Below are 133,961 nucleotides of genomic sequence, written 5' to 3' on the forward strand. Positions count from 1 at the left end.
CCCGGGGGGGCGGGGGAGGAGGCGCGGGGTGGGGGGGGGGGGGGGGGGGGGGCCCGGGGGGGGGGACCGCGGGGGGGGGGCCCCCCCCCCCCCCCCCCCCGCACAGAGTCGGTTGTTGGGCTTGTGGGAGGAGCAGAGGGCTGTGAGCACAGTGGCTGCAGCCAGGAAAGGGGCCGGGGGGGACAAATGGGGCCAGGGGCTCAGGGAGGGTCTGGGTGCTGTGCCAAGGGGCACACAGGGTGTTGTGTGGAATAGGACGACGACAGGAAGGTGAGGACAAAAGCAGAGGCCAGCCCTGGGGGTGCGCAAGAGCATGGGGGTGGGCTGGAGGGGGAGTCCCAGAAGTAAGGGAGGGAGGAAGAAGGTGGAACCAGACAGCGTGAGCTTTGCCAGCTGGGCAGCCCATGGTACACCCTCTGACATTAGGGGGTCCCAGCGGTGGGTGGCAGAGGCTCAGGAGGGTTGGACCATGTCCGGCATGGGACACACTAGCAATTCCAAGTGGAAAAGCAGCGGCCAGATCTCTAGTCCCAGAGCTCGGAGAGGGGAAGTTGGCATCATCAGCACCAGAAATGCCCAACGAGCACAAGCCCATCCCCTGCTCCCTTGTCAGGGGCAGGGAGGTAAGTCTGTGTCCCCGTCTGTGTGCCTGTGCGGGGCGCCCACTGCACGTGCCCCCTCAACGTTATCCGGTGCTAGCCACAGAAAGGCCAGGCGGATACCTGGTAGGAGGGAGCCATGGTGGGCGCCGGGGCGGGCTCCTGGGACGGGCTCGAGTGGAGCTGGCATGTGCCATACCCCGCTGGGGGGACAGGCCTGGGGCGCAGGGCAGCCGCGGGAAACGGTGGGGTCACAGAGGGACCCATTCCAGCAGCGGGTCCCGTTGAGAGGCTGGCTCCAGAGGTGGGGAGGGGAAAAGCCATCGGAGGCCCGGTGCTAGAACCACAAATACACACAAAAGCCGGCCACATCAGACGAGCTCAGGTGTCCCCAGCCCACGGGCGTCGCCGCTCTGGATGCCTATGGTGCATCCATTCTTCCTGTGACTGACGTTTCTTAAGACCTTGCTACAGGAGCAGGCTGGGGTTTCAGCACTTTTCACAAAATAACACAACGTCCTAACAACTCTGCGTCAGAGACCCTCCTTGTCCCCGTTTGCAGGAGAGGAAACTGAGGCACAGGAAGTGGCAAAGTCAGGGCCTGAGCCCCTTGGTCTTCTCAGCCCACCTGTGTGGGCAGCAAGCTCTTCCTGGACATCAAGGTTCTTCAATGGAAGCTGGACTTGAACGGCATTTTGTGACCGAGGGAGGAGTGGGTCCCCCAATTACTAAAATGCAGATCGGTGAACATGAAACTACAAACTCGTAGTCACGAGAACCCGCTTTATTGCCAGCTTGCTCTGCGCAGCACTGAGGCCTCTGTCTACACCAACACATTCTCCCTGTACTGCCACAGTGAAGTTGTCGCCATGTCTCTCTGTCTGTCCGTCGGTCCCGTTTCTGAATGTGGAAATTCTGCAGATCAGTGACACAGGTCAAGTGCTCGATTCAGACCCATATCTTTGCGACCCAAGTGCCCCTCACTCTCCTAAGTGTCAGCCACCGAGTAGACGGTCCTTGGGAAAGTCCCTTTGTCTGGGAAGGTACCGTCAAAGCTTTTAGCCCCATCATGGGTCCCATGAAGCTCCGGCAAACCAGGGGACGACCCCAGGTGTATGCATGGGGTTTGGGGCAGGCAGGCCTGGGGACAAAGGGACCGCAGCCAGCGGTCCTCACACCTGGTACCTTCACACACGTTCTGGCCCAAAGCTAGCCACACAATGACAGCCAAGCTGCCCCGTCCCTCTGAGTGGCTTGCTGCCCATCTGGGACAACATGGGGAACACCCTCCAGGCTGAGCAGAACGCCGAGGGTCAACCACACAGTCAAGTGCAAACGTACCTCGCAGGAGCTGGGGGCCAGCAGAGCCCAGGGCCTGACCCCTGCCTGGGGCCCGCCCACCCCCTCCCTGGCATGTCCGTGCCCCTGGCAACCAGAGCACAGCATACACCTACCCGTGTCTCCCTCCTGCTTAGAACCCTCCAAGGCTCTGAGATGCAGCCCTGACACTGGTGCTCCCCATCCCCTCCTGGAAGTCACTGCTCGAATGTCACCTCCTCCAACAAGCCCTCCTGAGCCCATCTAGGACAGCAGCAGCACTCTGTCCCCCTCACCCCGCTGGAGTTTTCTTCCCAGCACCACCTGATCCTCTCCGACCTGTCTGTGCCCTGGTCATCTCCTCCCCCACAGCACAAGGCCACAGGGGCACAGGATGGCAGTGTCCCAAGGTCTTTCTGGGCACTGCAGTAGCACCCAGCACACGGCAGGTGAGTAACAGCGGTGGGAGTAACAGCGGTGGGAGCAGGTGCGTAGAGGCGTCCCTAGGGGCACGTGTTTGGGAAAGGGCGGGTGGGGGCATCCCCGCAGTTCCCATCGATTTCCAGATGCAATCGAAGGCAGTGTCCTGGACCCCAGGGGCCACTCCCGGGTGCAAGGCTACCGTCCGAACAACTCGAAATCTGCAGCTCTACAGCGAAATGACGACACAAAGGGAAGCCAGCTGTCCGCCCTGCAACAACCCAGGATGCCTTCCCCTTCCAGGTGAGACAGAAGCGCCCCGAGCACTGTGCGAGCCTCGGATTTCCCCAGGGAGCCGCGTGTGCGATCGGGGCTCTCTTCTCCCCATCTCAGAGACTTTCTTGGCCAAAAGCAGGTGGAGCAGGCGGCTGGCCAGCGATCTGAATCCCTCGGTATTAAGGCCTCTTTACTACAAAAATATTCCGAGCCTAGCACATAACAAGGGCACACCCTGGGGTGCCCCAAGCCTTCCTATTTTGCCGTATTTGCTTCAGAACTTCTTTAAATAATGAAAACTGAATCATCCCCCATCAGATTCCCTTCCTTCCTTCCCCGCCGCCCCCGTCTGGGGTTGGCCGTGATTGTTAGACTTTTACTATCTGGGAGCAAGTCTTCATGCCACACAGTGCCATTTGTCAGCGTCGGGTTGCGTATAAAACTATGCCCTTACTCTGCACCCTACCCCGCCTCCTGCTTCTCCAGCCCCGACACCCCTCAGGCTGCTGGAAGGCTCTAGCTCCATAAAACACTTGTGTTCCCTTCGTTTTTAACTCTGTTGTGTCCCACACTGCCACTTCAGGCTAGAGGGCCCGAACCTGGCCTCACATTCTAGAGCCACGTGGTCCAATATGGTGGCACTGGCCATGTGTGGCCCTATGCACTTACAGTGTGTGGCTCCGGTGACTGAGGAGTGGAATTCAACATTTAGTTTCATTGTAATTAATTCAGGCTTCATGAGCCACAGATGGCTAGTGGTGACTGTGGTGGAAAGCACAGAGGGAGCATTTCTACCATCACAGAAAGACCTATGGGCCGCACGAGAAGTCCCCACCACCCCCCTCTCATACACACACACACACACACACACACACACACACACACACACACATTTACTGAGATGCACACAAGCATGGAGGCCCCTCCCCGGCTTGTGACTAAAGGGACTCCTGTTCAGGCCCTGGAGAGACCCTTCTCCTGACCTCTTGCTCTAGAACATGAAAGCAAAGTATGGTCTACACTCATACATAATGGATTATCTGCCCTTAGAAAGAATCCCGACCCTGCCATGGCGTGGAGGGACCCCGATGACACTGGGTTGTGAGAGGAGCCAGACCCAGAAGGACACATCGTGCATGGACCCCACTCCCAGGAGCTCCCCAGAGGAGTCCCGTCCACACAGAGAGATGGTGGGAGCCAGGGCTGGGGCAGAGGGTGGGGAGTCCGTGCTTTGTGGAGATGGAGACTCCTTTTGGGGAGATGGAAAGTTCTGGAAACAGAGGGTGGTGGTGTTCGCAGGACAGGGTGAGTGTGCCTCATGCCACTGAGCTGTGCGCTTAGAGACGGTTCAATGGTACATTTTATGTCTATTTTGCTACAATAAAAAGAAACCTCATAACCACTACCAGTCACTCCCCACCCCCCATATTTTGTCTTAACGTTTAACAGGCATGTTTTAATATTTTAAGAAAGAAACTTTTAAAGATTTTATTTATTTGAGAGAGAGAATAAGAGAGAGAGAGAGAGCATGAGAAGGGGGAGGGTCAGAGGGAGAAGCAGACTCCCCGCCGAGCAGGGAGCCTGATGTGGGACTCCATCCCGGGACTCCAGGATCATGACCTGAGCCGAAGGCAGTCGCTTAACCAACTGAGCCACCCAGGCACCCAAGAAAAGAAACTTTTTAGAAACACATGAAATATTATGTTGATTTTTCCATGTTTTATATTTTCTCAGTGTTTTTGATACAAATAACACTTTGGACACTCCAGCTGTAACTACATTTTAAGGTTAGATCTTTTAGCTCAGCCTTTCTCAGCCTTTCTTAACGGAGAGTCCAGCAGAAATAAAGGCCTCGGCGCACCCCCAGGCGTCCACATAGGTAAGAATTCACATCCCTCTGAGGGTCCCGGGATGGCGCCGGCTGTGGCCCATCCCTCTAGGGACTCAGGCTCTCTGACCATCTCCTGTGTTCTGCAGCTCTGAGGTGGAACCCTGATCGGGAAAGGGGCTGTGCTGGTTGGCGCCGGCTGCTGTTACAAAGTCCCACAACGGAGCAGCTCCAACAGTGCTGTGCAGGCCGGAGGTCCAAGATCAGGCAGCTGGTAGGGCCGGTTCCTTCCCAGACGTCTCTCCTGGGCGTGTAGACACCGTCTTCTCCCATGTCCTCACAGGGTCGTCCCTGGACGCGTCTGTGTCCCCATCCCCTCGTTACAGGGGTGCCAGTCATATGGGATCAGGGCCCACCTTTGTGACCACATTTTAACTTCATCACCTCTTTAAAGACCCCATCTCCAACAGTCCTATTCTGAGTGAGGTCTTGGGGGTGAGCACTTCTACATATAAATTTTAGGGAGGACGCAAGTCAGCCCACCGATGACACCTGCTTCAGGTCATTATAGTAGCAAAACTCAAATGACATATGAAAATCTTGGTCACACAAACATTCATGCTGAAATAAAATAATATAAATAAATTAAAAATAAATTTTACAGCATATACAATCATTTACGAATTTATTTTACTTAAGACCTCAAACAGCACTAGTCCCTCAACAGAATGCCCAGACATGCACGGTAATAGAGAAATTCAGTCATCGCTGATGTTTTGCCAACCAGGAAAACTTTGGCCTCTGTTTTCTGGCCGCTGGGAAGGTTTACTTCTCGAGGAGGGTAAGATGAAACACACTGTATTTAACTTTCTGCCAGCTTGGTTTATGAAATGTTCCGGCGTATGGTATGCGGTCCACTGGCACTTCCAAGCTGGGCCTCCCGAACTTAAAGGCGGGTTTGAATGGGTCACAATTCGCTTGCCCAGCTTCCTACTGGTGGACACGGCCACCGCGCACTGGTTACGTACTGCCGTCAGACATCATCCCACTGCTGCGGCTTCGCACGGTGACGCTGACCTTCGCGGTTTCTGCAGGTTAGGAACGCAGGGGTGGCTTGGCTGGGCTCTGGGCTCCCACTCTTCCTGAGGTCACCAGCAAGGCAGGGGCTGGGCCGGCAGTGTCTGAAGGCTGGACTGGGGCGGTGGGCTGTGCTTCCCACGCACTCCTCAGCCAGAGGGCAGTTTGGTGCGGGTTGTTTGCAAGGGGCCTTGGAGCCTCCTGCGCGGGCTCTTCCCAGCATGGCTTGCGTATTCTCAGACACAGCAACTGGCTTCTCCCAGGGCGAGAAGCGAGGAGTCGGGTGCGGAAGCCGGACTTGACCCAGCCTCTGACACCAATCGCGAGGCAGAACCTCAGCCACGCGCCATTAGTTAGAAGTGAATTACCGAATCTAACCCACACCCCAGGGCAGAGGATTAGGCCCCGACTTTTGACGGGAGGAAAGGGTTCGTGGCATCTCTTTAAACCACCAAACGTTATTGGTGATGCTGCAAGGTACCAGCCATGTACGTTCCACATACGCCTCCTGGTGCCGGCCTCCTCTCGCGGCTTCCTGCCCAGCCTGGCTCCCACCCCACTGACCACAGACCAAGCACAGCCCACAGAATGGGGCCAGGATGGCTGTCTCAGACCCACCGCTGTGTCCTCACATAACTGGAATGACTTTGTATGAGGCCCTACCTCCAGTCCCAATGGGGGCTGGGGGGGGGGGCACAATTCGGCCCAAAGCACCCCCTTAGCATCCTAAAACAGGACAAATCTTATGAGCAGATATCTTGGTGACTCCCCATTGCTTACTGCATAAGCCCCAGCTTCTGCCTTACATCTGAGAGCCGCGAGCCCACTGCCTAGCCTCCTGCCAGCCCCCGAATCCTCTGGCCCTCAGGACACAGCACCGTTTCCTGGTCAGCCCCGATGCTTTTCTCCTACCAGCCCTTCTCTCAAGGCTGGGGGCGCCACATCCCAGCCCCAGCCACCACAATCCCAGGTACCCTTCACTGCAAGGCCTCTTCTGGCCTTGGCAGGTGGGGAAGGGCTCCTCCTCACCGTCACATCTCTTCTCTCCTCCTCAGGGCTCTCCAAACACTTAAGATGGGGCTTTGCAGGGCAGTCGAGAGGAGTCAACGTGTGATGAACAACGATCAAAGTGGTGGCGGCCCGGAAAGGGACCGTGAGACCCACCGCATCCTGACCGGTGGCGCGGGACACTACGAAAGCACCTGCTGGTGTTTATGGTGTGGGAGGGTAGGGCACTGCCTCCCTTTAAGTTAGCTAAGGGAGCTCCAGGAGGACATGGAGCGTGGGACGCCCCTCGGGCTCGGGGAGGGCATGTGCTGTGCATCTCACACCCACTCTCAAGAAAGACTTGGCACAGCAGTGCCCAGGTGGGGAGGAGAGGGGAGAAATGGGAGGGTTTTAAGCAGGGTTTGGCAAGGGACTGCCACATCTGCCCACTGCCTGCTTTTGTAAGGCCCACGGCAAAAAAATGGTTTTCCCATTTTCAAATGGCTGGAGAAAATTAAAGAACTATTTTGTGACACGTGAAAATTATGTGACATTCACAGATCAGAGTCAAAAACGAAGGCTTCGATGGCACACAGCCACGCCCACTTGTTTGGGTACTGTTCCCAGCTGACTTTGCCCTAGCGGCAGCCCTGGCGTGGGGGAGCTCAGATGCGATATGGCCTGGTGTTAGGGAGCGAACGTCTGCGTCTCCCAGAATCCAATGCTGAAACCTTACTGCTCAGTGCGACAGTGTTAGGAGGCGGGACCTCTGGGAGGGATTAGGATTAGATGGCGTCAGGAGGTCTGAGCCTTCAGGAGTGCCCTTGAGTCAAGAGGGGACTGCTCCCCTCCCCCTCCTCCATGCAGGGACACAGAGGGGAGGCAGGCGGTCTACAACCCGCCAGGGGGCTCTCACCAGAACCCAGCCCCCTCCACCAGCACCCTCTGCTCAGCCCCGGAACTGTGGGGGGTATGTTCCTACTGTTGACAAGCCGCCCCCAACTACACGATACACACCAAGCTGCAAGTATCTACTCTGGCCCGTTGCTGAAGAGGTTAGCAGATTCCTGGTTAAAGCAGCACTCGTCATTCGGTTCCCTCAAGATTCTGCAGGCGGGGCTGCGCTGCGTCTGAAGTCTGCGGCTGGAGGGCGGCTGGAGAGCAGACGGACACTCCGGCCACCACCCTGTGGCATTTCCTCCTCCATGGCCAGCCTGGGGGCCTTCATGCAGCGGCGTTCCCGAAAGCTCTAGAGGCTGCAAGTCCAAGATCAACGTGCCAGCAAGTGCCGGGTCTGGTGAGGGACTGGGTGGAGGACAGGGTGACAGAGCTCTGTTGCAGGGGCAGGGGGGCTCTCTCATGAGGGTACTCATCCATTTCATGAGGGCTGCACCCTCATAACCTAAGCCCCCCAAGAGGCCCCACCTTCCACTACCATCATCTGGAGGACTAGGTTTCAGTTAGAAATCCTGGGGGACCCCAACTGCAGTCTACACGGCATCACTTCCACGGCAGTCCATTGGCAAGACACGGCACACAGAAGCCCAGACTCAAAGGCCAAGGAAACAGATGTCAGTTCCAGATGGGAAACGCAGCACAGTCACAGCAGAAAAGGTGAGGACACAAGGAATGAAGGGCAGGGACATTTTGGCAATCGACCTGCCACACTGAGGTTTTAGGAGTTGACTGAGCCAAAACACAGCTTGTGGCAAAGACCTCCCACAGGCACGGCCCATACGGTTGCCAAAACCTAGGAAATCTGGCGTAGGGGTTCTCACCTGGGGTGACTTTGCCCCTCGCGAACAGTGGGTGATGCTGGGACATCTGCGGTTGTCACGACTGGGGGGCTGCTGGCGCCGGGTCAGCAGCCACAGATGCTGCTCCACCCCCCACGGGGCCCACCCCAGAGTGACCTGCCCCCATGTCAAACGTGCCGCTGAGAAACTCAGACCTGCGAAAACAGGCGAGGACACCAAGGTCTGGAGTGGGGGATCGAGCCTCGTGTTTTGGGGAAAAGCAGCCCAGGCCAGGAGAGGCAGCTTCTCCTTCCCAGGCTCGCCGCCACACGTCCAGAGGGAGACCACCCCGCCCCAGCTCAGGCTCCCCTTGATGGGAGGTCACTGGTCACCTCGCCTTCTCTCAGTTTCCGGTCAGGCGGAAGCGGAGACTTCCTTCCCTCCACTCCCTGGAAACGGCAGTTTCGCCTGCAGTCACCCTGGCTTCGCAGGCCCCAGGTTCAGAATCCCTGCTGGGACAGCGGGAGCCAAAAAGCAGTCGACGAGGTTACACGGCAGGTTTACGCTGGCCCCGGGCGATGCGGCATTTCTCTCGGGAAAGTGATCAATTCTTCCTGCACGGACCTTCCCACGTCCGCACTCAGGCACCTCCAGGGCTTAAAATCCCACAGGCTCAAGGGAGACATTCCTTTCAAGTAAGATGGCAGGGAGGAGGCCTAAGCACGAGCGGGGCGCGAGCACGGAGCGGGAGTCACAGAGGTCTCAAGCCTGGGAACCGGGAGGAGAGCCACAGGCCAGGGGGAGGGCTTCAGTCCTGCTCCGCTCACTGGGGCCCTGAGCAAGCCCCTCAGTCTTCCTTGCCCGCGTGCGCTGGCCTGCAGAGCGCGAAGCCTTCTCTTGAGACGGCAGGACAATTCAGCAGGAGCTCACGCGGCCCAGCAGCCCCCACAGGCCGGGGCTGCCAGATCTCCCGATTTTAAGCAAGGCTGGAAATCAGGGTTTTTCCGCTGAGTGTGGGTATCAGATTCCCCGCACGGCGTCTGAACTCTCCCATTTTTTATCTTATTTATGGGTTCGTCAGAGAGACAGCAGGCGGGTGCAGGAGCAGGGGAGCGGCAGCCCGGGGGAGCAGCAGACTTCCCGCTGAGCAGGGAGCCCGACATGGGGCTCATCATGGCCTCAGCCGAAGGCAGACACTTAACCGACTCAGCCGCCCAGGCACCCCTATTTTTTTAACGTTTTTTTACGTAAGTAATTTCTACACCCAACATGGGGCTCGAACTCATGACCCCCAAGTCAAGCGTCACATGCTCCTCCGACTGAGCCAGCCAGGCCCCCCAAAGTCTCCGGATTTTTAAACGCCGGCAAGCTACATCAAACAAAGCAAGCAACGAGCCCCCGCCCGGCCGACGAAGGCCAGCGCGAGACAAACACGGCGGCCAGGCTGCCAACTTCCGAGCCGTGACGCACGGGAACAGGAACCAACAGCCACAAACCTGCTCTCGGTGGCGCCGGCCCTCTCGCGGCGGCGCGCCCGGCGCTGACAGAGCCGGAAGCTGCTGCTCAGAGGGGGCCGCGCCGCCGCGCCGCAGGGCCGAGGGCCGCCGCCCGACAGTGAGGTTTCTTGGCGTAAGCGTTCGTTCCAGGGAGGCAGGGCGTCGGGCGCACATCACGTGCGTCGGGTTTTAGAACGCAAGGATGGCCAGACCCGCTGGTACCGCTTCGCTCGGTCACCTGACGGGCAGGGCCAGCGAGGGCTGGAGACGGAAGGGGCTGGGCAGAGGAGGGCGGGTTCCCACAGGGCCGTCCTGAGCGCCGCGCTGTCGCCTGCTCCCACAGGCTCTCCGTGAAAGGACACGCGGACCCGGCATGTGGCCCTCACCTCAGAAGGGTATGTCTGAGCAACGTACAGCCCGTCACGACGCGTTCAGGGAGCCCCGCCACACACCGCGGCCAGCGGCCCCTCGCGGCAGAGAAACGCGCGCGCGCACGCACACACACACACACACACAACCAAACACATTGAGTGTCTGAGGGGAAAAAATGACTTTCCCGCAACCACAGCGGGTGCAAAGCCTCACTCGGTATCGTCCTTTTATCCCGGATCCTTCCTAGAACAAAGCTCTTCACCGATTCGTGGACCTGCCCTTGTCCTAGCGCGGCCCGCGGCGCACGCCACGCCCGACTGACGTTCCCGCCGAGCACCCGCAGCCGCACTCGTCAAGGGGCCCCTGCGCTGCGGGATTCACGGGGCTGAGGAACGCTCGGGGTTCAGACGGCCTGCGGGGAACCGGAGACCCGCTGCTGCTGTGGTCGCTGGAGGCATCCATCGGGAAGGACACCCCTGACTCTGTCGGGAAGATCGCGTTACCCCACGGCTACACGCTCACACGAACAGCCAGTGATCGTCTCGTTTGGCACCTCGGTTCACGAGGTTTTTATATTCAAAATATACATTTCACATACACTCATACTCATAACAATTCAGATTTTTTAAAATATTTTATTTTTTTTAAAGTTTAGTTATTTAAGGGGCGCCTGGGTGGCTCAGTGGGTTAAAGCCTCTGCCTTCGGCTCAGGTCATGATCCCAGGGTCCTGGGATCGACCCCCGCATCGGGCTCTCTGCTCAGCAGGGAGCCTGCGTCCCCCTCTCTCTCTCTGCCTCTGCCTACTTCTGATCTCTGTCAAATAAATAAATAAAATCTTAAAAAAAAAAAAAAGACTTAAAAAAAAGTTTATTTATTTAAATAATCTCTATACTCTATACTCAGGGCTTGAACTCATGACCCTGAGATCAAGACTCACATGCTCTTCCAAATGAGCTAGCCACGGGCCCTACAGTTCTGATTTTTTTAGCAGATTTTTTTTTAATTTTTATTTATTTAATTTATTTGATAGAGATTACAAGTAGGCAGAGGCAGAGAGAGAGAGGCGGAAGCAGGCTCCCTGCTGAGCAGAGAGCCCGATGTGGGACTCGATCCCAGGATGCTGGGATCATGACCTGGGCTGAAGGCAGCGGCTTTAACCCACTGAGCCTCCCAGGCGCCCTAGCAGATTTTTTTAAATTACGAAAGTTCTGGGGCATCTGGGTGGCTCAGTCGGTGAAGCCTCTGCCTTCAGCTCAGGTCATGATCCCAGGATCCTGAGATCGAGCCCCACATCGGGCTCCCTGCTCAGTGGGGAGCCTGCTTCTTCCACTTCCTCTGCCTCTCCCCCTACTTGTACTCTCTGGTTCTCCCTCTTTGTTAAATTAATAAATAAAATCTTTTAAAAATAACAATACGTAAATTATGAAAGTCTTACTACCTTCTCCATGAGAAATGCTCATTTCAGATCCAGAAACCCACAGAAAACATCCCAACGTACTGGAAAGGGGTTTGATAAACTAAACCCTTGGGTCTTGAGAAGATGACAGAGACTCACTCCCCAGCCCCATCTGCAACCTACTTTAAACTGTAGTCAAGGGCCTCCAGCTCTGAATTAGGGCCGGCCTGGCTCCTCAAGGCAGAGCCACTGAGCCGCGCCACGTTCCGAGGCAGGGATTACCACAGCTGGTGATGGGCATTTCCTGAGCCTCCAGGGTGAGCCGGATTCTGGGCTTGGCAACTCTTCCATCCTTCTGCAAAGGAACGTGGTCGCCACATGGAGGATGGCCACAAGGTTAGCCTGCCAGGCAGATGCTTCAAAATGCTGTCTTGATGACATTACGCCGGGTAAGCCAAAAAGAAAGCACTCTGTGTGCGCCCCCCAGAAGCAGTGCAAGCCAAAGAATTTCCAACCAGGGCGACGATGGCCATGCCCGTCTACTGCTGTGAATCCAGCGGATGAAAGCCAATGTTTGGCGACAGGCGCGGGGTCACGTGTGGTTCCAGCCCTCTCCTGCTTTCAGAGGTAGAGAAACCCCCACTGTCACCTGGTCTAACACATGTACCTCCTGTGTCGACAGAGGGAGGCAGGACTAGGGAGGCAGGATTCGACAGCCAACGTGAGGCTCTCATGAGCAAGTACAACAGACGTCCAGTTACCAACGCTGGGTTCAACCAAAGACGTTCCAACAAGAAAGGAGCCGCTGGCGGGGCGCCTGGCTGGCACGGTGCCTGGCTGGCACAGTCAGTTAAGAGCCCCACTTGCCGTTTCGGCTCAGATCATGAACTCATGGGTCGTGAGACAGAGCCCAGTGTTGTGTTCCGTGCTCCGTGGGGAGTCCACTAGCGATTCTCTCTTCCCTCTCCCTGTGTCCCTCCCCCCACTCTCTCTCTAGTAAATGAATCTTTAAAGAGAGTGAGAGAGTATCTCAAAAGCTTATTAGAAGAGAGCTTCATCTGATGGGAAATCAAGCTTTACCTCAAAACCAGCCGCTGCCTCACTCAGACTTCACCAGAGTGCGAAGGCAGAGGCAGCCAGATGTCCCGTGCAGGTGGACCCTCCCAGAACTGCTGAACCAAGAGGGAAGGAAATGGAATAGGGGAGGCCAGACTGTCCTGTTCCACTAGTGTGGACCTCCAGCATACAGCTCCGAGTTCTAGATGTTTCCATCACCAAAGTGACTTAAACACATACAAAACCGTGCTGGAGTTCCCAAGCTGCTCACACTGAAAACTGCACTTGGGACTAATGAAAAGAGCTGCCCAATTCAATTTTCCTCATGGGATTAATCCCTCATTCTGGATATCTGCAGGACTAACTCTACCTCTGAAAAAGCCCAAGGAGATTTAGAAGACCCCACAACATACAACAACTGCGACTCATCATACCAACAAGTAATCATCAACTTTGCTTATACCTTCAAGAGTGAATGTGCATCCAATTCCGACCAACAATTCAAAAAGTTCAGATCCCCACACTAATAGAGGACAATGATATAAGGAATATTCCTATCCGAGGCTATGGTTATCAAGTTTAAAAGCCAAGGGGCGCCCGTCGGTTGGGTGTCTGTCTTCGGCTCAGGTGGTGATCCTGGGATCGAGTCCCCCATCCGGCTCCTTGCTCAGAGGGGTGCCCGCTTCTCGCGCTGCCTGCTGCTCCCACTGCTTGTGCTCTCTCCCTCTCTCTCTGACAAATAAATGGAATCTTAAAAAAAAAAAAAAAAGTTTAAAAGCCAAGAGAACCGGAGCGCCTGGGTGGCTCAGTGGGTTAAAGCCTCTGCCTTCGGCTCAGGTCATGATCTCAGGGTCCTGGGATCGAGCCCCACATCGGGCTCTTTGCTCAGCAGGGAGCCTGCTTCCCCCCCACCACCACCGTCTCTCTGCCTGCCTCTCTGCCTACTTCTGATCTCTGTCTGTCAAATAAATAAAATCTTTAAAAAAAAAAAAAAGCCAAGAAAACCTAGTCAAAATTCCTCTAAGAAAAAAACTGTTGTCTTCACTTTGGCAATTTCTGAAACGGGCTTTGTAAATACTATTATTCAAATGCTACCAAAAAGTTGGCATGCAGTCCCAAAATCTGTCATCTAATTAGTCTTCCCATGGCACATTATATAAGAATACACCCTAAAGGCAGCTGAAGGGTCCAAGCAAAGTCACTTACCCCAGAAGAAAATGTCTACTTAAAGTCATTCAGATAACGCAGAGGATCTCTTTTGAGGTTTTGTGAGACTGTAATTTATTTTACTATGATACCTGTGTTTCAGTTTCCCCTAAGTTTACTTTATTTTTTAAAGATTTTATTTTTTTAAATAGTCTTTACAATCAACGTGGGGCTTGAACGTATGACCCTGAGATCAAGAGTCCCACCTTCTGACTGAGCCAGCCGGGCACCCCTACTCGTTTCTTTCTTTTCTTTTTTTTTTTTTTTTTAAGATTTTATTTATTTACTTGACAGATCACAGGTAGGCAGAGAGGCAGGCAGAGAGAGGGGGGAAGCAGGCTTCCTGCTGAGCAGAGAGCCCGACGCGGGGCTCGAGCCCAGGACCCTGGGATCATGACCTGAGCGGAAGGCAGAGGTTTAACCCACTGAGCCCCCCAGGCGCCCTCCCCTAGTCCTTTAAGAACTCATGTTCCTGGGGACCCTCCCGAAGTACAGACTAGTCTAGCACTTCATTTAGGGTAGTTTCACATCCTTCGCTCCACACGAGTACGCGTGTCACCCGTCAGCAGCACACAGACCGCAGCGAGGCTGAAGTGTGTGCGTAATTACTGCAAATAACGGACCGATGCACCTGCTGAAGCCCTGGAATTACCTACTCCAGAGTGCAAGTACGCCATTCCTCCTCTGGAAGGTCATTTTTAAAAAAAATTAATTTATTTATCTGAGAGAGAGAGCAGGAGCAGGGGTAGGAGCCGAAGGGGAGGAAGAGGAACAAGCAGATCCTGCGCTGAGCAGGGCCCCCACTGGAGGGGCGACTCCAGGCCCCTGGGAGCACGACCTGAGAACACACCGAAAAGTCAGACACTTGACTGACTGAGCCCCCCGGGGCACCCCTTCCCGGGAAGGATATCTTAATAGACAGCGACGTCCAAGTGACTTCCCACTGGGGACTGAAGAATGCACCGGGAAAGAAACAGGAAGAAAAGGAAGACGCACTTGCCAGCGGACAGAAGGTAAAGCCCGCCGGAGAGTGCACGCCTCTCAGCCTCCAGGGACCAGTGGATTCCGCTGCAACCAAGCACCGGCAGCAGAGCAACCCCGAGGCGGAGGGAACAAAGAAGGCTAAACAAAAACACTGTGTTGCTGAAAGGGCAGCCCCCTCCGAAAACCCATGACTCGCCAAACGCCCCACCTCGGAAGCCACTCCAAGCGCAGAAAACACGAGGAGACCCTCCTCCCGTCCACAGCCCTCCTTCCCAAGGCCTGCTCTGTCCCCTTGCGACCCGGGAGGAAAGAACTCGCAGGATCACACCCCCCGGGGCTGAGAGCTCGGCCCTAACTGTCCACGCATCTGTCTTCTATGAGCTGAAATCGAAACGTGCAGCAGAGGGGCCCAGGGCGGTCCACACTCGTGTCTCGGCGGTGCAATGGGCAGTCTGCGTCCTCGTGTCCTCGCCGCCTGTGAGAAACCGGCCGGAGAGGTTCGGCCAGGCTACAGCGAGAGAAGGACGGGTTCAGGGAGGCGCTCCCGCCCCACCCCACCCCCGCCCCGCCCCGCCCCGCCCCGGACGCCAGCCCTGCAGCCCTGTCCCCGACTTGCTCTTGAGTGTCGGGCTGAAGGGAGACGGCAGGATGCTCCAAGGACAGGCCCTGGATAACAGCGTGGGGTTATCTGTACATTGGGGTACAGCGCACCCCATGTGCTTCGACCCAGAGATCCGTCCTTCCCTCGGCTGCTTCCTATCTCTGCCCCCATCGCCCTCCCCTGGAAGCCTCTAGTGCCCACGACCCTCCTATTGGGTGCCAGGACTCTCCCTCCCCCAACGTCGAGTCTGGAACCCCCACCCAAGTCTCCGCCTGACCCCCATCAAGCCTCATCCCTCTCGCCAACGTCCCTGAATTCCTTCGCCAACCCCGCCGCCGTCAGGGGTCAGTACCCCCTGACCCCACCTCCCCCTGCCCTGCCAGGTCCCCTCCCGGGCCTGTCTTCCTCCAAATAAGGATCAAGTCCCCTCCCACTCCCCCCTCCGCCGCCTAGGCCTCCGCTCCACGCCCTGCGCAGTCAGGTGCCCTCCGGAACCGCCGCGCACGCCCCGCGGCCCCAGTCTCTCCACCCGCCAGCTCTGCCCCTCCGCGGCCACCCTGCGGCCAAGCGTTCCCCTGCCCCCCGGCTTGGGCTTGTGTGCCCGCCTCGGGGGCCGCTGCCCTCCCCTCGGGCCTGAGCGCCCCCTCTGCTATGGACCCCCCGCCCGGCCAGCGCACCCGACGCACAGTCCGAGCCGCGGCCTCCCGGCTGCGCGGCCATCTTGGCCGGCGCAGGCCTCCCAGCCGGTGTCCGGCCTGGTTCCGGCAAACACGCCGGCCCGCGGCTTCCCCGTGGCCGGAGTGGGCCCGTGTCGGGCCGGCGGCGCGGCGGCGCGGGGGCCGTTACCTGTACTGTGGGCCGGCGCCCCACGCGAAGCCGGAGCAGTCGCTCGTCGCCATCTTGGCGTCTCCACAGAGCGCGCGCCGACCCGAGGCGCGAAGGGGCGGGGCCGCCAGCGGTGACGACCCTGCGCCCCGCCCCCGCGCCGCGTGCCGCTCGCTCCCCGCCACGCGCCCTAGGCCCCGCCCACCCCGCGCGAAGCTCGGGCCCTCTAGCTTCCCACTGCAAATCTGCCGGCCGACTCTGCCTCGAGCCCCACCCCCGCCTCAAGCCCCGCCCCTTCCCGTAGTCCCTCTTTCCCTCCGGCTGCGCAACATCCGGGGTGTCGGCCTCGAGCCCCGCCCCTTCCCGGAGCCCCGCCCAGCCTTCAACCGGGAGCTGGAGACGGAGATCCTTCTGGTTTGTGTCTTACTTGGGTGGGTTGGGAGTTGCGCTGAGCGCTCTTGCCGGGTGCAGGTGGCCCTGCTGATGCGGCTACGCCCTGCTTGTCCCTTGCGCACCCTCTAAGAGCCCACTCAGCTCCTAAAACTTGCTGGCCCTAAATTAGTGGTCGTGCGGGGCGGTGGCTTGCCTCCAGGGACACTGGGCGGGCAGGGTCTAGGCACCTTTGTGGCTCCTGGCGGGAGTGGGTGGGGGCCCGGGACGCCCTACAGAGAACGCCCCGGCTCCCGTGGCAGGCGGAGAAACCACAGCCAAGTGTGAGTCACTTGGAGAGTTCGTTCTTGACCGAGACGGCGTTCGCGGGCCGTGCGGTTCACCCACCTGCAGTGTGCGGTTCAGTGTAACGGTTCGCACTCTGGACTCGGAAGTGTGCGGTTCAGTGGTCTTAGTCCCTGGGCACAGTTGCACGCCCATCGCCACTGCGTGACTCCAGAACATGTGCATCACCCAGAGTAGAAACCGTCTGCATCAGCCGTCGCCCTTCAGTCTCCAGTCCCCCGGCAAGCACTAGTTGCTTTTCGTCGGCACGGGCTTACCTGTTCTGCACATTTCAGATAAAGAGACCGCTACTTAGCAAGAAAAAGGAGTCCACTCCTGACGCACACAGCTTGCATGAAGCCCTAGAGAATTATGCGGAAAGGCCGGTGCAACAAGGTTACGTGCGTTACATACTCTCGTGATTCCATTTACATAAAAGTCTTGAAACGTGAAAATTACAGAAATGGAGAACATATTTGTGATTGGTAAGGGAGGAGAGAATGGGGAGCGGGAGCTCCATACAAGGACAATGTGCGGGACCTCGTGCTGAGGACATCTGGCTTCGACGGTATGGAAAGCAAGGGTGAGGCTGTGCTATAATCGTGTAAGACTTTACCATTGAGTAGATGAGGGGACAGGGTACACAGAATCTCTGTTATTTCTTAGTGCATGTGAATTTATAATTACTTCCAATTTTAAAAAATTAATTTAAAAAAACAGTACATGTACCGAGTGTAGAGGGGTGGTATTCCTTTCCTCCTTGATATGAAGTGGGCACAGGGCTAGTTAATTCTTGGACAGAAACCATGGCAAGCCCAGGGTACCAAGGAAAGCCGTATGGGTGGTTGAGTGGATGGCATTCTTCCACCTGAGTCTTCATGACCATATGTGGTCACCAGGAACAATTGAGCAGGTCTGGCAAGTGCCACTCTCCCACCATGCCCTGGCTAGAGTTCAGAGTGGTAATTACACAGGGCGTCCTTCCAAATCCCTGCAGCTCTGAGGAGCAAAGGACAGCTACATGCTTTATACAAAAGCAAGTCTGTTTCAGTGTTTTCTCTGGATTACATAATATCTTTCCCTCCCTCCCCCCCACCATGTTATTTACTACAAGCATTAAATGCTTTGCATGCGTGATCTTATCTGGTCCTTACAGTAGCCCCTAGAAGTAGATACAGTTCCTTCTCATTATGGGCAGCAGCTCTGTCTTATAAAGTTGCAGCAAACCCAGCGAGAATGAACGCTGGAGCATGGCCCCTGGGGGAAAGCCTGGGGTAGGTTCCTGCGAGCCTCTGGTCACAATATTTTCATCAACTCATCAACACATAATCTGGTGCTCTGTATGCTTCTGTCTAAAGACACCTTATTTAACACACATGGTCTATTCGTCAACAGCCAACAGCAGTATAATGCATGCCTGAATAAAGTGTAACTAACACATATATTTTCTCTGTAAGCTGCATCCCAGCCTTCTTGTGCTCAGAAACACCAGACAGCAGTGCACGCGGGGACCATTGGAAACAGCCAAACCACCAACAAAAGGGCAAAAATGCAAAAATCGTGGTAGTAAATGGATCCCGAAAGGGGCCATTTACAACCTGGGCTGGAATAAGTTGGCAAAGTGGTGCTTTGTTCAAACCCAGCTGGGAACATGTGTGGCAGCACTCAAAGTTTTCACCACTCTGCGTTGTCTGCAATGACCCTGAAACAACTGGGAGTATTGATTTGGAGGTTACAAACATTACAGATTAATTTCAGGCAGTAGGCAGATTTACAAATACAGAAGCAACTAATAATGGGGCGTGAATGTCCTTGTATTAATCCCCTTTGCAAATCAGGAAAAGGACAGGCAAGGAGCTTCAGCAATTTCATTGCCTCAACCCCGTTCAGTGAGAACAGACTATGAGTCACGTGTTTCTCTAGCACAGGGATTCTCAACCCATGTTGTTGGTATTTGGAGCCAGAGAATTCTCCGTTGTGGGGGGCCTGGCGTGTACGTCGTAGGATGTGAGCAGCATCTCTGGTCTGCACCCACCCAACGCCAACATCGTCTCCATCCCCCAAGTCATGATAACCAAAAATGTTCCCAGACACCACCAAGTGTCCCTTAGGGGCAGAATCCCTGCCCTACTGTGAGAACCACTGGTCTAGGGACTTGAGACACAACAACCACAAAGTGCAACATCTCTGATCTCAAGAAACTTGCAGGGGTGCCTGCGGGGCTCAGTCGTTAAGCGTCTGCCTTTGGCTCAGGTCATGATCCCCGGGGGCATGGGATCGAGCCCTGCATTGGGCTCAGCGGGAAGTCTGCTTCTCCCTCTCCCACTCCCCCTGCTTGAGTTCTCTCTGTGTCAAATTAATAAATAAATAAAATCTTTTAAAAAAAAGGAAAGGAGAAGAAAGAAACTTATGGGAGAATGGTGAACCGCGGCTGCGGGGCCGTTAGTGTTTCATGGGGACAGAGTTTCGGTTTGGAAAAGTGAAAAAGTTCTGGAGATGGTTGGTGGGGATGGTTGCGCATTGTGAATGTAATTGATGCCACTGAATTTGACACCTAAAAGTGATCAGAAAGGCAAGTTTTATGTTATGTATGTATATTTCAACCACCGTTAAAAATAAACCTTACAAGAGCCAAGCCTGGTTTCTGCAACGGCTGCTCGGCAGTGGCCGCAGCACCACGGACAGCTCCCTGTGCCTGCTCTTAGGGGCGGACCGCTGCTTTGTAAATCGTCCAGAATGCCTTTCTCCCGCTTCTTCATCCCTCCCACTCCTGCCCACTCCTCAGGGCCCAACTCACGTCGTTACTGCCCATCCTCCACCCCGGGAAGTCTTCCCATGCGCCCTTCCCCAAGCCACTCTGCTCCAAAGATGTCTCTAAATCAGCCCAGACTCTTTTGCCCATCTGTTTCTCCAAATGGGAGTTCTGCAAAAGCAAAGTCTTTCTGATTCACACACTGGACCCTAGTGCCCAACACAAAGACTGGCCTAGATTTCCCATTCAACTGACAGTAAAGTGTCTCTTCCCAGAGCTCCACTTCCTCCAGCCAGGAGGCTCTGGCTCTCCTCCCCTGCTCTGGGGCAACGCCTTTCTGCCTTGGGCTTGGAAGGCACAGACCCTGATGCAGTGAGTGAGGCAGCAACATGAGCAGAGTACTGTCTTACCTCCATGAGGGGAGCCAGCATCCACACATTCCACCTGCATCTCCCAGAAGTCTCCTCTACGCTGGGTGCTGCTGCCCTCTGCAGAGAACATGGCCGTGTGCAAGATCAACCAAGTCGGGGGCACCTGGGGGGCTTAGTCGGTTAAGTGTCTGCCTTCGGATCAGGTCATGTTCCCGGGGGTCCTGGGATCCCGGGGTCCTGCTCAGTGGGGAGTCTTCTTCTCCTTTTGCTTGCAACTCCCCCTGCTTGTTCTCTCTCTCTCGAATAAATAAATAAATAATTTTTTTTTTAAAAGACCAACCAAGTCTCTTTTATCTTGAATTTTATAATCTAGCTGGGGGTCAGAGAATAAACAAAGAAATAAGTAAATAATCTCAAATACTGGTAAGTGCTGTTGGCGGGGTGGGGGGAATCAGGCTCCTCAGTAAGTGAAACACAGACCTACTCTATACCCTGGTAATTCCACTCCCAGGTGTGTACCTGAGGGAACTGAAAACGGGGACCCAGATAAGTCTGTGTACGCCCTGTTCACACCAGCACTACTCACAACGGCCAAACAGTGGAAAGAGCCCCGATGTCCATCAGCTGGTGAACAGATAAACAAAATGTGACTCATGTATACAATGGAATATACTCTTTAGCCACCCAAAGGAACAGAGCACTGACGCTGCAATGCAGGTGATCCTTGAAAAATTATGCTCAACCAAAGAGGCCAGACATAAAGAAAGAACATAGTGTATGGCTTCATTTATATGATATGTCCAAAACAGGCAATCCACAGAGATAGAAAGTGGGTTAGAGGTTGTAGGGGTTTGGAGCCAGGAGATGGGGAGTTAATTTAATGGGGACAGAGTTTCAGTTCTGGAAGATGAAGAAGTTCTCAAAATAGATAGTGGGGATGGTTGCACAGCCATGGGAGTGTGCTTCATGTCCTGAACTATACACTTCCCAACAGTTAAAATGGTAAATTTTATATTATGAGTATTCTACCACAATTTTAAAATGTATATACTTGGGGCGCCTGGGTGGCTCAGTGGGTTAAGCCCCTGCCTTCAGCTCAGGTCATGATCCCAGGGTCCTGGGATCGAGCCCCACATTGGGCTCTCTGCTCAGCGGAGAGCCTGCTTCCCCCTCTCTCTATCTGCCTCTCTGTCTACTTGTGATCTCTCTCTCTCTCTCTCTCTCTGTCAAATAAATAAATGAAAATCTTTTTAAAAATGTATATACTAAAAAAAAATCAGACTGGGCAATGGAATGGGGTAAGAGAGTGAGGGGCAAGATAGCAGTGGTTGGGGAAGGCCTCTCTGAGGAGAGACACCTGAATAACATAAGATGAGTGTTCCCAGCAGTGGGAACAGCAGGTTCAAAGGTCCTGTGGTGGGATGTGTTTACAGAACAGGAAGCAATAGGCATCGGGCTCCTACTGGGGTGGGGGGATTGGTTCATTTCCTGGGGCTGTTGTAACAAAGTATCAGAAACCAGGTGCAGGTCCCCCACCCCCCCAAAAAAAATCACCACAGAAATCTATTCTCTGGCAGTTCTGGAGGCCAGAAGTTGAAGCTCAAGGTACTGACAGGGTTGGTTGCTTTTGGAGACTGTGAGGGAGAATCCATTCTATGCCTGTCCAGGATCTGGGGGTTGCTGGCTATCCTTGGCATTCCTTGGTTTGCAGATGTAAAGACAATTGTGGTTGGATTTGGGATTCACCATAAATCTACCGGACCTCATCTCCAGATGAGAGTCCTGGATTCCTAATTCCGTCTGCAAAGACCTTTTTTCCGAATAAGGTCAGATTCACAGGTTCCAGAGGTTAGGACATGGTCACGTCTCGTGGGGGCCACCATTCAACCCGCTACGGGTCTAAAAACAGACACAGCAACACAAACCACGTAGAGAAGCTCTCTCGGGCGCCCTGCGAAGTGCTCTCCTACATCATCTCATGACACGCCCAAACGCCAGTACCATGATGTTTCCGTTTCAGAGATGGGGAAACTGAGGCCCGGCAGGTAAGATCACTCACTCCGTGGTGTGTCCCCGCTCGTTAGCCTCCCAGCCAGGGTTCGAACCCCCTTCTGATCGGATTTCAGAGGTTGCACTCTTCATGCGTCCGCCAAGGCAGGGCCCCTGCGGCGCACAACTGCAGGGGGCGCCTTTCCCTCGGTGCCCACCCCCTCCCCAGCAAGTGTGTCTCGGAGGATTCGGCCTCCCCAGCACGCAGCGGGGTCCTCAGCCCGCGCGGCTCGGTCCACAGGGAGCGGCCGGCTAGGGACCCAGGGAATGGGGTCCTAAAGCTATTTCCCTTCCCTCTATCCCTCCCTCCTAATCTAGGGAATGAGGCCATCGCAGTCGTTTATTTATTTGTTTGTTTGTTCCTTGTTTTGTTTTTAAATCTGTGATGCGCCATCGGGAAATCATTTCCGCTTCTGCCCCTGGTGAGGCTCTTGGAAATACTCCCCTTTCAGCCAATGGGGAGCAACGGATTCTGGCAGGGGCTGTGCTTTTCGGTCGGCCCTGCCCCCACTCACCCACCCTGCACACAAAAGCAGCATAATTAACTGTCTCAAGGCAGCCGAGCCTCCGCCAGCTGCGAGCTGGCGAGGAGAAAACACCTCGGAGGCACGGTCCGCGGCGGTGGCAGGGGCCTCGAGCGCGGCCGGCCGAGGGGCCGCCGCCCGCTCGCTGCAGCCGTCCCCCACCTCCGGATGAAAGCGCCCATCTGCGCCGCCACGTTGCTCGGGTGACCTTCCCCGGGTTCGGAGTCCGCCCCTGCGCGCGTCCTCCTCGGATGCTCTGAAGGCCGGGGGACCGCGCTCCGAAGGCGAGGGGTGTCCGGCTGCCTCCGCGCGGGGCTCGCCTTTGTTTGCGCGTAACCGGCGGAGGCCTCCGAGGTGAGTCCCCCTTCCTTTCTCGCAGCCCTGCCCTGCGAGGTCTGTCCTGAGGCATCCGCGGCCGCAAAGCCCCTTCTGGCAGGTGGGGCGGGTTGGAGCAGGCGGGGAGCCGCGGTCTTGTGATTCTCCGGATGGCAACACAGCCATGTCTCCCGGTGCCGGGGAAAACCATCCGCAGGCATACACACCCACAGTCCGCCTTCCGTGCCTACCGTGCACCTGCTCGGCGGAGGACTGCACCATTTTCAGGACGTGCTTAGAGATTAGGCTGATAAAACCCTCAGCCTCTCTCTGAGACGCTTCCTAAGAGACCGAGATGTACACGTCCCATCTCTGTGCATTCCCTATTTATAACACCGTGAGCGGATTTGGAGGGAAAAAAAAAAAAAAAAGACTTGCTAGATGTGTACACAGAGGCTTGCCTATGGGGTGGGAAGGAAGGGAGAAGGCTGAGCACTGATTCCTCCTCCCTTGTCTGAATTTGAATGTGACACACCGGTAATTCAACAGCACAGAGCCGAGCCTCGCAGCCGAGCGGCCCCTCGCCTTGCCTCATTCTCCATCCTCAAACGTGTAGTCGGGATCTTAGGACAGGAGTGTGCAGGGCCCACGGGGACCCACCACACCCCACATTGAGAGGATCGTGGGGCCGGCATGTGTGGCTCCAGGGTCCCGGCTGCAGGTGGGATTGGGGGGGGGGTTGTGCTTCCTGGGGGCTGAGGTCACACTCTGCTCGGGATAAAGAAAACAGATGCAGAGACCTCGCTCTCCCCTGAAAGGAAATTCATTTCCATTGACCCGAACTTTCCCCTGCAGCAAGGTTCTGGTGGTTCTCGCCCCAGGCATAGGAAGAGATTTTTTTTTTTTTTTTTTTTTTTTTTTTGGCGTACTGCGTCTTACTGTCCCTCCTCCATGAATGAATGACGACATTCAGAACGGTGACAAGAATCCAGTGGGAAACTCTCACCCAAGTGTGTGTGGCGGGGGAGGGGGGGTGTCTAATTTTAGTTACCTCTCCCCCGCTGCCTGGCCTTCCCTCTTCCCTCTCCAGACCCCGACCCGACCCGCAACCGCGAGTGCAGACCCCGCCCACGGGGGCTGCTATCCGCGCCCAAACCGTTAGCCTTGCACCGGCTCTGCAGAGGGGTAGCCTCGGCATCTGGAAGGGTGGGGACGGGGGGCGGGGGGAGGGGAAGGCTTAGGTGCTGGCGTGTTCGAATAAAAACCCAGGAGCTGCTTGGAGGATGGGCGGCAAGGACACAGCCAGCCCTCTGTAGTGACTGTCAAGCCCAGCCCGAGTTCCCTTCCCAAGCGTGCAATTAAGACAGGGTTTCTCGACCTCATCTACTGGCAGTTCGACTGGATCGTTCTTGGTCCTGAGGGGGGTGCATCTTGAGCCCCCTGCGGTGTTGAGCAGCATCCCTGGGCTCCGTGCACTTGATCCCAGTAGCCCCCTCCCCAAGCTGGGACACCAAAATGCCTGTAAACATTGGCAAGTGTCTCCTGGGGGGAGGGGCGAGGGCAACATTATCTGCAGTTGGAAGCCACTGGTTTCAAAGCGTGGAACCCATGAAGTTGACCAAGTTTAAGATCCTGGAATGTTATGTCGGAAAAGGTATTACATAAAGCTCCTCTCTAGTGCAACTTTTCGGTTTGCAGATGGGGCTACTGAAGCTGCGAGGGGTGACCGGGGGAGTCACCATTCAGGGTGCTGCCTGTCTCCCCATCCGGTTCCCAGCTCCTCAGAAAAATAAAAACAAAACTTGTGTTTTGTGCTTAGTAAGAATTACGACCCCAGCTTCCAGCCCCAGTCTCTTTCCATGCTGCCGGCCCTAGTCCTGAGGTCGTGGGGTCGAGACCTGCTTCTTTGTTGGGGGTAAAGGAGCAGAGCAGGTAGCCTGGAGAAGGTAGAGGTGGGCTGGGGTCAACCAGGTCCTATTTGAAAGCGTCAGCCCCAGGAACTGGGGTGGCTCAGTTGGTTCAGCACCTGCCTTCGGCTCAGGTCATGATGCTGGGGTCCCAGGATGGAGTCCCGCATCAGGCTCTCTGCACAGTGGGGAGTCTGTTTCTCCCTCTGCCTCTCATCCTGCTTGTGCTCTCTCGCTCTTAATCTCGGTCTCTCTCAAATAAATAAATAAAACTTTTAAAAATCTTTTAAAAGAAACCAAAAAAGAGTCCCAGCGAGGAAGCTTAAGTATATCAGTCACTAACACTTTAGTATAAATGATTTTAGTTGGATTTATTGCTTCCCAGTTTAAATCCAAGGTAAGGGAGGGATGATGAGCCCTAAGGAGAACGGATTTCAGAGCTTCATAGCGAGGTGGGCTGATACCTGGTGACTCAGCCCCTCACCTGGGTTCAAATTCCAGACCCATGTAGTGGTAGTCAGCTCTCTACATCTCTGTTTTCTCACCTGGGACCTGGGGAAACCTCCTTGGGCTCGTCCGTGATTCAGTGTAAGGAAGGATGCAACATTCCGCATGTTGATCTGAAGGGCCACACGTGGGTGGGGGATTGTTAGTACGATGACCGTCCAGTAAGGCTTCCGTTTGGCCCACCTTCAGGGTTCATCTCTGCTTCACGTCAGCGCCTCTCCTCGGTTCTCATGGGGACCACTGAAGCCACGCTCCGGATGGAAAACGTGGATGTGAAGGAAGAATGGCAGGACGAAGGTCTTCCCAGGTACCGCTTCTCTGTCTCCACATCCCACCTGTCGCATTTGCTGGGGGAATACCCACTGCTTCTCTGAGCTGGGGTGTGGGGGACGCTGCCGGTGCATGGGGCCAGGCACGTAACAAATATTTGCTGAATTTTTTTATGATTGATTCCTCACCCCCTCACCTCCACCAAAGCCGCCCGAAACCCCCCATTCCCACGCTGTTTTAAGAGCTCTGATCATTCTTCGACAGCCTTCTCACGACTGTTATGTTCTTACACGTGTTCCCATGAATCCAGGTATTACCACATTTTTTTTTACCTGTGGCAGGCAGAGGGATCTCATCCTACTCCTGCTTAAAACCCCTGCAGGCAGGGGCACCTGGGTGGCTCAGTGGATTAAAACCTCTGCCTTTGGCTCAGGTCATGATCCCAGGGTCCTGGGATGGAGTCCCGCATCAGGCTCTCTGCTCAGCGGGGAGCCTGCTTCTCCCTCTCACTCTGCCTGCCTCTCTGTCTACTTGTGTTCTCTCTCTGTCAGATAAATAAATAAAATCTTTAAAAAAAAAAAAAACCTGTGGGCAGAGACCCTCCCCAGGGAAAATCCCCGTTCACCCTCCCCTCCTTCTTCCATCTCTCTCCCACCACATCCCCTTCACGCCCCTCCAGTTCTAGAAGCTCCTTCCCATTCCTTCCCGGTGCTGACTGTCAGACTTTGCACTTGCTGTTCCCTCTGCCTGGAATGCCCTTCCCAGACACCGTGCTTCCCTTGCTTCCTTCGGATCTCAGCGCACAAGCCTCCCTCCCGGAGGGGACCTCTTGGGGCCATTCATCACCCACTGGCTCAGTCCCTGAATGGTTTCCTTCCTAAACAGCGGCCCCCAAAGACTTCCACATCCTAATCCCCGTGCCCTGCGATTGTTCCCCTGCACGGCAAAGTCACTCTGCAAACGTGATGAAGTTAAGGACCTCAAAATGGGGACATGACCCTGAGCTGTCCCCACGTCATCGCAAGGGTGCTTCCGGAAGCTCGAAGGGAGAGCCTGTTTTCAAACCTTTCCCAGATTCTCCCTTCGAGCTTCCAGAAGGAACCGGCCCTGCCCACACTTTGCCTTCAGCCCCGTGAAGCCGATTTCGGACTCCCTCCGGCCTCTGGAATCGTATGAGAACGAATGTGTGCTGCTGTAAGCCACTAAGTGCACGGTGGTTCTTAGCCACAGGACACTCGGCAAGTCTAATACCTTAAATACGTCACATAAGTATCTTGTTTGTAGTGTTTCCCCCACCAGACCCCCCCCCCCCAGCTGGGGCGTTGGGTTGGACTGCCATTGTATGGCAGCAAGAGGACAGACCCCGGCGCACGGTCGGCGCTCAGTAGCTATTGCGCAAGCGGGCGACGGTCACGGGCAGGAGTAAGACGCCGTGCGAGAAGGGAGTGGAGACATGTGAGCCACCAGGCCTCGTGTCCCTCTGTTTGCTCCTCGGGGCGGCGTGGGGTAAGGAACGTGGTTGGCACAGGCTCCCTTAATCCGATGGCGGGACACTCGGCCCACCTCCGTCCTTCCGTAACAGGGTACCGCAGGGGCTGATGCCCAGGAGCTCATGATGTAACCGTCTCTCTGCAAAAGCACATGGGAAGAGGGTCTCCAGCTCCAGAAAATCCCAGCCGCTGAGGGGCCAAAGACTTCCTTGTGCCTCAGTTTCTGTGTCTGTGAAGCGGGGACGTTAATCCCTCGCTCGCAGAGCCGTTGGGGGACCTGGCTGAGGCGTGCGGCACGAGGCGGCAGGGGTGGGCTGTCCGCGTGAGGCAGGCCACGGAGCGCATAGTCCCCCTCGGACGGGTTTTCTCAGCGGGGCCTTGTTCATCCCGCTCCCTGCCCCCCCCACCACGTAAAAGCCAGCCCCCTCCCAAGCCTTGCTGAGACGAATGGGGCAGCTGCAGATGTGAATTTCAAGTGAGTTTCTCCAGCTGCAGAGGGTCCCTCTCCGGGTTCAGTGGGCCAGTGTCTGCAGCACAGTGGCCCCACTGTGCAGCCGGGGGCGGGAGCCAGTCCTCAGCCGCAGCATCTGCCTTCCTCGCTCCGCAAGATGGGAGAGCAGCTCCTTGCTGGGGCAGCCGGGTGCCCGACCACAGAAGCTCTTCTGTCTGGTGCCCGACAGCCCGCAGTTCTGTTCCTTCCAGCTCAGTGATCCCTCCCCGGAGGCATCGTCCAGCTCAGGGTGCCCGAGGGCTGGCCCCGTGCCCACAGCCCCTCCTGCCACCATGACCTTGTACCATCTTTCTTCACCTCTGCCCCAGAGGGCAGCCCGGAGAGGATGTAGCTCGCCGCTTTTTATCTCCATTCTCTGTAAGGCTCTGCACCCACTGTATGCCAGGCCCTGGGCAAGACACTGGGGACACACGGCAAACAAGACAAGACAGCCTGTGGGGCATTCAGTCTGGGGCAGAAACACACTTTTCCCTTGTGAACTTATAAACTTATAAACCCAATATAAAACTGAAGCTGGGTTCATGGTAGCTGGGGGAATGCCTAGACCTGGGGGCGGGCGTGTCTGACCAGGTTGGAGAGAGTAGAGAGGTTGGGGAGGACACTGGTCCTAAGCTGTGAAGGATGAAGAAGGCTAGGGGTAGGGGCTGAGCATTCGAAGCTCAGAGAGCAGTGTGTGCAAAGGCCCTGAGGCCAGTGGAAGCAGGTTTAGAGATGGACGGAAAGCTGAGGGGGCATCTTGGCCAGCATCTCACAGCTAAGGAGAGGCAGGGACAGGGGGGGACAGATGCCTGACTGGGGTCTCAGTCTGCCCTTCCCTCCACAAGCAAGTGGCCGTGGGTTTTGTTTGTAATTTTTTATTCTGATATTGTTCTAAACTTAGAATAAAAAATTACAAGAATAGTGTAAGGCATATCTGTAGATTTTCCCCAGATTTGCCAATTAGAATTACACTCCCTTTGCTTTCTCCTTCCCTCCCCCATTTCTCCTTCCCTCCTATGTCTCTCCCCTTTCTGTGTCTCTCTCTGTCTCTCCCTCCCTCCTTGGTCTCTCTGCCCCTCTTCCTGTTTGTATCTCTCTGTCCCGGCCTGGGGCCATGCCAGAGCATTCTCTCTCCCACAGCCCAACACACACACGGAGCTGATTTCATGTGGCACCCACCCCAACCGTCCCAAACATGTGTGGCCACTGTGGGTTCAGGGCACGAAGTGGTAGAGGGCTCTGAGCACCACTGCGCCCTCCTCAGCTCTGCCCTTCTCTGTCCTGTGCTCCAGACGAGCCGGCTCATGGCTTCTGGTCTCCTCCTCTGTCCCAGTCTGCTTATGCGGACAAAACAGGGTTCCACTGACAATTACTCTCGCACCTTCCTAGAGGCAGGAAGTCATGTCAGGGGGCCGGCAGTGTTGGGCTCAATGAGGGCTCTTTTCCGGGCTTGTAGTCGGCTGCCCTCTGGCCATGGTCTTTCCTCTGTGCTCACTCCCATGCAGAGAGATCACTCCTGTTGCTCCCCCTTCTTCTTTTTTTTTTTTTAAGATTTTATTTATTTATTTGACAGACAGGGATCACAAGTAGGCAGAGAGGCAGGCAGGGGTGGGGAGGGGGGAAGCAGGCTCCCCGCTGAGCAGAGAGCCCAATGTGGGGCTCGATCCCAGGACTCTGGGATCATGACCTGAGCCAAAGGCAGAGGCTTTAACCCACTGAGCCACCCAGGCGCCCCAGTCGCTCCCGCTTCTTATAAAGCACAACCTGATGGGATCAAGGCCCCCTTTGTGATCTCCTTTAACCTGATTGCCTCTTAAAGGCCCATCTCCAAATGCAGTCACTCTGGGGTTTGGTCCAGTATGTGAATTTGGGTTGGGGGTGGGGAACGTGATTTAGTCTGTAACGTCCTCTTTGCAAAGACCCAGCCCGACTGCGGGGTGTGTAGTTGGGTGGGGGCAGGGCTGTGGTGCCCCCCAAGGCCTGGGGAGCCTCCCTGAGGCTGTGGTGCGGGGGGGGGAACTGGAGGGGGACGAAGGGACAGGGGTGTTGGACCTTACCGAGAAGGCACAATGGCACATCTGTCCGGACATCTAGAAACCACCAAGTGGCCAAGGAGTAACCTTTTAGACCTCTCTGGTTCCCTGGGCTGGGCTTTGGGGATGTCATGCTGTGAGGCCCCAACATTGTCAGCCCAGTCTCGAGCCTCGGAAAAGCCTCCCTCCACCCAGAAAGAGACTGTGTGTTTGCCGTGCACCAGAAACGGCCTCGCCAGCCCCAGAGCAGAGACTGAGGCAGCTGTGCCCAAGTGCAATGCCCTCCAAGTCCTGGAGCACAGGCAGGGCAGGGGGCATGGTCAAAGTGCATCTCCAATTCCCTTGTCTCACGCCCTGGAAATCCAAAGCCAGAGGCTGGAATGTGAGGGCGGACTTGAGCCAGGAGCGGCCTCTGAGGTCTGCCCTGTTGAGCCGCAGAGACGCTCCAAATTGCTGGTGCTCCCGCTGGTCCTCTCCAGCACTCACAGTTTTGCCCTCACCCAGTCTGTTCTTCCAAGAGCTGCTTCTCTGAGGGCCGGGCCCGTGACTCCCCAAAGCAAGATAGGAAGAGGCACAGCACATCCTTGCAGGAGGCCAACAGAGAAAGCAGGAAGCAGCACTCTGGACAGAGGGGTGAGAGGTGCAAAAGCACTGGGGCATAGGAGGCCTTGGTGTGGTAGGGAATGCAACCCCGGAGCCCAACTAGGTGGCAGGAATGGGGTAGAGGGCTCCCAGATGTCATGAGCTGGAAGGGTGCCGGTGAGAGATCTGGATTCCAAACTGCGGGCTGCATGGGACAACAGAGCTGGGTTCTAGAGGCTAGAAATCCAAAGTCAAGGTGTCACCAAGGCCCTGCTCCCTCTGAAGGGGACGCTTCTTCCCTCCTCTCTCAGCTTCTGGGCAGCCTACAATCCTGAGGCTTCCCTGCAGTCTGTCTCGTCCTCATGTGGCCCCATCCCTCGTCTGCGTCCAAATTCCCTGGTTCTCATCCACACGCCGCTCACCAGATTTAGGGCCCCGTTAATCCAGGATGACCTCTTCGTACCATAATTACGTCTGGAGCGGGCTGCCCTCCATCCCTTCCCCTCCTCTCTATCCCCTCCCCCATTACCCATCCCCCTCCCCCATCCTCCATCCCCTCCCCCCCACCCCACTGGCGCCTTTCTGATCTGTTCCTTGTTCTCTCCAAGCTCATTCCTGCCTCAGAGCCTCTGCCCAAATGAAGTGTCCTTGCCCCGGGCTTCCCACGCTGCCAGCCTCCTGCTTTCAGGGATACGTTCAAAAGTCGCCTCCTCAAAGATGCCTTCCCTGACTGCCCACCACTGCACCTCCTCTTCTCCCAATTCTTCTGGCTTATTTGTGGCGAATATCACCCTCGGCTTCCTTCATCTATTGGTTTACTCCATTGTTATCTTTCTCTCCTCCAGTATCAGTCAGCGTCCCTGCAAAGAAGCAGAACCAATAGTTTTCCATTTTCTACATATATGATATATATTACTCATCATATTTATGTTAAAAGTTATACAATAATTACATAACATGTCATATTATATAATTATATATTTATATAGAAACTACTTGGGGCACCTCGGTGGCTCAGTGAAGCCTCTGCCTTCGGCTCAGGTCGTGATCCCAGGGTCCTGGGATGGAGGCCCGCATCGGGCTCCCTGCTGGGCGGGGAGCCTACTTCTCCCTCTGCCTCTGCCTGCCTCTCTGCCTACTTGTGCGCACTCTCTCTGTCAAATCCATAAGTTAAACATCTTAAAAAAACAGAAATTATTTATATTTGTGTTACTGCATTTGTTAATTTACCATTCTTTGTTAACATATACTATTATTATATTTTTATGTTACACGTACAATTATGTGCAATTACATATAATCATATATATAATTACATGTATATTTTATATATAATATATAGAATATATTATATGTTTCCTATATTATTTTGTACATGAGTATGTATCTCTATCTTTATTTTGAAAGAGGGAGCAGGGCAAGGGCAGAGGGAGAGAGAGACTCCCCGCTGAGCACTGAGGCCCCTGCGGGGCTCCATCTCAGGGCCCCCAAGATCATGACCTGAGTCAAAATCAAGATCCGGACGCTTCACCAACTGAGCCGCCCCGGCGCCCCGAGGAGGTATATTTTCCATTTCGCGACTTACTCCAAGGCAGCGGCTCACAGCCTGCGGGGACCGGCGTGTCTGAAATGCCCAGGGCAGTCTGGGGTCGCCCGTGGTAGTGAAGACAAAGCTGCTTCTTTATCGGGGAGACCTGGACGTCTGTCGGTGGCAGGAGACCCGCCTTGTTGAGTGTAGTGTCTTTCCCTTGGCATCCCAGGATGGGGGATGTCCATCCACCAGGCGTCTTGACAGCAGCCCCTGGGTGGTCCATCGACTCACTGTTCCTGCAGCCTGGCCGGGGGGTCTGTCCTCGCTCTGCTCGGGTTGGGGATGTAGCCCGGAGCCCCGACACTCAACATGCCTTTGTTAGTTGAGTGGAAAGGAAGGGCTAGTTCCGTTCCCATTTTACAGATGCGGAAAACCGGCTCAGCGGGAAGGGTGCCACCCACACGCGTCACCCTGAAAAGTGGCAGAGCGGGAGTGTGCTTCCAGGCTCTCTCAGACACCCGCTCCGCCTCCCTGGGGCCTCAGTTTCCCCGTCTGCACCAAGCAGCTAGATGCTTTCCCCACCTTGACCTTTCCGCTGTCACCGGGCCACATTCTGCTAGGTTGTGGCCGACATGTGATTTACGGTGGACCTGTCCAGGGTGGGGTGGCTGCATCACATCCTGACAGCCCGGGCTGCAGAACTGTGCAGCTTCCCTCCGGCAGGGGGAGACGGGGGCAGGACAGGCGGTCCAGAGGCCCAGGCTCCCAGGCTGGTGGATTTTTCCCTGATGTCCCCACTGGGGTCGGTGCACGTGCGCCGAACGAGCACCAGGGGGCGGTAGAGAGCAACGACTGGCTCCGGCTCCGCCCCCGGTTGTAACTCCTCCCCTCCCCCGGGGAGGGGTGGGGGAGGGTGGAGGTCAGAGGCCAGCCTCAGTTTCCTCCTCTGCGCAGTGGGCTCCTCCCTGCCTCCTAGAGGTGCTGTAAGGAGCGGGTATGAACATCCCCAGCCCGCCCGCCGCGGGCGCCCTGCCCGTGCGGTAAGTACGATTCCAGCTCGCCCTGCACGGGAATCGCAGCCGGAGACCGCGGCGGGCGCCCGGCCGGCGGTGGACAGGACCGTAGGGAGCCAGAATGACGTGCCAGCACCCAGGGGAGCGGCCCGCAATCCGCTCCTGGCGCGTGGTTACCACTCACAGACGGCAGGGCCGTGGTTGTAAAAAGACAAAAATCCGAAATGTTTGTGGCTCGTCTCTGATCCGACCGCAAATTAAAGTGTCTTCCAGGGCCGCGTGGGCAGGACGAGACCTGCCGCGGGGCCTCCGCCGTCAGTCTGCCGCCTGGGGTAAGCTGGCAGGTGACAAGTATGTTTCTGGGCTCTGGGGCCCTGGGCTCCGTGGGTCACTCCCGTGGAGCTGCAGACCAGCAGCAGGGACTCTCAGCGGGTGTGTCTGCCTTGTCGGCCTCTTCTGACCTCATTCCAAGCTTGTTTTTCTTTTTTTAAAATTTTTATTTAATATTTGACAGAGAGAGAGAGAGAGAGCACGGGCAGAAGCAGGGGGAGGGGCAGAGGGAGAAGCAGGCGTCCCGCTGAGCAGCAGTTGTGGGCACACAACTCAGTTGTGTTTGGTACATTTATGATGTTAAGCGGCTCTCACCTCTATCGAGTTCCTGAACATTCCACCTCCCCAAAATGAAAACTCGTCCCCCTTGGCAGCCACTTGTTGCCCCCAGCCCCCACAAGCCCCCTTCCCATCCCGTCCGTGGAGGAGCCTGGTCTGGGTGTGTCACATGCATGGGCTCACACCCCGTGTGGCCTCCTGTGTCTGCTTCCCTCCCTGCGCGTCGTAGGCTCGGGATTGGGTCCGGGGCTGCGCGTGGGGGCACCTCGCTCCTGCTGGGGCCGGGTGACCTGCCCGCGCGTGGGGGACACACCGTGTGTATCTGTGCATCTGTCAGTGGACATTTGGGGTGCTTCCACGTTTTGACTGCTGTGACTCCTGTCGCTGTGAACACTGGGGTGTGAGCCTTCGTGTGGACGCGTGTCGTCCCTTCCTGTGGGAATTTCCAGTGCGGCCCTTTGACCTGCATGGGGGCAGAGCGAGGTCCCGTCCTTCCCTTACCCCCCAGACCCTCCACTGCACCTGGGCGGGGAGTGTTTGCTCAAGGAACCCTAGATGTCTGAGGAGTGGGAGGAAGGCGAGCAGAAGAGGGAGAAGCAAACCAGCCCCGTGCCCAGAGGAACAGGTCCTCAAAATGGAAGGAACGCACAGTCCATCCCCTCCTCTCCTGCTGAGTGTCCCAGGTGAGGCAGTGCTTCCCTGGGCCAGCACGGCCTGCGGCTGGGGCCTCTGGGAGCCGCTGGGCTTTGCAAAAGTCCTGCCTCCAACCCAGTATCTCCCAAGAGCAAAGGACCTGCGCGTGGGTCAAACTCCGGCAGCATGAGCGGTCGCTCCCCAAAGGAGCCCAGGTATCGCCAAGGAAAAAAAAAAAAAGGTCTTATTTTGGGGGACCTGCGTGGCCCAGTCGGGTGAGCGGCCGACTCCTGCTTTCGGCTCAGATCGTGGTCTCAGGGAAGCGAGACTGAGCCCCCCGTCGGGCTCCCTGCTCAGTGCAGGGTCTGCTTGTTCTTCTCCCTCGTTCAACCCCTGCTCGCTCTCTCTGTCTCTCTCTCAAATAAATAAATAAATAAAATCTTTAAAAAAGGTCTTATTTTGCAAATCCACGCTGAGCCGAGGATTAAAGGGCTACAAACGCATAGTTGGCGGCGTTATTTAAAAAAGAAAAAAACTTGCCCTTTTAGGGGTCTTAGATTTACAGGGACGCCTGGGTGGCTCAGTCTGACTCGATCTTGGTTTAAATCATCGTCTCCGGGTTCAGAAGGTCGAGCCCCGCGTCCGGCTCCGCACGTAGCGGGCGCTCTGCTCCCTCCCTCTTCCCCTCCCCAACCTCCATACGTCTCTCTAAATAAATAAGTAAAGGGAAGAAGTTTTAGAATTACAGAAGAGTTGCAAAAATATTACAGAAAGTTTCCATATATTCTGTATGTGGCTTGCCCTGTGATTCACATCTTGCCTTAGAAGGGTGCTTCTGTCACAAGTAATAACCCACGTTGACACGTTCTCAGTAAGCAAACTCCACAATCTATTCCGATTTCCTCAGTTTCCCCCAGTGTCCCTTTTCCGTCCCAGGACCCTGTCTCAGGCTCCCACGTGACAGAGTCGTCACGTCTCCTTGGGCTCCTCCGGGCTGGGACTGTTTCTCAGACTTCCCTGGTTTTTGGTGCCCCTTGACGGTGGCTTGGGGGACGGGGCAGGGGTTTGGTAGGAAGCCCCTTCCCTGGATTCGTCTGGGGCTTTTCTCACGGTGAGACCTGGGGGAATGGGCTTGGGGAGGAAGATCCCCGAGTCAAGTGTCCTTCTCCTGACGCCATCTTGGGGGACGGCTTGTCACCCAGACGTTGCCTCAGTCCCCTGGCTGTGGTGAGCAGTCAGGTGTCTCCCCTGCTTGGTCACTCACCCATTTGCATGCCATCCCCCCTCCCCAGCCCATGCTTACAGGAAGGACTCCCTTGACATTCGTTGGACATCTGCACTGAAATTTTGTCTCGTCTCCCTATTTATTTATTCAGTCATTTATTTACATCTTCATGGACTCATGGACGCTCTATTTTATACCTCTGGCTTATAGTCCGATGCCCTGTGATGTATTCTGTCGCTCGAACCGTTCAGGCGCTGACCGCGGCGAGCTCTTTTGGCTGATGGCCGTGTTTCCTCGACAGCTTTTTGCCGCATTTAGTAGCCAAAATTCGTCAGAGACCCAACTCTGCAGGGCCCCCCAGAAAGCACTACGTCTGTTCCAAAGAGAAATTGTGACCCTGCATGAGACCTTCTTTCTCTCTAGGTTTTGGCTTTCTGCCTCCAAGAGGAGGACAGAGCAACCTGATGTCCACGAGACGACCTGAAGGGAGCCCTCCGGCTCTCATGTGTTATGATCTCCCAGCCGACGAGCAGGTGCATTCCGTCCCAGTGACTCCCCAGAACTAACCGAGTCTTTTGCTGTTTGCTCCCTGTGCTCCGGTGGCGGATGTCTGCAGGCCACTCCCAGAAGAGACAGGGATGGACCCTCTTGGCAGCCCCACGGAAGACACGTCCTGTAAGTGTCCCCTTAAGCGTGTGGCAGCGGCCGCGCTATTTCCAGATCTCGTTCTGCCTGAGGCTGAGACTATACCCGGGTCAGAGGCCATGCCTCCCGGGCGGAATGTCAGGGAAGGGGGTTGTTCTGCTCAGAGGCCTGGAGGGAAAATAGCCAGTGTGGGTGAGAGACGTGTGGGCCCGGTCACGAAACTGGCACGCGGTGTTGCTGTGTGTCCTTGAGCTGGTTGCTCAGCCTCTCTGTGCCTCCGAGTGCTTATCTGTTAAATTCAGGTAGTGAGCTTCCTGCAGAAAGGGGCATGTAAGGATTTAATGAGATGACATATATAAAGTGCCCAGGGGTTACCCAGCACAGTCAGTCTTGGGAAGGCTCTGCTGCCCTAAGCACTCAGGAAGGCTCAGGGCTCTGAGGTTCCAGACCCCAGAATTCGGAGATAGGGGGTCCAGGGTAGCGAGAGGAGCTTCCCTGAACATGTGTTCTCCTCCGTGGCATCTGTTCAGAGTCTTGCTGGGGGCCTCCCTTCTGCCTGCATCTCCCCTGTGTGGCTCACCATGGCACCCAACTTTTCAGAGGAAAGACTGACCAGAGAGGGACAGCCACATCCCCAACATCACACAGCACTAAGAGCCAGGTCTGCCTATGAGCCAGAGACAGGGACCAGCTTGTCCCAGTTTTCTGGGGCACCCCAGAGGACCAGTCCTCCTTCTGACCTGAGCACCAGGCTCTGCCTGCTGTTGTCACATCCCCAGATCTTGGGTTCATCCCCTTTCGACCCTGTCTCCTACTTCTGTACAGTGAGGGCTGCGTCATAACGTACCCCCCTTCCTAGGTGTGGCTGGCTGAATAAGAGCCCCCAAAGATATCCAGATCCTAATCCTGGAATCTGCGAATGTGTCCTCACATGGCCAAAGGGACTTTGCCGATGAGATTTATTTAGTACAGGAGATGGAGAGGACATGCTGGTTAATTTTATGTGTCCACATGGCCGGGCCACAGTACCCAGAGATGTGGTCAAGCATTATTCTAGATGTTCCCCCTGAGAGTCACTTTTTTTTTTTAAGATTTTATTTATTTATTTGTCAGAGAGAGAGAGAGAGAGCACGAGCACAGGCAGACAGAGGCAGAGGGAGAAGCAGGCTCCCTGCTGAGCAAGGAGCCCGATGTGGGACTCGATCCCAGGACGCTGGGATCATGACCTGACCTGAAGGCAGCTGCTTAACCAACTGAGCCACCCAGGCGTCCCTGAGAATCACTTTTTTCATGAGATTAACATATCGATGAGTGAATGTTGAGTAAAGCAGATTGCACCATAATGTGGGTGGGCTGCATCTAATCAGTTGAGGGACGTTAAGAGGTGGAAGACTCAGGTGTGGTTCATCCCGGGACAAAATCCCTCTTCAGCTGTGAACGTGTGACACCCAACAGGTTCTCTACTTCCAAAATACGATGATGGGACAGGTCGGGGATAAACAGCCTCATTCCAAAAAGGAGAAATGGGAGGGAAGAAAAAGATCATCCGTCCCAGCGAGTCCGAAGCTTGGCAGGACATATTTTGTTAGGCTTTTTTTCTTTTTTAAGTGCAAATTCTATTGGATTTTAAGGCTGGAGAACAACGCTCTTTGGCTCAGTGCTCTTTCCTGCAGGCCCGCCGGAGGCATCGCCACTGCCTAGCTTCCCTGCTGGGGGAGAGTGTTGTGTGGACACCCCCAGGCTCCCTGCCACCGTGCTGTGACCTGCAGCTCTACCCGCTCAGGGAGCAGGAGCCCTGTTTCCAGCTTAGGGCTGGAGAAATTGAAAGGAAAAAGAAAAGTGAGGAGCTCGTCCATTTACTTACGGATCCCTGAATGTGGGCTCTCCCACGGGCTCCTTTACTTTGTGCTCACTGTCCACCAATGAAGCTGGGGGTGACTTCCCAAGGGAGGGTAGACTCTTTCCCTCTAGCTGGCTTGGGGACTGCAGGTGGGGGGCCCTTTCCTCGAACAGAAGGTAACCTCCATCACCCCCGTGAGGCCAGCTCTTCACAGCTCGCTGTGGGATCCGCTCTAACCCCTGCGGGGCAGCCAGGGTGGAGAGGGACGTCGTTTTTACAAGGAGACCAGAGTCCCAGCTAGGACTGTCCAGGAGAAAGCAGCTCAAACCATGAGGCACGCCCATCCTGACCAGCTCCGGAGAGATCTGGAAGGACCCACCCCCTCCGGGCCTCAGTTTGCTCACCTGATAAAGGGCGTAATAACAGAACTTGCCTCACACGGGTCTTGCCCAGTTGCAACCTGAGAGCACTTCGCAGAGGGCCTGGCTCACGTGGCGTGGTCCGTGTCGGTCATTAAAGAGGTGAACATCACGGGGAGGTAACAAGTAGCACAGGGGACGTTCTCTGCTGCCGTATCCAGAGGCAACAGCGCTTGCAGATACTGGCGGGTCCAGAGCGGGGAAGGCTGCCCGGGGGCTGGTCCGCGGCCGCCCATGTGACCCTGACCCAACTCCCCCCGCGTTGAGGCCCATCCGGCAGACAGAGAGGCGATGTGTGTGCAGGGTAGAATGTTGCAGCCTTGAACCCTGCCTGCCCCAAAGGATGGCCTCTGACTTCTGACCATTCCACACGATGGGGCGGAGCTCTCTCCAGGTCAGGAGAGGGGGAGGGGGACAAGGAAAGAAGAAGTGACAATGACTTCATCTCATTTTCCTGTTTTCTGAACAGCCCCTCCCAACACCTTGAACTTCAACGGAGCTCATCGGAAGCGGAAGACGCTGGTCGCCCCGGAGATCAACATCTCCCTGGACCAGAGCGAGGGCTCCCTGCTGTCCGACGACTTCCTGGACACCCCTGACGACCTGGACATCAACGTGGACGACATCGAGACCCCCGACGAGACTGACTCGCTGGAGTTTCTGGGGAACGGCAACGAGCTAGAGTGGGAAGGTGAGGCCCAGGCCGCTCGATCCATGCCCTCGGGCTCAGGTGGGCCGGGGCCACCAACCGGGGCTCCCAGAGCAGTGCCCAGAGCGTGCGTCCCCTGCTGCGATGCCCCACGCATTTCTCCGGTGGACTTGTGGGGTTTTTGTGGCTTTTCCGTGGTTCTCAAATGTGACCGAGTCTGAAGTGAAAGGTTTCCCACTGATGGCACAGGTGTGTGGGGGGACAATTTGTGCAGGAGCAGGTCCTGACCGGGGGGCTGGGAGGGTGGCGGGGATATGGCAGGAGAGGTGGCGTCCGGCTGGCAGGAAGACGGATGCTAGACAACATGTGCACAAGCTCGTTGCTGTTGGTTGCTGGTGCTAAGAGGGAAGTAGGGTGAGGGGTTGGGACAGGACGAGGGGTGCAGGGGTCTCGCCTGAGGGGCAGTCCTGCCCCAGGGGTCATGGGGCCATGTCTGGGAATGTCTGGGGCTGTCACACTGGGAGTGCCCCTGGCATTGAGTGGGGGGCCCAGGAGACCCACTCAGCACCCAGGATGCCCCGAATTTTCTGCAGTGCCAAGAGGGAGAAGAATTAGTGTTACCAGTTTGTTTGTTTATTTTTAAAAGATTTTATTTATTTATTTGATGGGGGGTGGGGCAGTGGGGAGAGAGAAAGCAGGAGCAGGAAGGAAGGGCGGAGGCAGAGGGAGAAGCAGGCTCCCCGCTAAGCAGGGAGCCCGATACAGGGCTCCATCCCAGGACCTTGGGATCATGACCTGAGCTGAAGGCAGACGCTTCACTGACTGAGCCCCCCAGGCGCCCCTGGTGTTACCTCTTTAGATGTTTTCTGGAATTCAGCCGCGCCCAGCCCTGGGCTTCCTGGCGCTGGGGGTTTCCATCACTGCTCCGACCTCCCTGCGTAGTATAGGTGTTCAGAGGCTCTGAGTTCAAAACCAACAGAGTGTTCTGCGAGGCCAGCAAAGGGGGAGCCCCAGAGGGCTTCCTGGAGGAGGCAGCATTTGGGCTGAGCCATGGAGGGAGAGTAGGAGGGGCAAACGGACAGGCAGGGCCTCCGGGCAGGGAAAAGCACATGGACTAGTGTTACGGGAGAAAGATGAGGGTCACGCGTCCACCGGCAGCAGGGGAGAGGGGACCAGGCGAGAGGACAAAAGGTCTGGACTCAGGCATCCCTTATGCTCACCCCGGCCTCCTTCCAGATGACACCCCCGTGGCTGCCGCCAAGAACATGCCTGGGGACAGCGCAGACCTGTTTGGGGACGGTGCAGCGGAGGACGGCAGTGCCGCCAATGGGCGCCTGTGGAGGACAGTGATCATCGGAGAACAGGAGCACCGAATCGACCTGCACATGATCCGGCCCTACATGAGGGTAGTGACCCACGGAGGTGAGAGCGCAGCCCTCGGGCTCCTCCTGGCTCCTGTCAGCCAACTGCAGATCCTCAGAGACCCTCTGTGGACCTCAGTCTCTTCATCTGAGCCGTAGGGATGTTAAGTCTCTGGGGCAGGGACGTGGGGCAGGCAGGGACAGGCTGGGCGCACTCAGGGGTTTGCTAGCTCCCCCAGCCAAGGTGCTGGGACTCGGAGCTGTACCCTCTGGGAGGGGGTCTGGCTGTCGAGGAGGTGGGGGCCTGGGCTAGAGCAGGGGCCAGCTCAGAGCGCCAGCCACTCCCTGGCCGCCTCTCCCCAGGGTACTACGGCGAAGGTCTCAACGCCATCATCGTGTTTGCCGCCTGTTTCCTCCCGGACAGCAGCTCCCCCGACTACCACTACATCATGGAGAACCTCTTCCTGTAAGTGGCCCCCGACCCCACTCCGTCTCACGCCCACGGTTCCGTCAGCGGCTGGAATGGGCCATCATCACCCCCAGCCTCGGGGCCCAGCGCTTCCTACGGAAAGACAGAGTCCACACTCAGCTGGCCCTGGGGGGAGGGGCTGTGGCTGCTCAGGCTACAGGGGCAGCACCTGAGACCCAGGGAGGTTACGTCACCGGGCCAGGGACCCCCGGGTGAAATTGCGGGATGACAGACACCGACGCCAGCCCTGGCGGGTCCCAGAAGGGGCTCCGTGATCACGATCACTTCTATGTGCGTTCTTGGGAAGATTCCCTTCTTACCAGGTGGGACTGGGGTGCCGGCTGGTTCAGAGGATGACCGGTCAGAGCAGGAAGAAGCCCCAGAAACCAGGGAGCCCCCACCCCACCCCACCCAGCTTACAGGTGGGGAAGTAGACGCTGAGCCAGAGGAAAGGATTTTTCTAAAATCACTCAGGGAGGGTGGAGGCAGGAACAGGCCCGAGACCCCTCACGTCTGTCCACTGGACTGTCCAGTGGGGGGGTGTACGTTCCCTGGGCTGTACCCGGGGCTGTGATACCAGCCCCGTGTCCAGATTCCCGGAGATACTAATGAGCTCATGCCTGTAAAACACGTGGTGCCTAATAAGTGCTCCATAGGGCAGAGAGTGGTTCTATGCGCTATGGTTCTGCGCACTGACACTGATATTGAGGGCAGGGGCTAGGATGGCCACGCACACAAAAGCATGTGTCCCAGGGTTGCATCACAGGGGGCCGAGGCTCCCTAACTCTGTCCCCCCCGCCCCCGTCTCCGTGCCCCCCCCGCCCCCGTGAGCAGGTACGTCATCAGCAGCCTGGAGCTGCTGGTGGCGGAGGATTACATGATCGTCTACCTGAACGGCGCCACGCCCCGCCGCAGGATGCCGGGCATCGGCTGGCTGAAGAAGTGTTACCAGATGATCGACAGGAGGTACGTGCGCGCCAGGCTGCGGGGCGCCCCGGGGTCCCCTGGGAGGCGGCGCGGTCCTCACCCCGCCCCCCCCTCCGAGGACCACAGCGGGCGGTCCGAACCCGGGCGCCCCGGGAGATGGTTCGGGAACGGGAGGTGGCTCGGGGACTAGACGTGAGGGCGGCCCTTCACAGGCTGGGCGCAGGGCCCAGCCTCACAGCCAGCGACCCCCCACCCTGAAAACCGAGCCAGCAGTCAGCGGGGAGCACCGGGGAGGCGGCACCTGTTAGCTCCGCCCTCTCCGGGGCCTTTCCTCTGCCCCCCCAGATTGCGGAAAAACCTGAAGTCGCTCATCATCGTGCACCCGTCCTGGTTCATCCGCACGGTGCTGGCCATCTCCCGCCCCTTCATCAGGTAACCACTGCCTCCGCGCCCGCCCCTCCGGGTTGTGCGCGTCCGCTGTTGTCATCTGTATTGGGCACTGCTCTGCGCCGACTGTGTATTACTGCTTTTTTGTTTCAAGATTTTATCAGAAAGAGAGAGCGCTTGCGCGTGCGCACAAGCAGGGGGAGCATCAGGCAGAGGGAAGGAGAAGCGGGCTCCCCGCTGTGCCGGGAGCCCCATCCGGACCCTGAAAATAGGACCTGACGCTTTAACCGCCTGAGCCACCCAGGCGCCCCTGTACTGTTGCTGTAAACCGTTTCCAGTCCCATGTGTTGTTATTAAGGGAGGAACACAGGAAAAACACTAGCAGGCAGCCCTCGCGTGGTAAGTGCTGGAAACCTTTCCACGTTTACACCCACCACCTGAGGGGCTGGCTGATGCTGTCGCTATCCCATGGCACGGGCGAGGGAACTGGGGCTCAGAAGGGTCACGGGACCCAGCCAGGATGGTGCAGCCAGGTCGCTAGCCCACCCCAGCCGCCCAGAAGTGAGTCCCTCTCCGTCCGCTCCTGCGTCTGCGAGGGGACCCTGAGGATACCAGGAGGGTCCGAGCCCCTCCCAACAATAATATCACTAGCAGGGGGTGCTGGGGGGCCCTCGAGAGCACCTCAGCTGTGATGATTCCCTGCAAGGACTTGCAGAACGCAGAGCTGTTACCGTTTGCCACGGAGACGGGACACAGATGGAAGGTGGCCAAGGACAAATGTGTCCGCTCCCGCAGGCGGGTAGCCAAAGTCCTCAATCGTCCTTGTGATGATGTGTGACGATAACAGAGGAAGGATCTTGCTCTCCTAGGGTTTCATCAGGGTTTAGCCCCCCACCCCACCATGGAGTCTCGGTTCCTTCTTTGCAAGGGGCGGGGCTTGAGCGCCCCAACCTGCCGGTTAACCCTTTATTGCACCATGTAAAAGCCCCTGTTGTGCAGATCAAGTAAAACAAAATCAGTCGTGTGAAACGCCCCAGTCAGTCACATAAACCCGATATTTAACTTACCGTGATTCAAAGCATTGAATCGAATCGAGATCCTTCAAGGAGCGCCCGGCTGCCGTGAGCAGTAGAGCCCAGGTCCAGCTCTCCATCTCAGGATTGTGAGTTCGAGCCCCATCTGGGGCCTAGAGATTGCTTACGTAAATAAACCTAAAAAAAAAAAAGAGACCCTTCCCGTCCACATTCCCGGGCAGTGATGTGTGATGAGCTTGAGGGAGGGGCCGCCCTCAGAAACCGTCGCGCTCTCAGCATGAACACTTTGCCAGGAGGTGACCTCAGCCGGTCTGTGTTTAAAGACCCGCCAGCACCTTCAAATATTCGTGTACTAGAAAAATCAGGTGAGTCATACGCTCATCACGGGCCGTGTGTGTAGTGATGAACCCCCCTGGGGAAGCGGGGGGCAGGCTCAGAGTCTAACAGAAGACCACGCTGCTGTCTATCCCCTAACTGGGAACCAACACTTGGTTTGAAGGCAGGTAGCTCTCTCACTCGTGATTGCTTTCCCACCGCGGATATGGGGGGTCGCATTTTGAGGTTTCACAGCAAAAGAAGGAAGCGGGAGAGAAAAGTGAGCTTCCCCATTTACAAGCCGAGGAAAGCAGAGACCATTCTGAGCCCCGGGCGGCCCTGCGGGTGTGTGATCAGAGCGCTGGGGGTGCCCCTCGCCCTGGTGAGGAGTTCTGCCTCCCAGGGTCCTCCCCACCCCCGCCCGTGAGACAGGAGGCTGACCCCACAGGCAGACAGAGCCTTGTCACCACGGGGATTCGGACATCGGTATCCGAGGACAGACATGGTGGTGGGCGTCACCAGGTGGCGGCAGCCGGACTTTCCACCCGTATTCCTAGCCCGGCGCTTGGAGCAGCAGGTGCGGTCTCTGCACACCCTAAAACCCTTACTAACAAATCAGCTTGGTCCACCCTCCGAGCCGGCTGGGCCGGGCAGTATGGACACGATTCTTGCCTGTCTGAGGCTCAGTCCCTGCCCGCGGGCCCTTCTTGTGACAACAGGAGGGAGACCCCGGGCTCCAAAAATAACCGGGTTGGTTTCTCTTTTTATTAAAAAATGTTTTGAACCGCACAAAAGCAGTTGCCGCTGCTCACCCCGCCGCACACGGCCGCGTGGTGACTCTCCGTGGGGAACGTCTGTCGCGCCTCACCGGTCACCAGCGGCCTTCTGCCGAGCGACGGCTTGCTTTTCCCCTGATGGACACCGTGAACCGTGTAATTCATCACGTGTCTCCCTTCACATCGGCCGCGGGAAAGCCGAGCCGCATTTTTATCTCATCCCTACAAATAGATAGGAAGCGCCGTAGCACTCTTCGGTAGATGCTGGGCTCTGTCTTACATTTATTTTTATACTGTTGCTCGATGACTTTTATTTTCTGTAGGGCTGTATTCTGCAGGTCTTCTCAGAAAAATTGTTTGACCTTGAAAAAAAAAGCATATACTGCATTGTAGCAAACTTGGGTGTAATTAAATCTTTAAAAAATAATAGTAACCAGGAGTTCAAAGCAGCAGCTGGTGACAAAGCTCAGCAGGGACTCTGCCCTTGACCCTGGGTGCTGCTCTGTCCACCCCACAAGGGCCAGGGGTAGAGGCTAGCCTGGGCAGGGACAGAGGTTTGATGGAAGGTGCTCAGGGCACCCCTGCTGGCCGGCGCTCCTTCCGGGCCTGGGCTGCAGACCTCTCCCTCCTCCTCCTCCTGCCAGTGTCAAATTCATCAACAAGATCCAGTACGTGCACAGCCTAGAAGATCTAGAACAGCTCATCCCCATGGAACACGTGCAAATCCCGGAGTGCGTGCTACAGTGAGTGTCCCATCTGCCGTGTGAGTGTCCCCACCCCCATACCCCATGCCCCTCTCCCCAGGGTCCCGCACCTCCCCTCTCGCACACCCGGGAACCAGACATGAGTGGGAGCCGCAGAGCAGAGGGAAACGCAGTGAAACACGTGCACGTGAGATGAGAGGCCACGTGGTCCCTCGAGCCACGGCCCACAGCTTGTTTTACCAATAAAGTTTTATCGGCACAGCCATGCCCATCCACGGACGGATCTGCTGTGGCTGCTTCCGAGCTACGTCTGAATGAGTAGCTGTGGCTGAAACTGGCCTACAAACTGGAGAATATCTACTCTCCAGCCTTTTATAAGAGGACGGCCCTGCCGAGGGGACATGTCAGCGAGGCTGCTGCTCTCTAACGGGCCATGTAGTTGCTGGGGCTGAATCAGGCCAAAAAAATAAAAAATAAAAATCTGCTGAATTATTTCTACCAGATGCTGGAATATGCCAGCAAGACAGGTATTCCCTGCTCGGCGGGGGTGGGGGGCTGGGGGCTTGCCCAGCTGCTGCAGGAGACGGGACAAAGACCATCAGACTGTCCTCTGTGGCTGTCTCTCGGCTCCGACGCCCGGCGTGTAATTCAGACCTGAGATTGTTTCTCCGTTCCCGAGAGGAAAGGGAGTCGCCGGGCAGTGCGCCGAGGCGGGGAGGAGGGCTGCGTCTGATGCATTTTTACGTTCTCTCTTCCAGGTACGAGGAGGAGAGGCTCAAGGCCAGGAGAGAGAGGTCTGTGCAGGGGGGTGGGGGGGTCGCGCCAGGGTGGGGTCAGGGCTGGGGCTGGGCCCACAGTGAGGGGGCAGCTGGTGGCCTCGGCTCAATGGGGACCAATCACTCACACACTCTCTCTCTCACACACACACACACACACACACACACGTGCGTGTGCGCATGCGCACGTCCTTGTTGGGGGCTTTGAATCAGACCGGGGTTCCGATCCAGCCTCCCCCACTGGTTTTGTGGGTCAGTTTTCCTCCGTAGCATAACCGTGAACGGTGGTCTCAGGACCTCCGGGTTATTGCACCCCCACCCCCCAGAGAGGGCCGGGCCAGGATTCTGGACAGCGTCTTACAGCCCCAGGATCCAAGGTTCAGAGAGGGCAAGGCACCTGCCCAAGGCCACACAGCAAGTCTGGGAGAGGGTTGGGGCTCTCTGTCCTGGCTAGGCCCTTGCCTGCCTCGGGGAAGCAGGTGGCTTAGACAGAGTCCTGGTCCAGAGGGTCCTTGAAAGGCAAAGGAGAGGGACACCTCAGCGAGTAAGGAGAGCAGGCCCTGTGGTGGGGTGAGTGAGGCGGGCGAACGAGCCTCGTCAGGAGAAGAGGCGTGGTGGCCTCCCACGGTGTCGTTTGGTAATGACAAGCCGTGGGCCACATGGAGGAAGGCCGAGAGCAGGGGGGACACACCAGCCTGAGCCTTCTCCTCTTCCCTAGCCCCCCCAGCCTTCCATCCTCTCTCTCGATCAGTGTTTCACTGTAGTAAAATACACACCACATGAAACTCCCCATCTCCGTCTCTCTCTGTCCGTCTCCCCGAGGGGGGCCCCCTGGCCTCCCATGCCTTAGCCAAGGAGGGAACAGAGGCCAGCCCCGCAAGCCAGAGTCAGGGCACAGGGTGACAGCGTCCGCGGGACAAGGGCCACGGGGTGAGGGCACGAGGTGTCTGGGAGGACGAGCTGGGATCAACGTTCAGGGTCTCTCCTCCCTGTGATGCCCCCACTTACACCCCCTTCCCCATGGCTGCCTCTGCCGTCAGTAACCCTGGGGGATCTCTGCACCCTCGGGGCCTCCCACACCTGCCCTCAGGGGCCTCAGTGGGCCATGCAGGCTTGTCACCTTTGCTGTCTCCCTCTGTCCCCAGCGCCAGGCCGCCACCAGAGTTCGTCCTGCCCAGGTCCGAGGAGAAGCCAGAGGCAGCTTCGGCAGAGGACAGGTGAGTGTGCGGGTGACCACGGGCGAGGCTGCGAGACCCCGAACGGCCGGTAAGAGTGACTACAGCATGACGGGGACTGGGAGCACCGTGGCGATGGCCAGCATGAGTGGGTGCTCGGAGTCGGGGGTCCCTCTCCCGTCCACCTTGGGCCAGCCCCACAGGGACACCCACAGAGGCCAGCAGTTCCACTGAAATGAACTGTCGCGGCACTCGGCCGGCTCCGTCCCACACCGGGACTCTTGATCTCGGGCTGTGAGTTCGAGCCTCATGTTAGGAGTAGAGAAAACTTAAAAAATAAATAAATAAAATCTTTAAATATAAATAAACTGGGGCACCTGGGTGGCTCAGTGGGTTAAGCCTCTGCCTTCGGCTCAGGTCATGGTCTCAGGGTCCTGGGATCGAGCCCCGCATCGGGCTCTCTGCTCAGCGGGGAGCCTGCTTCCCCCTCTCTCTGCCTGCCTCTCTGCCTGCTTGTGATCGCTGTCTCTGTCAAATAAATAAATAAAATCTTTTAAAAATAAATAAATAAGTAAACTAAGTAACTAACTAACTAACAGCTGGTAAGATGTAAAAGCCTTCTCCCAGGGCTTCTTCCATTTTTTAAGTGCACATTCCGGGGACCTTTGGGGCACGGGCAAAGCTGTGCACCCGCACCCGTCTCTAGGTCCAGAATGTCCCGTCACTGCAGAGGGAACCCCACACCCATTAAGCTGTTGCTCCCATGCCCCCCTTTTCTTTTTTCACACCCAGCAAATGCCCCTGCAAGTCCTCTGGCACCTCGCCCTGGCGCGGTGGAAAGCCCAGCCTAGCTCGGTGCCCTCCCTCTCCCCACCACCCAGCTCTGCCCCAGCCGGCATCTGGCCCTCCGTGTCCTGCTCTCGTGGGGCTCACGGCCGGATGCCGAGGCTCCCCAGATGGGCAAATCGTGCTAAGATGTCTCTCTTCCACAGGTCTGCTCCGGGCACAGAAGACCAGGAGACAAGGTGAGTGGGAAGCAGAGCTTTCTTGGTGTCTGCTTGTCCAGATGTCCCGGTGATGTCCCCACTGCGGGAGAATGGCCCCACGATTCACCGGGGCCGAGGGCCGCTGTACCGGGGAGCCAGAGAGGCGTCGGCTCCCAGGACTCCAGGGTCTCCGCTGCAGCAGGCAGCCTGTCCCTGCACACCTCCAGGGGGCGCCATCGCCATGAGGCCCCAGAGCTAAGCCACATGGCAGCCTTGACTGAGACCCCTGCCTGCAGCCAGGTCCTGGAAAACCTGGGCTACTTAATTTTAATTTTAATTTTAATTTTAATTTTAATTTTAAGTAGGCTCCAATGAGCCCACCGTGGAGCTTGAACCCCCGGCCCTGAGACTGGGAGTCCTGTGCTCTACGGACTGAGCCAGCCGGGTGCCCCAAGCCTAGGCTTTCCTACTCAGCCACGGGGACACCGTTGGCCCACGGCCTGTCCCAGGGTCCCCACCAGCTCCAGATGCCAGGAGAAGCCTCTCTGTGGGTGGGGGGTCATGGAGACCACCCCCAGGTTCAGCTTTGCTGGATGGACCCACAGAACTCGGTGAAGCTGTAGTGCTTACAATTGTGGTTGGTTGGGGGTTTTAGAAATTTTATTTTAAAGATTTTACTCATTTATTTGAGAGAGAGAGAGAGAGCATGTGCCCACAAGCAGGGGGAGCGACAGGCAGAGGCAGAGGGGGAAGCAGGCTCCCCGCAGAGCAGGGAGCCCGATGCGGGGGCTCAATCCCAGGACTCTGGGATCTGACCTGAGCCGAGGGCAGACGCTTCACCGACTGAGACCCCCAGGAGCCCCGCAATTGTGGTTTAATGCAGTGGAGGGAGCATCAGCAGTGAGCGAAGGTGCGTGACGCCAGGGCCCGGAGACACCAGGGGTGAACCTCTGGCTGTTGCCTGCCGGGGACTTACCAGACAGACCCCGGCTCTCCCAGCACCCTGTGGCCATACGCAGGACATGTTTCCAATCAGAGACTCCCCCACGTCCTGGTGTCCAGGGCATTTGTGGGGGCAGTCCCTCCGGCGTGGCTAATCACCCCCCCAGGGTCGGGCTGATCCCCACCCCCCAAATCGCACTGTCAGCACAGGCTCTCTCCCACGACCCAAGGTCCCAGGTAAACAGAGACCCTCTTGCCCGGCTGGGCACTCCAAGGACTAGGTTACCTCCCAGGATCTGGGACTCGGCTGGCTACCCCTTCCTTTGGAATGTGCAGTGTTAAGGGCTAATCCTTGACCACACCCTCTCCCCCAAATCTATGCCTTAATAGCCCCCACTGGACCCGGGAAGCCCCAAGCGGAGAGAGAAACATCGAACATGGTCTTCGACCAGCACCGCCTGGGGCACGCTGAGTGGAAATGTGTTCTCAGTGCATCCCTGAGACCGTCTCAAGCCCTGTCCTCTGAGGGAGGGGGGGGTCCGTCCACACACACAGAACAGGCAAGGAAGTCACGCACCATGAGAGAAAGCCAGCGGATACAGCAAACGGCAGAGTCAGGCCCTCCTGGGAAGCCTCAGGAAGGGTTGGTGAACTAAGGATGTGTAAACGTATTAAAGACAGGAGCACCAGGGTGGCCAGGTCGGGGAAGCGTCCGACTCTTGATCTCGGCTCAGGTCATGATCTCGGGGTCAGGAGATCGAGCCCCACATCGGGCTCCTTGCTCGGCACAGGGTCTGCGTGTCCCTCTCCTTCCCCCTCTGCCGCTCCCCTTCCCCTTTCTCTCTCTACAAATGAATAAATAATATCTTCAAACATAAAATAAAGACACAAAAGAAGAAACTGTAGGAAACAACGGATGGATGGACAGACGGACAGATGGTAGGTGCGCAGATGGCGGATGGAGGGATGAAGGACAAAGGGCTGCTTTGAAACTTCCCTCTGGTCTGCCTGGAGGCGCCGGCCCCAGGCCCGTTCTGCTACGGTGCGGAGAGAGTCGGGGGCAGGCAGCAGTAGTGCTCTTTGTGCCGAGGACACCAAAGCCGGATTCCCCACACGGCCGCTGCTTGAAAAGCGATAATAATGACCTGACCTGTGTTTATCCCTCTCTAGCCTGTCCTGAGGTGACAAGAACACAGAAAAGGACAAGAAAGAAGATTCCAGATGCCAAGAAACCTCTGTCAGACGCCCTCCGGCCCTGGACCTCATCCCCGCCTCGTCCTACATCCCCGTCTTGGGAGGATGTCCGTCTCCTCCGCCCATCTCTGAAACCCAGCATCCTTTTTAGCTGCTTGAAATTTTTTTTTTTTTAAACAACGCAGTATTCGTGTGTTCCAGAAAAGGACCTGGCTCTCAGCCCTCCGCCCTTCCACGCCCGTGAGCTCACAGCCAAGGGCAAGCAGCTCAGGGCGTGGCCTGGGTGTCCTGGACGGCTTCAGAGCCCCCTCCCACTGCACACAGTCCCGACTCGAGACCCCTCTCTTGCTTGTCAGAGGGCCCACGTTGGAGCCACCGACGCCCACCAGCTCCCTGGTCGGATCTGGACTCGTTCTTGTGCCTTTTCTCCTAGAACAGCCCCTGCCACTCTGGGCATCAGGCTTGGAAGCTCCGCCCCCAGCAGTGCCATGCCCCGGGGACCTCCCGTCGTTCCACCTCATGGGTTTTCATCTGACCGGCTCCCCCCGTCCGTCTCGTACAGCACTCCCCTTCTTTGGGAACATCGGCACCTGCAGCAGCAATGAGCTGCCAGTAATTACTGTCCCTCCCTTTCTAGAACATTCTCAAGCCCGTCTAACATGGATGCCACACCCCAGGGCAGTCCTGGTCAATACCTCCTACTGAGGGAGTGGTGTCCCCACTTGCCTGATCCCCCCCAGTGCAAGGTTGGGATGCACCCCTCAGGCTCCCGCCAAGGGCAGTGGGCTCTGAACTGCAGGAAGGAAGATACAGGGTATTACAAGTTTGGGTAGTTGGAAGTGCACTTGGGAAAGGAAGTCCCTGTGGCCTGGAAGCTGTGGGGACCCGCGTCAAAGGAGGACAATTCACCTTGGACAAAAGACAGACTTTTCTGACGCAGCCCAAACAGTGGTCAGGCGGCTGCTAGAGGTAGTGAGTTCCCCATCCGTGGAGGCATTTAAAAGGAGGCTGGGAAGTGCTTGCAAATTGTGGTCCTGTGCAGTCCCCTCCGATCTTTGAGTCTCTATTTCTATAAATCTCAGCGATAGTCGACGGGGCACCTTCTCCGGGCCCCTCCTGGCTCTGTAGCCAGCTTCTCAGCGGCCAAGATTGTGCTGAGTGTGAGGTTCTCGGCCTCAGTGGCCAAGTCAAATGCTTCTCCACCTGGGACGCTGGTGTTTGGGGGTTATTCCAAGGGCAGGAGGGAGCCAGTGGTGTTTGGTGCTGAGGGAAAGGAATGCCCAGCGTTTTGCTGCGCGGGAGAAGGTCCTGCCCTGCGTGTCTAGAAACTGACCCACCGCGAACCCCGGGGAACACTGGGGAACTGCCCCCCGTGTTGGAAAATGCCGAGTTTCTGGGTGAGGTTAGGCCCGCATCTTCTGGGTCACAGCCCTGCCCGCGGAAGGCGGGGACGCTGGGGGCCTGAGGGGGGGGGGATTAAATGTGTGTTTATGCCATGTTTCCAGACCAGAGGACAGGACCATGTTCCAGGCCCAGGGGTGTCACCTGCAGCCTGAGGCAGCAGAGGCTGGCGGGGGGCCTCTCTAGGCTGCCCTCCAAGAGGCCCCCCACCGCCCGTCTGCCTGTGGCCCTGCCCAGACCCAGGCCTGGTGGATGTCCCTCCCCAGATCAACACGTGCACCCCAGAGCTGGAGCCTGGCTGCACGCTAAGGGACAGGAACTGAGGCGTCCCACCCTGTGCCGTGGTTACCGAGCACCCAGGGAGGCGACAGAAGGACAGGAAGCGGCAGACCCCAGCCCCCCACCCCCACCCCAGAGAAGCCTGCGGCCGCACACAAAACCACTACGGGCCCAGTGTGGCCGGCCTGCCGCCCCTCCGGACCACCAGCAGCCACAGACGACAGGCAAGTGGGACCCAGGACCCCAGCTCGGCCGCGGCAGCCCCTCAGGATCAAGAGAGACGCCGGGGTGGGGGGACTGGCCCCAGGCTCGAGAAGTCCCAGCACACAGCTCCATGCAGACGGGGCCACTGCATCCGGGCCGCCTGCTGCCCGTGTGTCAGAAGTGGCTTTGCAAGCAGCAGTTGTCTCCGGGGCGGTCGTGGTCAAAACGCCAGCGGACCCCGGACTTCGTCGGAAAGGGACGCCGGTTTTCCTCCCGGGACACATGGGATGTGTCCTAAGTCGTAGGTCACACGCCCATAACGACGGCCAGTTTTGTGGTTTTAGAAACGATCTGTTATGATTACTGTCGTGATGTTCAAACGTCATCTCCATGAGCTTCGGGGATTTTTATGTGGAAATAAAGAGGGGATAACTGAGAAGGGGGGGTTCGTGTCATCTGTCCACTTCCCTGAGCTGTGGCGCTGGCCTTGGGCCGGGAGCAGATGAACCGGCCTGAACTCCCGCCTGGCGACCTCGGGAGGGTGGCCTCAGGTGACCTTGGGCAGCCTCGGGCGACCGTGGGCGACCAGCATGTGCCTCAGGTGACCTCCCAGTCCTCCCTGAAATCAAACGTAGTCAGCAGGTAGTAGTAATAATAATGCAATGATCTGTCTATGTGACTACCACTATGACTGAACGAGAAGACTGTCCACACTCGCACCAACACTTCCCACATCAGGCCGGGAGGAGGGGTCCCCAGGAGCCACTCTCTGGCTCCCAGTGGAGTCACACGGACCTCACAGGGGGAGGGCTCGGCCCCTGCCTCAGGTGCCAGTCCCCAGGAGCGGGCCCCCAGGTCCCCTGCGCTTTTGTCCCAAGTGGCCAAAAATCAGGAGTTCCCTCAACCTTCCCCCAGCAGCTCGCAGAACTCTAGAAGGTTTCTGTGCTTTTTACCTGACCATGACAAAGGATCTGACCCAGGAACAGCCAGCCAAGAGATGGGGGTGGGGGGAGGGGGGCCCGGGCGTGTGCAAGGGGAGCGTCACCCACCCGAGGCGTCCTCTCGCAGGCATGACTGGTTAACCGCTGACCGTTGGTGGTGAACCCCACCCCCGGCCTGTGGCCGTAGCTTTCCAAGCTCCCCCCACTTGCAGAAACGCAGGTGTGGGTAAAGGGCGTGTCACAAACAGCAAAAAAGACGCTGCCTTCCCCCACCCCCCCCCCAGCACTCTGGACCCTATTCAGGAACCAAGGACAACTGTTCTCCCTCTTCTCACCTAGGAAGTCCCAAGGGTTTAGGAGCTGTGTGGTGGGAGCTGGGACCGAGATGAACCTCCGTTAATCTGCCAGCTCTGGGGGTCCCACAGGGTCCCGGTTCCCCCTGCGGCTCCCAGCCTGGCGGGGGTGGAGGAAGCTTGACCCAGGGAACCAGGGTCTCCCTGGGGACCAGGACTAGGGGCCAGGCCCTGCCCCGGAAAGAGGGGTCTTCTCTGATCGGAGACCCGATGGGGAAGCAGCAGCCAGCCCAGCCAGCGGACAGGTGGAGGGCGTCCCCAGCAGAGGGCCCAGCCCGGGGAAAGGCGTGGGGGCCAGGTCAGCGGCACTGGTGTTACTGGGACCCAGAGCTCAGTGAGGACCTGGTCTCTCTCCCTCTCTTCTAAATTTACCATTGGTGGCATTTAGAACTTTCGCGACATTGCACAACCATCACCACTATCTAGTTCCAGAACATTCCATCTCCACCAAAGGGAAACCCAGGAGCAGTCACCCCCTGAGGCCCCGGCACTCACTAACCTATTTTCTGTGGATTTGCCTGTTCTGGACGTTTCACATAAAGGAATCGAACACTTGACCTGTGGGCTTGTCTGGGGACAGGCGGGTCGCACTGTGTCAGGCGAGTGGACACCAGGCCTCAAGGAGGCGCCCTGTCTGGGCATGTAAACTGTCACCTGTGCTCTAGGCTTCCTGCCCCACAAGGAAGCTCCCAGGAAGTTCTTGCTGCTGGAATTTGGTCAGAGGCCGCACCCCGGAACGAGCGTCCCCGCCTGGCCACCAGCCAGGCACCCGAGGGAGCTTGGGGTCACGGGCAGCCACTCTGGCAGTCAAGGAAACAGAGGTCCAGAAGGGGCTGGAGGTGGGAGGACACAGGTGGGGTCCCCTATTCACACTGTCTCTGGAGGCTGCCTTCCAAGTGGCGGTCACGGCGCCTGCAACCTCTCCTAACCTCTGCATCAGGTCAGTCCCGGCTGGAGCCGTGCGGGGAGTCCTTTACGACCAGCTGACCCGGTGGCAGGCTCTCTGTGTCCCTCGGCTGTCTTGGCCACTGTGGTCCTGCCGGCGGAATCAGGGCAGGGAGGTCACGGAAGTCATGGGGGACACACAGGCCACCACAGCGGGGAAGACCTTAGTGTCGCATCAGGGGACATGCGTGGCTTTACAGCTGAAGGGAACCGGCTCGATGGATGGAGAGTCGCTGAGAGGAGACACGGGTGGGGTGGCCGGGAGGTTTTGGCTAAACGGCCTTGGCAGGATTCGTGCTGAAATTGGGCTCTCAGGGCGGAGCTCCAGGGTGAGACCCGTCGGAAGGGAGCTCGGAGGAGATGGCCTCCGTCCAGGGCAGTGGGGAGGACTTGTGACTGACCACGTGTGGGGCCCACCAGAGAGTATAAAGTCCAGGAGACCCACCCCTGTGGGTGGCCTGTGGGGAATGGGGGATGGAGATGGGGGCACGCACCTCTCTGGGAGTCCTGGCTCGGCCTCCAGGGGCCGCCTCATGAGCCAGGAAGGGACGGGATCCTGGAGCTGGGGGAGCGGCAGCTGTGAAGGCCTCTGGAGATCACGGTCAGGGGCCCCGTCTTCGCATTCTAACAGCTTCTGCTCACCCGTGGCCTTGGTTTCCCCATTTGTTCCACAGAGTGGAATGATTCAATGACCTCCCATCGTTCCTCTTTCTCTAATTCCTTCCCTACCATTTAGGGGGCCCCTGTCTTTGGTGAGTCCTGCCTTATTGGGGAGGGGGGACACAGAGGAGAACAAGATACACCTGGCACTCCCTGTGTAGAGGGAGGGGGTAAAGGAAGAAGAAAGACTTCCTGAAGGAGGGGACGTCCAAGCTGACACACAATGGTTTAGGCAAAGTAGGACACAGGGAGGAGACTTAGATAAGACCGAAGGGGTTCTGGAAGCTCCTTCTGCCCATGGGTCCTGTCTCTGTGCTGTAATAAGCACTTTTTAGCACAGGGGGAAAAAAAAAAAAAGATGAAGGGTTCAAGGAAGCAAATATAGCACATGCAAAGGTCCTGGGGCAGCAGCTCTGGCAGCAGAGGGGAAGAGAAATGATGAGTAGGGGCAGGGCATCCTCCCCCTCTCTGTCTCTCCCTAACTCCCTTCACAAAACCTCCTGGAGGAGGGGGCTCAAGCCCAAAGAGAGCCTCCCTCCTGAGGGTTGGGGCCATCTGCCTCCCGCCATGAAGATGAGGACAGCAAGGCCCAGAGAGTCAAGGGTGTGGCCAAACTCCCCAGCTGGTCAGTGGCAGGATCCTTAACCAGCGGTTCACTAAGTGTATGGCGACTCCCTGGGGCAGGAGGCGGGGGTGGTCCCTGAGACCCTATCAGGTCGTCCTCAAGGTCAAAATCATGCATGGGCAAAAGGTCCATTCAGAGTGCAAAAACAGAAGAGTGGATTTGGCTGGAATTGAGGACACAAGAGAACAACTCACCTTCTGAAATCCCCACGACCCTCCTGCTGTCCCCACAGGTCCTGTCTCTCTGAACAAACCGGAAAAAGTCTCAGCTTTTTTCTGCAATGGAGGTGAAATTTACCTAACACACAACTGACCGTGTGAAAGCGTGCGATTCGGTGGCATTTAGGGCATGCCCAATGCTATGCGGCCACCACCTCTGTACAGTTCCCCAACTTCCTCGTCAGCCCACAAAGCAGCCCCATCCCCGTCAGCTGTCATTTCCCCCTTTCCCTCCAGTCCCCGGTCCCCACGATCCCCCTTCCCGTCCATGGAGGGACTTGGTATGGGCATGTCACACGCATGGACTCACACCCCGTGTGGCCGGCCATCTGTGTCTAGGTTCCTCCCTGAGCATCGTGGGCTCGGGTCCGTCCCCGGGGCCGCACGTGGGGGCGTCTCGCCCCTGTTCCTGACTGGGTGACCTGCCCGTGCGGACACAGCGTGTGGGTCCGTTCATCAGCTGACCGACATTCGGGGCGTGTCCATCGGTCACAACAATGCCTCCTGCTTTGCACACTCAGGTCCAAGCTCCTGTAGGGACATCAGACCCCCTTTCTCTTGCGCAGACAGTGGAGACACGGAATCCTGGGCCCCGTGGGAATCCTCAGCTCGGTGTTCCGAGGAGCAGCCAGACTGCCCCCACGGCGGCTGCCGCACTGTCCACACCCACCGGCCGCGCACCAGGGTTTCCGTCTGTCCCCGTCCTCGCCGGCCCTTGCTACCATCTGTCCTGACACCAGCCGTCCTTGTGGGTGTGGATTTTGAGCCGCGATTCCTTCAGGACCAGGGAGGGGAGCATCTTTGCTCGGACGTCTTCTGCAGAGAAGGGTCCGGTCACGCCCCCTCACCCATTTTCAGACTGGGTCCTGTCTTTCTGTCGCCGTGCCGTGAGAGCCCTTTCTGCCCCCCTGTCACTCAGCCCTTCGCTGATCTATGAACCGCAAATATGTCCCCATTGTCTTCCTCGTGTTCGATGCCTACGCGTCCCGCTCTGAGTAGCACCCGCGGGGCACGGGGCCATCGTGAGGCCACAGGCTTGCAGCCAGCAGGCAAGTAGCTGGACACGCGCTCTGTCCCAGCGGCCCGCAGCCCAGGGGCGCCCAATCGGTGGGGTCCCCTTTCTCCGTGGTGGCGCCGTCCCTGACCTTGTTCTTGTCCCCCGAGCTTTGCTCCCAGCACCACCCTTGGGCCATGTGGGTGTCATTCATCCCTGCCCATCTCCCTCCCCGCTGTCCCAGGTCCCTTCAACCCCTGCAAGGGCCACCGTGTACCCAGAGCATAAACAGGAGTTGAGACCAACGGCGAGGAAGCGGGTAAGCCCCTGAGGCACGCGGGCCAGCGCCTCCCCATCTGGGAGAACTGGAAGTCCCTCCTGCAGTCCCACTGCCCGTGCCTCTTGCTGGTACCCCGGCGGCCACTCCGGTCCAGCAGTGTGACTCGCAGGTCAGCTTCCTTGGGACTCAGCAGCCTGCCCCCTTCCCCGGCGGGGCCCACCTGCTTCCTGACAGCCCCCCAGGGCCCCTGGTTTCGGTGTATCCGCATGGCAGGAGGTCCCGTGAGGGGCGTTTCCACTGAGTCCCACTGAGTCCCGGAAGTCACTCAGGACTCACTCCTGAACCCCTTCTAGGGGTATTTGGGGGCAGAACTCAGTCCTGGTTTCTTAACCAGGGGGTCCAGCCTGTGGTGTTGGAGGCCTGGGCAGTCACCATCTCCATTGGTTGGACCCATGCAGATGTGTCCCGAGGGGCTGGGTGGGGGCCCTTGGGGCCTCAGTTGCCCCAGAGAGGAAATTTCTTGTGAGCTTTCAAAGACACTGCAGCATGGCCCAGAGTGGGGACTGGGAAGTCGGCCAAGCCTGAGTGTGCCCCTGGCTCTCGGCCGTGTCCCCAGCGCCTGCTCTGTGATCGGAACACAGCTCTGTCACAAGGCTTTCGTGGAAGCTTTCGTGGCCCAGGAACCACGTCTCCCTGAGCCCCCCCACCAAACCCTGGAGGGACAAGCTCACATCTGCACCCATCTCACAGCTGGGGAGACTGAGGCTCCCAGACCATCAGTGCCTGGCAAAGCTGGAATTTGAACAGGGCCCTCCCCGGAACCATTCTCTTTGCTCGTGGGAGCCTGGAAGACTCCACGGAGACTGGAGCTGGGGGGAGGAGGCACGTGGGGATGGGGGTTCCCCTTGACTGGAGGGCGTTGCCCATGGCCGGCTGTGGACCTCAAACCACCCACCCCTCTCAATCCAGAAGGGCGGGAAAAACCCGCCGTGGGTTAGACAAAGCGAAAGAACTTATGGAAAGGCTCATCCCTGGACGGGAAGGAGGCTCGTGGGTTCTGGGGGCTGGGGAAGGGGGCTCTGATGGCAGATGGAATTGGGGTTTCTTTTTGGGGTGACAGAATGTTCTAGAACTCAGAACTTGTAGTGGCACGGCCGTGGGGATGCACCAAAGGCCAGGGAATTGTTCACTTAAAAACGTCTAATTTTATGTGTCTTTCCCCTGGGAAACCACTCACTTCTTCCGCCCCAGACTGGCAGGCCCACTTGGCCGCCACTGCCCCTTCTAAACACAGCCTTCCTGCCCCCAGTACTCATGCAACTTAGCAAAATCCCCGCTGCCCTCCTTCGTCCTGGGGCCCCCAGACCCATCGCAGAGCCAGACACAGACGAGGAGGAGCTAAGTGGACTGACGGGTGGGCAGGCGGAGGGCAGCGGGCCTGGGAGGACCCCATGCTCTTGGCCTTGTGGCCACCCCCACCCCTGACACGAAGACGCCGTCCACATAGGATGACCGACCTTCCCAACTTGTCAGGACATTCTTGGTCTCAGCTCTGGAAGCCCTGAGTCCCCGGAAACCTTTGAGAACCAGGCACCCAGGGAGGGGCTGTGCTGGGTCAGCGTATGCCCAGCCCCTCCCAGAGGCCACAGACAAGAGGCGGGAAGGTCTGTGCATCAGGGTCAGGAGGAACCGGCCCCCGAGCCCCGGCCACGCACGCGCTGTGCGCCTAACAGCTCGGGACCCTGCAAACTTGGACCCTTGAGTGGGTCTTGAATCTGTAAAGTCCTCAGGTCAAACAGACAAAATCAAAACCTTTCAAAAGACACTCATATGAACTCCACTGTGTCCCCCCAAATTCATATGTTGACACCCAACATCCCAGGAGCTCAGAATGTGACTGTACTTGGAGGGGGTTCAATTAAAGTGAAGCCAGTGGGGCAGCGGGGAGAAGGGGGCGGCCGGCTTCATCGGAGGAGCGAGCAACTCTGGATCCCAGGGTGGTGAGTTCAAGCCCCACAGTAGGGGCTTGAATAAAATCCTTAAAAAATAAATGAGTTCACGAGAGTGGGTGGGCCCTGAGCCCACGTGTCGTGTGTCCTTGCAGGGGAGGCACTCAGGACAGGAGCACCCACGGGGAGGACACGGGGAGGAGACGGCCGAGTGGAGTCCTCGAAGGAAGCAGACCCGCAAACCCAGGGACAGGAAGTGGGTTGCTGGGTGCCTGGGGCTGGGGACGGGCCTGTTTTTTCCAGAAGAATAAAATGGACAACAGCTGACGGTTGTCCCACCCCGCGAATATACAAAAAAAAAGAAAAAATTGTGTGTGGGGGACGCCTGGATGACTCAGTAGTTCAGCATCTGCCTTTGGCTCAGGTCATGATCCCAGGGTCCTGGGTTCGAGTCCCACATCGGGCTCCCTGCTCAGTGAGGAGCCTGCTTCTCCCTCCCCCTGCTTGGGCTCACTCTCTTGCTCTGTCTCTCTCTCTCTCTGTCAAATAAATAAATAAAATCTTTAAGAAAATAAAATAAAGGGACGCCTGGGTGGCTCAGTTGGTTAAGCAGCTGCCTTCGGCTCAGGTCATGATCCCAGCGTCCTGGGATCGAGTCCCACATCGGGCTCCTTGCTCGTCAGGGAACCTGCTTCTCCCTCTGCCTCTGCCTGCCATTCTGTCTGCCTGTGCTCGCTCTCTCTCCCTCTCTCTCTCTGACAAATAAATAAATAAAATCTTTAAAAAAAAAAAAAAAAGAAAAGAAAAAAGAGAGAAAGTTCTGGAAACAGGTGGTGTGGGAGGCTGAACGGCGGTGTGAGCTTGATGTCCCTGGGCTGTGCACGTAGAGACGGTTCAAGGGGTACGTCTCGCGTCGTGTGTCTTACCGTAGTTAAAAACGATGGCAACAGTAGCAGTAAGGTGACTTCCTCATCCCAGTTTGCCCAGAACCTTCCTGGTTTCAGGGCTGAAAGTTCCCTCTCCTGGCAGACTTGGCCAGTCAGTCACCTCAATCGAGGGCCAGGACCTCAGTAGGTCCGATTATCCTGTGACCCATCTCTCCAGGGCTCAGAGAGGGAGATCGCACCGCCCAGATCGCCCAGCAGAACCGAGATTTGAACTCCAGTCTGTCCAACGCTGACCCCATGGCCTTTTCCGGCACAGACGGTGGGGACAGGATGCTCCCCCCGTCTGGCCATCTGGCCTTCTGCGCTTCCCCGGGAAGGGTTGTCTCTTCCCTCTGAAACCAGCATGGCCCTGGCTGGGCAGATCTGGGCAGGGTGCTGATGTCCGTCCGACGAGCCCGGACCTCTCCTGCAGCACCTGCCTTCCCCGGACAGACCCTCAGACAAACCCGCCGCTCCCCTCCCGTGCCCACCGGGCACCCCTCAGGTGCAGCCCTCAGTCGGTGCCCAGGGCTCTCCCTGCCGAGGCCCAGGACGGGACACCCTGAGCTGGGGCAGCCCAGAGCGGGCATGTGTGGCTCCAAATCCAGCTGTCTCAGCCACCTGCTGTTGAGATGTCCCCAGGCAGGTGACCGTGCCGTCTCCATGCCTCACTGCCCTCCCCTGTGAGTTCAGGGAGGTCTCATGTGGCCATGCTGAGGAGCTCCAGCCCTGCCCGCCCTTAGGCCATCCTATGAGTTTGGGGACACTACTGTCCCCAGCTAGACCCCTGCCCAGCATTCAGGAGGGCACCTCACTCTCTATGCCACCCCCTCCAACAGGTACAGTGTATCCCTCTCTTGCAGAAGGGGAAACTGAGGCCGGGGGGGTGGGCTTTCTGCCTGTGGTCAGGCACAAAACATGGAGATGGGGCTCCAGGCCAGGTTGGAGCGTTGGAGCACCAGGGCCCCGGGCAGGGTCCAATGCCCTGTGCCTGGGGCCAGAGGCAGAACCCCGTCACCTCTGGGTGCCCCTTTCCCGGGGAGGAGCCCCCCCAGTCTTCTGGTTTCCCAGGACCCCCACGGAGTCCCTGGAGGGCCCTCCTAAGGCCGTTCTTTCTCGTGCCCCCCACCGCGGCTGCAGCTCCCGGCCCCTGCCCCCCTGTTCTATCCTAGTACATCCTGATACCCCAAGTGTGTCACTCACATCCGGGAGCACTCAGCCGGCACCCCCACTCCACCACCGTCCCCATGGAGCCAGAGCGATCACCCTACAGCTCTCCACCTGTGCACCCCATCCTTCCAGCCACCAGGCCCCAGTGGGGGCGTCCTTAGGGCTGCTGGGGCCAGCAGTAAGAGCAAGCCGATGGGGACAGAAGACCACATGACCTCTGCAACCTCCCAGGTCTGCCAGGGCCTTCTGGGGAGACCCAGGAGGCCCAAGAAATGGCCTCATCACCTCCCTGTCCCCTTTAAGCCTCTCTGGCATTTGAAACTGTCAGGAGCAGCTGAGTCCCAGGAGGGGAGGGACGGCAGGGGTGGAGCAGCTGACTCAGGCCAGGAGGGTAAGTCCCCTCTGGCTCCATATAAATCCTGGGGGTGGGGCAGGCGGGGGACACCAGGGGGCCTGGGGGCAGGGGTGGTGGGCAGGGGGGCCGGGGAGGAAGTCCTGACCTCAACTCCAGCTCCCTCCGGGAGGGAAAGCAGCGCCAAGGGCAGCTCGCCCTGAGACACCAGCGTTCTGGTGACTCCTAGCCCGGGGCAGGAGGTCCCTGGCTCTGTCCTGTCTAGGACAAGGGGAATCAGGGAGAAAGGTCACCCCCCTTTCCTCTTCCTCCTCCTCGCTGCCCTCTTCCCTGTGGGGACAGGCCCCCAAACCGCCAGGGGCTACTGAGTGCCACAGAGTGGGTGTCTCAGATGTCCCTCGCGTGAGGTCCTTGAACCCCGCCCTGCAGCTCACTTTGCAGGCGGCTGGGTGGGGCTGACTCTTCAGGGGCTGCCCGGGTTATCCACGGCTGTACCCAGTGTGGTCCGGAGCGTGGCCTCCGTGGACGTGGCCGCCCCAGCCCTTCTCCCCGCACCTGCTCGCAACCCCTGGTCCGGGGCACAGGGCGAGAAGCTGGTCACTGACCTAGGAGAGGGGACAGCGCTCGGCGGACCCAGCATGGGGTCCCAATTCCTACACCCCCGACGGCTCCCCGCCCCTGGATCTAACAAGACTCGCGAAGCCCCCAACACCCCTGTCGCCCACCCTTGGCTGCCGCCCCAGAGGACAGTTGGGCCCGTGGTCCCTGAGGGAGGGCGGACGGCGCAGCAGAGAGAAGAGGCATGTCGACCGCCAGCCCGGAGCCCTGCAGAGAGCGGGACGGGTCCCAGGCTGGGGGGCAGGCGTGAGGGCTGCACCACGTGGGCCGCCCACGGCACCTGCCACGGATGAGCCCCCAGCCCTCCCCCCAGGGCAGGTCATGGCTCCTGCTTCTGCCCTGCAGCCTTGGGATCATTCCGACAAGCCAACCTCACCCTCCCCGGGAACCAGGGCCAGCGCTGCCATGTCACTGCGGAGCCCGCCTCCCGCTGACCCTGTCCCCGAGTGCATCCCCCGTGTGGCCTGAGGGGCTGTAGGCTCCTGCTCCCCCAGGCTGTGTGTGTGGAGAATATATGGCTTCGGGTCTCATCGGCCCACTATCCAATGCTGTCAGGGGGTGGGCCCACTATCCCCCTACCCCATAGCGGGACGTCCACCCTAACAGGGTGACAAGGAGTGGATTTAAACCCAAGACCCTCCCTGACCCACTGGCCCACAGGTCAACAGCCAGCCACAGCCCGCACTTCTTTTTTTTTTTTTTTAAGATTTTATTTATTTATTTGATAGACGGAGATCACAAGCAGGCAGACAGGCAACCAGACAGGCAGGCAGAGAGAGGGGGAAGCAGGCTCCCTGCTGGGCAGAGACCCCCGACTCGGGGCTCGATCCCAGGACCCCAAGATCACGACCCGAGCTGAAGGCATTGGTTTTAACCCACTGAGCCACCCAGACGCCCCTCACAGCCCGCACTTCTGTCCCCACCCAGCCTGCGCTCCCAGTGCCAGGTTGCTGCATGCCCACCAGAGTTCCACCATCCACGACACGTGGCCTGGCTGAAGCCCCCCGGGGCTGCCCGCGTGGCCGCCCACAGCTGCTTGCTCGTCCTCAGCATTTCGAGCCACGGCAGCTGGGAACCGAGGCTCAGCAGGGGACAGGGGCTCTCTGGACACTCCGGGAAGGGGAGGCACAGCCAACTGAGGTCCGGCCCCAGCCTGCCTCGCTCCTGAGGGATTGTTGTGCCCACTGCCTTCCAAAGAGGGACAGCCCCCTCCCCAGACAAAACTGCCCAAAAGAAGAGACAAGATTGCCCACAAGGCAGGGAGCTGCGGACATCACTGCCCACCCCCACCAATGCAGTGCAAGCCCCTGCCTACAGGGTCCCTGAAGCCATCTGCCCCACATGGGCCCCGGGACCCCCTCCTCTGCCTCACCCTGGGTCCCAGCCCCTCTCCACCCTCTTGTTTGCTGGCCGCCAGCCTGGCCAAGCGGCTTTTTGCCCTTGTGGGGAACTTCCTGGCAGGGCTCCCCACTGCCCACCATGCCTCATGCTGCTGGTGGGAGCCCGCTGGGCCCAATTCTGCAGGGGTGGCAAGGCCAGGGCTCGGTTGGGGGCCAGCAGAGAATGTGTCCTCAGCCTGGAAATCACAGCACCGACAGCTCCCGGCCTGAGGGAGTCGGGGGATGGAAACGGCCAGTACAAGCAGACTGGAGAATCCAGCACCAGGGCCACTTGCGAGATGCTCCATGGGTGCCCCGCCCCGGCCCCCTGCGGTTCTGGGGTCATAAGTCTGAAATACAGGTGGGGCCGGCCACATGGCCCGCTGGGATCCAGGGGAGCCTCCTTCCTGCCCCGCCAGCCCCTGCTGAGGCCGGAGGTCCTTGGCTCCCCACCCCCCACCCCCAGCTACAGACGCGAGCACAGCTCCGATCTCCGTCCCACTCACGATCGCCTCCATGTCCTTAGGACGCCTGTCACTGGGTCTGCTGTCCAACCTCATCTATGCCCATGACCACTGTGAACACCCTGCTTTCAAATGAGGTCCCGTCCCCAGGTCCCAGGGTTTAGGAGCTGCTGTCTTTGTTTGCAACACACTTCAACCCCCAGGAGCCACCCTGCGTCTCCCCCCCACCCCCTATTATCCTTCTGTCAACTGGACCCGGGGTCCCTCCGCGGCTGACCAGGATCTAAGAGAACGTTCTATTCTCTCCTCCCACGACGCTCCTGACACCAAGTGTGGAGCTGCCTGGGGTCAGAGCTGACCCCACAGGCTCGGGGCTCTGCCCCACACACCTGCCCCCATCCCAAGTCCAAGCCTCCTACACTTCCGACTGACTGGTTTTCAAACTGGGGCTCCCAGCAGCCCTCCTTGGAGTCAATAATTTGATAGAACAGCTCATGGGTTATCTAATTCCTAGATTATCCGCTGATTATAAAGGACCTCACTCGGGAACAGCCAGGCAAAAGAGGAGTGCAGGGCAAGGTGTTGGGAGGTGTTAACAAACTTACCCATTTTCAGCGGCGGGAAGCACACTCACCCTGTCCTGAGACCACCCCCACCCTCTATCTCCAGAACTTTCCATCTCCCCACACGGAGACTCTGTCCCCACGGATCATGGACTCCCCACCCCTGCCCCAGCCCTGGCTCCCACCCTCTCCTCTCTGTGTGGACGGAACTCCTCCTGGGAGTGGGGTCCTGCGGGATGTGTCCTTCTGGTCTGGCTGGTCTGAGCCATGTCCTCGGAGTCCCTCTGCATCATGGCAGGGGTCAGTGTCCCCTCCTTCCTAAGGCGGAACACTACCAAGGTGTGGACAGACCACACCTTCTTTATCCGTCCATCTGTCGGTGGCCACTGGTTGCGTCCACCTTTTGGCTACTGTGCCCAGCACTGTTTTAAGCACTTTACGTCTCTCAACGCATTTCATCTTCCAAACCAACCCCTGGGGCAGCTGATGCTGTTCTGCCCATTTCACGGAAGGGGACACAGCCACGGAGACGTGAAATGACTCGTGCGCAGCCGCAGGGCGCTGGGTGAGAGCTGCGATTCCGGAACCCGGCAGCGAGGCTCTCGTCATGGCTGTGATGCCCGTGCCCGGCCCACGCTCCCTCTGCAGCTGGTGTCGGGGGAAGCGCGCTGGGAGAACCCGAGCCGCCCTGTGGACGCGCAGCGGCAGCCTCGTCCAGCTCCGACTCGGCTTCCAGCAGCTTCCGTGCCTACGCTAACGCTACATGTCATGACCACAGGGCCCTCCCCAGCTCCCGCTGGATCCTCACGGTGTCGGCGGTGGGAAGGAGGAATCCCCGCCATGCCACGCCTGGCCGCCTTCTGCAGGAGGCCGTAACCTGCCTGAGGTCGCTCGGCAGAGCTTTGCTCTGAGTCAAACACGAGCTTGAAACGCTCCCCTCCCGCGAGCTTCACACACTGCAGCCAAAACCCGAGCCAACCGTGGGCAGGTCTGGCCCACTCCTGCCTGGTGGAGGAAGGCCATCCGTGGCTCCTGCGGTCCAGCCCCCAACCCACCCCAACAAACAGGCACCGTGACCCCCCCACTCCGTGCAAGGCCCAACCAGATGGCGGGGAGCCGGCTGTGCGCAGTTGCCCAGGGGGCCACTCTCCTCGGGGCAGAAGGAAGAGGGCGGCCCAGCACTACGGCGCATCCCAGTCGCAGCCCTTAAAGAAGAGGAAACGGAGAATCAGCAAGCAGACCGCACGGCCTCAAAGGGCAGGCAGGTGAATTGTTCAGTAAACCCACCTGTAGCCCCCTCTCCTCGGTGTGTCTGTCAGCTACGGCCGTGTGACCCGGGACTGCCCACGCTGGCTGGAAACAGGGCCCCTGCTGTCTGGTCCCCGCGGTCAGGAGTCCAGGCGTGGCTCACCCGGGTCCTCTGCTCGGCGGGTCCGGGAGGTCGCAATCGAGGGGCCCCCAGAGCGGAGTCCTATCCGCCGGGGGAGGGGCTGCCTCCGGGACGCTCATGCAGGTGCTGGGCTTTACTCCTTGCTGGCCACTTCCGGCCACCCGGGCCTCCGACCTGACAGCTCCTTACACCAGCACCGGCCACGGAGAGCCTGCCCGCAGGACGGAAGCCACAGTCGTACAGAGCCTGATGAGGGAAGTGACCTCCGTCACCTCGGCGGTGCTCGGTTGGCTAGAACCCACCACTGGGCCAGCCCGGTCTCGAGGGGCGACAGCAAGGGGCAGAGACCCACGGGGCCATCTCCAAGTCTGCGGGCCCAAGTCAGAGTAAGTAACAGTATCAGCCCCACAGGCTCTGCGAAAGGACACCAGCTCCTGCTGAGGACTGGCGCGGCCAGAGCCCTGACGAGGTGCCCTGTGACCCCCGAGTGGCTCCCCAGGCCCCCGAATCCTGGAATGAGGAACCCAGGGCTGGGCTGAGCGGAGCTGCCCAGATAACCCGGTAGGTAGGAGGGGCAGGGCTGAGCTGTTTCCAAAGCAAGGACACCCGCCGTTCCTCGGAGCAGGTGATGGCAACCTAGGCCTGCAACATGGCAGACCCCGCATACTGAGAGGGTGGGTATAGGTCCCAAATGAATTTCATTTTCCACCCAGTCTTAGACCAGCTAGACGGACAAGCAATCCCTCCTCTCCAGTACCAGGACAGACACTGTCTCAGCCTCCCGCCAACACCACCCAGTGCCCGCCACGGTGCCCAGAACATGTGAGGCCAGTTCAGCACTGGCCGGGTGGAGCTGTCTACCCATCCCTGGGGCCCCCGGGGTCTGGAGGCCAGCGGATCCCACACACTGCGTCCAGCTGGGCGCCGCCCCCCCGCGGCCAGCCCGCTGCTCTCTGCGGCGTGACCCAGCGGACTTGCGGCTCAGTCATCCTAAAGGACCTGAAGGCCAGATGCCGCATGCGGGGCAGACCAGGTCCTGGGCAGACAGACCAGCTGCAAAGGACCATCAGGGACATGGAGAAGACCTGAGAGCTGAAATCTACTGAAATGCTAAAACCTGTTGTTATGAACCAGTAAGAGAGTAAAAGGAATAAATATCATGGGAAGTCAGCTCTCGTTTTTTTTTTAAATAAAGTAAAAAGAAATGACAAGGAGAAATGTGGCCCAGGGTGTATGGAACGAGATAATGAAAGGACGGCTGGCGGGGGCGACAGGGCACCATTCCCGCCCCTTCTGAGCAGACGGGGTGGCCCCTGTGCTGGGGCCCAAAGACGGCCGCGGAGCCCGTGTGCGGCCTGGCAGCACCAGAGGCGGCACAAAGGGGCAAAAAACTCTTCCAACTTCACCCTGGCTGCCTGGAAACTTCTGGTTCCTCACAAGGAAGTGAGACCAGCCGAACCCCAAGATCAGGGCAGCCTGCACAGCCCCCCGTGATGCCCTCTTCTGCCCCACGAGCACAGAGGCAGGAGCAGAGGGACAGACACAGTCAGACACGGCCACGGCCGTGGGCGCACAAAGAGCCGCGTGTCGGGAGCGGGCCTTTATTTCCCTTCGGCTCGCAGCAGACACATGCAGGAGGGTACAGCAGAGCTCACGGAGCAGGGATGGTGGCTCCCAGCCCAGCCCCGGGGCCAGGCCGAGGCACAGTCAGGACAGCTCCGCCAGACCCCACAGCTGGTCTTCCAGTCCTGGCCGGTCCCCCTGCCTGGTCCCTCCCTGCTCTCAGCCCAGGACGGCCCGTCTGGAGAACGCCTCTCAGTCTAGAGGGGTTGCACCAGTCCCTTGCTTAACCTGACGGCCGCCCAGACATGCAATGTGGTGAAGCCTGAACTCAGGCCCTTCCCTGGGGGCTCGACCCTGCTCGAGGGCGGCACCTAGTGGCGGACGGTAGCACCGCCCGCTGCCGCAACTCAGCCCCTCAGGGCTCCAGGGCCGCTGGGCTTTCTCCACGTGCGGGGCAGCGGGGCTGGCTGGGCGCTCAGGGGATACTGAGCCTTCACAGAGTGTCCTGGGGACGACGACTCCACGCGGGCTACTGTGAGCCCTGACAGTCCAAAAGGCAGCACTGGAACAGGGATGGGAGCCAGACGGGCGCGGGGCGCGTCATCCGCGTGCATGTAGCTGTGGGCGCTTCAGAAAGGAGCGTGGGGCTGCGCAGCGCCTCACCCTGTGCCCGGGGCTCCGTGGGCTTCTGCACCAGGGCTTGGTGCCCGGCCACAGACACCCTCAGTGGCCCCTCCGCAGGCCCTGGTGCCAGCTCAGGGCCGAGGGGGCACAGTGAGGACAGGGGATGTGGACAGCAGGGCCGGAACCCGCCACCCCCGCAGCCCCCGGGGGAGCGGCCTCCCGCCTGGTGTCCGGCAGAGCCAAGTGAGGCCAGTCCAAGCCCCAGGCCGTCGGCAAAGCGCCCGGCACAGGCCGGGCCCATGGAGGCCGCCTCCCACCGGCCAGGCGCTCGCAGAGCCCAGAGTTCCCCGGGTGATGCCGCCCCAGAAGCTGCTCAAGAAGCCAGAGCCTTGGGACAGAGGAGCCGAGTGGCCTCGGGTTCCCGGCCCCCCCGGAGCGCGTCCCAGCCCAGCGCAACCAGCTGCCCCCGCCCCGCCCCGCCGCCCTAGCGGAGGCTGCACTCCACGCCCTGCAGCTTCTCCTGCTCCATGGCCCGCACCAGATCCTGCACGAAGCGCATCTCGGAGGCCACCTGCTTCGCCAGGGCCTCGTAGCGGTTCTCGAGGCGGCTGAAGCGGCGCTTGAGCCCGCTGGCCCCCAGCAGGGCGCCCTTGGCCTCCTCCTGGGCCTGCCGCTGCAGCGCCTCGGTCTTGTGCAGCTCCTGCCGCAGCCGCCGCAGGTCCTGGCCGATGCTCTCGTTCTCCTCCCGGTACCAGGCCTCCTTCTCCTCGTAGATGGCCGTCAGCGCCTCGACGTCCTCGTGGCAGAGGCGCCGGCTGTGCTCCAGCCCCCGCAGGCCCTCCTCGGCCGCCGCCACCTCCTCCAGCACCTTGGAGAAGCGCTCGAAGTTGACGTAGGTGTTGTTGGGGGGCATGCTGGAGTGCGACTTGATGGTGTACTCCTTGAGCCGAGCCGTCTTCAGGCGCCGCCGCTCGGGCTTCCGGCCGCTGTCCTCACGCCGCACGTTCCGCCGCCGGATCGCCTGCAGGGACAGAGACAGGCACCTGGAGTGGGGCCTCCGGGCCGGGCGGCCTCCGACGGTCCCCCAGCCTCCCGCTAGGACGGCAGAGCTCAGTGGTCACGCCAGAGCCGGACCCTCTGGCCCTTTTCAGGAGGCGCCACTCCTGCCCATTCTGGAAGTTTCTGTGGGAGGGAGCCCAGCTGTGTGCAGAGGGGGTAAAGAGCCAGCCCGGGCCTCCTGGGGGGGGGGGGCTCCAATACCACCACGGCACACGGTGCACACCTGCTACCACCCAGGCCACGCGCTCTGGGGACCCTCCCGGGACAGAGACCTTGTCACACACACTGTCCTTGAGTGGGAGCTGCCCCAGCCACCTCACCTTGATCCAAGAATGCTCCAGGCTCTGGGCGATGGTCATTCTTCTCCTGGAAGAGCCCCCCGCCCCATGCCCTGGTTAGTGCCACGCAGGCCATGTGCCCTACCCTCCCACGAGGCTGATGGGGAGACAGGAACAGGGAAGGGGTTTTCCAGATTCTCCTCCGAATTGCTGTTTTCCATCCCCACCTCAGATGACTCCCTACACACGGACCCCCTCCCCCGGGACTCCCCTTCAGCCTGGGGGCAAGTCCCCAAAATGCCCTTGAAACGACCTATGCCCTCCAGCGTGTCTGCTCTGCTCAGCCAGCAAGGAGCCCAAGAGGCCAGCGGGGGTGCAGGCCCTGGGGTCTCCCGTGCTTTCTGAGGGGTTTTGCGAACGGCGGTGAGACCGAACGCTGGGTCTCGCCAACTCAGGCGCCCACAGGAGGGACCAGGCAGATGCCAGGAATGAGCGCCCGCGCTGGGGGACAACGCGAGCCCCTCACCATGAACGAGAGCTCCGTGACACCCCATGTTTTAGATTTCCCTGGGAGAAGTACCCAGAAATCTGGAATGTCACACGAAAACTATCTTAAACGTCAGCAAGGAATGAACAGCTCTGAAAGACACATCGGGAGCCTGGCTAACCGTCTGTGCCGTCCCCAACTCCCAGTTACACAGAGGGGACAGCACGGAGAGACATGCTCTCAGGGGACCAGCTGGCCTTTCCTGCCAGCTCCCCCCACCCCCGCCTGGCGTTCCTACTTGGGGTCTTTGACGAGCAGCCGGCGGATGAAGTCCTTGGCCAGCTCGCTGGTGTTGCTGAAGTATTCCTCGTCGAAGTCGTAGTTCACGGCCGAGATGTTGGTCAGGGTCTCCTGCTTCGTCTCACCCAGGAATGGGGAGGCGCCGCTCAGACTGGAAGGTGGACACAGGGCTCAGCATCCCCGGCGCTTGCTCCCTGCCACCTCGGGGGCCAGACGCAGAGGCAAGCGGATGCTGTGCCCTGGGCTCCCCGACACACCTGCATCCCCTCGGAACCTGCCCCAACCAGCCCCCAGCCTCCCACCGGAAAGCACGACGAGGACGTCACACCCAGACACTGATGGGCACAGAAGAGGGGACCAAAGTCTCTAACGAAGCTGGCAGCATCTGGGCCAAACGTTTAGCGATTCCAGGAGAGCCAGCAACTTCCCAGGAGGGTGTCCAGGCCGACACCACGCCAGCCCCCGGGCAGGGTGCACGTCCCCAGCAGGACACAAGGACATCATGTGCCATTCGGAGCTGCTGCGCTGGCAGGGCCATGACACAGAGTGGGGAGTACACTTCTGGTTCTCACCCCCGTCCTCGGACATGGAGCTCCCACAGGCCTCGTGTTTTCTTTCTTTTTTTTTTTTTTAGAGGTTTTTTATATTTATTTATTTGAGAGACAGAGATCACAAGTAGGCAGAGAGGCTGGCAGAAAAAGAGGAGGAAGCAGGCTTCCTGCTGAGCAGAGAGCCCGATGTGGGGCTCAATCCCAGGACCCTGGGATCATGATCTGAGCCGAAGGCAGAGGCTTTAACCCACTGAGCCACCCAGGCGCCCCGGCCTTGTACTTTCTTAAACGCTAAAAACTCAGAAAGCGGTAGCGTCTGTGAGGGTATCTGGTCTCTAGCCTCGGTTTCTAAGCATGGTGCTAAGGTGAGAAGAGCCCTTCGCTGTCCATCACGAGCCCCTTTCAACCTTTTAAAAGGGCGCAGATGCCCCGGGCTGGGGCCGGTGGCGAGAAGCAGCCCTGGGGCTAGCAGGGTGGATCCACCCGCCCCACGCCTGACCTCTGGGGCAGGCAGAGGGGCTGGAGACTGAGCTCATCACCGACAATTCAATCACTTGGGCCTACACCACAGAACCTCCTGTAATCCCTCAATGAAAAGGCTCTGAGTTTCCAGGCGGGGAACGCCTCCGCGTGTGGAGAAGAGAGTGCACCCCCAGGTCCACGGAGACAGAAGCTGCTGCGCTCGGAGCCCCCCAGACCTCGCCCTATGCGCCTCATCAGGCCGTCTGACCCTATCTGCGGCCTTCGTAACCAAGAGGTACCAGTAAGCGGTCCTGAGTTCTGAGGGCCGCTCCAGCAGCTCTCCGGGCCGAGGGGGGTCACGGGGGCCTCTGTGCGGACACCCAGCCTGTGGCTGGCAGCGGAAGTGGGACAAGCCCTGAGCCACCTCTAGGCAGACGGGACCAGAACCGAGCGAAGACGGGCGCCTCGGTCCTGCGCGGGGTCCTGGACCACAAAGAGACAAGAGCGGGACAACTCTGGGACTCTGCCTGCTGGTGGTGTCCTGGACGCATCTCTTGGTGTTGACAAACACTCTCTAAGGCGCGAAAGTCAGGGGAAGCTGGTGAGGGGCACAGAAACGCTGCACAGTCTTTGCAGCTCCTCCCTGAGTCTAAACTTAATTCCGATCTTTAAAGACAAAAACTAACCGGAAACTATTTAAAAACCCAGCTCAAGAAACCTTCAGGGTGCATCGCCGCGCCACCTGACCTTGACAAGGGAAGAAAAAGCAGTGGGGAGGGGCGCCTGGGTGGCTCAGTGGGTTAAAGCCTCTGCTTTCAGCTCAGGTCATGATCCCAGGGTCCTGGGATCGAGCCCCACATCGGGCTCTCTGCTCAGCGGGGAGCCTGCTTCCTCCTCTCTCTCTCTCTGCCTGCCTCTCTGCCTACTTGTGATCTCTGTCAAATAAATAAATAAATTCTTAAAAAAAAAAAAAATAGCAGTGGGGGCCTGTCTGACGCCGGAACAGGGGTGAGGAACAGTCCAATCGTGGCGCCCCAGGGAATGAGGCCAGAGAAACCCCCACCGCACAGGGCAGGGCGCTCCAGGAGCCCGAGACAGGAACCATCTTTCCCTCCTCCACAAATTCATCCATCCTCCCACTCATCCTCCCGCCCAACCTCCCGCCTATCCTCCCGCCCAACCTCCCACCCATCCTCCCACCCACCCAGCCACCAAGTTCACGGAGCACTGCAGAGGGTCAGAGCTCCTGGTCCCTGTCCCTGCCCAGAAGACGTCCTGACCCAGCAGGCCCAGCACACACAGGAGGCACCAAGCAGGCACTCACAGGATGTAGGTGATGACGCCGATGCTCCTGGAGGGGATGCACAAGGAAAGAACGGTCAGCTCCACGGTGTGGGGTGGGGAGCACCCCAATTCCCGAATCTCTAACTGGCCGGGGATCTGGAGCCCGGGGTGGGGGGAACCCAGAGGCCATGGCCTGCTCTCCTTCCAGGGCCTGTACGGCCTCCGCTAAGGGCCTCCCTGCCTTGGCTCCGGGGGTCTCGGGATGGGGCACTTGCCCTGGACAGGCCACACCCACCTATCGAAGCTCCAACCAGACAGGGGTGGGGCTGGGGCCGCTGAGGGGCTCTGATGCCCACTGCACTCGAAGGGAGGCTGGCGAACCCTTCCTACAAAGGGTGGGAAGGCGACTGTTTCTTGCTTTGTGGGTCCCAGTCTCTGTTACTTGTCTGTGTTAACAACACCTTAAAAGGGGCGCCCGGGGGTCTCAGTTAAATGTCTGCCTTCGTCAGGTTGTGATCGCAGGGTCCTGGGATAGAGGCCTGCATCGGGCTCCCTGCTCAGCGGGGAGCCTGCTTCTCCCTCTGCTGCTCCCCCTGCTTGTGCTGTCCCTTTCTCCCTCCCTCCCCCTCTGTCAAATAATAAATAAAATCTTTAAGAAACACAGACCACCTGAAAACCAGAATGCCATTCCGAGCTCACGAAGCGGCTCTAGCTGGTGGGTCCCTGCTCTAAGGCAATGATGGGTCCTGCCCACACCCAACAGCACCCAACCAGGCGGATGGACCACATCCCAGCCCGCAGCTACGTCCTGGCAGCTCCCACGATGGCCAGGGGACTCCCTAAGGAGTAATGGGGCTACATGCCAGGCAGCCTGGCCCCACCACCCCCCGCCACTCACCACATGTCTGCCTCCAGACCCAGGGGCTCATAGTTGACAATCTCCGGAGCTGCAGGGACAGGGAGACGGAGGGGCAGGGTCAGACGCTGGCACATGGGAGGCAGCGAGGGGGACACAGTCACGGGGAGAGGCACAGCCCGCTTGGGGGGAGGGGCAGGGTGGCTCCAGGGCAGGAAGGCCTGGCCGCCACCTGCGGGACACCAGGACTCAAGAGAGGACACCGGGGCGTGTGGGCCAGACACCCAGGGGCCTGGGAACCTCAAACACCCCACAAACCCCGCCCAAGGCGCCGCGCAGAGCCGCACCCACGAACTCGGGGGTGCCGAAGATGTTCTTGAACTCATTCCCCGCCTCAATCTTGTGGGCGATGCCGAAGTCGATGAGCTTGATCCGTGGGTTGGGCACGTTCTTGTCCAGCAGCATGATGTTTTCTGGCTGTGGGCGAAGTGGGACTCGGTGGCTCTGCTGGCCCAGCGTCCCCGGAACAGCCCCGGATCGCCCCCGGGACCCCCCAGAGGCCACCGGCCCGCGCTCGAAAGGGCCGGACCGGCTCCCCAGACCCTCCACCCCGATGGGGCACGCCCACCTTGAGGTCGAAGTGGGCGATGCGCTTGGAGTGCAGGTAGTGGACGCCGTCCAGGATCTGCTTGAGGAACTGCGTGGCCTCGTCCTCCGTCAGCGACTCCTTCTCGGCCAGGAAGTCGAAGAGCTCCCCGCCCGAGACCAGCTCCAGGATGAGCACCACGTCCGTCTTGTTCTCGAAGATGTCGTGCAGCGTGATGATGTTGGGGTGCCGGATCTCCCGCAGGATGTTGACCTCCCGCTCGATCTCCTCCCGGCTGACCCCCCGCCGGCTGGACGACAGGCGACGCTTCTTGATGAACTTGGCCGCGTACTCCTTGCCGGTGCCCTTCTGCCGGCACTTCCGCACGATGGCAAACTGGCCGCTGCGGGGACAGAGCGGCGAGCGGGGCTTGGCAGGGGGCGGGGCTTCAGGGACAGCACCTCCCAGCACCCACCCCACCCCCGGGAGGTCAGGCGGCAGGTGAGCCGCTGGGTGGGTCCAAAGCAGCCCTGGCAGCTCTGCCTGGCCGAGAGCAGGGAAGCGGCCGCGCGTTCACGGACGGGAACCGAGTTCCTCCCGGGGCTGGTGGGACCCCACGCAGCCCGCAGCTGACAGGAGGTGTTGCTCGTGTGCGGCGGGCCGGGGCCCGAGGGCGAGGCACCCCACTCACCATCTGCGTCGGAGGAGGGGGCTGAGGGGTGGGGCGTAATTCTACACGGATTCAGTTTTCCACAGTCTATTTCATCATATTTAAAAACCTAAGAGGGGCGCCTGGGTGGCTCAGTGGGTTAAAGCCTCTGCCTTCGGCTCAGGTCATGATCCCAGGGTCCTGGGATCGAGCCCCGCCATCGGGCGCTCTGCTCAGCGGGGAGCCTGCTTCCTCCTCTCGCTCTGCCTGCCTCTCTGCCTACTTGTGATCTCTGTCAAATAAATAAATAAAAATCTTTAAAAATAAATAAAATAAAAGCCTAAGAAAAAAATTTAAAAGTCGCTAACTTCAAAGGGGCTTCTCATGCAACTGGCCACGTAAGAGCAACACACGTTTTCGAACTGACGGGGCCAGAGCCCGCGCCCCTGGAAACAGAAGCTCAGACACCGTTTCCGCGTACCTCGGCAGGTCCTTCCAGTGTCCACACAAGAGAAATGGCAACAGAAATCCACAGGGAAGCTTCTACGAAAATCCTCAGTCAGCACGATCCCCAGCAGCCTCAAGGGGGAAACAGCCAGACAGCCACCGACAGACAAATACAACGTGTCCCCCGTGTGCAGGAGCGTCCCTCAGCCACAGACAGGAGCGAGGCCTCCACGCGCTGCCCCGGGGACGGACCCCAAGCCCACGACGCTCAGGGAGGGAACCAGACACAGATGGCCATGCAGGGTGTGAGTCCACGTGGGTGACACGCCCAGACCAGGCTCCTCCAGGGATGGGAAGGGGCTCGTAGGAGCCGGGGACTGGGGGAGGGGAGGTGACAGCTAATGGGGATGGGACTGCTTTTGGGTGATGGAATGTTCTGGAATTATTCTGGGTGACAAGAGCAAAACCTCGTACACACACTCAAGATCACTGACTTGCAGGCTGTAAATGGGTGAACCGTGCAGCACGTGGACGAGAGCTCAAGACGCCAGTTATTGAAGAGAAATCCTATTTACTGCGCTCTAGGGAGCTGTCCAATGTCCAAGTTACTCTGCTGTCCAGGAACTTAGTTGTATTAACTGACTCTAACTCAAGAGCTGGCTGAAAAAGGCCAGACAGTAAATATTTTTAGCCTTATGGGCCATGTGGTTTCTGTCATAATTTTTGTGTGTTTTTACAACCTTTTAAAAAAATAAAAAGCCATTCGAGGTTCAGAGGCAGACAGGCCCACACTGGGCTGGGGCCGGATTTGCCCATAGGCAGCAATCTGCTGACTCCTCGGGGACCAAGTGTAAGACAAGGCACATGCTCCTGACGGAGACCTCAAGGTGCCACCGGGGGTCCAGAGAAGAGACATGTGACATCTTGGGGAAACGAGGGGGAGGGCGCAGAGGAAGGGCAGAGACGGGCAGGCGGTTGGCAAAGGGACCTAGCGGGGTTTGCTGCTAAGTGGACGGACCCAGGTGCCCACGGAGATGTGCTCTACCCACGCTCGGTCGGAAGACAGGGCACATTCAAGCTGGGCAGGTGGGAGGCGCCAAATCATCACTAACAGCATGGGCTCAGCGAAGTACCTCCAAGATGCCTGTTGGGGAACCCAGAACCTGTCCACAGACCTCCGCTCCAGGTAAAAGGGCCCTTGTAGCTGGATAAAGTCAAGCCTCGGAGTGGGGGTGACCCTGGGTTCCCAGGGGCCCCAGCATCCTCACAAGGTCGTCACGAGAGGGAGGCAAAGGGTGGGGGTCCCAGAGACGGGCAGACCCTCCGCTGCTGGCGGGAAGGATGGAGGGGCGCTCCCTGGGGCCCTGGGGAAGCAGCCCTACAGGTCTGTTTTAGACTGCGGGCTCCCAGACCTTTCACGTAATTCACATCCCTCTAGGCCGCTGAACTGTGGTGATCAGGGACAGCAGTGACAGGAGACTCAAACGCTAACCCAAAAGCCAAGCGCACAGGTCCGCCCAGAACAGCAGCGTCCCTGGTCAGGTCCAGCCCCCCTGCCTCCTGAACCGGCCACAACAGTCCCCCGGACACGTTACGCTCCTGCCCCCTCCAGTCTCCATGAACTCTCCCCCACCCGAAACGCCTTCCCCTCTCTTCTGCCTGCACCAGCCAAGCTCCTTCTTCCAGGCCCACGTCCGGTCCCACAACAAATCCCCAATGGGAATGACAGAGAATTCCGAACGTTCACCTCGCACCAACGGTGCTGGGCTGAGTGCTGACGTGGGGCCTCGTTTTCAAATGTAAGGACTGGTTTTCCCCGCTTGATTCCAAGCTGAACTAACAGACAAAGAGGAGTGAGGCAGGGCTCACAGGAACAGGCAAAAAGATGCCATTACAGGCCGAACTGGGTCCCCCCCAAATCCGTGCCGAAGTCAAACCCCAGCTCCTCAGAGCGGGTCTATCCGGAGACAGGGCCTTTAGGAGGTGATTCCGTCCAAGTGAGCTCACAGGCATGGGCCGGATCCAATCTGACCCGTGTCCTCAGAAGAGCAGAGAAGGACACACAGACGCAGACAGACAGCCTTGTAAGGCTACGGGGAGAAGACGGTCATCAGCTGCACGCCAAGGACAGGCACCTCAGGAGAAGTCAGCCCCGCCGACACCTTGAGCTTGGACCTCCTGCCTCTAGGCCGGGGAGAGCAAGCACTTGTGCTGTTCAAAGCCGCCTCCCCCCCCCCACCTCTACCCCCCCGCCCCCGCCCACAGTACTCAGCTGTGGCAGCCCAAGTCCACACAGAGGCACATGCCACTCCATGAAGCAGAAGTCAGAGCAAAGCCCACCCTTGCCGACCCACAGACTGACATTCCCCAACACCATACGTGCGAAGCTGAACCAAAAGAAAGAATCCTGCACCTCTGGGTCCCAGCACACCCGGCTTCGCGGCCAGCAGGGCTTGGTGTCAAGGCCGGAATCCCATGCGGTCATGGGGCAAGCTGCTTCCCTCCTCTCGGCCTCTGCTTCTCTGTAAGACTGAGGGCCAGCGCACCTGCCTTGCAGATCCCTTCGCAGGTGAACGCAAGTTACGGAAAGATGAAGTCGGAACAAAGGAACATGTGACCTCTCTAACTCATGCAAACTGCGGCCGGCGAGCAGTGTCCTCAGATCTCCCAGAGCGCTGAGGGTCGTCAGATGGAGCCGTGCCGTCCAAGATGACAGCCACCGGCCACGCCGTGGCCCGCACGCCAGTCCGAACCGAGACGTGCTGGGCATGTGTATCACAACCAGGTTAAAGAAGCTTCCTATCCAGAAAAGGCGGTAAATTTTTCCACCTGTGATTTTTGTTATGATTACAAGCAAGGTGGTAACTGTCCAATCCACTGGGTTAAATTAAACATATTAATTATTAAAATGGACCCAGCTACTTCCAAGGCGGCGAACATTATACGGGCTGCTGCCTGGCTCGTTGGGATGACTGCGTGGTACTGCAGAGAGGCAGCGGGGCTGGGAGGACCACTGACGAGGCTTCCCGTACAGTCCTTACAGTGATTACAGCACCCCCGCTCTCAGGTCACCGAGTCTGACCATGTACACATTCCCGCGGAATCAATTCCTAACGGTGGGATCGGGGGATGAAGGAGAACATACAGGGGACACTTGGCTGACTCTGGCCAAGCCACCCTCAGCGGGAGGACCTAACGCACTTCCAAGAATAAAACACGAGGTTGGGGGAGGGAGGTTGGGGAGAAGGGGGGGTACGTTCTCTACCACTCTATGAAGGAAATTCCTGAAGGAGGGACTTCAGAATCCCAAATGAGCCTGAAACACTTTCTCAGCCCAGGCGTGAGGCACGACTCAGTTACTTACATTCCATTTTGGTGACATCATGGGGCTGGTAGCTCTGAACTCAACCAAATAAGGTCTGAGGCTGGGGGGGGGCGGGAGGGGAAGGATGGCGCCCAGCTAATCTGAGAGCCTGTTCTTGGGGGGACACTCGAGGCCCCGCCAGACAGGAAATCAGCTGCCGGGCTGGAACGGGAAACCTCCGCTCTTTCCCACAAGAATGCTAAACTGTTGGCAGGGACGTGGGCCGGGACAGGAGGCTTCTCCTACAAACGTGCGCGAAAATCCATCGCCTCCCCTGAGAGAGGATTGCACGGAAGGACAGACCAACAGACACTGCCGCCACCACGGCGCTCACGCCACAGGGCAGTAACTCTGGCAGGTGCTCCGAGCACTCAATTCGACTCTTCCCCAAAGGAAACACACAGAGAAGGTCAGAGTCACAATGCAGGGACAGGGCCACCTGACCCCAATGCCTACACTCCTTGGGCCAGCACATGCCACTGACTCCTTCCCTCCCGGAGAGGAGGATGAAGGACGGGCGGGGACCCTCTCGGGAAACCCCACAGTGCCCCTCTCCCACCCCCGGAGCCCCGGTGGCCAGTCCCACTCACCTGCCCAGCTCCTCCCCCATCTCATAGTAGTCCTCCACGTCTTCCTGCCTGAACGTGGACATGGTGGGCAATCTGCCTTCTGAGGCCTTCCCTCGCTCAAGGCTGGAGACAGGACCTCAGGGCGTCCCCTCGCTGTGACCCTGGAGGAGAAAGGGAAGTAGGGAAGAAGTGAGACATCAGCTACTACTCTAAGCTGCATGGCGCGACCTCCCCACCCCCACCCTGCCCCCAGACGAAGTTCCAGCTCCTCATAAAGGGCACATGCATGCGGCGGGCCGGTCTGTTCCTGTTATCTCCCCTGGAAATCACACCACCTGAAAGGTCACTGCCAGCCCCACTGTGCCGGCTTGGCCCCGAAACTGTCCCAGGCCCACACCTCTGACTCCCCACACACTGCCCCAGCCCTTCTCTGACTCTCCCCACCCACATTCCTGCAAGTCACACACCCCCCCCACCCGCTCTGCACACCCCCAAATCCCCGGGCTCCCTCAGGCCGGTCCAACTTGCTAAGTCGTTGCACCCACACCCCCACCTCCCTGCCCACCGGCGACCTGAACGCCTCCTGTCCTCACCCATTACCCCCACAAGCCCCGGACCTCCGCACATCTCTTAACACCTTCCTCAGCGCTGCGCTGAATTCCTCCGGGAGCTGAACAATGGCTTCCAAGCGCCGGCCAGCCCCCTACCCACGGCCGCCTCCCCCTGACCTCCGCCGTCCGGCAACACTAGCCGCTTCCCCGCTCCTCGATGGCACCCCTGCAGAGGCCCGCACCCCGTCTCCCCCACCCGCAAAGGGCCGCATCTCAGAATCTCCTCCATTGCCCTCTCCCCGACTTCGGTCAAGCTCCGGGGTGCACCCCGATGGCCCCCCTACAGGCCCCTCCAGGGACCCCCAAGCCCCAGAGTCCGGGTTCGAGCGTCCCCAAGGCCGCCACGCCCCTCGCAAGCCCCGACCCAGCCCCTTCTCCTGACGACTCGTCCCAGGGGTCTCCGAGCGTCCCCCCGCGCCCCCGGATCGCCGCCTCTGCCTACCCCGCCCGCCGTCGGCCAAGTGTCCAGCCCGCTTCGCACCGTCCGCGGCCCCGTGCCGCCGCCGGCCCTCTGCCGCGCTGGCCACCGCCGCCCTCTCCAACCCCGCCGCCTCTGCCGCCCGGCCGCGCCGACCTGCGTCGGCGTCATCGCGTCAGCAAGGGCACGCCCCCTGAAGGCGGGCCCAGCCCCCATTGGTCTGCGCCCCCGCCGCTCGCGACGCCCCGCCCCCGGCCTTCTCCAGGCCCAGCCCGCTGGCGTCCGGGCCTCCGAATCCGGATGATGTGTCGCCACTGGCCGGCAGGCTCGCCTTCATGCCGCCGATTGGTTGGAACGGACGTCACTTAGGACGACACTTAGGAAGTCGGAAGACCGACTTCCGGCCCCTGGACGGAGCCGAGGCTCTCCGCCCGCCCGGGTCCTGGGGCCGCGGGGCGCGGTGCCAAACTGCAGCGTCCCTCTTCCTGCCTTCCCTGAGCACGAGCTATGGCCGCTCCCTGCGGTGGAGCCGGGACAAGTTTAGTCCCTGAACTGCAGTATCCCCCTCTAAAATGTTACCCCCATTCCCAGTGCATCAGTAAAAATGCAGGTGAGGTCAGGTGTTGCCACGCGGGCTTGATTCTTCCGACTCGTTTCGTCTCGGGACACCGGCTCAAACGGCTGGTCAGTATGGACCAGCCCGCCGTCGCAGGGGAGCTGTTACCATTCCTGCGGTTCTGCAGATGGGGACGCTGAGACCCAGAGAGGTTAAGCAGCCCACCCGAAGCCACACAGCCAGTTGATGGCGCAGCTCAGGTTCATTCCCAGGAAGCCACGAACCCAAAGCCAGTACTGAACCACTGCAGATACCACCGGACGGCAGACCTGGCTTGACTTTCGCCACCTACCCTGACCTCTCGCCATTCCCCCGAGCTCACCTGCCTGCCTTCTGACTTCGGAACATTGCACTCCCACCCAGGTGTTTGCACGAGCTGTCCCTTCAGCCTGGAGATCGCCTTCCTCCGTTCTTGCTTCAGGCCCCTCCTCCAGGAGCCGTTGCACTAGGAATTAAGTACATCTTACATTAGATGGCATCATCCCGTCTGACGTCAGTATGGAAAACTTGTCACAACTAACGAACCCACAGTAATGCACCAGCACAACCAAGTCCATTCTTCATTCAGATTTGTTCTCCCCAACATCCTTTTCCTGCCCCACAATTCCATCCAGAATCCCATCTATTTTGTCCTTGTGGTCCTTTGGGTTGTTTCGCAGACTTTCCTTTTTTGATGACTTTGACAGTGTCAAGGAGGACTGGTCAAGTATTTTGTATAATGTCTCTCAACTGGTTGTCTCTTTTTTTCCTCCATAGACTGGGGTGATGGGTTTTAGGGAGGAAGGCCAAAGCCCTTCTCAAGATACCATATCACAGGTCCAGACTATGAACATGACATTGCCGTTCACACTGACCTTGGTCACCTGGTTCCAGGTAGGATCTGCTGAATACTTTTCCCTCCCCTTCCCATATGGCATTTTTTGGAAAAAGTCACTTGTACATAGCCCACACTTAGTGAGTTGGAAAATCGTTTTTCTTGGAGGGGCAGGGGGGAAACCTGACAAACTAACATTAGACTTGGGTATATGGCATTTTCTCAGAAACAAATCCAATCTGTCACTTCAAGGAAAACAATTGACAGGATTTGTTGCCAATGGTAAATTTTAGCTTTTAAGGGGAAAAAAAATTCAAATACTTCACTTCCTTGTTGAAATTGTTAACCAATGGGAGTATTCGATGTTTTTTTTAATGAGATGTGTCACCATCTGAAAGAGCACCAAACTTGATATACCAGTATTTCCAAGGGACCAATGCAGGTTACAAAAAGGATGCCTTCAAAGTGCAAGAGAGGCCAAGGGAGTTTAATAGTAATAAAAAATTCATTAATATGGTCTCAGATCCCACATTATAATGATTCTTTAAAAAAAATTACTTGTCGGGGTACCTGGGTGGCTCAGTGGGTTAAAGCCTCTGCCTTCAGCTCAGGTCATGATCCCAGGGTCCTGGGATCGAGCCCCGCATCGGGCTCTCTGCCCAGCAGGGAGCCCGCTTCCTCCTCTCTCTCTGCCTGCCTCTCTGCCTACTTGTGATCTCTGTCAAATAAATAAATAAAATCTTTTAAAAAAATTACTTGTCGAGTTTTGATGTTCTATCAAAAAGCCACAATTAAGCATGGAGGACATGGGGAGTTAGGAGAAGGGAGTTGGGGGAAATTGGAAGGGGAGGTGAACAATGAGAGACTGGACTCCGAAAAACAATCTGAAGGGTTTGAAGAGGTGCGGGGGTGGGAGGTTGGGGGAACCAGGTGGTGGGTATTAGAGAGGGCACAGATTGCATGGAGCACTGGGTGTGGTACAAAAACAATGAATACTGTTATGTTGAAAATAAAATTTAAAAAAAAAGATTTAAAAAAAAAAAGCCACAATTACCCGGTAACAATTTTTAAAGCGCTTCGCTTGTCCACACACGGGAATGAATGAAGCTGGCTTGTCTCCATTGACTCCAACCAAAACCACATTATCACCATAAATAACACAGCAGGTTCGTGAATCTGGCTGTCTCAGATTAAGACGGACATTTCGGAGATTTACGAAAAGCCTACTATTCTAATTTTTGTTGTACTTTTCTTCATAAAGATGTTAACGCATAGGGCGCCTGGGTGGCTCCATTGGTTAAGTGCCTGCCTTCAGCTCAGGTCATGACCTCAGGGTCCTGAGTCCCACACTGGGCTCCTCCCGCTCTGTGGGGAGCCTGATTTTCCCTCTCTGCCTGCCACTCCCCTGGCTTGGACTGCCAAGTAAATTCTAAACATCTTTAAAACAATGTTAACATATAATGGGTTCACCATTAAAACATTTTTAAATCTCTCCATTTTACTTTCTAAACATGGCAAGTATCAGCAGATAAAACCCATTTAAACAAAAAAGGTCTTTCTGGGGTCCTTGATGATTAAGAATGTACCGGTGTCCGGAGACTAAAAAAGGGGAGTATTGGCCTAGAGAGACGAGGCTAACACAGTCAAAGTAAACAAAATTACTTGTGGAGCGTGACACACACACGGGGCCTTGTAACACACCACCCCTGGGGGTAGGCAGACTGACGTCTTCAGGACAGCCCTGCCCAATGGTATCCTTTTGAATTTTACAACTGAAAATGCACAGAGATGCTGTGATAAGCGAAATTCCCCAAATGACTATGAATTCAGAATAGAAAACTTAGAATAGTTCCATCTTCATCTTCTCAATTTACACTCTTTTTTAACAAAAATTACTAGACTTTAAAAATGCACTAAACGCAATGTGGCATCCTGGACTGGCCCCTTGAAACTGTGACTTTAATGCGGAAAAGCAAGTGAATGGTCACTGAGCGTTACCTTTGTAACGTCTTCGCGACTTCTGCAAATATAGTCAGAAGTGCTTATAAAAGTGCAAAAAATGTGTGCGCGTGGCAAGCAATGCCAGGTTTTGAAATAAAAGTATTTTCCAACATGAAAGACGCGGGGGATGGGAGACTTTGCAGGGTTAACCTGCAGGTGGGCAGAGCTGTCCAGTGCCTCTGGGACACCCAACACCCAGGCTCCTGCCTTCTCAATGCGAACGGGGCTCCTTAACCCGGTGAACACCCAAAGTCCCCCCGCAAATTTCCCAAACCGCTCCCGCCGCAGGACGTCACTGTTGAAGCCACGCGTTCTGGCGGTCATTTATCCAAGGAAGACGAAGACGGACTGAGTACAGAGGTTTCGGCCTACGTGAGGTCTAGGGTTAAACATTTAAGATTAAAATAAAAATCTACGAGCTCTATGTGCCACTTTTAACTTTTCTGAATAACCCATCTGGCTGGCGAAGACAGCTTGCCCGGCAGGTGGCTTTCTTCTGCGGTTTTCCCTCACTGGGCAGTTAAGTGCACAGGAGACCGGGCAGAACCGTCCAGCCAGCAGCGCTCACGCGGCGGCCCCAGCACCACCGGACCAGAAGCGCACTCACGCGCAAGCTTACACACGCGGTCCCGGCTGCGGAGAGCTCGCTTCGAGCACTGAGCAGCCCCACGGCCCAGTGGTCACCGCGCTGCAGAGTCCGGGTAAGAGGCCCCGTCACACCAGGTAGCGAAGGGCAGACCGCAGATGCGCCTCCGTACCTGGGCCTGGCATCCGAGGATACTTCAAGGTTGAGTTGAACCTTTTGCATTTCATTATCACCAACGGTGGGGACACTGGCCAGGGGGGTCCCGCTGTAGCCTGACCGGACCAAGGACGAAGTCACATGGACACACAAAGTCACCACTGTATCAAATTTATTATTCCAATGGCACGAATACAGCTGGAGGTGCTCACGGTGACACCGCACCAAGTTTCCTGCCTTCTAGCTTCTGTCCAAAGAGAAAGGTCTACCCGCTTGTTCCTTCCCCCTTTCTTTGGGAAAATCCACTACAGGCCATTTACCCAAATACACCTCTTAAAATTTTTTTTTGTGTTGGGTTTTTTTTTTTTTTGGACATTTAGATTTCTGAAATGGAAAAAAGTGTTGAATGTCCCATCCCGCCTCCCCCACCCACACCGGCCAAGTAAGTCCCTGCTGTCAGGGCGTCTCTGCGACCTCTGAAATCTTGGAATAAATATCTAGAGGAACGGCATCAGGCGTCCACACGGAGTGATGGCACTGAGTGGGCCCCAGAACCTGTCAGGTGGAGCGTCCCCGTCTGGACAGTCTCGAGGTGTCATGGAGAATGTGAGGGCTTGTTGCTGTGGTCGGTCGTCAGCCGGTGCAGGGGCTGTGCAGAGTCCCACCCGGGGTGGTGGGCTGCAGGGACGGCTGCCTACAATTTGTCCAGGAAGTTGTCCAAGGCCGGGATGCCTTCCTTCAGGCCTTTGCGCTTGCGTGTTTCGGCCACCACCTGGCTGGGGCGGCTGGTGTTGTCGAAGGGATCCCCGGGCAGGATCTGCCAGTGGTCAAAAACGCACTGGGGGAAGGCCTGGCCGCCAGTGTTGGACCTCAGGTCAGCAGTGAAACCTGTGGAGAGGCACAGGGCTCATGAACCAGCTCAGGAGACGTGTCCCAACCACCACCACGGCCAAGTCTGGAGGAGGTGGGGACAACGCAGGCACACAGATCGCGGAGGTCTTAGTCAACCCAGATCCAGTCAAACATGAAACCTAACTCTGGGGCGCCTGGGTGGCTCAGCGGGTTAAGCCTCTGCCTTCGGCTCAAGTCTTGATCTTAGGGTCCTGGGATGGAGCCCCACATTGGGATCTCTGCTCGGCAGGGAGCCTGCTTCGCCGCCTGCCTCTCTGCCTACGTGTGATCTCTATCAAATAAATAAAATCTTAAAAGACAAACAAAACAAAACAAAACACTAACTCTGTAGCTCACCCAAGCTTTGCTCATCTATAAGGCCATGCTGGCCATTCTTGGGAGTCCCTCTGCTCACCCACAGCATAAACTTGGGCTACAAACCAACTGCTCTGCTGGCCTTGACCTTAATGTTCCACCAAGTTACACGTCCAAAGGTTTTCTTCCCCCGCAGAGTCATCATTTCAGGGATCTGCATGCCGAGCGGACCAACCCATCCACAACCATGCTGCCCCACGCTGCCCCCACCGCCCGGCGGGGTGGGGCCAGGCCAGCACTTTGCAGATTCCACCCATAGCTCTCATCAGACCGGCTCCAGGCCTTGATAGAGCCAAAGCCCAGATGTATCCTGGACCAGGTTTAACTGCCTGTCAGACTACTGCTCTGTCCCGGGGCCCACCACTCACAAGCAGCCGGTGTCTTGAGGGGTGCCCCAAGCCCCCACTTACCGAAGGACTCATTGACGGGCAGGTAGGCCTTCACAACAAACATGGGGGTGCCGGCCACCTGGGACTCCTCAAAGACGTGACCCCGCTTCCTGTTCAGGACACCGTAGATGCCACCAACTACTTGTTCCGGACACTGTGAGACAAAAACGACTATTATATGCAGCTATTAGGCAAAACAGGACCTATAAAAGTTGAGAGAACCCAAACTCCCTACCTGAATCTCCACCAGGTAGATGGGCTCCATAAGCCGGGGCTGGGCGGTCAGCACGCTGGCGTAGAGGCAGCGGCGGGCAGTGGGGATGATCTGGCCACCCCCGCGGTGGATGGCGTCCGCGTGCAGGGTCACGTCGTGGACATCGAAGCGCACACCACGCATGTTCTCCTCGCACAAAGCCCCCTGCAGAAGGAGCCAAGACCACCATCAAGGTCCTGTGACTACTGTAGCCCCTCCTTCCAGGGCGGATGCCAGTGCTACACCAATGCCTCCAGGTCTCCACCCAGATGGACCTGCCGTGTCCTGCCCACCTCCACCGCCCTAGGACCCCCTTCGCAAAAAGTAAGTCTACTGCCTCGCTCGGCCAAGGACAGGTGACCCCAAGATACCCCCAAAAGACTGCGAGCCTCCCTGGCTCTTCTGAGAACCCACAGCCAACTGTCCCATCCTCTGCTGGACACCCACGCAGCTCCTCACCTCTTTGGTGGCCCACTGGAAGCCAGCTACCACGCTGTCCTTGATCTCGTTCAGATACTGCACACCCTTGGTGATGTCGGTGAGGACGTTGGGGCCGGTGCCATCGGGCCCAAAGCACCAGATCTTACGGGCTTCAGCCACGTCCCACTCATACTTCTCGGCCAGATAGCGGGCCCGCTGCTTGAGTTCCTGGCGGGCGGACACTTCGCCCTTGTCAATGTCCTCAGCCAGGCCATCAGGGAAGGGCCGTGCCTTCATGTACAGCCGGTTGTGCTTGTTGGGGGACTTGGACAGGCAAAGCACATTCGACTCCTCGCTGACGGTCTCGCGGTAGGAGACTACGGGGTCAGATTTCTGCAAAAGAGTGTGCAAGTCAGGCCTGGCAGGGACCTCCCAGGAAAACACACGGTCCTGACCAGAATGCACAGGCGTAGCATCACATACAAATGACAAACTCAATTCCTTGCAAAAGCAGGTAAGAGCAGGGCAGCCAACAGACCTAAGGGTGGCTAGAGAAACCTAAACAATACGTTAACTTTAGAAACTTGCGTTCCAAGTTTTTATCACCTGAAAACAACATATCCTTCATGATGCAACCTCAAAGATTCTGAAAACCAATGTGAACTATTCCTAAATACTATGTTTTATCTGAAGAAACACATCAAGAAAAGACAAAAGACCCTGGGACCATGCCATCTCTACTTGCCCGGCTCTGTACTGGGGACAGCAGGCCTCCCCCCACCTGAGCCCAGACCCAGGCCTCACCTTGATGGGAATGCACGCATGGTCCTCCTCCAGGTCCTTCAGACAGATCTCCAGGTGCAGCTCCCCAGCCCCTGCGATGATGTGCTCCCCGGACTCCTCAATGATGCACTGCAACGGGCCCAAGTGTTAGCCCCCGGGCCCTGACCCCAGGACACTGAGGGATCCCGGGAAATTTTAGGGAACGGGTGGAAAGCAGGCTCCAGGCTTCCCTACTGTTGGTAGAATGCAGACTTCCTAAAAACAGGGATTTCTGGTAACTCAGGGGTCACAAAAAACAGCAAGAGCTCTCACAGGTATGTGTTGTGCTGATTCTCAGCATTACATCCCAGAGCAACCCGCTCTACAGACAGCCTCCAACAATCTAACGTATGAAAGAAAACTTGATGATTCCCGGGCAGGAAACCCCCCTTGTCGCACAGCTGCTCTGCCAAGAAACGTGCTCACCACACCCGGCTTTCCGAGTATCTGACTCCCCGTAACTGCCGGAGAAGCTGCCCGTAGGCCCCCTGGTAAGCGCTCCTACAGGCAGCTGTCCCCCGGGCCCGCAGCCACCCACCTGCACCATGGGGTCAGACTTGGCCAGCCGCTTCAGACCCTCCACGAGCTTGGGAAGGTCGGCCGGGTTCTTGGCCTCCACAGCCACGCGGACGACAGGGCTCACGCTGAACTTCATCACCCGCATGTTGTGCGCGTGCTCGAACGTGGTGATGGTGCCAGTCTTCACCAGGAACTGGTCCACGCCCACCAGACCCACAATGTTCCCACAAGGCACATCTTCAATGGGCTCCACGTAACGGCCCATCATCAGGATTGTCCTGAGGGGACAAGGCAAGCACCCATACATACACCAGAGATCCCCAAATGGCCAAACATGGCCTCCCTCGCTTCTGGAGCCTGTGGCCATCCTGACCGCCTGAAACAGCAGTGTGAACCCACCCCCTGAGCCTCAGGCCCTGGCTTCACCTTGCAGTCCGGGTTCCCACGCCAAGGAGTCCCCGTTCTTGCACACTCAAGCAGAAAGCTACCTACAGATTCCCGCCTCCCCTATGGCGCTCCACACCCAATTCAAGGCTGACAGGAGTGTCACGGGAACCTGAGAGCAGATGAAAGTCAAGGCCCCAAGGAGCCAGAGGTCGGTCTTTCCCCCACCCCACCTGGACTCAGGACTGGCACCAGCAGACAGGGCCCCTGGAGTCTCTGCCAGCTCTCTCTAGGGACACGACCAAGCTGCTGCTGCCAGCACCTCGAGCTTAGGGACAAGTGTCTAAACCCAAACCAGGGCTCCAACTCCTGCTTCTGGGCATGCGTCATCCAGACAAGCCCCTCCCTCACCTGAGTTCCTCCCTGCTCTCTGGGCCACACTACATGCTGCCACCCTCCCTGTGGGGGGAGCTTGGGACTGGTGTGGGACACAGACCAGCCTGGCACACCCAGGAGCCCGAGCACCTCACCTCTGGATAGGTTTCAGGTACAGGTCCTCCTTCTTCCCAGGGGTGTAGTTGGGCCCCATGATCCTGACCTTCAAGCCAGTGGACACCAGCCCCGAGAACACACGACCGAAGGCGTAGAAACGACCTTTGTCGGAAGTCGGCACCATTTTGGAAATGTACATCATGAGGGGACCTTTGGGATCACAGCTTTTAATGCCTGAAAAGAAACAAATCCCCAAAGGGAACTGTGGGACTCCCTTGCAGCTCACTCTTTCAGAACCACAACCCCAGGACTTGGCATGAGCATCGCCTTCCGGCCACCGCCGCAGGCTGCTCTCAGGACCCAGAGCTCCGCAGCCAGGGCACAGATGAACCTGACATACCCATGGCTGCCTCGTCGTCCGGGGGCCCCTCGTACAAGAGCTCACAGCGGTATTTCTGGGCCGTCACGGGGGAAGGCAGATGGATGGTGATCATCTGCAGCAAAGCGTCCCCGGCGGGGAGCCAGCGGCGCATCACAGCCTGCAGCAGGGAACGCAGAACTCAGGCAAGGCCCATGGCCTTCAGAATCCCAACCTGCTCCTGCTGGACAGGCCAGCACCGCAGGTCTGCTGACCGCCCGGCTGGCCATGGGGCTGGGTCCAGTGAAGCCTCGACAGCCAGCCACTGACGCACCGAGGGCAGGGCCGGCAGCGCCCTCCGAAGGGCCCGCCCACACTCACCTTCAGAAGCGGTTTGCCTTCTTTGTCTTTGTCTTCACTGTCCAGCTTGATGTCCAGCTTTTCGATCAGCTTTGCCGTCTCCTCTTTCTTGAAATTCATGATCGCGTCAAACACCTGATGAGTTACACAAACAGCACAGTGGGTTTGGGAACAAAATGGGAAACCTGTGGCTGCCTCCGTCCCGGCAATCCTAACAAAGCCACAGGCAAAGCAAGAACAATGCTCCAAAAATCCCTAACAGCACAGCTCTAAGGGCCTCGCCAGACAACCCTGGGAGAAGCAGGACGAGCTCTCACGACACGAGTCTGTTCTAACACCTAAACCACAAAGGCACTCGATTTACGAACGCTGAACACTTGCTAACAAAGCTCCCACTTTCAGTCTCCCCTCCACCGACCAATCTCAGTGGCTAGCTCGTCAGAGTAGAGCCCTGGGGTCTGAACCTACCTCACCCTCCCCCAGCACCCACTTTTCAACCCAGCTCTGCCCAGCCACAGGAGGTAGGGGACAGATCCGGGAGCCAGCAGGACCAAGGACAGAGAGCCCAGGGGAGGCATATCCACAACGAACTCGTTGGCTCACCTTGAAAATAGGGTCTAAGATGAGCTGGCAGAACGTCCTTGGTAGCTTCTTCCCATCGGGGCTGGTGGCTGACTTGCTGAATTTGCCATTGGCTGGATCGAAATACCTGGCAGGAAAGTATCCACCAAGTCAACTACGGCAGGACGTGGGGAGACCCAGGTGGGCAAGAGGCGCCTATGGTGGTGGTCCCCGGCCGCATCGCCACCACTGCCCCCGGATCCCTGCTGAGGCACGGGAGTACCATGGAGCGCCCCACCCCTCCACCCCTACAGTGCTCACCGGTCACCCCACAGCTTCTTCATCATGTCCTCCACTTTCTTGGCCCGCTCAGCAGGCCCCAGCTGGCCCTCGCCCTTGGCAGCAAATTTGGCCACATACATCTCTGCAAACTGCTTCAAGGTGAAGGCCCAGCCGTGGAGCCCAGACCCAAAGCCGACAGTCCCAAGTACAGGGTCGATCTGCAAGGGCGAGAAAATGCTAAGAGCGGAAACAGCTGCACAAAAAGCACAACACCCCTGGGTACTGTGGGCCTCAGACATACGCTCTCTTCAACAGCCATCAGGTCAAAGTGAAGAAATTTTAGTCATCATTTTTAAGGCCCAACTCTGCCCCATGCCCTCTAGCAGCAGGGTGTGTGAGCGCCCACCAGCCCGCAGCCCCTCAAAAGCGCACGTGAGACCCGCTTAAAAAGGGCCCAAGCTCCGCGGTAAACCTGCCTGCACAACCCCCCGGAGTCCCCGGGAGAGCCTCGACTCACGCCCTCCCGCCAGGAGAGGTCCCAGCCCTTCCAGTGCGGCCAACAACTGAGGCCCCTCCCAAGGGAGATGGAACAAAGCACTGGAACCAGGGGCAAACAGCAAGCCAGCCGAGACCCTCCACCACGAAAGACAAATGACCTACCATGATGTTGCCCATGGGTCCGCTCTCGCCCTCCCCGTAGGTGGAGATGATGACGTTGACGTTCTCCACGATGCGCTGGAAGGTCTGGTAGAGCTCCTCGGGCTCCAGCTGCAGCTCCAGAAGCGCCCGGTCCATCTTGTTCATCATCAGCACAGGCTTGATGCGCTCGGCAATGGCCTGCCGCAGCACCGTCTCCGTCTGCACGCACACACCTGGGCACAGGCGTCTCCATCAGTTGGGGGGGGGGGCGCCAGGATCCCAAACCACACGTGCAGGGACCTATGCTTACCGGACACACAGTCCACCACCACCAAGGCACCGTCGGTGACACGGAGGGCGGCAGTCACCTCCGAGGAGAAGTCCACATGCCCGGGGGAATCGATGAGGTTGATGAGAAAGCCGGAGCCGTCCTTGCTCTGCTTGATAAAGTTCAAGTCGTTCTCCGAGAGCTCATAGAAGAGGGAGATAGCCCTGAGGAGATTGGGGCAGGTTGGGTGGATGGAAGCCGCATCTCCACTGTCCTCCCCGAACGCGGGAGCACACCCAGACCTGCCCTAGGAGTCCGCACGCCCTCTTCTTAGCTCTCAGTGAGGTGCTGCTTCCTCTCCTTGCTAATCTCTCTGCCCTACAGACGGATCCCGACCTCCCAAGCAGAGAAGCAGCTCCGCCCTCAGCCAGGAGGCCCACCTCCCTACCATGAGAACCAGCGGCAAACGCCCACCCGTCCTGGTTCCTCTCAGGCCCAACACACCTGACCCCAAATACTGACCAGGTGACAAAACGAGACCTGAAAACCGTGGACCACCTGCCACTCTTCCCCCGCCCCCCGCTGAAGCCAGCCTCGGAACCACCCAGAGAACCTCCCCAACTGCAAACTAAGAGCAACAGCCACGCAGTCCCTGCTCCAGATGCTCCCTCTGCCGACACCTAAGACCAAAGAGGGTCACTGAGGAGGAACACACTCGGCAGGACGACGCGAAGTGGCTCAATGCCAGTGGCACTAGCCCAGACTTCTCCTCACGCTGCCAAACGCCCCGCAGTCCGAAAACGGGGAGGCCACCGGGCTATGCCCCTTCCTCTCCGAAGCGCCCCAGGACCCAACACTGAGCCTCCCTGGGCCTCGATGGCGGCACTTTCCCTCGCTGGACTGATCCGCCTCCTCCCTCCCAGCCACCACGGCGCTCAGGTCATCTCCCGGCTCCCCCCAACCAGGCAGGACTGCCTGCTGCGGACTCCCCACGGCTCGGACCGCCCCGCCCCAGACAGCTGCGGGCTCACGTGGATTTGATGGTGATGCAGCGCTCCTGCTCGTCCTTCCGCGTGTCCGTGAAGCGGGTCTCCCCGGCGCGGGCGGAGGCGATGATGCCGGCCTTGCACACCAGCGAGTCCGTCAGCGTGGACTTGCCGTGGTCCACGTGGGCGATGACGGACATGTTGCGGATGTTGGCTTTCTTGTCCATGATGGCCCGGATCTGGTCTACGGTGAAGTTCACCTGGGCGGGGGAGGGGAGCTCAGGCCAGCTGGGCCAGGTGACTGGGACACCCCCGGTGGGGGCTGCCGAGACCGGAGCAGGAGCGCGGCCCTTGGACACCACGCCCGCGTCTGCTCGCCCCAGCTGCTGGCTGACACCCCCGTCAAGATGTCACTCGCCGACTCCCGGAGGCCGCGGCCGAGCCAACCGCACGGACACCAGGTCCCCAGCAGGGAAAGTGCACGCCGAGGGCTGCGGCAACCCAGTGGCCAGCGCCGGACGGAGGACGCCCGGAAAACCCCATCTCAGCGACCGCTCCCCACCCCCCCCCAGCAAAGGCCCTCCGTGCAATCCAAGTTCGCCCCTCCAGTTGGGGGCCAGACGGCGCCGCGGGCGGGCGGGGAGCTGGAGCGGTCCCCGCGGTCGCCCGCCCCGGCCTGCGGCCCCGCTGTCAGCCGCGCGTAGGGGACGCGCAGGGAGAGCGGCAAGCGGCCGCGACGGCCCAGCGCCGGCGCGGGAAGCCCGTCTCCGCCCCGCGCCCACCCCCGTCCTGCCACCTCCCTGTCCCCGGCGGCCCCGGCAGAAAGCCGAGCCCTGCTCGCGACCCGCGAGTTACATAAGGCGGCTCGCCGTCGCCCCGCTCCCCGCACAGCGCCCGCCGTGACGACGTCTGCCACATCAGCACAACCTCCCCCCGCCCCGCCACGGCCCCAGCTCCGGCCCCAGCTCCGGCCCGGGGTCCCGCGAGGCGCCGGCGCCCTCGGAAGCGGGGAAGGGGCTCGGCGAACGGCACGACGCGCAGACATGGCGGCGGCCGCTTCCTCCCCACCCCCCCGGGCCCGCCGGCGCCGCCATGTCTCCTCCATGTCCGGGCGACCCCAGCGCTCCAGACCCGCGAGCGCCGGTCCCGCGGGGACCCCGCCACCCTCCCAGGCCTCCAGCCGGACGCCGCTGCTCACCATGGTGGCGGATGGCGGTGGATTCTCCCAGGCAGATCCGAGCGAGGCGAGTCGCGCCGAGGATGGCAGCGACGACGGCGGAAGAGAACGTTGACGTCAACACCTGACCTTTTATAGGCAGAAGCCGGTTGGGCGGGTCATCTGACCGCGCTGCGGGGGCAGGGCGACAAGGAACGCCCCGCGCAGGCGCAAGGAAGGGCTCCTCCGGTTAACCCTTCCCGCGACGGTGGGGCCGTGGGATTTCCCGGGGGCGGTGGTCGAACCAGAGCTGGGGGCAGGCCTTCGGAATGCAGTACTGAGGAGCCGTGAGCGAAAAGCGCCGCTTTAGCTGAGAATATTAATCGTAGCGGCTATCGCAGCTTGCGCAATGCCAAGCACTTCTGCTAAAAGCACTTTACAGTGTGAAGGGGTCTGTGGATTGCACGCCAGCCAATTTTCTGGTTTTGCTATTATGTAAGATGAAACCACCGAGGAAGGTGGAGCGAGAATCCTCGAGACCTCTCTGTACTATTTTTGTAACTGTCTGCTATAGAATTATTTCAGAATAAAAACCTTTTTTAAAAGCAGGTATTAATCATTTATCCCAGAAAGACAGATGGGCCATCCACTGCACCAGGAATCCTGTAAGCGTCGTCGCTGTGACAACCCACAGAACACCTGACCATGTCTCCCACTTCACCTGTGCTTACACCAGGTCCTTGGATTTCTCGTGCCTCAGTTTCTTCATCTGTAAAATGGGGTCATCGGTGCTACCTTACTGCGGGCGGGTGAGATGACAGACATTCAAAGAGATGAGCTCTGCGCCTGACACAGTGCTCAGTACACACCAGCTATTTTAATTAGCTATCTCTGCTCTTAGTACAACATTTATTTCAGAGACATGGTTTGCCATGTCTCAGGCACCGGGCTTAGCGCTTTCCAGGTGCAACCTCATTTTCTATTTCATTTCCTCCCTAACCAAAGGTTCACAAGTCTATTTTGCATTTGTGTCCTAATCTGACCCTAACAAACTATTGTATCTCAGATCTTTGGCTCGAGGGAGCAAATTGACATTCCATTCAGCATCTTTATTCTTTATAATGAGCCAAGTTCAATGCTTGGTACATAGTGACTTGTAGAAAGTCTTTCTTGTATCATCCATGAATGATATTCTTATTAGCCCACAAACAAAAAAAATCACCCCTAAGATAAATCTTCCCTTACACTCACGCTGTCAAAAAGAGAGGACCTGCATTGCTTCCCTCCCTCCTTCCCCACCTCCGGGAGAAGGGAAGATGTGCATCCTCAGAAAACAACGCACGTTGGAATCTGAACTCAAAGCCTGTGCACCCCTCCTTGCACATTTGGTGTTGTAAAGCACTGTCCAGCCCTGACAGCCTTTACACTGGGGGTTAATTCGGAGGCTCTAAGCACCAGCATCTGTGTTCATGACACATTTGATGTTAATCTTTACAAGGCAAATGTATGTGCCATTTGAAGCACACGGGGGGGGGGGGTTGTGGGGTTTTTTAAGATTTTATTTATTTATTTGACAGAAAGAGAGAGAGAGCACAAGCAGGGGGAGCAGCAGAGGGAGAGGGAGAGGGAGAAGCAGTCTCCCCCCTGGCCACAGGAATCAATCCCCAGACCCCTGGACCATGACCTGAGCTGAAGGCAGACACTTAACTGACTGAGCCACACAGGTGCCCTCGAAGGACACATTTTCAGTGTACACTTTCCCATTCTTAATAAATTTTAATCTTTACATGGATTGATGACCTACTGCGTGCTGGGCTCCGTATCAGCCACTTCACAGCACTTCCTTGCAAATTGGGACATTTCATTGTCGAAAAGCAAAGGTTTTCATTAAAAGGGGGGTCAATTTGCTCTCAAGTGAATGAAATGCTTATGACGAAAATTCAGTTTAGTGTAACTTAAACGAGCAGGGTGGACTTTAAGAAGAATAATGAGATTAAAGTCCTTCCGTCCACAGCGACCCTTCACGGAGAGGTTTTCTGTCCCACAACTGCAGAGAGGGGACCGGGCATTGGCGGCCTACCTGTCCCCATCGCTATTCCCAGACCCACATTCAGCAGAAGCCTGGGGAAGGAATTGGGCTTCAGCAGACAAGGAAAGCAGCCACCGCCAAGTTCAGGGTCTGCAGTAATAAATACAAGCCGAGGTAAAGGGTGGGGAAGAACTAGGAGAAAAAAAGTCACCTCTGCAGGGAGGCTCAGCTGCGCATGCGCGAGCCCAAAGGTTGGAAAGTCCAGGAGGCGACGGCAGCGGCCCCTGCTGAGCAGGGGCCGCCATTGCACGCTCCTCGGATCTGCCTTTTGATGCGCTTTGAGTGCTTACGGGATGTCGGCCATCGCCTGTTCAATCAATTAATTAACTTAATCCTCCTCCCACCCTGGGCTTTGGCTAAACTCCTTTGTGCTGGAGAAAACTGAGGCTCAGAGAAGTTAAGTGATTTAATGAAAGTCTCCTCCAATTAGAGCAGAACCGAGTGACTTAAGCATGGTTTACCAGTGCCTACACGTAATGAAGGGTTCTGCCCTGGGAAGGACGCGCATTCCTGCGCCTGCCACGATGCAGAGGGACCCCGAGGACACGGAGCTCAACGAGGTCCAGAAGGACACATCCCGCAGGATCCCACTCCCAGGAGGTCCCCAGAGGAGTCCCACCTGCACAGACAGGAGATGGTGGGAGCCAGGGGTGGGGCAGGGCTTCGTGGGGGCAGAGTCTCTGTGCGGGGAGATGGAAAGTTCTGAGACAGAGGGTGGGGGTCGTTGCACAAGAGTGAGTATGTGGGGCGCCTGGGTGGCTCAGTCGCCCCACTGAGTGTCCGATTCATGATTTCAACTCAGGTGGTGATCTCAGGGTTGTGAAATCAAGCCCAGCATCAGGCTCTAAGCTCAGTACAGAGTTAGCTCGAGACTCTTTCTCACCTTTGGGCTGCTGGTTGGCTCAGCTGGTTAAGCCTTTGCCTTTGGCTCAGATCATGATCTCAGAATCCTGGGATCAAGTCCTGCATCAGGCTCCTTGCTCGTCAGAGAGCCTGCTTTCTCTGCCTGCTGCTCCCCCGGCTTATATGCTCTCCCCACCCCCAACAAGTAAATAAAATCTTAAAAAATAATAAATTTTGGTCCTTCCCTCACTGGCTGTGTGACCTTGGACATGTTACTTAACCTCTCTGAGCTCCAGATTTTGCATGTAAAATATCGAAATATTACAGAACCTATTTTATTATGGGACTCTTGTGAGGCTTGAAGAAACTACCCAGTATACAGTATTCCCTTCTTAAGAGTTTACTCCTGTTTGGGGCACCTGGGTGGCTCAGTGGGTTAAAACCTCTGCTTCGGCTTAGGTCATGATCCCGGGGTCCTGGGATCGAGCCCCGCATTGGGCTCTCTGTTCGGCGGGGAGCCTACTTCCCCCTCTTTCTGTGCCTGCCTCTCTACCTACTTGTGATTTCTGCCTGTCAAATAAATTTTAAAAATCTTAAAAAAAAAAAAGAGTTTACTCCTGTTTAAAACAAACAAACAAAAAGGATTTACTCCTGTTATAGGCTGAACTGTGTCCCCCCCACACCACCAAAATAATATACTTAAGTCCTAATCCCCAGTACCTAGGAATTGGATTGTATTTGGAGATAAGGGTTTTAATGGGGTAATGTGATGAGGTCATGGTGGGAGGCCTGCTTCTCCCTCTGCCTCTGCTCCTCCGCCCACTTGTGCCCCCCCTAATAAATAAATAAAATATATTTTTTTAAAGATTTTATTTATTTGTCAGAGAGAGAGAGGGAGAGAGAGCAAGCACAGGCAGACAGAATGGCAGGCAGAGGCAGAGGGAGAAGCAGGCAGGCTCCCTGACGAGCAAGGAGCCCGATGTGGGACTCGATCCCAGGACGCTGGGATCATGACCTGAGCTGAAGGCAGCTGCTTAACCAACTGAGCCACCCAGGCGTCCCAATAAAATATTTTTTAAAAAAGAAACTTCAATCACAGGTTAACGTTTTAACACTACTTTCTGTTAACACCGATTTAAAAAAATGAAAATGAATGCATAAATGTCCATGAGGAACAAGACATGAATTTTTTTTTTTTTTAAGATTTTATTTACTTATTTGAGGGATGCCTGGGTGGCTCAGTGGGTTAAGCCTCTGCCTTTGGCTCAGGTCATGATCCCAGGGTCCTGGGACCGAGCCCTGAATCGGGCTCTCTGCTCCGCGGGGAGCCTGCTTCCTCCTCTGTCTCTTCCTGCCTCTCTGTCTACTTGTGATCTCTGTCAAATAAATAAATAAAATCTTTAAAAAAAAAAGATTTTATTTACTTATTTGAGAGAGAGAGAGAGAGAGAGATCGCGCAAGAGAACACGAGCAGGAGGTCATGACCGGAGCCAAAGGCAGATGGTTAACCAGCTGAGCCACCCAGGTGCCCCAAGACATCAAGTTTATACACCAAGACAGAACCTATAGCCCGGATTTTTCTCTTCGCCCCGGGTCCAGCATGGCTAGCAAGTAGGCCTTCAGCGTGCCCTTGGGCAAGACGGCACGCGTTGCCTTCAAGTCCCCAGAAAGTAGTGTTGCGCTGCATTCTCCCCAAGCAGCCTCAGGGACAGACATACTGCACCCCAGGGACAGACAGACTGCACTCCAGGGAGGGTCCGGCAAGCCAGTTTAGGGAAATCTGGCAAAGCTAAGTGGTGAGAACAGCCGTTCCAGGGCAAAGCCCGTGTGCAGGGTCACTGAACTCTGCAGAGGCTTTAAGGAAAAAAGACGGCCTTGTTTCTAACCCTTCGGAGGGGTTTTGCCCATGGGTGACACCCCGGTTTACAGAGGCTTACAGTGAGAGTCTGGGAGGACGAGTTAAGGTGACTGCCTCCTTCTCTTCCTGGCCCCACTTCTGTGAGGACATCCACCAGGCCCTTGGGGCTTTGATTAGAGCCCTTGGCCAACTGTTTTGCATTTCTTTGTCTTTAACCTGCCCCTAGGACCTCCAGCCCGGGGACTTTCCAGAGCCCCCAATCCACCCATCCGTTGTGCAGCCATATTTTTGCCTCGAATTCTTCACAACCCTCGGACCAGGAGCTCCTAGGTATTTTTCGGTTATCTTCTGGGAGAGTCCCTCCCTGCCCTCGGGGAGCTGACTAGCTGGAGGAAATAGTCGATCAAATATTTCCCTAAATTGAAGTTTTCAGACTGGACTTGGAGGGAGAGATAGACTGGGCAAAGGAGATAGCAGAACAGGGCAGGGGTAGGATCTAGCCTGGAGGATCAGGGAGGGCTGCCTGGAGGACGTGACTCTTTTTTTTTTTAAGATTTTATTTATTTATTTGACAGAGATCACAAGTAGGCGGAGTGGCAGGCAGAGAGAGAGAGGAGGAAGCAGGTTCCCCACTGAGCAGAGCTCCATTCCAGGACCCTGAGATCATGACCTGAGCCAAAGGCAGAGGCTTAACTCACTGAACTACCCAGGCGCCCCAAGGAGGTGGCTCTTAAAACTGTTTCCTGCGGGATGCTTGGGTGGCTCAAGTCGGTGAAGCCTCTGCCTGCAGCATGGGTCGTGATCCCAGGGTCCTGGAATCAAGTCCCACATCAGGCTCCTTCCTTTGTTTGCTGCTTTCCCCCCACCCCACCCCCATCCACTTGTGCTCTCTCTGACAAATAAATAAATGAAATCTTTACAAAGACAAAAAACAAAAAAACTGTTACCCATGAGATGAGAAAGCCTTCAATGAGCAAAAGTGGTTTTATTTATTTATTTGAGAGAGAGAGAGAGGGCAGGAGCAGAGGGGAGGAGCAGATGGAGAGGGAGAAGAAGGGTTCACTGACCAGAAAGAAGGCAGACGCTTCCCTGACTGAGCCACCCAGGTGCCCTTGTTGACTTTTTTTTTTTTTTTAAGATTTTATTTATTTATTTGACAGAGAGAGAGGGAACAAAGCAGGGGGAGTGGGAGAGGGAGAAGCAGGCTACCCTCTGAGCAGAGAGCCTGATGTGGGGCTCGATCCCAGGACTCTGGGATCATAACCTGAGCCCAAGGCAGACACCTAACAACTGAGCCACCCAGGTGCCCCTGTTGACTTTTTCTTAAAGGGCCAAGTAGAAAGCATTTCAGCCTTTTGGGCCACACAATTTCAGCCATAGATTCTCAGCTCTGCCATGGTAGCATGTAAGCAACCACAGATGGACTAGCAAGTGGGTGTGGCTGTGTGCCAATAAAACTTTATTGATGGACGCGAACATTGGCCTCTAATTCAATTTTCACAAGACATGAAATATTCCTGCCCACAACCATTTAAAAATGTAATAAACCAGGGGCTCCTGGGTGGCTCAGTCGGTTGAACCCCCAACTCTTAGTTTCAGGTCATGATCTCAGGGTAGTGAGATCGAATCTGCATGGAGCTCTGCAATCGGCACACAATTTGCTTGAGATTCTCTTTCTCCTTCTCCCCCTGCCCCTCCTCCCCTCCTCTCTCCACCCTTTCGTGTCTTTCTCTCACTGGCTCAAAATAAAGAAATAGATCTTTTTAAAAATGTAAAAACCGCTTTTAGCTCCTGGGGCATACAAAAACAGACAGTAGGGTGGGTCTGAGCTTGGGGTGGCAGTTTGCCATCCCCTGCTCCGGGAGAAGGGTGTCCCTATGATTTATCATCCCAAAGGGAACACTTGATGTTGGCAAAGTTGTGACTCAAGTTTAACCAATATACAAAAAGGGCATAAGTCGAATGTAAAAACATCTGATGGCTTTCAGACACTAAGCACAGCATGGTAACCAATGAAAATTAATTAAAATGAATCAATTAATGAGTTAAAATTAATGAAATTGAAATACAGACTGTGGGGGTCAGTGGGTTAAGCATCTGACTCTTGATTTCTGCTAAGGTCATGATCTCAGGGTCCTGGGATAGAACCCCGCAGGCTCGGTGGGGAGACTGCTTGCGATTCTCCCCCCCCCAACCCCCAAGTGTGCTCGCTCCCTTTCTCAAAATAAATAAATAAGGAAATAAATGAATCCTTAAAATACAGACTGTGACCAGCCTTCAGAAACCCTAGAAACGCCCCCGTGTCTCTTCCAGTTGCTACCACCCCAAATCAACCACCATTTTGTCTTCTAACGACATTAGATTAACGGGGTGCCCCTTGTGAATTTTGTATATGTTCCAACTTGCTGCATGGGCTCTTCTCAATGCTGAATTTTCCTTTCGAGACCCCGGCACAACGTATCTGCCCGTTTCACAGTTGGTGGGCATTCGGGCGTTTTCAGTTTGGGGCGGTTATGACTAACGCTGCTGTGGAACATTCTAGCACATGTCCCAGCAGCATTTCTGTTGGGTGCATACCTCGGAGGGGAATTGCTGAGTCATACACTGTGCCTGATTCCAGCTCCTGTGGATGCCTCCGTCTACCAGAGTGCAAACTAGGATGATTTGGAAAGCAAAATGCATGTTAATTTCATGATAGCAGCATGATTGTAACTCAGGGTTGCCCCAGGCCCCTGGGATGTGTGACGTCCCCCAGCAGACAGGGGAGGATAGGAGTAGAGACCCCAGTGAGAAGAACCTTATGTACAACATGCTGCCTGTTAAGTCTCCTTTTTTGAGGTGGAATGGGGAAGCCACATGCCGCTTCAGCAGGTAGCCTCCAGGAGCAATTTTGTCCCCCATGGGGCACTGGGCCGTGTCTGGGGACATCTGTAGTTGTCACAACTGGGCGTGCCCCTGGCATCAAGTGGGTAGGGACTGGGGATGCCGCTCAACCCCCCGGTGCCCAGGACACCCCAAAGTGCCCAGCATCACCCCATTTTAGAGCATGACCGGGTTCTGAATGTTCACAGTACTAATGGAGTAAAAACCTACGATGTGATCATTAAAAAAAAAAAGTGCTCTAGGAGCTGGCTCAGTCAGCAGAATATGTAAGTCTTGATCTCAGGATCATGAGTTCGAGACCCACGTTTGAGGCAGAGATTATTAAAAGTAAATAAATAACTCTAGATTTTTAGAAGGTGTATGATATTCATCTGTCCCACAGGTATCTCGTGAGCAGTCTGCCAGACATTGACTGAGGGGCTGGGGACACAGAACAATCGTCCCTGTCCTGGTGGGGCTAGCCAGGGAAAGCATGAATACAGTATATCAGATGGCGAGTCGTGTTGTAGAGAAAGATGAAATGGGATTAGGGGCTGGGAGCATTGGGGGGCAGATGGTGGCACAGATTTCATATGTATAAGGACGCAGCAGAGCAGAGACCTGAAGATCGGGGGCAGAGCAATGTGGGTATCTGGAGGAAGGGCATTCCAGCTGGGGAAAACAGTAGGAGCAAAGTTCCCGGGGCAGGACCATGCCTGGAGTGTTGAAGGAACAGCGTGGAGGCTCTGTGCCTGGAACAGAGTGAGGGAGAGGGAGAGAGGAAGGAGGGAAGGGCAGGGAGGGGATGGGGAACATCTTGCAGGGCCTTGGCAGCCACGGGGAGTACTCCCCATTTTTACCCCCAGGGAGGGGGGAGTCCTGGAGGGCTGTGGGTAGAGGGCAGGAATCTGACTCCGGTGCTCGCTCGTGCCCTCTGGCGGCTGCTGCGGGGAGAACAGACTGGTGGCGGTAGAGGGCAGGTGGCAATTTTTCTGGTTCAGGCAGGAGACCGTGGGGCTTAGGAATAAACAAATGTGCCCCCAGCCCAGCACACTGGAATGTTATTATGCCCTAAAAGGGAGGGAAGTACTGACATTCTACAACGTGTATGGGCCTTGAAAATGATGCTCAGGGAGAGAAGCGGCATACAGGTCATATAGCATGTAGATGTCCAGAACAGACAAGTCCACAGAGACAGGGCAGTGGGTTAACGGTTAACAGGGGTTGGTGGAGGAGGAATGGGGAGCCATGGCTAAGGACTATCGGGTTTCTTTTTAGGGTGATAGAAATGTTTTAAAATTAGAATATAGAGATATGAAAATTCATTACACACATTGTCTATGGATGGGGCACCTGGATGGTTCCATTGGTAAAGCATTGGCCATTGGCTCAGGTCATGATCCTGGGGTGCTGGGATCGACCCTCATATCAGGATCCCTGCTCAGTGGGGAGCCTGCTTCTCCCTTTCCCTCTGCTGCTCTGCCTGCTTGTGCGCACGCGCTCTCTCTCTCAATAAATAAAACATCTTTTAAAAAAGTGCTTTGGAATGAAATTAACACTTAAGTCAGTGGACTGTTAAGTAAAGTACGTTGCTCTCTCTGATGAGAGCAATGAGTGGGCCTTGTCCAATCAGTTGAAGACCTGAATAAAACAAAAAGACCGATGTTCCCCCAGCAAGAAGGAATTCCACTTCACATCAGAATCGCGATGGCGGCTCTTCCTTGGGTCCCCAGCCTGCAGATTTGGGGACCTGCACTTCCACAGTGGCCTTAGCAAATTCCTTAAAGGAAACCTTCCTCCCTTCCTCTCTCGCTCCCCCTTCCTCTCTACGGATGCATATGCAAGTATGAATATATACATGCAGAGACACCCCCAACATGTGTGTGAATAAACACACGTGAGCATGCACACACATGTGTGTGTTTATTCTATATTGCACGTGCTGTTTCTGTGTAACACACACTGTACTACGTGTACCCAGTGTATCGGTAAAATGCACGCATTTGTAACAAACATATTGCCGTCAACATCTCAAGATCCTACTATCTTGGGACACCTGGGCAACTCAGTCCTTAAGTGTCTGCCTTGTGCCCAGGTCATGGTCCCAGGGTGCTGGGATCGAGTCCCGCGTCGCATCGGGCTCCCTGCTCAGCAGGGGGCCTGCATCTCCCTCTCCCGCTGCTGCTCCCCCTGCTTGTGCTCCCTCTCCCACTGTGTCTCTGTCAAATAAATAAAAATCTTTGAAGAAGAAACAGAAAAGAAGAAGAAGAAGAAGAAGAAGAGGAGGAGGAGGAGGAGGAGGAGGAGGAGGAGGAGGAGGAGGAGGAGAAGGAGGAGAAGAAGAGGAGGAAGAAGAAGAAGAAGAAGGTGCTTCTATCTTTTCCCTTCACTCTCCCTAGAGTGTTCCCCTGGTAGCCCAGGATAGTACACCACATGGTCACATTGCAGCCAATAGGAAGAAGGAAAGAGGAAAAGGAACAGGAGTGTACAATCACTACCATCATTGGCCAGAATTTAGTCACATGACCATACCTAGCTGCAAGGGAATCTAGGAAATGTAGTCTTTATTCTACAAGGCCATGCCCAGCTTACACTAGGAAGTCTTATTTTTCTTTTTTTAAAGATTTTATTTATTTATTTGACACAGAGAAAGGGATAATGAAAGAGAGGGAGAGAGCACAAGCAGGGGGAGTGGAAGGCAGGCAGAGGGAAAGGGAGAAGCAGGCTCCCTGCCAAGCAAGGAGCCCAACCTGGGGCTCGATCCCAGGACCCTGGGATCATGACCTGAGCTGAAGGCAGACACTTAACTGACTGAGCCACCTAGGCGCCCCAATAGGAAGTCTAATCACTGGCAGAGGGACAGATATGAGGGAACGATTCATCTTTACCACCCTATGATAATGCTAAGGATTTTGTGAGGCTTGCCACTTCTTGGAACACCCAGCACAAGTTTCCCCACAAATCACACACTTCCGAATTTACCTGTGCTGAGCTTCAGACTCACATAAGAATATATTTCTATGGAATAAGTTTCTTAAAGTGAAAATGCCAGGCCAAGTTATATGGCTACTTTTAATTCTATTTAAAGATTTTTTATTCATTTGACACAGAGAGAGAGAGATCACAAGTAGGCAGAGAGGCAGGCAGAGAGAGAAGGGGGTAAGCAGGCTCCCCACTGAGCAGAGAGCCTGATGCGGGGCTCGATCCCAGGACCAGGCAGAGGCTTAACCCACTGAGCCACTCAGGCGCCCCTCTACTTTTAATTTTTAATAATGACGTGAATGTGTCATTCATGTGAAACATGTGCCTGGGTGGCTCAGTCAGTTAGGCATCTGACTCTTCGTTTTGGCTCAGGTCATGATCTCGTACATCATGAGACTGAGCCCTGTGTTGGGCTCTGTGCCCAGCAGGGAGTCTGCTTGCAGATTCTCTCTCTGCTCCTACCCCCACTTGTGCTCTCTCATGCTCTCCCTCTCTCTTTAAAATGAATAAATGGGGGCGCCTGGGTGGCTCAGTGGGTTAAGCCTCTGCCTTCGGCTCGGGTCATGATCTCAGGGTCCTGGGATCGAGTCCTGCATCGGGCTCTCTGCTCAGCGGGGAGTGTGCTTCCTCCTCTGTCTCTCTCTCTGCCTGCCTCTCTGCCTGCTTGTGATCTCTCTCTGTGAAATAAAATAAATAAAATCTTTAAAAAAAATAAAATAAAATGAATAAATGTTGGGGCGCCTGGGTGACTCAGTGGGTTGAAGCCTCTGCCTTCGGCTCGGGTCGTGATCACAGGGTCCTGAGATCAAGTCCCATATCGGGCTCTTTCTCTGCCTGCCTCTGACTACTTGTGATCTCTGTCAAATAAATAAATAAATAAATAATTTTTTAAAAAAATAAATAAATCTTAAAAAAATAATAATAACACGAATGTCAGGGCACCTGGCTGGCTTAGTCGGTGGAGCATTGGACTCTTTATCTCAGGGTTGTGAGTTCAACCCCGTTAGGAGTAGGAATTGCTCAAAAACACAGTAACACGAGTGTCTGATATTATACATGAGATCAGATTGCATATATTACTTTTAAGATGCTTCTAGTACTTTCATAGGAGTATTTATAAATGTACCATGGTGGACAGACTCTTAGGGTGGCCCTCCAAATCCCCACCTCCTGGTACTCACACCCTTGTGCCTTCTCCGCCCCTTGAGTGTGTGTGGGACCTGTGACTTGCTTCTAACTAACAGAACACAGCGGAAGTGGTGGATGTCATTCCCGTGAATCGGTTACATAGGATTTCTGTCTCCAGCCGAGTTGTCTCACTCCCTTGCTGGCGGGGATGGAGTGAACATCCATGTCGGGAAGCTTCCCATGACAAGTCCTGGAGGGTGGCTTCTAGCTGACAGCCAGCGAGGAGCTGAGTCCCTCTGTCCTACAACCACAAGGAACGGAATTCTGCCGGTGACCACAGCACATGTGGAAACATTTCCTTCCTCGGTCGGGCCTTCGGATGAGACCGTGGCCCAGCACACATGTAGATTTCAGCTCAGACTCTGAGAGGCAGAGCCATCTGAGCTGTGCATTGGATGCCTGAACTACAGGAACTGTGAGCTGATAATCAGGTGTTGTATTAAGCTGTTAAATGAGTGGTTATTATGTTACGCAGCAATAGCTACACAGTCAAATTAAAGGGACTGGTATAGGGGCACCTGGGTGGCTCAGTGGATTAAGCCTCTGCCTTTGGCTCAGGTCATGCTCTCAGGGTCCTGGGATTGAGCCCCACATCGGGATCTCTGCTTGGCAGGGAGCCTGCTTCCCCCCACCCTGCCTGCCTCTCTACTTGTGATCTCTTTCTCTCTCTGTGTCAAATAAATAAATAAATAAAATCTTTAAAAAAAAATAAAGGGACAGTTATAAAGAACCATCACATACCAGTTGCAATTATACAACAACAATCAAGATTTTACAAGCTTGTAATAAGTCCTATATGCAATATATTCAAAATGTATGGAATTACCTAAAAATGTCATTTTAGGGGCACCTAAAGGGTGGCTCAGGTGGTTGAGCATCTGCCTTCAGCTCAGGTCATGATCTCTGGGTCCTGGGGTCCTGGGATCGAGCCCCACATCAGGCTCCCTGCTCAGTAGGGTGTCTGCTTCTTTCCCTCTACTTGCCCCCCACTTGTGCTCTTTCTCTCTCTCAAATGAATAAATTAAAAATGTCATTTTAGTATTTTTGTCCTTCCTTTGAACAATGTATCAATTTCCTAGGATTGCTGTAGAAACAGATCACAAACCGGGTGTCTTAACTGACAGGAGCTTGTTGTCTCCCAGCTCTGGAGGCCAGAAGTCCAAGATCAAGGTATCTGTGGCACTGGATCTTCTGAGGCCATAAGAAGGGATCTGTCCCATGCCTCTCCCTCAGTTCTGCTAGCCTCAGGTGTTCCTTGTCTAGGAGAGGGGCTTCTCCTTGTGTCCTCACATTGTCTTCCTTCTGTACATGTCCAAATCTCCCATTTCTTTTTTTTTTTAAGATTTTATTTATTTGACAGTCAGAGATCACAAGTAGGCAGAGAGGCAGGCAGAGAGAGAGGGGGGAAGCAGGTTCCCTGCTGAGCAGAGAGCCCGAGGGCTCAATCCCACGACCCTGAGATCATGACCTGAGCCGAAGGCAGAGGCTCAACCCACTGAGCCACCCAGGAGCCCCTCGACTGTTATCTTGAGCTGCCAAATTTGGGGGCCATTTGTCACACAGCTATACATAACTGATGCATTATTGCCTTCCTCTTTCACGGCTAAAGAAAATGAGGCTCTGGGGCGCCTGCTTCCTCCTCTCTCTCTGCCTGCCTCTCTGCCTACTTGTGATCTCTGCCTGTCAAATAAATAAATAAAATCTTAAAAAAAAAAAAGAAAAAGAAAATGAGGCTCTGATAAGTTAAGTAATCTGCCCCAGGTCACACAGAACACAGGTCCTAAACTTAGTATTCTTTCTTTTTAAGATTTTATTTATTTATTTGTCAGTGACAGAGTGTGTACACAAGCAGGGGGAGTGGCAGGCAGAGAGAGAGGCAGAAGCAGTCTCGATCCCAGGACCCTGGGATCATGACCCGAGCCGAAGGCAGAGGCTTTAACCCACTGACCCACCCAGGCACCCCTCAAATAATATCTTAAAAAAAAATCGTATTGGCTATTTGGGGTCCCTTGAGATTCAATATGAATTTTAGGATGGATATTTCTATCTCTGCAAAAAAAAGTGATCAGGATTTTAATGGGGATTGCATTAAATCTGTTGACCCATCACTTCGGGTAGTTTTTGACATCTGAATAATATTAAGTCAGGCACCCAGGGAATAGGAGAAAATATTTGCAAATCATATAACTGATGAGGGGTTAAGGGCCACAATATATAAAGAACTCCAATAGTTCAACAACACAAAACACAAACGGCCTATTTAAAAGAAAGGGGGGAGCACAAAAGACTTGAATAGACTTTTTTCTTTTTAAAGAATTTATTTATTTATTTATTTATTTATTTATTTGACAGACAGAGATCACAAGTAGGCAAAAAGGCAGGCAGAGAGAGAGGAGGAAGCAGGCTCCCTGCTGAGCAGAGAGCCTGATGTGGGGCATGATTCCCGGATCCTGGGATCATGACCTGAGCCGAAGGCAGAGGCTTAATCCACTGAGCCACCCAGGTGCCCCTTGAATAGACATTTTTTTAAAAGATTTTATTTATTTATCTGACAGAGAGAAAGAGAGCATAAGCAGGGGAGCAGCAGGCAGAGGGAGAGGGAGAAGCAGGCTCCCCTCTGAGCACGGAGCCCAACGCAGGACTCAATCCCAGCACCCTGATATCAAGACCGGAGCTGAAGGCAGACGCCCAACCATCTGAGCCACCCAGGCAACCCTGAGCATGATTCCTTAGGAAATGCAAATAAAACCCCAAAGAGATACTAATGACTTCACACCCAGGAGGACGGCTATTGTTAAAACAAGACAGGGGCACCTGGTGCCTCAGTGGGTTAAAGCCTCTGCCTGGCTCAGGTCATGATCTCAGGGTCCTAAGATCAAGCCCTGCATTGGGCTCTCTGCTCAGCAGGGAGCCTGCTTCTCCCCCACCCTCACCTTCTCTCTCTCTCTGCCTGCCTCTCTGCCTACTTGTGATCTCTGTCAACTAAATAAATAAAATCTTAAAAAAAAAAAAACACGAGACTAACAAACAAAAAAACACGGAAAGTAACAAGTGTTGTTGAGAATGTGGAGAAATCAAAACCCTTGCCCACGGTGGGTGGGAAAGGAAAATGCGCCAGCCGCCGTCCAGAACAATATGGCAGTTCCTTAAGTTAAACACGGAACTACCACGTGATCTGGCAACCCCACTTCTGGGTATTTACCCAAAAGAGCTGAAAGCACGTTCTCAAAGAGCTATCTGTACACCCAGTGTTCATAGCAGAATTATTCAGAACAGCCGAGCGATGGAAACACCGCAAGTATCCATCCGTGGACGAACGGAGAAAACAAAATGTGGCCCCTCTGCATGGCAGAATGTGATGTAGCTTGAAAAAGGACGGACACGGGCACCGGCTGCAACACGGATGGACCGAGGACATCACGCTCGTCCAAATAAGCCAGACTCGGGAGGACAAATTCTGTATGAATCCACTTAGATGAGGTCCCCAGAGGAGACGGTGGGAGCCGGGGCGCCCCTTTACGGAGCCTTCTAAAAACACAGCGGTAATACCGCGATCGCACCTTAAACCATTAGTGGCAAAAATCTACACATGGGATCGGATTTCACCGCCACCAAAAAGTACATACGAAAACCGGAGAAATCGAAACATCTGTACCAGAGTGCACTGTATAGTACCAGCATCACTTTCCTGGTTTTGACACACGGTGTTTACGGTAGACTAGACGTTATCACTGGGGGAAGGATTGATAAGACTCTGTACTATCTTTGGGATTTCTTGCAAGTCTGAAAATGGTTCCAAAAACTTAAAAATTGTAGTAATAATAAAACAAACCCTGTAGGGAGCCTGGGTGGCTCAGTCGGTGAAGCTTCTGCCTTCAGCTCGGGTCCTGATCCCAAGCTCCTAGGACCGAGTCCCAGGTGGGGCTCCTTCCTCAGCAAGGAGCCTGCTTCTTCCTCTGCCTGCTGCTCCCCCTGCTTGCGCTCACACTTTCTCTCCCTCTGACAAATAAATAAAATTGTTTTTTAAATTCTGTAAAATTAGGTCAGTGAGGTCATACGCAATTGGAGTTGGAGTCTGTCTTAAAATTTTTGATATTTTCATCATCATGGATTTTTTTCTCTTGCATTCTCACTTTAAAAAAAAAAATCCCATTAACAGGGGCGCCTGGGTGGCTCAATCAGTTAAGCCTGCCTTCGACTCGGGTCATGATCCCAGGGTCCTGGGATGGAGCCTCCCGGCCAGCTATCCGCTCAGCTGGAGCCTGCTTCCCCCTCCCTCTGCTTGCGTGCGCGCTCTCTCTCCGCTAAATAAATAAAATTAAAAAACAACAACAACAACACACACACACACTAACATACTTTGTAACTGAGTGATTTGGAGTGTTCCCTTCAATTTCTCTTAATTCCTGCCCTGAGAACCATGAACTCAGGGTACGAGCCCTGGAACATACATTTTTTTAAAATTTTAAAGTATTATTATCTCTAAAGTCAACTCGCCCCCGAACGTGGGGCTGGAACTCACGACCCCGATGTCCAGAGGCGCTAGCGCTCCCGACGGAGCCAGCCGGGCGCGCCTGGAACACACATTTTTGTCCTCTTGCTCCGGACGCAGGCAGGTTGGAGCTCCGCTGCCCGCGGGCGCTGGGGAGCCGAGGAGGTCTCTAGAGCGGGGGAGGCTCCAGTTCGTGCAGATTCCAAAGGTTACTGTGGGTGGGGAGGCGGGACCCGGAGAGGGTCGCCCGCAGGGGCGGAGCAGAGCGAGCCGCGGGAAGCTGGGGGGAGGTCCTGGTTCCCCCGCCCAGGGCCAGCCCGGGGGGCGCCACGCCAGGACCCGGATGTGCATCGCGCCGGGCCCGCCGCGGCTCTGCGGTGCTGGACCGCGGGGAGCCCGGCTGCACGCGCTGGCGACAGCGGCGCCGGAGTCCCCGTCCCCTCCCCCGACGCCGCCGGGCATCCGGGCGCGCACCTGGCCTCCCTCCCCGCGCGCGGGCCGCTGCACCTGGCTGCATTGTTGTCCCCGCCGCCTCCTCCCATCTTCCTTCCCTCCCATCGCCCCCACCTGTGCGGAGCTCGTACCCCTTTAAGTGGACAGACGCCGCCAGGGGTGGGCGTGGTCGCCGCGGGAGAAAAGGGGAGGGGGGGACGGTGTCCGGCAGCCCTGATTGGCCCGAGGCCCGGGCGGCGGTCTCAAGCGCCTGCGCACTGAGCAGCAGCGCGCGCCGTGGGGGGGTAGGAGGGCACCTGGGTGCTAATTGGCCGCCGCGACGGCCCCGCCCGCGAGTGGCGGGCGGTCACGTGACGCGACGGCTGGGGGCTCCCGGCGCGGGGGACGCTGGTGGCCAAGATGGCGGCGGAGCTGGTGGAGGCCAAAGTGAGTGAGCGGCGGCGGCGCCGGCCCGGGCGGGCGGGAGAGGGGGCGGGGGCCGGGCGGCGGGCGGAGGTCTGCGCCTTCCGCTTGGGGCCCCACGGCGCGGCTCGGTCGCGGTTCGCCGCCCAGTCCCCTCGCCCGCCCCTGGCCCTGGCGCGCCGGGTGCGGGCGGGGGGCGGGGAGGCCGGGGGCGGGGTCCCCCAAACCTTACCCCAGCCTTCGCGCTGGGGGTTGGTTCGCGGGCTTGGGGCGGGGTCGCCCCCCCGCAGCCCTTGTGCTTAGGGTCCAGTCTCACTAAGCACGGGGGACAGGGCCGCGCCTCCCAGCTAAAGGCACAGTCCCCCGGACAGCATGACGGGCTGAACTGCTCGTCCCCTCCTCGCCCTGAGCCGGGCTCCTGCTCCGTGGGCTGGGGGGAGCGTCTTCGCCTCTCCGCCCCCCGTGGCACTGAGGGCTGGCATCTGGGTCTCAGACTCCCCACCCAGCAGGCCAGCTGGGGTTGGCGACTTCCTCCTCTGAAGGGTCCCCTGACCCTTCTGCCACCGATTCCACCATCCGGGGTGATGAGCCAGGGTCCTGAAGCGCCCCCAAATACAGTGTGCTCTTGGGGTTCGTACCCCGGCCTGGAGTTTGGACCCCTAGTTCTGCTCCCGCGTTGGTCCCAGAGCCCCGCCCCCCTCCTGACACCATCTCTCTCACCCTCGGAGTGGGCACCGTGTCACTCGAGTTTGCTCTCCTGCCTGGGATGGAGTCCTGACCCCTGTTCCCAGTTTAAAGCCTTCCTCCTCCTCTCCCCAGTTTTGGGTCCTGGGCTCTGCCTTCCTCCCCTTTCTACCCTCGGGACCGCATCTGTGAGGTTTTGGACTCTGCTCCTGTGGTCTCTAAACTTTACACTAGCACGATCAGACCCCATAGTGGCTGTTTTCCCTGTACGCCCTCGTGAGTCTACTGAGATCGTCGTGCTCCCTCTGCACAGCTCCTGAACCCTACTTCAGATCCCTTTATGAGCCCCAGCTCTGCCTTGGGAGACTTCCTCTCCTTTTTTGCTGGTTTCTTGTGTTGATCTGTGGAGAGTCCCTGGTCTCTTTCTTCAGTGCTCTCAGTGCTTCTCTCTCATACTCCATTTTGGGGTTCTGGTTCCACATGCCATAGAGGCCATCCCTCTTCTAGGGATGTACCTTCTTCCAGGTGCCTTCCCAGCGGTGAGGCTCCAGAGCCCTTGCCCGAACTACACTAGGATTGTCCCCTTCCTCCCTGAGAAGTTTACTCAAGGGTCTTTGGTGGCAGGGAGGTGGGGGACTGGACCTCCTCTGGACAGAGGCTCTGTCCCCGCCCTCCCGCTGGTCTCCCCTCCCCAGGGTCCTGACCTGTAAATGTTTTCTTTCTCCTGTTCTCTCCTTCCATCTCCCTTCCCTTCCCTCGGAGATCTGAAATGGAGCCCCCTTCCTCCTGGAGCGTCCACCTCAATGGCTGTACTACACACTCTGCCCTTCTCTAGGGTTTTGAGAAATTGGGACTTGCCCTGGAGATGCAGAAGTCTGAACTCTGCAAGTCCACTGTGGCAGCCGGTGGGCTTGAGGTCCCCGGGAGTCCTGAAATTCAGTGGTCCCATGGGGCTGTGACTCTGTGAGTCTGGGCCCAGGCCCCTGCCCCCACCCCCGCCAGAGGGTAGGGACTCAATTCAAGGCCCCATCCACGGCCTTGAAATATGATCTGATGAACTCCACTTGACCCTCCGGTGGCTGGGGCCCCCCATCCCAATTAAATCAAGTTGACCCTTTTTCCAAGTTCTCTAGAACGGGAGCCTCTGTTCAGTGGCACAGCTAGCTCTGAGCCTCGGGAGCCTTCCTTTAGTCTCTGGCTGTTGCTGTGGAGTGCTGTACGTGTCATTGAAGTGTTCTCTTCTTTTAGGTGCTTACCCAGCCTTTCGTATTAGGAGCTGGAGATTGCATCTTTTGGGGTGCAAAACTGGCTGGTCCACGGGGAGAAGGGGGGAGCTTGTTGGTAAACTTGGAAATCAGACTCTTGAGCTGTGGCCCCTCAGAGGGCTTGGGGGGAGAGGCAGTCTGAGAACCCCTTGGGATGGTAGCATTTTTCACCGATCTCCCATTTCCTGGAGATAAGGACCTTAACTTTCCCCCACGTTCCGAGGAACCTATATGCGAGGCCAGTTCCGTTCAGCCCAGCAGACCTATCCAGGCTGATGCTTTTCCACGCAGCTTCAAGCAGGCCCAGAGCTGAGACCATGGAAGCCATCGGGGCCCGGTGCTGTTTATAAACAGACCTGAAGGGAGGCAGGGAAGGATGAAGCCAAGGCAGGAAGTGATTTTGCAAAGCGCTTGGGGCTTCTTCCGGAACGGTTGTGCCCCTCTCACGCTGTTCCCCCTCCCAGTGTCAAGGGCAGCCTCCTTGGTGGCGGCAGCTGCTGAGAAATCCGAGTCGTGAACACATGGCAGCTTGAGGGATGTGCCCCAGGATGCTCTCGCGGCTGCGCTGGATGTCCAGCCTGGTGCGAGGGCTAGGCCTCGAGGGGGCAGGGCGCTCCCAGGGGCAGGGTGATGTTAGAAGACGTGTTGTGGTCAGACTCGGCACCCCGAGCCCACCTGCCTTTAGCGCCGTGGAGGGCAGTCAGCTTTCACGTGACGTCGCCTCTCCCCTCCAAGGCCTTGGGCCTCTTCCAGAAGAAACATCTTGCCTGCAAGCCCATTTTCTCTGCTCCAGGTAGGAAGTCAGGCCAAGGAAGGTGAAGTCTTTGTTTTCACAAGCGTTCCGGGCTCTCCGAGGGCCAGCTCGCTGCTTTGGTCCCGAGGCAGGGGGTGTGCTGGGATGGAAGGGTCCCCAGGCCCCCCAGACAGCTGGGTGGGAGTGGGAGGAAGTGCCCGCAGGAGTCCAGTGCACCCTGCCACTGACATGGAGGCTTTGGGCCAGCCGCTTCTTCATGGGGCCTTGGTTTTCTCACCTGCCTGGTGGGCGTGGACCCTGGTGCGATTCGCCGCCGCCGCCGCCGCGGGGGAGAGCCCTTGAGCTTGGCGTATGATGGATGCCCCACGTCTGTCGCCTAGGAGCAGGAGGAACGCTCTACTGCAGGAAGAGGCTCCCTTTTGAGATTTTGTAGGCGGGACGGGGCAGTCGCACACGTTTTTGTCTGTCGTTTTGTTCCTTGACAGCCCCTCCGCCACCGTGGGAGCCTGGTGTATGGCTGGGAGTGTTCTTAGAGGGTTCCCATCTCTCGTGGCTAGATGAGGTGCCCAACGTGTAGAGAGGCCTGACGGAGGACCAAGGGCCCCTGAGTCTCGGTGCTGCCGTCAGACGCCACGCCTCACCTTTCGGCAACCAGGAAACGGGCAACACCAGAGCCTTCTGGCACTGAGACCGCTACGTAAACACCCTGGCAGGGTTCCCGCCTACCTCCAACTGTCAGGCTCTCAGGTTGAATTTAAGGGCTTTATGGATTTCCTTGGGTGCCGTCTTGCCCAGTGCCGGCCAGCTTTCCGTAGGCACCCTCGTCACTGGTACCCATTTTTCCCATCCCGCTGGAAGCATCTTTTTCCCACCACATTTGGTTCATCACAGGCCCGCTTTGGGGCTCGGTGCGGGCGGCCCTGAAAGCCCGCTGGCCCATCCATTCTTCAAGGACGCTTTGCTTATGTGGCATGTGGGGAAGCGCGCTTCCCCTTGGCGTCCCAGAGTCTCCCCGAGGCCGGGCCACGGTCAGGCCGCCCCAAGGAAAACACTGGCATCAGCTGAACTCCCCGTGTTTGGTCTGATCGAGTCGGAGGGACCCTGCCAGACCGCTTTCGTCACTGCACCTCAGCTCGCTTCACAGCCTCTGGGGCTGCTGGAATCTCAAAGCCTTCCTCTCAGGTCCATGGTTCTCGATGGGCCGATCCTGTTCCAGGGGACGCTGGGCGGTGTCTGGGGAACGTTTGTGATTGTCACCACTGGGTTGGGCAGGGGGCTCCTGGCGTCAAGTGGGCGGAGGCCAGGGATGCTGGCGAGGACCCCACAGCGCCTAGGACACCCCCACCCTGGAGAACAATTTAGCCCCAACATCCACAGTACCGAGGTGAGGAGGGCCTGCTGGAATGGTCAGCAGACGTTTGACGCTCGCCTGTCCTCAGCTCCGTGTGGACACCATAGTGCGACGGAGAGAAATTGCCCCCGGCTTTAGAGTCAGGCTTAGGTGTGAATCTTGGCTGTTACGTGGAGCTCCCCCGGGCCTGGCAGGGATGTTTTAAGAATCAGAGTTAAGTATGTGATCGCATGTGCAGCTCGGGTCCTGGCAGGTGATGACTATTAAGTCGTGGCTCCCATCCTCCAGACCGAAGGGAAAACATGTTTGTGGCCAAAGCTGATTTTCTCTGCTTTCCGTATGTTACCTCCTCTGGTCCTTCCCACATCCCGACGAAGTGGATCCTGTCATCCTGACAAAGATACTGAGGGTCAGAGAGGCCATTAGTGTTCTTGGCTAGGGAGTGGCTGAGGTTGTTTACGGGTAAAGCAAGATTCCCAGTTCCTGCCCTGGGGATGCTTTCAGGCTTGAAGATGGGAGAAGAGAACCTAAAATAGAAGGCAGTGGTGTGTGCTGGGGGGGCGGTCAGAAGCTTTTGCTGCGTTGGCAGTGCTGAGGAAGGTTTGAAGAGGAGGAGGGGAGCAGGGCTGAGCTGGGGAGGGGGCATCACAGGTGAGCAGGCAGCCTGAGCAAAGGCACGGAAGGGACTGAGCCTGGGCCAGTGGGCCTGGTGCCAAAGCCTTTTCCTCCTCCTCCTGGGCTCCTGCTCCTGCGGCTAGAGTGAAGGGGACGTGGGGGCAGGGCCAGGCAGCCCCCAATGGGCTCTCACTTCGCTGTCCCCCCATTTAGGGCCCAGGTGGCTCCAGGAAGCCCCTTGCCCCATTGGCAGTCCCCGAATCTGGCTGTGTCTCCTCTGAGCGTGTGTTCCTGCTGTTACTCTTCCCCAGAACATGGTGATGAGTTTCCGAGTCTCCGATCTTCAGATGCTTCTGGGTTTTGTTGGCCGGAGTAAGAGTGGACTTAAACACGAACTTGTCACCCGGGCCCTCCAGCTGGTCCAGTTTGACTGTAGCCCCGAGCTGTTCAAGAAGATCAAGGAGCTGTACGAGACACGCTACGCCAAGAAGAGCTCAGAGCCTGTCCCCCAGCCCCACCGGCCCCTGGACCCCCTGACCATGCACTCAACTTACGACCGGGCTGGCACGGTGCCCAGGACTCCCCTCTCGGGCCCCAACATTGACTACCCTGTGCTCTACGGGAAGTACTTGAATGGACTTGGACGCTTGCCTGCCAAGACCCTCAAGCCAGAAGTGCGTCTGGTGAAACTGCCCTTCTTCAACATGCTGGACGAGTTGCTGAAGCCCACAGAGCTGGGTGAGTCTGCCCCCGCCCTGGGGTGGGAGCGGGGGTGGGGGTCTCCCCTTCTGCATTCTCCCCAGTGCCTGTGGCCAGCACGTCACCACCTGGGAGTGTCTTCCGGGAAGCAGCGAGAGCCAAGGGGTCACGGGGGGCTTTCCCTCCCAGGAAGCGCAGGAGCCACCTCTGGGTCTTTATATTAGCGACCTGTAGGGTCGTCTCGCGAATAAGCCTGAATCTCAGCAGCTTAGCACCCCAGACACCTGGCTTGTGAGGGTCAGAACTCAGGAGTGGCTTAGCTGAGTGGTCCTGATGCTGGTGCGGTTGGCTGGAGGCTGTCTCATCCGAAGGCCCGGCAAGGGCTGGGGGCTGCCCACTCACATGGTTGCTGGCAGGTCTCGGTTTCTTGCTGGCCGTTGTCTGGAGACCTCGGTTCTTGACGTGCAGGCTCCGTGGCCTGTGGACGTGTCCTCACGGTGTGGAATGGTGGTTTGCTTCCTCTGGAACCAGTGACGCGGGGGTGGGAGGGTTCGTGTGCGGACAGGCAATAAGTGTAGGAGCAGCCGGAAGCCACGTTGTTTCTCTGATCTCCACCTGGAAGCAGCCTGACTTTGTGTTCACGTTTCATCGGTCACATAGGCCAGCTCTGTGCCTTGTGGCCTGGGACCTTACCAGCCTGCACCCTAAGCAGGCGGGTGTCACTGGAGGCCACCGGGGATGCTGGCTTCCATGCTCTCACTCCCTGTGGCAGAAAGCCTGGAAGTTGCGTCTGACCTTCTTCCTTCCTTCCCCCCACAAAAAGCTTGTTTCCTGCTGGGCAGCTTCGGGAGCAGCCTTGGCCAGTGGGCTCCGGCTGATCACCGCGGGCCAGCTGGTTAGGGAACCACTAGTGTGCTCCCCAGAGATGGGACAACTCCGGGACTGGAGGAGACCGTGCCAGGGCCTTGTGGTTCCTCTCTCTGCTCATTTCTCCGGCCCCTAGGTTGAAGGCGCGCCACATGCAGACAGGCCCCGGCCCTCACCAGCAGCTGTGATGTGGGCCGTGGTGGGCATCAGCCTGGTCCCGGCTTCACGGGCTCCCTCCCGCGCGCCCCCTCCCACGGCTGTCCGTGCCTTCAGGGCTCCTGATGGCGAGTCTAGGGCCACGGGCTTCTTGGCGCCCCTGGGATTTGACCAGGTGCCCGCCTGGTCCTGGGAGGCCCCTCTTGTCGTCATTCTCACGTCTTCCATCTTACTTCCCTTGAGGGCCTGCCGGATGGGTGCCTGTGGAAGCCCCACATTGGGGACGCTGCAGGGAGCAAGTAGGGCCCCCCCCTCCTTGGGAGGGTTCGCCCTGGCATTCCTCACTTAGGGCCTAGAGGTGCCCTGAGTGCATGTGGGCACAGTGGGTTGGGCTGTTCCCCTGTGGCCCTCATCCACGTCTCCTGCTCAGCCCCCCGCATCTTTACCGAGCCCCTGCTTGCTGCACACCAGGCTCGGGCCTGGGTTGTGAGTTGGTCTCTGCCGACTGTGGCTGAGGTCATGGCCCTGCCATGCCCCTGCCATGCCCTTGCCGCCACGCCCCCTGCTGTGTGGTTCTCTCCCTCCCCCCCCTGCTGACCCAGCATCCCGTCTTGCTCAGCCAAGGGGCCCCTCTGTGCATGGAGAGTTCATGCCAGCCCTGTGCCAGCCAGCCCACTCGGTCCAGCCGTGGCTGCGGGGAAACGGGATTGCAGCTGTCTCTTTTCTTCCTTCCTGTAGATAGACCTTGAGCTTCGTGAGGTTGGGTGAGGGGGCAGTGGTCCCTGTGAGGCCGCAGGAGGTGGAGGAAGGAGTTCCTGGTGCTCCAGACCCTGGAGTCCCAAAGCTCCATTTCAACCCGAGGCTCTGCCCTCTCCTGCCTTCCCTCTGGCAGTGTTGTCACCAGACCCCAGGTGGGGAATGAGCTGGCCTGGCCGCCCCTGTCATGGGGTTGACGTGGCAGGGCTAGAGAGCCCTTTCGTCAGTTTCTCCAGGACGGCCCCCCCCCCCTGCCCCAGCTCCGCTCTTTCCCACTTTCCTCTCTATGTGTTGGAACTCGTTCTCTCCCTGTGCCCAGGGGCTCTCCGGCAGGCTCTGGGGGCCTTGGGGCTGGCTGGCTCTGAAGGTCACCCAGTTCGGGCTCCTTAGGACTCAAGGGTGCTGTTTACAATAGGGAGGCTTACTTACTGGGAAGCAGTAAGTCAGGCTTGGCACTGGGCGGGGGACAGAGGTGACTTTGAACTCGGGGGCCAGCAGCCTCCCTCCCCTGCCTGGACCATGAGCTTCCTTCCTGCGTGGCCCGCTCCCACTCCTGCCCCACAATGCATCACTTTGCCCTGAGCCCCCGGGGGACCCCAGTCACCTGATCTCCGGGAGAGTCTGCTCCCATGTCTGCACCAGGAACTACTCTGCTGGCGGCTGGAACAAAGAGGCCGACCCCGCCCTGCCCTGGCTCCCACCCACTTCCCCGCCCCAACCTGAATGTACCCCTTCCCTGGGGCTGCGTCCTCAGGGACCCCCGTGCCTGCCCGGTCCCTAGGGAGAGTCGTCGTGGAGCACAGAGCTGGCCTGGAAGCCTCCTGGTCCCCTCTGTTCCCAGGCCAGCGGTTTGGGCCGCCTACTCCCCCACCTGGGGGCCTCCCTGTGGTGACTCGTGCAGCGCTGGCATTGCCCAAGAGTCGCTTCTCGGGGCTTGGGCCCAGCCGGCGTCCCCTTCCCCCTCGCTCCTGACCGTGACCTGCTGACCAGAATGAGGTCCAGACACTCTGGTCTGTTTCCCTGGAAGAGCTGCTGGCCAGCCCCAGCTTCGGGACGGAGAGCGCGCCGGGTGCAGAGGAGACATAAATCACAGGGAGCGGAATGTTTGGGTTGGGGGAGGGGAGGAGAATAATGGAGCTGGGAGGACTGTAGGAGATGGACGATCTGCTCCAGCGGGGCCGGCCCCTAGAAAGGTCGGGAAACTGACGCAAGGTCACACAGCGTCCGGATGATGGGGCCCTGGGACCGCAGGCTCAGCCACCTTCCAGACTCTCCCCCTCCCTGAGTCCTCAGTGCTCTGCCCCTGGGTGGGGAGGGTGTACCCATTTTGAAGCACATGAGGGTTCTGGACGTCAGGTCTCCTCTTAGCTCAGAGAGCCTGGCTGTCCCAGCCATCCCAGGGCACTTGCTTCCTGACCCCCGCAGAACCCACGGGAAGAAGAAGAAGAAGAAGAAGCCAGGGAACGCCGTCCTAGGCATGTCACCGCAGCCCATCTGACGGCCACCTAGGCTGTGAGCGGCCATAGTGTGACCGAGGAAGCCCAGAGCTCCGCCAGGGTGTGTGGGAGAAAGGAGAGGCCGGTGCGAGGCGTGAGATTACGGGCAGAAGGAAGGAGACGTGACCTGGTGCAGTGCTGCTCCGTGGGGCTCACCGTGTCCTGTGGCCGGTGTCTTGGGCTGGGGGGCTGGGTCCCTACTGCCGCAAAGTGAAGGAGCCACCCCATGTCGGGACAACTCCCAAGGGTCTGCTGGTGGCAGCACCAGCACTGGCTGGGGACTGCTGGTCCAGCGGCTGCGCTGTTGGGCAGGGCACATGTGTGTCCCTCGTCCGGCCTCTCCGGCCTTGGGCTGGTGTCACCCAAGCAGCACGGGAGGTGTGCGGTCCCCACCCTGGCGTGTTTTGCCGGGAAGCTTCACTAGAGGTGAATGAATGGGGCCAGGAGAGGAACGCTGTGCTTTCCCTGGGGGGTCAGGGCCAGGAGCTCCTGGTGATACATACGTGGGGAGGTGGCAGGTGGGAGGCTTCCCAGAGGAGGCCCCGTTCCAGACCTGAGGGCTGAGTAGCCAGAAGCCTGACCGAGGAAGGAGCAGGCCCAGGCCTGGCAGTGAGTGAGGGCTCCGGAACCGCAGTGGTCGGGCCTGGAGCGAGGTGTGGTGTGGGAGGAGAGAGGGAGGGCAAGGCCAGAGAACGGAAGACGGGTGGGCCGTGGGGAGAGTGGCGATGGTTGGGACTATCCTGAGGGCTTCGCAGGCGGGATCTCGTGAGCTTTCCTGGGTCTCGTTTCCCGGGGTCCTCTCTGAGGTGGGTGTTAGCCCCTGGGGTACACAGAGGCGGAAGGCCTGTGTGTATCCATGGGCCCGGTGGGGCTCCCATGCAGGGGTATGCTCGCTCTCTGGGTCCTCGGGTCCCTCCCGTGCCCTGGGGCTGGGGTGGTCACGTGGCATCCCAGGTTTGGCCTCACAGCTCCAGGGGCAGGTGGGCCAACCTCCCAGGCTGGAGCCCTACACCCCCCCACCCAGCCCACCTGCGCAGCCGCCTCCTTGCTTTCCTTCCTCCACATTGCCAGTCTCCCCCAGCAGCCAGAGGAAACTTTTAAAATAGCTGGCTCATTATGTTCTTCCTCTGTTCAAAACCCTCCCATGAACAACTGACTTTTCTGCTTGGCTTCTTCCCTGTTCTCCTCTCCTCTCTCTCCCTTCCCCTTGCCTTGATATTTCTCCAAAACACCAGGCCCAGTGTTGCCCCAGGGCCTTTGCATGTGCTATACCTTCTGTCTGTCACACTTTCTCAGACGCTGCCTGTCCCTTTCCGCCCCTGTCACCTAACCTAAAGCTTGTCTTCCTTTCCTCCTTGCCTTCCCTCACCTTCTCGTCACCCCCCACCCTTCCGTGGCCTTGCCTCCAGCCCTGATGTGGTTTATTCATTTGTTGGTGTTCTTCTTTAACTCTTGGGCCGGGTCAGTTCGTTCCCTCCCTACATCCACAGCGGGGAGCAGGGCAGGAGGCGCCCAGTTCCAGGAGCTGAGAAGTGGCCTGGGGCTGCTGTGAAGGCGACAGCAAGCTGGCGTTGTGCGGCGCTCCTTCGGTGTGTGACGTTTGTGAAAGTGTGTGTGCGTCGTAGAACATAGAATCAGGCCCCTGCTGGAGGCTTTGGCTTGTTCTTGGTACCCTCTTTTCTTTGCCTGTGTGACCCTCCGAAACAGTGGCTGTGCCCTAACTACTGTTTTACCTACCCTCCTGCCCATTATGGCGTGAGCATCCGCTCGGGCCAGGAAGTGTTCTCTGCTGGTGGTGGTTTGCACAGTGGGCTGGCAGCCGGGGTGGAGATGGTCATGCTGGGCTCCTCGGTTGGTGTCTTGGATTGAGCCGGAGGCCGGTTCCCAGTCCTCCCAGAGGACCTGGAAGCAGGGGGTTCCCTCCCTTTTGTTCCTGGGGGACTCTGAGGCCTGGGATGGGTACCTCATCCTAGCCTGTGCAGGGCCCCCACAGCCTTGGGGCAGCCTGTGGGACACAGCAAAGGCACTTTGGGATCAGTTTGGTGTTGGCAAAGAGCCAGAGACACTGGGAAGTTGTGTTGATTCTTTTTTTTTTTAAGATTTTATTTATTTACAGGAAGAGAGAGAGATCACAAGTAGGCAGAGAGGCAGGGAGGGGGGAGGGGAAGCAGGCTGCCTGCCGAGCAGAGAGCCCGATGCGGAGCTCGATCCCAGAACCCTGGGATCATGACCTGAGCCAAAGGCAGAGGCTTTAACCCTCTGAGCCACCCAGGCGCCCCAGTTGTGTTGATTCTTAGGAGGTAAAAGTTGTACAGAAGAATCAAGTGGGCGGGGAGGTACGCGCAGTACCAGCATGGCAGGGGCTATGGGGGGCTTCCAGCTTCTAAATAAAGGCAGTCAGGGTAGTCTGTCGTTCTGACCCCATTTGAGCAGACTTCGGAGACATCAGGCCATCTAAGTAGCTAGGGGAGGAATCTTCTGGAAGACGGGATGTTGAGCACAGAGGCCCCAAAGCAGGATGTCTTGGCACGTGGGGAACATGAGGAGGTGGCCTGGGAGATGGCCGTGAAATCAAGGCCACTGGGGTGAGGACAGCACCCTCAAGTGGCAGATGGTGAGCTTGGGGGTGCCAGGGGGCCAGCCAGGGGTCGCATACAGATCAGGGGGCAGGGGTGGTGGGGGAGGGACCTTGCTAGTGTGTTTCAGAATCGGAGCCAGCTGGGAGCCGGTGCTGTGGGTTGGGTGCCAGGAGTCGTGGATGCCGCCTATGGCATCCTGAGCAGCTGGAGGGCCGTTGGCAGTGGGTGATGGAGGCCGGGGTTTGGGGGACCCCCCACCTCCATCCTACCGTGCAGGGTGTGCTGTGTCCCCGTTGAGGCTCACCTCCCACTGGCCGCTTGGCTTCCTGAGGGAGCTGTCAGCCACCTGGGGCCAATGGCACAGCAGAAAATCTGAACGCCATCCCCGCAGGGGTGTCATCTAGAAGTGGCAGCCCTGGAAGGGACCCCAGACTCTTGGCCTCCCGTGACCATGCCCACCTGCCTGCTCTGTCTCTGGGGACAGCACTCCCTGGCCGGCGGGTAGGGTCACTGGTGGTACTCTTGGCTTCCCACTCGGCCCTCGCAGCCCCGCCTAGGTATGGGGAGCTGCACCCTGCCCTATCAGAAATAATTGCCTCACCTCCCTAGGGAGCCTGGGTGGCTCAGTGGGTTAAGCCTCTGCCTTCGGCTCAGGTCATAATCTCAGGGTCCTGGGATCGAGCCCCACATCGGGCTCCCAGCTCAGCAGGGAGCCTGCTTCCTCCTCTCTCTCTCTCTCTTTGCCTGCCTCTCTGCCTACTTGTGATCTCTGTCTAATAAATAAATAAAATCTTTTTTTTTTTTTTTTTTTTAAGGAGTAATTGCCCCTTGGCTGTTGGGGCATGTCTGGGCCTGTGTGCACCCCCACCCCCCAGTTAGCCCTCCTCAAGGGCTCCAACCAGGATTCCGTGGGGACTAGCCAGGCCCTTGGCAGACAAGCAGGAATTGATGGCAGCAGCTTGGCGGTTTCGGCGGCCCTCGCTGAGCTCCAGCCACACGCCCAGCTCTGGGCCCTGGGAACGGTTTCCTGTGGACAGAGGGCACCCAGGTTGGGGCGGGGGCAGGGATGTGTGCCCCAGGGAGAGCTGGGCTATGAACCCCGGGGTCTGGCTTCTGAGTCTGAGCTGGTTTTAAATCCAAATTGTGTTTGTGTTTTAAATAGGTGATCTTCTGTTGTGGTTTTAGAGTTCAGAAGGTTCTGGAGCTGGGGTGGGCCAACTAGGGCCAGGGGCCAATGTCACGGGCTGCCTGTTTTCCTAAACCAAGCTGTATTAACACACAGCAACACCCGTCTGTCTGTTTACTGTCTCTGGTGGCCTCGTGGTACGAGGCAGAGTGGGGACATTGAGGCAGAGACCGTGTCTCACTAAAACCAAGACTGTTTGCGCTCCAGCCCTTCATAGGAACAGCAGTCACGCCACTGTTGGAAGGGTTGGCAGTTCAGAGAAAGCTGGCTCACTGCCTCTCCCAGTCATTCCGAGGAGGTGACCGTGGCCGTCCTTGCGCAGATGAGCCGACCTGCATTTGCCCAGACCCTTCCCTCTGCGGGTGACCCGAGCCCGGGTGTGGTGCATGCCTGCCTGCACCGGCTGCTTTCAGCTGGCAGAAGCATTTCGCAGGTTACCCCTTAGCGGAGCACGAAGAGCTCCCGGGTTCCTCGCTGTCCGCGTCAGGGTCGCGTGCTCATCTTCCGTCAGCTGTCCCGGAGCGCGTCATCGCCAGGCGGGCTCGGTGGGCAAGGATTTGGGGCATCCGCCGTCTGGTGGAAACCATTCTGAGCAGCGCTGTCTGCAGGCAGCAGCGCTGTCTGTGTGTCTCCGCGCGGCTCCTGTGTCCCACGTCGTGCGCGTGGCAGTGACGAGACGGCCTGCTCTCGAGTCTCGTCTTCTGATCAGGCAGCTTTTCAGTGTGGTTGGTGGGGTGTTTTTTTTTTTAAGATTTTAATTTTAGGGGCGCCTGGGGGGCTCCGTTGGTGAAGCATCTGCTTTCAGCTCAGGTCATGATCTCAGGGTCCTGGGATCGAGCCCTGCGTCAGCAGGGAGCCTGCTTCTCCCTCCACCTGTTCTTGTTCTCTCACTCATGCTCTCTCCCCCCAACCCCAAATAAACAAACAAGATCTTTTAAAATATAAAAATTAAAATATTTTAATTTTAAGTCCTCTCTGCACCAACATGGGGCTTTAATTCACAACCACCAGATCAGGAGTTGCAGTCTCCACCGACGGAGCCAGTCAGGCACCCCGAATTCAGCAAAGATGCCAGCGTTTTTAAGTTGAGGCAGAATTTACATCCAGCGAGGTCCGCAGATACTTAGTGTGAACTTGGAGTCTTACCAGGTGAACGTACCCGTTACCCAGATGCCAGCAAACAGAACACGTCCGTCCTGTAAAGCCCCTCACTGTTGCTCCAGTGTCCCTGGCCACACCCCCTGGAGGCAGTTCCCATTCTGATTCTTGTCCCTGTGGGTTAGTGTCCTGTTGGGGGTGCAGCCTAGTGGACATGCAGTGGGCGCTTCGGGCGTCTCTGACGGTGGCTCACCATCCTGATTTTAGATTTGCCCCTGCGCTCGCCTAGGTCACCTGTTTTATTTTACTGCGTGAACACACCGCCGTCTGTTTCTGCTTTTCCACTGGTAGGCACTCAGGTCGTTTCCAGTTCCGGGCTCTCAGGAATAAGTTTGCCATGAGCACTGTTAGGCAAGTCTTTTTGTAGCCCATGTCCATTCATTTGGGTGTATGTTTAACTTCGCTAGCTGACAGTTTTCCAGAGGGGTTGTGCTTGTGGCAGAGAATCCCGCTCTCTCCACGTCCCTGCCAGCGCTTTGAGTCGTCGCTCTTTCCATTTTAGCCACGCTAGTGGATGAGTAGAATGCCGTCTTGTGTTCCTGGGCTAAATCCCAAGATCCCGGATATTTGCTGATATTTTCTAAAGGACTTTCGTGTCTGTGTTCATGGGAGGTGTTTATTTGTAATTTTCCTTTTTTGTTGTGTCTTCATCAGGTTTTGATACCAGGGTCGTGTCAGCCCTGTGAAGTGAGTTTGCCGTTCTCTTTGTTTTCTGAAAGTTCAGAGAAGTTTATTTACATGGTTTCTTAAATATTAGAACTCAGCAATTGGATCTGCACTTTACTTTGTGGAAAAGTTTTTGTTCTTTTTTTTTTAAGATTTTATTTATCTGTTCATTTGACAGCGCATGCATGCGCACAAGAAGGGGAAGCAGCAGCGGAAGAGGGAGAAACAGGCTTCCCGCTGAGCAGGGAGCCTGATGCAGGGCTCCATCCCAGGACCCTGGGATCATGATCTGAGCCGAAGGCAGATGCTTAACCAACTGAGCCACCCAGGTGCCCCTGTGGAAAAGTTTTAATTATGAGTTCAGCTTCTTTAAGTGATAAAGGGCTTCTCAAGCTTCCATATTTTTTGGTGGGAGTTTTGGTAATTTGCAACTTCGGAAGAATTTGTCTATTTCATGTAAGTTATCAGTTTTATTGCCATAAATTTGTTGTTTTCATTCCTGTATTAAACCAAGAGACTGTAGGATCTATTCTGCTGTCTGTCTTTTGTTTCTGGCAGTGGGTGTGCTTGCCATCTTTTTTATTGTTTGTTCTAGTAGCTTATCTAAGAAGTTTGGCTTGATGGATGTTCTCTGTTGCTGACTTTGTTTTTATCTTTAACTTCCTTCTGGTAAGTTCAGCTTTAATTTGCTCTTCTTTTTCTAGTTTCTTGTGGAGGGGTCAATGGTTTGAAACCTTTTTCTGTCTTTTTTAGGAGAAGCATTTAAGGCTGTGATTTTGCCTCCATCGGCTGTGTTAGCTGCTCCCTCCAGGGTTTTGCAACCCTGTGTCTTTTCGTTCAGTTCAGAGACTTTCTAGTCACCCCTGGGGTTCTCGATGCAGTTTTAATGGACAGTGAAAAGCCAGCTTGTCACCAGCATGGTCCCTATCCTCTGGCAGACATTCCCCTACTTCTGCACCCACGGGGCACTTCGGGATGGCCAGTGTGGCTCTGTGTGTGGTGTCCCTGCGCCCTCCTCACGTCCTCTACTGTGCGCGCGGCTGTTCCGTGACTCTTGTTTTCTGCACTTGGAGCTTTGGGGCTGTTTCACTTGCCTGCCTCCTCCGCTGGCCATGAATGCCCAAGGCAGGACCTCTGTCCAGCTTGTCTCTGTCCCCTCTAGCAGTGCCTTGCAGGGCCTGCGCCAAGCACCACACAGACAGGCAAACACTTGCCGGGTGCCCAGAACAGTGGTGCGAGGTGGGAACAGAGTTGTTGCTGGCATCTCACAGGCCCCAGGGGAAGCAGCTGGCCCAAGGGCATTCAGTCTGTCGCACTGCCTCCTGTCAGCTAGGCAGGCTCCTCTCCCTGGGCGGAGCACTTCTGTCTTCCTTAGAAACTCCTGAACCCCGGAGGGCTAAGAAGGTTGCTGCTTCCCAAGGGGCCCTTCTGGGGTTAGGGGTGTTCCCTGAATCATAGGCTGCGGTATGACACCAGCAGGGGCTGCGCTCCCCACACCCTCGTCCCTAGTGGCCCTGCTTCCATCCCACGGGCCTGGCTGCCTGGGGGTGCTCAGCCTCCTGCTCCCTGCTTCCCCTCTGAGGAGGGGCCGGCTCCCTCCGTGGGGACTGGACATCGCCCTGACGCTGAGTGTGTCCTTAGTCCCGCAGAATAGCGAGAAGCTGCAGGAGAGCCCGTGCATCTTTGCGCTAACGCCGAGGCAAGTGGAGCTGATCAGGAACTCCAGGTGCGCTGCACCCTGCACCCCTGCTGGCCTCCCCAGCGGCCGCTGCGCCAGCGTGCTCTTGGGTCACCCAGGGCTGGGCTAGGGGTGCCTTCCGCAGACCCGATGTTGACCCTGTGCCCCATGCTGGAGGGACGGGGAAGCCCCGTGCGCCTGACTGCGCGCTCTCCCTACCTCTAATCTGCAGCCTCCAGACATGGGCCGCTGTCCCCCTTTTAACAGGACTCCCCTCAGCACTGTTGATGTCAGGGCTGGGTCCCTCTTTGTGGGGGGTGCCCCAGGGGGTGTCCCAGGCCCTGTGGGGGGCTGAGCTGCATCCCTGGCCCCCACCCACTTGATGGCAGGACTCCCCTAGTTGTAATGCCCGTAGCCGTCCCGAAGCTGCCTGGGGTCCTGCCAGGCCAGCATCTCCCTGATGAGGACCCTGAGCCTTCACAGCAGAGAGACAGAGGCCGTTCCCAGTGTCTGTTGAGACGTAACTCCCCAGTGAAGCAGCCGCTTGGCGCCCCCATGTCCCATGCAGAGCTTACACCTACCGACCTATTCAGTAAATCCCCACGGCCGCCCCACCTTGTGCAGAGAGGGGAGGCCCTCTGCCCAAGTCACAGTGAGTAAGCAGGAGAGAACGTTCCAGTCAGCACCCAGAGGTCTTCGGCTGCCAAGGGAGGTAGCGGGGGACCCTGTCTGGCTAGCCCAGGTGAAGGGCTCTCCTGCCTCACTGAGCCCTCTTCTCCTCCCCTCTGCTTCCGCGGCCGCGCAGAGAACTGCAGCCCGGGATCAAGGCCGTGCAGGTCGTCCTCAGGTAAGCCTGGGCCTGCCCGGAGACCCTGTGCCCGGAGCCCGGCCCTGCCCGCCCCAAGCGCCTCCCTCCTGACGGCATCTCAGGTTCTCCGCAGTCAGAGGTGGAGGAGCCCTGCTCCTCCTCGCCGCCTGCCGTCTGTCCTTGCCTGTGCACCCGCCACCACGGAGCCTCGCTCAGGCCAGATCCGGGTCCCGAGAGCCGCTCTTGCAGTCCGGCACGGCGGCGCCCCTGCCTCGTGGACGCAGCCCTCATGGCCCCTGCGCCAGCCCTGCGCCAGCCCTGCGCCCATCCCCCCTCAGGGCCACTCCTCTGTGCCGAGCCCCTGCTGGCCTCACGGTGCGCGCTGTCATTGCAGAATTTGCTACTCAGACACCAGCAGCCCTCAGGAGGACCAGTACCCACCCAACATCGCCGTAAAGGTCAACCACAGCTACTGCTCGGTCCCGGTGAGTGGGCACCCCTGGGCCGCTGTGGGGGACGGGGCAGGGGGCCCGCCACAGAACCCCTTTCCGAGGTGTGAGCCCCCGTGTCTGCTTCCAGGGCTACTACCCCTCCAATAAGCCGGGAGTGGAACCCAAAAGGCCCTGCCGCCCCATCAACCTCACCCACCTCATGTACCTGTCCTCGGCCACCAACCGCATCACCGTGACCTGGGGGAACTACGGCAAGGTGAGGGGGGCCGCCGCCCACCTGCCCCCCGCCCCGGCCCCCTGCAGGCCTGCCTCGGCCTGACCGCTCCTCCCCCACTTCTGCCCCAGAGTTACTCCGTGGCCTTGTACTTGGCGCGGCAGCTGACCTCTGCGGAGCTGCTGCAGGGCTTGAAAACCATCGGGGTCAAGCACCCGGAGCTGTGCAAGGCGCTAGGTGAGCTGCTGGGCCCGCGCGCCACCCCGGGGGGTGCACAAGGAGGTGGGCAGAGCAGTCAGTGCAGAGGCCCTGAGGCAGGGATGTGGGAGGCGGGACCAGCTGGGGTGGTGAGGTAGGGTCCAGGTCTGGTGGCATGTGGGCAGGGCGGGCACATGGGGGTCCCCCCCCCAGCAGCTGGGAAAGACCCCAGGGGATGGGCACTCGAGGCCGATGCTTCTGACTGCCAGGTGGGGGCCGGGAGCCCGGGGGGCAGGAGCAGACCTGATTCACAGCTGCAGGTACGGGCTGATGGAGCCCAACCCGAGCCCAGACCAGCGATGTTGGGGGCGGTGGAGGGGGTGACACGGGGAGTGTTGAAAGTGAACCACCGCCAAGATGGGTAGACAAAACCAGTCCTGTTTCTCGTCTTGCGTCCATGTGTGCGATGGCTGTGTGGCCTTAGGCAAGTCACTGGCCCTCTCTGTTCGCTGCATCTTCTGACCAGATCCTCATAGTAGCCCTGGGCCGAGGGACTAGGCGATGTCCCCATATGACCACTGGGGACCCTGAGGCGCAGAGTAGTGGGGCTCCCACCTATACACCCCAGCCCACTTTCTTCAAAGAGCCCTTTCTTCAAAGCCGCACCCCAGCCTGCACATCACCCTCCCACTGGCCGACGTGACCAGAGGGGACAGGCATTGGCGTGGGGGCCAGGCGGGGTTCATCCAGGCCTTGGCCTGCAGGGGGGTGGGCAGGGCACCCGGAGGTCTGGCGGAGGCCTGGGAGGGGTGTGTGAGACCACTGGGGCTCCTGCTTGGCACTGATGGCCTGGTTTCCTCTTGGAAGCCAGCTCCCGACGGGGTCGGCAGCCGCTGGGCTCCTGGTTGCCACGGGAAGTCCCGTGCTTGTCTCACTTGTAGCCTTCTTGCTGCACTGAACCCTCTCCTCTGTCGGGCGGAGAGGAGTGGGCCCGGCTTCAAAACCCGATTCACCTGAGTCTGTCGCTGGCATTCAGTCTGAGAGGCGAGCCCTGAGCTGGGACTTCACGTGGGGGTGTGAAGGGCTGATGTGGCCTTCGGGACACGGGGGAGCTTCTGGAGGAGGGGCTGCAGGGGTTGCGTGGAGGAAGGAGGGGCAGCTCCTGGGTCAGTCCTGAGTCTCCCTGTTCCCACTGAGAGCAGAGCAGACGCAGGGCGAGCCTGAAAGAGAACGGAGAGGGAGTCCGTGCGCCCCTGCGGACCTGCCTCGGGGTTCGCTCTGTACGCCTTTCCTTCCAGTCCCTCTGCCAGCCCCGCGCTCACCGTCGCGAAGGGGCCTTGTGTGGTGTTGTGGGCATTTTGCATGCGGCCTTTGGCTTCGGGCACCAGCCGGCTCTTCCAAAGTCAGGTCGACTTGGTCACCCGAGAGGCTGCGCTCGTGGGCTCACTTCTGCCCCTGCTGGGTTTGGGGGTGTCTGGGAGTGGGGCCTCGCTGTGTCCTGGCTCCGCGTGTGGTGGCCACGAGGACCTTCCCCGAGCGGCCCGTCCCCCTCCTTGCCAAGTCTCGGGGATGGTTGGCATGGCGTGCACGGTCGCAGCGGACAGCCCTGTGGGCGGCTGGCCCTTGCCTCCATCTTTTTCCGAAAGAGGCCCGTGGGCTGTGAGAACGCGCCGCGGAGTGGGCTTGTGGACCGGCCTGCCCCGTCAGCCTGCCAGGTCGCGTGAGATACCGGCTGCTGCCCAGGGTGCTTTCGCAGGTGACCCTCGTGGGCCCGAGCCCCGGAGCCGAGCCGTGCAGCTCATCCTGGGAGGAGGATGTGAGGTGCCCCGTGTGTGGACCGTCTTCCCCGAGATGGAGGGGCTGAGGGTGCTTGCCGCCGCCTGCCCCGGCGTCGATGGGCGCTGGAAAGGCCTGCCTCTCAGCTCCGCCCGCGCGGACGCCTCTGTCCCTTCTGCTAACGACGGCCACCCCCTTCTCCGCAGTCAAAGAGAAGCTGCGCCTGGACCCCGACAGCGAGATCGCCACCACGGGCGTGCGGGTCTCCCTCATCTGCCCGGTGAGTCGGCACGCGCGCGTCCTCTGTCCCCACCTGCCTGCGGCGCACGGCCGCCCTGGGCCGCTGACCGCCCCCCTCCCCGCAGCTGGTGAAGATGCGGCTGTCGGTGCCCTGCCGCGCCGAGACCTGCGCGCACCTGCAGTGCTTCGACGCCGTCTTCTACCTGCAGATGAACGAGAAGAAGCCCACGTGGACGTGCCCGGTGTGCGACAAGCCGGCCCCCTACGACCAGCTCGTCATCGATGGGTGAGGCTGCCGGCTGCGCGGCCCTCTCCTCCCTGGGCCCCGAGGGCGCCCCGCCACCCTGGCCGCAGGGCCGGCAGGTGTCCTCCCTGTGGGGCTCTGTGGGGCCCTGGCGGCGCAGGCAGAGGCCACCGGCTTAGGCTCTCCGGGCCCAGGACCCCGCGGACCTGGAGTCTGCTTTTCCTCAGTAAAGCAGGGGCCCCGAGAGCCCAGCTCACAGGCCCTGCACGAGCCGGAGAGCCGCTCCCCGCACGGCGCTTGGTGCCGCCTCCAGCTCGTCCTCCGCACCGAGAGGTGGGAGGCTCAGCTGTCTGCCCGCCTCCGCTCTCCTGTGCCCTGCGTCCCGGGTGGCACCCGCATGCGGCCGGGCCCTCCCCATGCCACAGGGAGACGAGGGGAGAATGGCCGTTCTCCCCAAAAGGGAAACTTTGCTCAGGTCTTAGGTTTCCAGAAACTGAGCCCAGCACCTGACCGGGCAGCTCCGGCCAGACGCCAGCCACACCCATCTCCTCTCCCGCTGCTGGGGATGGGGCGGGGAGGGAGAGGCCGCCCGGCTGGGTCTGTGGCCACACTCAGTGCCCAGAAGTCTCTGCAGCCCAGATGCGTGTTGCGCGACGTGTGCGTGGGGGGGCCCGGGGATGGCCCGCGGCCAGCAGGGGCTTGCGTACGTCTGTGCCCGCATTCGAGCGCTGGTCTTCGTCTGGTCCCCACACGTGGGCGCTTGTCAAGCCATCCCTCCCAACCGTACTGAGACGTGGTGGGCCTAGATCTTCCCCACCTTACTGACGAGGAGACTGAGGCTTAGAGGGGACAGTCACCTGTCCTAGGTGTGCCCAGTTCACAGGTGGCCGGGCCAGCTCTGAGCCCGGGTCCCCTCCTTGGAGGGGCTGAGCTGCTGTGCCCCAGTGTCCCCACGGCGTCTGGTCTTTGGGTGGAGTGAGGAGGCCCCTGGGGCCGGGCACAAGGGCCAGGGTTGAATGGCTGCTCTGTTCCTGGCCTGGCAGCCGTGCGGCCCCGTGCCTGCCTCTCCCCCCACCCCCACAGGCCTTGAGCGGGTCATCCAGGCTCCAGTGGCAGCAGCTCCAACAGCTCCAGGGGCAGATGGGCCTGGGGCTAGGGGGTGTGGCTGTGTCCTATACACCACAGTCCCAGCACCCCACGGGGCCTGGGCATAGCCAGGGAGGCTTCCTGGAGGCAGGGGCCTTGATTATTCCATTTCCTTGAGGATTTGGTATTTTGTCCCACCTTTGGCTCTGAGCCGGGTTATTCTGGGGTCTCCCTAAGGACTGTGTCCCAGACTCTGCCTTCAGGGAATCCCAGCTGGCTTGGGGAGCGTGGGGACCTGAGCCAGACAGAGACACTCCTACTGCGTGGGCTCTGCAGGGGGCAAGAGATGCTGCAGACTGGGGCGTCCCGGCGGAGACGTCCACGGCAGGCAGAGCTGTGTTAACACTGCGGAGTGACCCCGGAGTGGTGGGTCTGTGAGTGGCGCGGGGGGGGGTGTCCTGGAGCAGGAAAGGGCCTCCCTCCCTGTGACTGCGTTTGAGGTGGTTGAAGTCACATGGAGGCAGGTACTGTTTTGACCTGGAACAGATGCTGGGGGCCAGGTTGGCCCATTGCCGCTGGGGCATGTGTGTCCCTTGTACGGGACCTGGCCCGGTGTGGGACTCCCGGCCGCTGGAGTTGGTAGGGAGGTGGAGGCCCCGTGACCGGGAAGGGGCAAAGCCAGGAATGGAGCCCAGGTGGCCTGGTTTCCGGCCTTGTTGGCTTCGGGGAACTTCCCACCTCTCCCTGGGCCTCGGTTTCTCCATCTGTAAAATGGGTCTGGCCGAGCACCTTAGTGAAACGGTGCCCAGGGCCAGAGCATGTCTTGCCAGGCCGGGCTCGCGATGGGTACTCCCTTGGGGTTGCTGTGGCGTGTGGGAATCCAGTGTCCCCACTTCTGCTTCTTGCCCTGCCCCAGAGCCTCTCCAGGGGCCTGTGAGCAGTGCCCACTCTCTGCACGCGCCTGGTGTCTGGTCTGCAGAGAGTGGGAGGTGCGGGGACGGGACAGGAGGGTAGGGGGCCGTGGGCCAGAGGGGGCAGCCATAGGCACGGGGCGTGGTGCAGGCAGGCCTCTCCCTCCCGCGGGGCAGTGGGCCCCCAGGCCCTGGTGGGTGCCGTCTTGAAACCACTTCCACAGAGAAGGAAGCAGCTAACTTAGCGAGTGTCCCGGGGGAGTCCAAGCAGTCGGGGAGGGGTGACAGCGGCCCTGCCGGCCCGGGAGTCAGCTCCTTGCCCCTCTAGGCTCCTCTCCAAGATCCTGAGTGAGTGCGAGGATGCGGACGAGATCGAGTACCTGGTGGACGGCTCGTGGTGCCCGATCCGCGCCGAGAAGGAGCGCAGCTGCAGTCCCCAGTGTCCCATCCTCGTGCTGGGTGAGTCGACTCCCCGAGAGCCCGGCAGAGTGGGGCTCGGGGCTCTGGCTAGAGACCTCCATGGTGTCCGATCGCCCGCCACGTGCCAGGCCCCTGCCCCTTACTGGTCTCCATGGGCCTGCTCTGAGCACCACCCCCTGTCGCCCTCAGGCCCCTCGGACACCAATGGGCTCCTGTCCGCCCCCAACGTCAATGGCGGTGGCAGCGGCGGCGCGCTGGGGGGCGCCGGTGGCGGTGGCGGCACGGCAGGCGGTGTGGAGAACGGGAAGCCGGGAGCCGACGTGGTGGACCTCACGCTAGACAGCTCGTCGTCCTCGGAGGAGGAGGAGGATGAGGAAGAGGATGAGGAGGACGAGGACGAGGAGGGCCCCCGGCCCAAGCGACGCTGCCCCTTTCAGAAGGGCCTGGTGTCGGCCTGTTGACTGCTTGCCGCCGCCGCTGCCACTGGCTGGACACGCGACTTTCCTGGTGCTCACCCACGCGGATGGGGCGCAGGCGGGCCTCGGGGTACAGAGGGAGGAGTGTTTTTTTTCTTTTTATTGTTGTTCATTTGTTTTTCCACCCCTTTCCCTGGCTCCTGGCACCTGTACCTCTGGACTCTCCAATCGGAGGATTAAAAAAAAGTAAAATGACAAAAAAAGTACAAAAAAAAAAAGAAACAACAAAAAAATATCAAACTCTTAAAAACAAGGCATCTGCCCTCACAGCTGCTCCCCCAGCCAGAGCCCGAGCCCCGGAGCCTGAGCCGGCCCTGGGCAGCGGCGGGCAGACCCGGGGAGCTGCACACGACGCCCCGCCCCACCTCGCCTCATCCAGGGACCATTCCAGCGGGTGCAGAGGGACGGGGCACGTGGGGGTGGTGGGGCAGCAGGGGGATGGACGGGCGCACGGCGCCCTCCCTGGCGGCAGCCACGACTCTGACGTTCGTCTGTTCCTTTTGCTTTTTTTTTTCTCTGCAAACACGTCTTCTCGCCCAGAGACCCTGGAGCGCACCGCCGAGCAGGGAGCATTTTAGCCAAGAAGCCATGGAGTGGGTTCGGGCGGGGGAGGGGGGGCAGGGGGCACGGGGGTGGGGGGGGCGGGAGGGGCCAGGGAGGGTTTAGCCACAGATGTGTTGTATTTTTTGAAAGTGCAATAATTTGGTATTTTGAAGACCCAGCATGTGGCCAGGACCCCCCGTGGAAGGCGGGGGCCCCAGGGTGCGGCAGCGTGGGGCGTGGGGGGGTCTCCGTTTCCTAGCAGCTACCTCGGTAACTCCAATTCAGGTTAACTTCCCTACGGACCAGCGCAGGTGTCCACAGACGCCGCCGCCGCCGGCCCTCCTTGGCGGGCAGGGCAGGCGGCCACTTCCCCAGGGGCAGCAGGGACTCCCGCCCCACTCTCTCCATGTGGGGTGGCTCCTTCCCCCTCTTCTTGCTCTTGGGTTTTCCAACGGGTAGAGGCCTGCCTGGCCCCCCACCCCCCCGGAGCCTCACTCTCGTCTTCCAGCAGGACCGGGCCAAGGGCCACCCGCCAGCGACTCGCCCGGCCTCGGGGGTCCAGCCATCGTGGGGGGG

The 133,961-nt window shown here is 57.8% G+C and overlaps 5 protein-coding genes and 1 non-coding gene across 8 annotated transcripts in view; 2 read left to right on the top strand and 4 right to left on the bottom strand.

Moving 5' to 3' along the window:
• Positions 1-776, bottom strand: part of LOC116882831 (zinc finger RNA-binding protein 2-like) — a 2,119-nt gene extending 1,343 nt beyond the window's left edge. Inside the window, exon 1 of the mRNA XM_032883462.1 lies at positions 723-776. Within this exon, the coding sequence (XP_032739353.1) occupies positions 723-740 (18 nt within the window). The 5' untranslated portion in view covers positions 741-776. The remainder of the gene's footprint in view (positions 1-722) is intronic.
• Positions 777-21,965: 21,189 nt separating this feature from the next.
• On the top strand, positions 21,966-51,073 carry ATCAY (ATCAY kinesin light chain interacting caytaxin). 3 transcript variants are annotated; one of them, XM_032883563.1, is made up of 14 exons: positions 21,966-22,059; positions 22,382-22,941; positions 25,506-25,623; positions 35,809-35,867; positions 38,566-38,787; positions 39,982-40,167; positions 40,470-40,572; positions 41,410-41,541; positions 41,848-41,934; positions 44,659-44,757; positions 45,477-45,512; positions 46,640-46,711; positions 47,662-47,694; positions 49,768-51,073. In XM_032883563.1, exons 3-14 carry the CDS (start codon positions 25,547-25,549, stop codon positions 49,775-49,777), a joined length of 1,116 nt encoding a protein of 371 aa, XP_032739454.1. In that variant the 5' UTR covers positions 21,966-22,059; positions 22,382-22,941; positions 25,506-25,546; the 3' UTR covers positions 49,778-51,073. The 3 variants fall into 3 exon arrangements, with proteins under 3 accessions (XP_032739454.1, XP_032739457.1, XP_032739455.1); XM_032883566.1 differs by lacking the exon at positions 22,382-22,941; XM_032883564.1 differs by lacking the exon at positions 21,966-22,059 and having other exon boundaries at positions 22,295-22,941.
• Positions 51,074-68,150: 17,077 nt separating this feature from the next.
• On the bottom strand, positions 68,151-79,733 carry DAPK3 (death associated protein kinase 3). The gene is made up of 9 exons (XM_032883568.1): positions 79,635-79,733; positions 78,603-78,742; positions 73,595-73,955; positions 73,314-73,443; positions 73,009-73,057; positions 72,151-72,177; positions 69,812-69,964; positions 69,069-69,114; positions 68,151-68,710 (listed from the first exon to the last, which is right to left on the bottom strand). The coding sequence occupies exons 2-9, from the start codon at positions 78,662-78,664 to the stop codon at positions 68,174-68,176; spliced, it is 1,365 nt and encodes a 454-aa protein (XP_032739459.1). The 5' UTR covers positions 78,665-78,742; positions 79,635-79,733; the 3' UTR covers positions 68,151-68,173.
• Positions 79,734-84,141: 4,408 nt separating this feature from the next.
• Positions 84,142-93,106, bottom strand: EEF2 (eukaryotic translation elongation factor 2). Its single transcript, XM_032883567.1, has 15 exons — positions 92,981-93,106; positions 91,828-92,042; positions 90,839-91,020; positions 90,550-90,761; positions 89,929-90,107; positions 89,650-89,755; positions 89,068-89,181; positions 88,729-88,867; positions 88,367-88,562; positions 87,472-87,730; positions 86,916-87,023; positions 86,151-86,504; positions 85,674-85,856; positions 85,460-85,592; positions 84,142-84,671 (listed from the first exon to the last, which is right to left on the bottom strand). The coding sequence occupies exons 1-15, from the start codon at positions 92,981-92,983 to the stop codon at positions 84,478-84,480; spliced, it is 2,577 nt and encodes an 858-aa protein (XP_032739458.1). The 5' UTR covers positions 92,984-93,106; the 3' UTR covers positions 84,142-84,477.
• On the bottom strand, positions 90,179-90,243 carry LOC116854214. The gene has a single exon (XR_004380108.1). It is a non-coding gene; the product is annotated as a small nucleolar RNA SNORD37 (small nucleolar RNA).
• Positions 93,107-110,022: 16,916 nt separating the features above from the next.
• Positions 110,023-133,066, top strand: PIAS4 (protein inhibitor of activated STAT 4). The gene is made up of 11 exons (XM_032883569.1): positions 110,023-110,131; positions 115,088-115,514; positions 125,981-126,065; positions 126,823-126,864; positions 127,220-127,310; positions 127,405-127,533; positions 127,623-127,728; positions 129,672-129,745; positions 129,831-129,991; positions 132,275-132,405; positions 132,556-133,066. Exons 1-11 carry the CDS (start codon positions 110,105-110,107, stop codon positions 132,825-132,827), a joined length of 1,545 nt encoding a protein of 514 aa, XP_032739460.1. The 5' UTR covers positions 110,023-110,104; the 3' UTR covers positions 132,828-133,066.
• Positions 133,067-133,961: the final 895 nt, after the last annotated feature.

Source organism: Lontra canadensis, unplaced genomic scaffold (assembly GCF_010015895.1).
Source record: "Lontra canadensis isolate GAN:19392208 unplaced genomic scaffold, GSC_riverotter_1.0 scaffold88, whole genome shotgun sequence".
In the NCBI taxonomy this organism is placed as follows: domain Eukaryota; kingdom Metazoa; phylum Chordata; class Mammalia; order Carnivora; family Mustelidae; genus Lontra; species Lontra canadensis.

Bases quoted from the DNA above. Each gene is read 5' to 3' on its own strand.
- ATCAY (XM_032883563.1), top strand. From the start codon at position 25,547: ATGGGGACCACTGAAGCCACGCTCCGGATGGAAAACGTGGATGTGAAG. The intron at 44,758-45,476 runs GTGAGTGTCCCA...TCTCTCTTCCAG, and splicing joins ATCCCGGAGTGCGTGCTACA to GTACGAGGAGGAGAGGCTCA. The intron at 45,513-46,639 runs GTCTGTGCAGGG...CTCTGTCCCCAG, and splicing joins CTCAAGGCCAGGAGAGAGAG to CGCCAGGCCGCCACCAGAGT.
- DAPK3 (XM_032883568.1), bottom strand. From the start codon at position 78,664: ATGTCCACGTTCAGGCAGGAAGACGTGGAGGACTACTATGAGATGGGG. The intron at 73,444-73,594 runs GTGGGCGTGCCC...CTTCGCCCACAG, and splicing joins TCGCCCACTTCGACCTCAAG to CCAGAAAACATCATGCTGCT. The intron at 69,965-72,150 runs GTGAGTGCCTGC...TCCACCTTCCAG, and splicing joins GGCGTCATCACCTACATCCT to TCTGAGCGGCGCCTCCCCAT.
- EEF2 (XM_032883567.1), bottom strand. The intron at 88,868-89,067 runs GTGAGTGTGGGC...TCCCTGCTGCAG, and splicing joins AAGGCAAACCGCTTCTGAAG to GCTGTGATGCGCCGCTGGCT. The intron at 85,593-85,673 runs GTAGGGAGTTTG...TTTGTCTCACAG, and splicing joins TCTACCTGGTGGAGATTCAG to TGTCCGGAACAAGTAGTTGG.
- PIAS4 (XM_032883569.1), top strand. From the start codon at position 110,105: ATGGCGGCGGAGCTGGTGGAGGCCAAA. The intron at 115,515-125,980 runs GTGAGTCTGCCC...GTGTGTCCTTAG, and splicing joins GCTGAAGCCCACAGAGCTGG to TCCCGCAGAATAGCGAGAAG. The intron at 126,865-127,219 runs GTAAGCCTGGGC...CTGTCATTGCAG, and splicing joins GCCGTGCAGGTCGTCCTCAG to AATTTGCTACTCAGACACCA.